Raw genomic sequence first — 140,485 nt, forward strand, 5'->3', positions numbered from 1 at the left:
CAAATGTGAAAGTGAAAGCATTACTTCGATGAAGAAATGTCAACAGTGCTGTGCAATGGTAAGACTTTTCATTTTCCGGTCATTCACAGTGTTAAAATATCTGAGTTGAGGCTCTTTTTTTTACCTCTCTGCCTCGCTGAGGGAGTCAAACTTGATGCTAGAAGCACAAATCCAGTGCTGCACTGTCACATGTGTGGCCCCACAGGAAAGGGAAATCTTTTTCTTACATCTACATATAATATCTCACCCAGGTAGGTATGGGGAAGAAGCAGTCCTGTGAATGACACAGTGAATGACACAGTGAATAACACAGTGAATGACACAGTGAATGACACAGTGAATGGCACAGTGAATGACACAGTGAATGACACAGTGAATGACACAGTGAACGACACAGTGAATGACACAGTGAATGACACAGTGAATGACACAGTGAACGACACAGTGAATGACACAGTGAATGACACAGTGAATGGCACAGACGATAACGGCTCTGACATCTCACCTGACTCCTCCACTATAATAACACCTTGTCTTGCTAATGGTGTGTGTAATGGTTCCCTAGCCCTGTAATCTCTTCTGTCTCTGCCTGTGGTAATGACTTCAACGCAGAGATGGACACATCCTTCACTCAAGTAGAAGTACAGATACTCATGTTTGAAAAGACTCTAAAAGTTAAAGTACTACACCTTTTCACTCAAATTAAAGTGAAGAAGTATGGGCTTTCACGTGTACTTAAGTAAAAAGTAGTCATTACTACCACTTGTTTTATTGTTTTAGTAAAAGGTTGTCAGAAAAATAGTGAAATACTGAGACCAGAAAAATCACACAGCAATGAAGTATTTGTACTTCGTTACTTCCCATCTCTGCCACAGTGTAACAACAGTATAATAACAGTGTAGCAACAGTGTAGCAACAGTGTAACAACAGTATAACAACAGTGTAACAACAGTGTAATAACAGTGTAATAACAGTGTAACAACAGTGTAATATCAGTATGAAAAAGTGTAATCACAGTGTAATAACACAAAAACAGTGTAACAACAGTGTAACAAAAGTTTAACCACAGTGTTATAACACAATAATAGTGTAATGACAGTGTAACAACAGTGCAGACATGGCAAAAGTACACACATCCTTCACTCAAGTAGAAGTCAAATTCAACTTTTATAAAACAAATAAAAATCAATCTTTCTATAAATACAGAAACTTCCTGAACACGACACACAAACATTGACACTTTTTTGTAAACATTTTTTATTTTTTCAAACCTTTCGAAACTTTTTTGTTAAAATGTTTTGCCGTATAGGACAGTAGCCAATGAGATCAGCTGGCTTCTGTTGAATGGTTGACTCTTTTTCTGACAGAAACATGGTAAAAATTGATTTTTTTCTTGAGGCTATTAGAGTGAGTAGGCTTTGTCTGGGAATGTTCAAATGAAAGCAATGAGTTTACCTAGACACACACACACTAATTACGGTCATGGATGAAAGTCACTAGTCTTTTGGTCTTGCGAGGAGTTTTTCTCATCCATTCTCTCTTCGAGGGAATATCTATCTAACAACCTGCCGTCGTGGGAATGAGGCTCCATGACATCATACCACTGTGGAATACAGCTCTTCAAGCGCAATCCAAAGGCACCCAGGTATGGTTGAAGGACTGTAACATAAAGACCAACTGTACCATTCTTCAGAGGCCACAGGATCAAAGCAGAGAACAAAAAAAAAGGTGTTTACCACAGTGGAATCTCGTTTGCCTTTCATTATTCTATTTCCATGAGATATCAAGGTGCCTCATGGTGTGTGTACTAAACCACCCCCACCACCATTACCGCCACCTCTCCCTAAATAGACCCCTTTTACCTACGCCCAGCCGAGCATGGCAGCATGGCAGCAACTGTGTTTGATTGTCTGTGGGCCTCCATCCTGTCTGCCTCTAGTCTAATCCCCACAGCCGTGTGCAAAACACTCATAAGCGCTCTCCTCAAAAAAAATATACAACAGGATCAACTTTTAAAAGGACTTGCAGTCCTCTGTCGTACAGTCGGGTGATTGATAGCTGGTGTTGTGACAAATGGGCTTCCATGGCAGCAAACTTTTGTTCAGTTGCTGCTGCATGACTGAATACATGCTTGCTATACAGTTTGGAAAGGTTTGGTGGATTTCTTCACTCAGGTTCTCTCGGGTGAGTATTGCCTAAGGATTTGCATTCTAACATGTTTGGTCTGTGCCTATCCACGGCACGCATCCACACCTTCACAGTGAGTTACAGCTGACAAACTGCCACGCCCATGTAAAACAAAAACAACATAAAAAAGGCTTTTACTATGTCTAAAATAGGAATTTGCTGTGCAAAACTTTGGCCCAGATCCGGAAGGGAGAGAGGAGAGACAGCAGGGAGGAGGGGGAGGAGGAGAAGAAGAAAGGAGGAGGAAGAGAGGAGTGAGTGAGTGAGTGAAGGAGGAGGGGAAGGGGGGGGGTCGCTTCCTGTCGCCATTCCTTCCCTGCCCACATAGACAGAGGAGGGAACCATGGGCGGACTGCAGGCCACATGACATTCTGGGTCTCTCTGCTCTCCTCTGCGTGGAGTGATGTGTTCCTCCCCCTCTCCCTCCCTCCTCCTGCCCTTCAAAGCTTCGACATGTCATCTCTCACCACAAAAACAGAGGTGGGAAGACTCACTGGCGCTACCGCTGCCTCAGGGTGTCTGGCACTAAAGCTGCCTGCAAATACAGCAGGGAGAGGAGGAGGTGGAGGAGGAGTGAAGAGAGAGAGAAAGAGATAGAGTGAGACAGAGAGAGAAAAGAGAAAAGCGAGAGAGAAAGAGAGACAAGGGAGGGAGCAATGAATGTGTTACAGTGCACACAAGTGTGTGTTTTGTGTGAGAGGCAGAGATAGAATACAGGAGAGGAGAGAGAGAGAGAGACAGAGAGAGAGAGAGAGAGAGAGAGAGAGAGAGACAGAGAGATGGTGTGTGTATGAAACAAGGCCCCATAAAGCCGTGGGCATCAGAGTGTGTGTGGAGAGAAACTGTTATTAAGGTGGAGAAACGAGAGGAGAGAGATGAGCCCAGTCTGGGTTTGTGACACCGCCTCAAACACATGCTGGCTCCAGTTTCTCTGGCTCTCTAACAGACTCCAAGCAGCTGACTGCTGTTTACAGTACGAAGAACGCGGGAAGGGCAGACACAGGACTGAACGTGGGGCCCATCACCCCTTCAATACCACAAAGACCATGATCACATCTTTTAAAGTTGAACAAATGGAATGGTATAATTTGCAGTGAAAATAATGCAATTGTAATGAATCTTAAAGCCTGCAATTGTTTGAGTCAACCCTGCTTCAAATTCACTACACAGACACTGTACAGTGTTTATTGTCAGTTAAAACATGTTCTGTACAGTGGATGGCTCTGCTTTATGAATAGATGACTTGAGGCCAAATGCTTGCAGCTGGGATACCACTAAATTTGTAGATTGATCTGAGGTGCAATTATGCACTTGGCTTTTGAACTCCTGAGGCTTTGGGAATGAATTGGTGATTGGCCCAGGGACAAAAAAAGCATATTTGGAACCAAACTACGTTGAGCCACGAGCCAGCAACAAGCACATCCCTAGCTGGTCCAATCACGGCCCTTCAGGGACTGAGGGTGTTTAAACCGAGGCAGAGGACCAACCAAAGCAGAGTTCTGAATATGGTTGACAGACAGTGACACAAAAGACTGAAATCACATTACACATTAGGTTAGCTGACTGATACTACGATCCTTGTGAGTTCTTTGCAGAATCATGTTGTCACATGTGGTGGTGTACATTTAAAAGGCATTAGGGCCTAAACAATTCAACAATTCTCCTCTCAGTCTGCTGCTTCCCTGATGAGTCCCTCAGTGTAGGCCCATTTGCGGCAAACACTCTTTTGTGCCACACCACAGACTGTGGGGCTGGGATCAAACCATGTGATTATTACATTTTTGATGTCTGCTTTTGGACAGCAATAGACATGTGGTGTGGGGTGCCAGTTGTTGTATAGTCTGTTTGACTTTTAAAATCTAATACAGCACATAATCTATGTAAATAATCATGTGGTTCATATTTAAAACCTTTCAGGACTGAAATGACAGTCAAGAGGAGCATTACCAAACAGTACCTGTATTTGCACTTCTTACAAAAAGCAAAAACTTGATATTTCTCAGTCTGTTTGATCTTATCTTATCTCAACAAGTCAAATAACAAAAGACAACAATGTTTGTGTTTGTGCCGCTCCAGAGAACCTTGGCTTGATGTTGTAACTCATAGCATGGGCAGTGATAAGGCATGTACTACTGGGTAATGCCTTCAATGTCTTCTGGTGATGACAGCCAGTCCTTATGGTGTGTTTGCATTACAGCTGACTCACAATGTTGGCTGTGTAAAGTTGTGTCATTGAGCGTAACAAAACACCAACATTTCCCTCAGAGCGACACAGCATGCAGCAGATAACATCGGTTGATGAGATAACAATGTTCTTTTTAATGGGTTACGCCTGCATGCATGTGTTTGTTTATGTGTTCAGTGCAACTACGTCGACTTCACAAGTGCATGGGCCAGTCTGTGAAGACACAAGAATATCTGGTGCTTGTCACGCAGTAAGTCACTTCCAGAACATTCTCCCATGCAGTGCCCGCCCCGGTCTTTCCCAGGGGTGGCAAGGCCTGCGGCGGTCTACACCACGTCTGGCCAGCTCTTTTCCCCCAACGAGAGCCACATGGGAAAAGGAGAAGCAGGTCCATGGGACAGCCCAGGCCTGGCCAGCCTGCACAGCCAGACAGCAGGGTTTCTCTCTGAAACTCAGAGCCTCAAAGAGACTCATTTATGGCTCTCCAGAGGAACCACGAAGAAGTGCCGGAGGGCACCAAACGAGAAAAACAACTTGAGGAACGAGAGATCGAGGCATCGGAATCAACTCAGAGAGTGAAAATCTACTAGGATAATTTATGGCCCTGTGCAGACTAGTCGCAACGCCCACCATTGTACAGGAGAGATACTTGTCATGCTAAATGTCTGGGTTGTATTGGACCATAAGCTATAGCGAAATTAATGTTTGGTGATGGTTATGTAATGGATACCTGTAATCAGCCACATGCATTCCGATTTGTATTAGCAATATCAGGGACAGGGTCATTGTTTCTATTGTCTATTGATTGTGTCTAGTAGCACCTGAACAAGTCCAGGTATAAAACTAGAAGATCTTTAGACAGTGGAGTCTGGAAATGATCATCTTCCAACATACTTCAGTCTTCAACCCAAACAATCTGCTGGAACAGCCACATTAAAACACAAATATGAAATAAAATACATATGAAAAACATACTTTGTTACTGACCAAGACATCCCTTACTAAATGTTGTTACCTGAATTCGATAAACTGCATACTTTTAGATAATAGTAACAGATAAATTGCTTAACACTACAATGGTCGTTTCAATAACAAACACGTATAAATAACATCTGAAAGAGGTTAAAAGATGCAAAACATATTTGATCTAGAAAACTCAAATCAGAGGAGAAAACACTACTGAGCGGCTTTTCAAAGCTTTAAATGTTTGACAAGACTGTCCTCCAGTGGATTAAGGCAGAAGTTCAGGTGTGTTCATCAACAATCACTGCAACTGTTGGCAAATAGAGATAATGGCTGAATAATGTAACTATCTGGCAATACGAACAAATGTCTATAAAGAACAAAAAAAAACATAAAAGCATATTACTGCTAATGGTTTTATTAAAATGTCAAATGAACAATAAATCAAGGAGCTCAGATGTCCTTCCTGAGTGGAGATGAGATGGCGCAGACATCCATGTCCTCATTGGACATGTTGCAGCAGCAGGCCAGCCACCTCCGTCTCCCCCTGCCTCCTCCCCAGGCTTGGCCCCGCCCTGGGACTCAGAGGAGGAGCTCAGGTCAAACTGGGTGGCTGAGCGGGACAGCCGAGGCTGGAGGTGCCCCAGGAGGTTAGACACCATGTTGGCCACCATCAGACATCTGTCCTGATCCTGGGAGAAGGCCACAATCCCCAGGGACTGACCTGAGAACTTCTTGCAGTACTCCGCACAGATCTTCTCAGCCATGGCACTCTTGTCAGCAGAGTTCTTTTGCTTCGCCAGCTCCTGACGGAAGGTTCTGCTCTTGTGAGATCTGGCCACAATGTTCTGGACTAATGTGCAAAGCTGACCAGCCAGAGAGAGGAACTTGGCCACCAGATCTTCTCCCAGCTCCTCAGAGGCTGGGTAGAGCTTCTCCAGGAACCTGATGATGATGTGTTTGAGGACCATGTCAGGGTCTGTGTTGAACTGACACCGCTTGGGGGATTCTTCCTCCTCGTTATCCTGGTTCAGTTTGTCCTTCACCTTCATGAGCTCCCTGACCATCTGCTGGGCTATCTGCCTGGACAGCAAGTTGGCTCTGGCAGACAAGGCAAACTGTAGGACGGTCTTGGTGCCTGAGAACTGGTGAGCACAGTTGTGGATGTTGGTCACCATGGTGAGGATATCCTCGAGGTCCAAGTGCCGGGTGACCTCTTCCTTGTTCTTTGTGACCTTGACCCCAGACTGAGTCAGCTGGTTCACCACGTCGTCCATCAGGGGCCAGTCATGCAAGTCTATGACCTCTTTCCCCATCTTTCCATCGTACGCCTGGATGACAGCCAGACCCAGGATATTCTTCAGGGTGTCTGAGTGCACCACCAGCACCTCAGGCTTTCTGGGAGCAGCTCTGCTCCTATTGGCTCTGGTCTCAGACAGCCAACTGTTGACAGAGCCCACTGAGATGAAGTCTGAAGGGGCTTCAAACAGCCTCTGGACCTCGACGGTCACAGCTCCAGCGATGGTGCGAATCAGTTTGGAGCTCATGGCGGACTTGGCCCTCCTCAGCTCCTTCGGGGTGCCGAGACGTCGGAGCTTGGTGAGGAGGGAGTGCCCCAGACGGAGCCCTGTGGCCCGGGAGTAGTGAACCTGGGGGGCGGAGCTCTTCAGAGCTTCCGGCAGCTTCTCTAGCACAGCCAGCACTATGCTCACGCACGTGTCACTCAGACCCATGCAGGCTCTATCACAGGGACCCACAGGGGGCCACAAGCCCTGGAGCAGTCGGGGGACCAGGTCCAGCACCACCTCAGAAGTGCTGCTCGGGTTTGAGCTCGGCTGGAAGGTCAGACTGCGAGAGATGTTCCTCAGAGCTCTCTGAACCTCATCGCGGATCTCCGGGTTGCTAGAGTAAGACACAAGTCAGATCATTATGCACAAACAAACCATTACACGTCACATGGCTGTAGGTTATGAACACATGCAGTCAAGCGTCACAACAAGAGTGTGTGGAATGAACAGAGCAAGAGAAATCTAGAAAAACTGCTGTGTGAAATAACGTTGAATAACATACAGGACATGAGCCTAGCCCATCAAGTGAAAGACACTCACAGGTAGGAGAGGTCAGTGGAGCCTAGTGACTCGACAGGCATGCTGAGGTCATTCATCAGCTCTCTGGCAGCCTGGAACTCCATGTCTCGCATCATGAGATTGGTATTCACCCGCCACGTCTGGAACAAACAGATAGGACAATTAGAGTGACCTACAGCTGAGAATGAATGATGAAAGCTCAGAGGCACAATTACACAATCTGATACAGGGAGGCCATGTAATCACTGTCGGTGTGTCTCTTTTATACAGTCTCTGCTTTCTAGTCGTACCACATAAGCAAGGTTGTTCCCTTTCTGTGATGGTGCCTTCCTGAGTCTTCAAGTAAAAAAAAAAAAAACTAAATTCCTCTACAATTTAAACTGATTTGCAGTTCAGGAAAGATTGTAGATCTGCATGAGGCTTTGTACACTGACCTCTCTTGGTTCTTGCTTCTCTGAAGCACGAGATAGTCGCTCATGTCCTCCACGGTGATGTAGGGAGAAGCAAGCCCAGCCGCACTCTGACTCTGGAGCACCAAAAACTGCTTCACCAGCTTTTTCTGCAGGGCGAGTCAGAACCGACGAGGAATGTATCTTAACTGCATTTTGAAGATGAGACACGTAATGTGTCACACAATAATTGAAATACTTTGACACAAAAGGATTTGTTAGATGTGTAAGTAGTACATCAAGTCGTAGACTGAGTGTTGTATTAGTTTATAATACCTGCTGGTTGAAGTAGACGTCATTCCAGCACAACTTTACATTGCTTTTATATTCCGTGCACAAACTGAACATCTTGATTTAGGAGAAAAAATGTATTCGTATTTATTTTGTATTATGCCTACAGATAAATACTAAAATCTATTTATCGAAAACGCTTACCTGTAAGCGTGCAGGATCGATCACGGATCTTGTGTTGCCCATGGTGAGTGTATATTTGTGTGTAATTAATGCTATAACTGACTGCAAATCAAGGTAATCTTTTGAGTTTGGCGCAAATGAATAAATTCTGCGAAACACAACATTCCATCTCAATACTTTAAAACCAAACATTCCATCTCCATAGAAATAAATGATACCTTCGAATGATTAGTTTGTGTTTAAAAAACAAAAATAAATATAACCATTGTTAGTTTCACTCATAATCATAATACACAACTTAAGAAGCAGTTTCTCGAAATGCGCCCCGGGTGCACATGTCAATTTAGCATGCACGTTGCACTAGACCCCGATCTGAAGTGATTTTGGACATTTGGACCCACACTAATCAAGTTTAGGGTTCATAAAGACATGCTGAGATGGGTCACAAAATCACAATCCAAATATCACAGTTTAACGTTACATGTCGACTTCAACACGGCATTAGTATACAGATGGAAGAAAATCCAGGAGCTTAACATCCAATTATTTAATAGGAATAGGCCTACAAAGTAATACAACTCATGAGTCTGACATTTTTTGAGTGATCCCCTTTGATATTTCGCTCAGAAGACTCGACTCGAGCACTTGAAGATGTGTTGTGTTGAACTCAGGTCACATTCATGTCACAGTCCATGGCAAATGACACCATGCTTCTGAAATATTCTTCAATTTCAAACCAATTTCAGGACAGCACACGCTGTCCTTTGGCTGCCACTGGGCTACTGCAGTGACTACACTACCATGTCGGGTGAATCAATAGAAATGGACAAAGCGAAAGCCACAAATTATCTGAGGTCTTTTGTACGATAAGTTTTTTTCTCTCTATAGCTGGAAAGACATTGTCACTGAAATCATGCAGTTTCACAGGTGCCCGGAGACACTCATCTTACGGACAGTCTTTAAAAACCTCCGCATCTCTGTTCAGCAATCTTAGCTCTGCAGCTGTGAATAGAGAAGAGAAAGTCTCTCACTGAGTTGTATTGAAAGTCTTCAGGAGGGTTTGGAAGAATAAGCCACGAGGAGCACAGTGGGGGCCCTGAGAGAGAGGTGTCGTTAGCATGCTGCGGTCCTGCGGTGCACATCCTTGTGCACCTGTCTGAAGACTGGACCTTGCATGACTCACCTTATGTCTTGATTTGTCTAAGACCATATTAGACTGTATGGATGACATGCGTTGTGGTGACTCATTGATCCCTGTCTATCGAAGCACCCTGTGTTCACGCAGCACTCCACCAATAGGATGGTCCAACTACGGATGAGTGGAAATATGAATCCCTTTGTTGCGAGGCCGATTCATATGCAAATTAGGAACCTCTGATTCCTTTTGATTCGCCCCTCCGCATTAGCCGCCCGTTAGTTTGTACGCACATGAGAACTGTTCGGGTGTAATTGCCTTTCAACTCAAATTGCCCTACGTTTTTGTTGCTTTGTGAAGCACCTGTGTAGGGATCAAAGCATTGTATGTGCGTGTCAGCCATGTTTTGAGTGGGTGTCCTCAGAACACTCAATTGACGAGTAATTGGCACTCAAAAACTTTCTATGACCGTTATTGTGCTGGATAAAAAACATCTCACTCGCTACCTTTAATAATAGCTTAAATGATTAAAGTAAAAACTGAGCCTTTAAATTACTAAGTAACAACAAATGATTTGAAACACAGTAATTGCCCTGTGGATTAAAATGAATCGGGCTTGCCAAAACAAGTTGATTGGAGTCCCTCTTTTCTTTAGTCATTGTGTCATTGAAATGGCGTTCATTGAATTTGAATGTAATATATCAAAATAATATCAGACGAAACTCTTCCTACATAATTAATATCACTGTGAAGATATTTTTTATGTTTGTGTTTTTGGGACAGACAAATGCATTCACTTTTTTTTCACATTTACGTGTTATGTTTGTCTTTAGATCTTAAAAACAAGTCAAGGATAACAAGTACTGCTGAACTGCAGCTGAACATTATCTATATAAATATGTTCACATAATACCCAGGGCTCCTATAAATTGTGTGAGGGGTCATATGTAGCACATCCACCACAGATCTCAAGCACAGAAAGAGTCACACTTGGAAATAGTGCTCAGGCCTTAGGTTCATCCATACAGAAAAGTTCTTCAAAGCTTTCTGTGCACTTTCATCTAAGCTGAAGACACTTTGAGTGAGTCCTGAGTCCTGAGACATCCTGAGTCTCTGTCACTGCTCTGTATTCACCCCTCTTGATCAACATACATGCTGGTGCAATGGGAAATATTGATGCTAGTGAAGCTTCAGGTTCATGTTCAATCAAACTCTGTAAGGGAAAATTAAACAAAGGGGAATTTAAACTAAGCCTACAGTTAATTCATTCATTCATCCCAGAAAAGCATTGATACATTCAACAGCTCAAAATGTCTTATGTTTTGTCTTATATATAGGCTATGAATATGACTTGGTGTCATGTCATGTATATATACACATCAAAATGTCCATTATTTATTTCTTCTACTGTTTACCTTTTAAACAGTTAATTATTTGGTTCTCCAGCCACCACATCACTATTGTCAAGTATGTCTCACAAGTTAATAGGCTAACAGGAAGAGGAGAGAATGCAGAACAGTAGGTAGTATTTGCTAGACAATGTTCAAAGACCCTGGTGTCTGCTCTTTTCGTCCGTCTGGCGTCTCATGGTTGTATCAAAGAGAAAACATCAGAAGGTCACAAATGAGGGAACACGTACGTAGTCAGTTAAGGTTTAGGTCAAATTTTTGATAAACATGAAAGAGGCAATCTCTAAGGCAAATATTGCCATGCAAACATCTATATACTGTATGACTTCCTGGATGCTCCTGGCATGCTTCTGTAAATGATGAGGTTCATAAAGGTCACCAAAATGTCATTTGAATTCACAAATCTGAATTAAGGGCAAAAATAAAAGAAACTGAGAAGAATAAAAACTATGGCCTCAGAATCCTTCCTGCTGACGTTCTGCACTTTCTGTGTGTGTGATCATTCACTGTACAAATAGTTTTCTCTTCACAGGGTTATTGAATTAAAAGTTTTTAACAGTATTTCTCACCATGTGAAAGTGCGTCATCCTATTGACTGTGACCACGGGGGAGGAGCCTGGGAATTGAAGGTAGAGCCCTTGGTATAATAACCTCCCAAACACCACTGAGACTGACTGAAGATCTGAGAGCTTGACAGAACATACAAAAACAAATTCTCTCTAAATTCCTAGGATTGTTTCAATATTATTTTCTCTTTTGCAATCGCTCTTAAACATAAATGGAGATTTGGAAATTACAGCTTGTAGTGGTTACACTTTTTGCCATGGTGTATACTTATGAAGGATTGTCTTTTAGTGTTGATCAGGAACACTGGATATCCAAAAACTGGCAGGTAGGTGGCTAGTAGAAAAAAGTCTGAAAAAGCATTTGGTAGTATTTTGTTCATATCAATATTGCCATAAAAAGGACCCAGCTGAGTGAATGTGTGTGCTTTTCTCTAGGATGAACCGCCGGAGGAGAGATCGGCCAGCCAAGTGTCGAATCTCATAAAGAGATCTAAATCTCGACAGTTCTATGGGCTCATGGGCAAACGATCAGGTAGGCACTGGGACATCCTCTGTTGTCTATAAACTGTAGAGCATTCTTTTAAAGACCTTCTGTGATGTACACACACAAAATACTAATGAATAGAAAAATGACATATGAAAAGAATTAAATGCATTTTGTGTGTATTGTCATTGCTGCATTTACTCAATTCTTTTTTTTTTGGGGGGGGGGGGGGGGTGCAGATATGAAGCAGCCTATTAAAGTGTACAGACGACGTGAGTGCCAAATAAGCCGACAGCTGTGATTTACTGAACATGAAAAGCCTGTTTGATGCTTATGACCAAATTTAATTTGTGTTATTAACAGGAAATAAAGGAGACACGTTTGTTGGATTAATGGGCAGAAGAGCTTTAGCTAAAGGTAAGAATTTAATCCAGACTATTAAAATACATCTCAAGGCATCTTTATTTGTGAAAAATAAAACAGCACAGCTATCATTTGCAAAAGTTAAAACTACACACAGGTTTGAACAATCCCTGTCAAATGTACTGACAAAATGCTTTTTGTGTATGTAGATTCACCCACAAGAATAACTCCAGCTGAAACAAGCACAATAAATGATGTTTCAGAGGATTCACACAAGCCACAAGGTACATTTTCCATAACTCAGTCACAACAATAACCTGAGAGCCTTCCTTTCCACTTGTTTTTTTAACTGCAATGTTTTGTAAAATCACTGCCAATTAACTTAATGCAAATCAGACCAAACAATATGCTGGTATTCATCTTTATTTCTTCATTTGGCAGATTCGCAAGAGGAATGGGAAAAACTCCAATATTACTAAAGCTACTAAAATCATTAAATGTTTACATGATCTATACAAATACGTCAACTCCAAATAACTACAATACAAAACATAACAGCAGTCTGATACTTGTAAGAAAACACTTTGTTTAGGTATCAAAGTTCATGCCAATGATTACTGTATCCATCCAAATAATTCATTAGCATCTGCAAACTGCACTTCTGTTGAATGAAATAAAAGAAAATGATGTGGGAAGTAAGAAGTATGTATTTTTATGAGCAAAGCGAGACATTCATTTGATCCACCAGATTGGAAAAGCCAATACTCGAGTTCTCACAAATGAAAAGACATTCAAAGCTTAACCTACATAGATCTTGTTGAACGAAAATTAACCAATTACATTTTGCTGTGTTGAGATATTTCAGTCAAGAAAAGTTTGAAATTGTTTTCACATTGTGCAATTTTGTTTTTAAATAACAGTCAAAATGTAAAGCAATAGGGGAATGATCCTTTGGGCAATCAGGGAGGGTGGAGACGGGGTGAAGAACACTGTGGTGTTGATAGTTGGTACGTCTAGGCTACTTCTGGCAGGTGTGGTAGAGTTTATTCAGCAGCCCCACAGCTGCTGCCTCCTAACTCCCTTTGGGCGGGGTCCATTTTAACGAACTGGGGTCGATTGTTTTATTGTTGTTGCCTTGCTTAGTCTCCTTGCTCTTCCACTCATCGATCAGGTCCTGTGAGAAGACGTCAGGACACTGAACTTAGGAGCTGTCTGATGAACAGTGTGATGAGGAATTTCAAGGGACAGTTCATCAAAGCAGGGTCTAGGGTTGTCTAACACTTGACACCTCTGCTACTTGGGCCACGTTCACACTGCATGCAAAAGTGGCCCAAATCACACATAAATATTTTTTGCTGACTTAGATCTGTTGAACTGCTGGTCCCAAATTAATAACCTTGCTCAGGTCTTACCTGTCTCTTCAGGACTAGGTGTTTCCCCTTCCAGTACTTGAGCATCTGCAGGGACTGCAGAGTGCTGACGATATCCACAGGGTTTACTGCAGTCTCCTGGCTGATCTCTGCACACACACACAGACTCAGTAAAACCAAATAAAGCCAACTGCTTCTCTTTTCCTCGCTGTTCAAATATTAACCTGATGCTAATCGTGTTCTCGATTGTGTAAAGATGTTCTCGTCTTTGATCTCCATCTAGGCGTTTCCAACAAGTGTAATTATGACTGAATATCCCCATGTGATTAAAAGGCCTCAGGTACCTTTGATGGAGATCTCCTTGCCCTGGAAGTTGTACATGTATCGGAGCAGCACCTCCTTCCAGTAGCTGCGGTAGCTGATGAGGCCCAGGTCTGACAGTGGCCTCTCAGGAGAGCCCACCTTCTCCTCCACCTTGGACAGCAGGTAGCCTACAGGGAGGGAGGGGGGGGGGGGGGAATCCACACTTCAAGATCCGTCTCTGTCCATACATTTACAGTCTCCCCCTTTCACCTCAAACCTTCGCGTTAAGGAGGGGGCAGAGGCAGAGTTGTACGTACTGAAGTCGATCAGCATCTTCCCGTAGCCCTGCCTCATGTACTGAGGCATCGTCAGGATGCAGGACACGTTGTAGTTGAGGAAGGAGTTCTTCTCCTGTAGACACAAAATGTCCGACACTGATAACGACATCGATTTTTTTTTGTGTGTGTGTGGGGGGGGGGGGGGGGGGGGGGGGGGGGGGTTGTCGTTTGAATAGCGTTTGAAAACGTTTAAATAGCTCAAGTCAAAAGGACAGCGTCAATCTAGCATTGTAAAAGGAGAGAATTCCTTTCATGTGTTGCTACCTTGGAGAAGTATCCCACGAGGTGGCAGCCTGTGTTGTCTGCCTCAGTCATGACATAGAACAGGAAGGGCTCCACGTCGTAGTACAGCGTCTTGTGGTCGAGGAACAGCTTGGCCAGCAGACACAGATTCTGGCAGTAGATCTTGTTCTTCTTGCCGTCTACTTCAAACACAGATATGGCTCCCTTCCTGTACACTTCATCTCCAGGGGGATGCTTCCACACACACTTGGCCTGGTGAAAACATGGACCCACAGATAAACACACAACGAACCATCACCTTCAATTCCTATATATTTCTTCCTTGGCCTTGGAAGGTGTAAAATCGGGAAACGACCAAATATGGGCAATGCTTTGTCACCATGTGTCGCCTGAGGATGGTCTGGCTCTTCATGTACTTAAGGCAGAACTCGCAGACGTAGAGGCGACCCAGGCGGGCGTACTCCTCGGGGTAGGGAGAGTGGTACCAGGTGTCCAGCTCGTACCGGCCAAACAGGATGGTCTTGATCATGTTGCTGCCCTCGGTGATCTGGCCCTGGATACGCAGCTTCTCCTGGACAGACAGAAGATGGGCAGGTCACAAAACAAGGAAAAAGAAAGATGGTGGGGTGGTAGTAATATGTGACAAATCATCAACACAATCGCATCCAGAACATCCATATATTTGGGATCTACATTCAGTGTAGAGGAGGAGGAGGAGGAGGAAGAGGCCAGGGGAGATGCGTTAAGGGATCTCTCTCTAACCATATCCTCTGAAGCTCGCGCCTGAGCTTTCCTGAAGAGCTCCAGGTCATAGTCGCTGGTGATGTTCTCCAACAGGGGCTCTCTGGTGTTGCCGTAGCTCTGACGATGCTCCTGTCGACGACACAGACACACGCACCCAGGTGATACAGGGACAGAGACTGCATGAAGCTCTGGTGGCTGCCTACTGATTGTGATCATTCATCCATGTTCATTGAAAGCAGCTGAAGCCGATATCAGGTGTGTTGATGTGACTGACAGGGGGCCCAGTCCTGACTCACCATGTGCTTCTCCTTCTGTTCCTTCTGCAGTCCTGAGTTCCTCCCTTTCCTCAGTTCTGTCACCTGCTCCTTGTATCGAGTCTGTCTCGATGTGGGGGTCTGGGTTAGGAGAAGGAAACAGCGAATGAATGCAACACACTCAAATAGCTGATCACTCAAACTCACAAATTGTTGTGTTGCTGTTGACCCGTAACTTTATGAATTTGACACAGAGGGTGTAATGTACCTGGTGACGGGTAGCATGTCTGTTGTTGCCTTCATCTGGAACCTTCACCTCTTCTTCCTGTTTCTCTCGACTGGTGGCTTTTACCTATGCATGCAGCACAACACAAAACATATTCTGAATCATTGTAATCATCTCCTACATTGATCAAATGCACTTACACCTCTATCGGCAGGCACACAGGTCAGGGGTAAAAAAGGTGAGAAAGATACAGCGAACCCCCGGGGTCCGGGGGCATGGTCCCCTGGGGTCCGGGGCATGGTCCCCCGGAAGAATATTTCTTAAATGTTTAAGTTAAATGCACCAATCTAGTGCACTTTGACAGTAAAATTAAAAGGCTGGATCAATGTAGAAAACCTCTGTCCCTAATTGGCCACAACCCCCCCCCTCCAAATACTTTCTCATCGGATCGGCACAAATCACGTAGGTCACCCATTTTGGTTTAAGTCTCACCTAAAGGTGAGGAGTTTGCATGCCTACTCTATGCTTCTGTGTACTCACCTTGCACTCATCGGCAGAGAGGTTGTGATATAGCGGACACCCTGATACAGCAAAATGGCGTTCATGTTTTCCTGTGAGGTGACCTATAGGAGCAAAGGAGACACACACACACAGAACGACTGAGTTTGGAGGGAGGGTATGATTGACATCATTCACAGATAAGCTTGTGTCTAGACTAGCCACGCGAGTAGACATTATTCGGGTTACCCAGAGAGTTGCATCCTGGAGTGGGACACTTCATGTTGAAATTGTAGGTCTCGTGGCAACGCCTGCGTTTGGGCCGGTGAGAAAGGTCCTTGTCGGAGTCTCTGTGGGCCGGGTCCTTTGACTGGCTCTCATCGTGAGAGGCGTTGGGGCTGGATATGTCCAGCTCGGACTCTGACGATGGAGCGTTGCCTGTAGGGGTCAACGGAGGGGACTCGTCATGGTCACCTGATCGCTTCAGGTCTGGGGTATCTACATGGACAGGAGGGAGGTGAGAACAAGAAGTCAATTGGCTGATTAACCATTAGACAAGACACCCATTGTTGTTATATATTGTGGTCCTTAGTAAAGGGTATGGCTGCAGCTATACCTTGGGAACTTTGGCTGAGGCGTAGTGATGCTCTTGTAAGGCGTGTTCTTTTGGGCATGTTTCCATCGCTCTCTGAGCTGTTGGTCTGCTCTCTCTCAGCAGACGAGTCAGAGTCTTCGGTGCCATCTGAGCCGCTCCCCACATGCCTCTGCTAGAAGAACGGGATAAAATCATTCCACTAATGCATTACACAGACTGCAGTCAAAGTAACAGTGAGCTGGTGATGTGCTAGCTTCTGACTGATTGGAAAGCTCGCTAATTTGCTAGAGTAGTATAAAATGACAGAATGGTATATGGCTCACGTTAGCTAGCTAATGTAGCTAAAAACAACAGAGCACACTCCCAGCTGTCTCTCGCTAGCTAACGCTATATATCTAGCAAACGCCCGCAAGTACAGTATTTTATGATTCAATTTCAACTAAATACTCATACTACAGCATGTCTTACAGTACAAGTAATGTCTCGGCAACATTCAGTCACCGAGATATTATACATAACATTAGCTGTCAATAACGCTATCTTACAAACAACAACGTAGTATTAGCTTTAGCATTAGCAATAGCGTACAGTGCTAACGTTACCAGCTTAGCCTGTGAATTTAGCCTTGCTAGCCAGGCAGCTAGCCGACTAGGCTGCGACCTACATTTTCTTACCTGTCGTCTACGGGGCATTTTTCCCTTTAGGAAGGCAAGTTCCTATGCCCTTTCTCTCATTAAGCAGGGTAAAGCGCCAATCCTTAGAACTTCTATGGAAAGAACAGGTTTAGATTCGTTTTTTTCCTTTAAAAGTTTGTAAGTACACACAATGTCTGCTGTGCTACGTCTCGCGCCACATTTTCCACACAGATAGCATAGCACTTCCGGAGATTGGAAAATTGGTAGGTTTGTTGTAGTATGAGACATTCACCACTGGGTGCCGTGAAACAAGGATCGTGTCATAATAATTTAGTTGGATGAAGTGATCACTGAGATATACAGTACCAGTCAAAACTTTTGACTGGTACTGTATGAGGGGGAGAGGGGAAAATACGTTTATATATTAATATTGGAGTCAAAAAAACTAGTTGTGTGTGCACACTAAATTGTATTATATTATGTTGATGGATTAAGTGCATGTGCAGATAGATACAATTACAAAATATTTCCAAAATTCCGAATCAAACTGCCCTTATACACTGAATTAAATTTGATGTTGATTCATCACTTATAGCATGCATGAAATATGGAGTGTGATAAATGAACCAACAAAATTAGTTGGCCTGCTCTTCAGTGTATGCGACAGCTGTAATCCTTCTGGTATCTCCTTACCCCCACCCTTAAGGTCACAGGAGGTGGAGCTGGTTGAGGGGGTAGAAACAGAAAATGCCTCCGTTTTCCCGAGAGTTCCATAGACAGCCCTGCCTATAAAAAGGAAGGGGTCTGAGAGTGGTATGTACCCCTAGCAGCTGATACCGGCCATCCCTAAAAATAGAGCAAGGCCTTGTAGACCAGACTAGTTCTCTTGCGTCCTTGCAGTTTGACACAAAAGGATTGTTAAGACGATTTCAACATGCCAAAGATTGTCAGACCTGAAGATTGGTAAGTGTTGTGATTTTAAGAGTATTTTTGATTTGTGGTAGACTTAACTATATATTAAATTGGATGCTATTCTCTGCATGCTTTTAGTCTCTAAAGAGGTGACTTTGATGTGTGTTGAGATGAGATTTTTCATAGTTTATAATAATAATATTGGTCTGTGATTTGGTTCTATGAATTTCTACGAATTCTACTCAATATTGTTGTTTTTTCTCCATTATAGTCAGCCAGCACATGCACTATGGTACGACAGGAAGAAATATGTCACTATCAACTTCATGGTGCAGAAACCAAGGGATGTTCAGGTTGAAATTCTGAATAACAAAATGGTTTTATGGTAAGCTCAAACACATTAGTGGTCTGTATATATATTGTTTGTGATTGTGAATGAACGAGAGAAAGGGAGAAAGAAAGAATACAAGGTATGAGAAAGACATTTGAATTGTATTGTATAGGCTACATACATCGTATACATCTGTATACATGTCTTTGTGTTTCTCGACTTGACAGTTGTAAATCAGATGATGAAACCATCTACAATGAGATTTACTTTTATGACGAGGTGCAAAAATTCGTAAGTAAATCCCCCTTTCCAGTCATTTGAAGCTTTACATTTCTTCACACAACTTCCATTAGAAGTGCACCAAATAATGTAGAGTACAACACGGTAAGCCTTTCTAATCTTTGTAACAGGACTCTAGAGAGAAAGTCTATGATCGCAGCATAAACGTACTTCTGAGGAAGATTACACCAGATGTTGCCTGGCCTCGACTTCAGAAAGATACTGCCAAGGTACCAAATATCTGAATTTTTGGGGGCAATGTCAACCATAATTTTAGGAAGTGAAATGCATAATATTTTCCTAATTTCAAAATGTAAAAATGGGTTTGTTTTCTGTCAAGCCAAGTTGGATAAATGTGGACTTTGATAACTGGAGAGACTGGGAACACGAAGAGGATGAGGGAATGGCAGAGTTCGAGCAATATGCTGATGTAAGTAAAAACAATTTGAGGGCAGTGATGTAAAAGTCTCTGAGAAATTATCCTTATTGCTAGTGTACATTTTTCATTACTTTCTGAGATGTTGTTCTTCATTGATTCTAATATTTTCTCTTTTTTCTGACAGATGATGCAGGAGATGACCAGCAAAAACAAAAGTGGGCCGCCAGCCATGGATGATCTTTTCGATCTGGATGTTAGTAGCCAATTATATATGACCTGCTCAAATTATTTCTGAATAATGTCACTTGATAATGTATAATAACTTTATCGTACAAGACAACATTTGAAACAATTGATTTGATGTTTTCCACAGGATGACTGATCATCTTATTGCTTTTTCCGGTTGGCAAAACGAAAAGAACGACTAAAAGAAGATTCCTCAGGAGAACATTTGAAAAACTTGACAAAAGTTTCATATGTTTATTCTTTTTGTATTATTTTGGACGATAATTGCTGAAAAAGTGAAGCCCTGTTTGACACTGCCTATCTGTAGATGTATTGTTTAATGTGTGTGTATCATTTTCTATGATATATTATTTATCAAATAAATAAAATCATGTATTTTCTCATCTGTCCCTGCATAAATATGCTGAATACAAACAACACCAAAAAAAATGTATATAGCAGACCAGAGGTGTTTTGAGAATAATCTTTTTTTATCCTTTTTTTTGCAATTAGAAAACAACGGATCTAATATGTAGTAATAATAATAATAATGTAGTAAAATGTTGTATATAATTTAATTCTTAACACCTTTATGTGGACCACCGGATATTAGGCCTATGGGAAAACCATCCAGCCGATTGGATGTGTCCCACTTCACTATCCGTAGTACTTTGACAGCCTGTTCAAAAAGCAAAGCGAGTCTGTCTTAAGTTCCGTGATAGAACTAAATACTTGTAAACATGGCTTTTCAGTGTCAACGGGATTGCTACATGCAAGAGGTATGAGAATTGAACATCTGACTAGTTTATACAGCCAAGGAGCTCCGCACAACTTTGACAGTTTGATAGTTTTCTACTACTAGCTTGGTAGCTAGACTAGCTAACAAATAAGCTAACGGTAACACATAACGAAATGCATTTGTTTTCGTTACTACTAGCTAGTGGTACTGTAACTACAAGAACGCCATACATTACTAACCCAATAGTAAAACACATGCGTAACTTTAACATGGATTAACTGTATAGAATGACGTAAAGTACTACATATCTGATTTATGAGCCTAACCTTCTAAAATAAGACAATAATTGAAATGCAGACTATATTGAGTCATTGTAATTAAATGCAATACTAGAAACTTCATTCGGTGCTCCGTGTGGTTAGCAATTAATGCCTCATGGTCATGTCGTGGTTTGCAGTTTGTTACCTCAGTGGTATCCTGCTCACCTGGAGAACTGAAACAGGAAGTCAGTGGGAAAAAAGAAATCATCAAAGGCTTCAATGTCAAACTCCAAGACACCATACTGTTTCCAGAGGGAGGTGGTCAGGTAAGAACGGCACACAGGAGGCTTGTAAAAACATAAACTCACTCTCAGCAAAATTGCTGTGAGGATTACCATTTGACTTGTTCATTGTAGTACTTACCTACTAAGTAACTTAGTGCAGAACAGTTTACTCTTATTGTATTTCCTCCAGCCAGATGACCACGGGTTGATAGGGGATGTGCCAGTGTTGCGGGTGACCAGACAGGGAGCGGAGGCAGTGCACTTTGTGGGCTCTGCCCTGGAGGTGGGAAAGGAAGTGCTTCTGAAAGTGGATTGGGAGCGGAGGTTTGACCACATGCAGCAACACTCAGGTAAGGGATTAGACTGATTAGACTATCTGTGCATACAACTCTGAACTGCGTGATTTAGATACCAGATACAAACATGTGGCATGGTATGGTGTACATTTAAGTTATATTTTTCAGCTTTTACTCATGTGCCTTTTGTCTCTCAATTCACAGGCCAGCATCTGGTCACAGCCATGGCAGACTCCATGTTTGGATTCAAAACCACATCCTGGTATGGTCATTGAACTCCTTAAGTAAGGTTTTCAATCACTTCAATAAAACAACATGTGTTTTTCCAGAATGTTCACCTTGCCTTGTTGCAGGGAGTTGGGTCGCCAGCGTAGCTCCATAGAGCTGGACACTCCCTGTATGAAGCCAGCCCAGGTGGAGGCCCTTGAGGCTGCAGTGAACGACAAGATCCGTGCCCAGGTCCCCGTCACCGTGCAGCTGCTGTCCCTAGACGACCCTGCTGTGGAGCAGGTGCAACCTTCACAACAACCATAACCTTCACAACAACCACAACCTTCACAACAACCATAACCTTCACAACAACTTTAACAACAACCATAACCTTCACAACAACCTTCACAACAACCATAACCTTCACAACAACCTTCACAACAACCATAACCTTCACAACAACCTTCACAACAACCATAACCTTCACAACAACCATAACCTTCACAACACAACAGTAACTCCTCACTGTGGAACCAACTGCATTTTCTGGAAAAGAAATGGATGGAGTAACTTTGGAGTTTTGTGTGTGTAGAACGTTATTTGAATCGTAATGTTACAGGTGAGGAGTCGTGGTCTCCCTGACGACCATGCTGGACCTGTCAGGATCATTGACATCCAGGGTGTTGATGCCAACATGTGCTGTGGCACCCATGTGTCCAACCTCAGTCACCTGCAGGTGAAATCCCCAGACTGTACAATACACACAGAACACACTGTTGGATTTGCGTGGAGAATAACATTTGAAGTTGTGTCTAGAGTGCAGCGCAATGTCTTGACTAATCCAGTTTTTACATCTATTAATTGGATTTATTACATTCAATAATTTTGTATTTTTGTATTTGTTGCATTTAGTAAACTCCTGTTGTGTTGCAGGTTATTAAACTGCTTGGGACGGAGAAAGGAAAAAAGAACAAAACAAACTTGATTTTCCTGGCAGGAAACCGTGTTCTGAAGTATGCTGAGAAAAGCTACAGCACAGAGCGCTCGCTTGTATCGCTTCTAAAGTAGGTTCAGTTCCTTCAGGATCTCTTTGTTCTTTCTAAAGTTGATGTTTCAAACGGATTCTTCTGGTCTGCTTTGTTGACAGGACAGGACCCGAAGACCACGTGGAGGCAGTCGACAAGCTACAGAAGTCTGTCAAGATGCTACAGAAAGTAAGCTGTCAACTGTATACTGTCTGAACCTCCATGGTCCGGTTCGTTGTCTCACTAGCTATCTTGGACAGGGTAACTTGGGCTTGCTGCGGGACATGGCTGTCCTCATAGCCCAGAACTTCAAGAGCAACCCACAGAGAAGCAACTTCTTCACCCTACACAAGTGAGCGACTCCTGACTTTTATATACTGAAAGAACACTGTACCATTCCAGTCTGTTCATACAGTAATGGTTACTGTTCTTACTTACAGGAAAGAGGGAGACAATGAGTTTATGAACATCATAGCCAATGAAATAGACACTGAGGTGAGACCACACATATGTAGTGTACAACCCAATCCAACATTACATTGAATAGGATCGAAAATGAGGCCATGTCCTGTCCCATCTGTGCTCTACAGGAGACGTTGGTGTTCCTGACTGTTGGAGAGGAGAAAGGACCAGGGTTGTTTCTTCTGGCTGGACCCAATGACATGGTGACTGAGATGGGAGCAAGGTAAACCCCACACAGCTAAAGGATGTAGAATGTTTGGTTTACAAGTTATATTTATATTAAACTAACAAATGAGGATGAAAATCTCACTATTGGAAACGAGACATAAACGTCAAATACATTCATTTGACGGAGATAGACACAATTACTCTATGTCCCAGCATCTGTCAAGTGCTGTCATAATCAGATGGGTGTCATACTTTGTGTGTCCACTGCAGGGTGCTGGAGATGCTCCAGGGTAAAGGAGCAGGGAAGAACGGACGCTTCCAGGGCAAAGCCAACAGCCTGGCAGGGAGAGGGGATGTGGAGGCCCTGCTACAGGAGCGTTGCAGACAGCACGCCGTAGGGGAGGAGTGACCTGTCGTGGAGGACCAGAGAGTGCACAACCACCTGTTCCGACCAAGAAATTAAGATTAGATCATTGGAAGGCTAAAAAGCTGCTGTGTCTAATTTACCTTGGATTTTAAATGTTAAGATTTTAAGGTTTTTGTGGTGACCACAAAATGTAATGTAGCAACATGGAAATGATATGTACAAAAATTGAAAAGGGGAAATATTTGTTCTTGATATCAGGTGTGTATATTGTGTACGTACGGCTTCAGACTGTAAAAATAAGACAATTTCATAAGTTATTCTCTGCTCTGCTCATCATTCTTCATTTCTACTTAAATTCTTATTTTACATTGTGTTGTTTGTTAATTGCATAACAGTTATGTTCCCCCCCATCATTTTCACTAGATCTGATTCTCAGAACATGAAGTGCTTAACCAAATGAGGATCAGGACACAGTGAAAAACACTCATATTGAATGTCCAACCACATTTGTCAACTAGGTAACCATAAACACATATTAAACACTTCTATCGGAAGTGTTGAGAAGTGGAACAACGTTTTTTTGTCGCCAGGTGCCATGTTGAATCCTAGTATTGGAGCTCCATTGATGTTGGCTTTCAATAGTTCTCATGCCCGCACTTAACTCAGAGTGGACATACTCCGAGTTGATTAAACAAATTCAAATTAGCTTTTCTGGAGCCAAAAAGTCGGGAGTTTCACATTTTAGGGTAAACCAACTCAGAGTTCAGGGTTAGGTTCACAGTTTGTTGAACCTGCGTTCTGGAATACCCCCCTGATGCTCAGAACATGAAGTTCAGTCCTTAACCAAACGAGGATCAGGACACAGTGTAAAAAAACACTCTCAAATACCTGGAATTATCAGGTACTGTTGTCTTAAAGAAACAGTAAGTAATACAGCCATGACCTGGATGCACTCTCACCACATAAGACTCCATTGCTGAAAAAAAGCTATTTGAAACTTGTTTCAAGTTTGCTGTACAACATTTGGAAAAGCCAGGGAAATAGGCTACTAGGACAATATAGTGTTGTCAGATAAGAGCAAAATTGAACTGTTAAGATGCTATAAAACACACCATGTAAAAACCCATAATACACACACCCTTAAAAACACCATACCAATTCTGAAGTTAGGAGGTGTGGGGTTGCTTTTCAGCAATGGTACTGGCAAACTTCACATAATTGAAGTAAGGATTAATGGGCAAATTTACAGAGAAATTCTTGACAAAAATCTGCTGCCATCTACCAGGATGATGAAAATGAAACGAGGATGGACATTTCAGATCCCAAACACACAGCCAAGGAAACTCTCAATAGGTTTCAAAGAAAGAAAATAAAGCTTGGCCCAGCCAATCACCTGACTTAAATCCCATTGAAAATGTATGGAAAAAACTGAATATCAAGATTCATCGAAGAGGCCCTCAGAACCTTCAAGATTGGAATGACTATGTGGAAGAATGGGCCAAAATCACACCAGAGCAATGCATGCGACTTGTTTCTCCAGACGAGGCGTCTTGAAGCTGTCATTACCAACAAAAGCTTTTGTACAAAGTACTAAATAAATATCAGTAAGCTTGTTCAATACTTTTTCCCTGTGTCTTTTCACATTATTACACATAACTTAATATCTGAACTTATTTGTTTTGGTTTCTTTGTATCTATGGATTACTTGGGTTGTTACCAACATCTAGTGAAAATGTCAATAGAACCTTTGGAAATATATTTACTGAGAAAAATGGTGACGTGTTCAATACGTATTTCACCTGCTTTATGTCAACTAGGTACCGGTAATCTGTAAAAGTGACAATTTTGTGACGTGTGTATCTGTCGTAAGTGCACATTAGGGTGAAGGCCAGGGCTTCACTACACAGTTAATCATTATGTTTGACTTCTAACTTGGCTCTGTTTACGTGAAAAATGTCTTTTTTTTATCTTGTTTGTGTTCTGTACTTGTTTTACGAGTGCACGTGATGTCTGCACAAGGTAGCAGGTTTGGCTCTGAGGATTAATACAACTGAGTAGTCAGGTTAAGAAACGACTGAAGTTATATTTATGTAGTTGTGGAACACATTTTTATATATACAGTTGCCTGATAATGGAAAGGTTTGTTAAATGTATGATTTGAACAATGCCTTTATGATGAGACATTTAGTGTTGAAAATACTCATGGTTATTTAACTATTTTTAGGTTTTTATTATAAATATCTGACAGTTAAAATATAGTATATACCGGAAAAATAACATTAGAAAACAAACAATAACATAGTTGAAACACAATTTTTGTGGATAACTAACAAAAAGTCCTGAGTGAGAATTGCTGTTAACATAAACATTTGTCAAAATAAACTTGACTAAAACAACTGACCCTTGAGGTGAACAAACCCTGGGTTCTCCGGAGAACTGTTTTGAAATGATCATTGAAACAATCAAATGACATGGAACCACATGTCTCAGTGCACACCGGATAGTGCTTACATTGTGTCCAAAGTGTTCATCATCAAACTAGAAAACATTTATGTGCGACGAAGAAACTATTGCTTGTTGATCTCTTGAGCTCTTAGATGGATAGTCAGTGACATGAGAATGTACAGTAGAGTAAGCACCGATAGTTCACAGTTCCGCGAGTCTCTAGAGGTTGTGTGCAGGAGCTCAGCTCACAGATTTTTCTTGTTGTTTATGCTCAAGGCTCCGGACACACAGAAGGGAATGATGCTGACGGTTGCCAGGGGAACAGTGGCACTCTTGCAGAAGGAGAGCAGGTAGAAGAGAGACACGGTGTGCGTGGGAGGTTTGAAGGAGTCAAAGAAGTGCAGCAGGAGCAGAGAAGAGACTATACATCCAGTCCTGAAGGTGGCGCTGGTGCTTTTCCGGCTCTCGGTGTAGAGGGGTGAGTGCAGACCCAGTCCCAGGCCAAACAGAGTGCCCATGTTGCGGAGGAGGCTGGCAAAGGGGGTGCTATCCAGGTGGACCCACTCGGCCCTCACGCACCACTTCTGGGCTCTCTCCAGGGTCCACAGCAGGTCCACACCCAGAGCCTTCAGCAGCACGTAGAAGCCCACAGCGAAGGAGAGCAGGAAGAGGGTGGTGTACAAGTACTTCTTCAGGCTGGCGCTGTAGATCCACTGGGTTCTGTTAAAACACTCCGCCACAATCATACCTGGAAACCAAATGGAAAAACTCACACTTTACCCATACTTTCAATAATGTGGCCATCCTGGGGTGAAATACAGTCAATCATAAAAGGTTTGAGCGCCATGTCATGTTTGAGGGGCTACTGACCTGTGATGACCCCTGTGATGACCTGGTGGGGAAAGTGGGCAGCAATGAATACTCTGGAAAGACAGACACACACCTGGACCCCCCAGAAGACAGTCCACAGAGTCGTCTTCAGGTACCTGCAACGGAAGAGATGCCATGAGCAAATAGATCTTCATGCATTTAAATCTGGTTGGCGATACACAAACAGAGACACAGCTGCAGATGTGTCTGTGTAAGAAGGGCTTTTGCCCTGGCTACCAGTGGCCCAATGTGAGTTTATTGCAGTTAACTGCATCCTGTTTCCATGCTGTTATCCATATCTTATCAATTGTTGGTTGTGTTCTTTAACAACTCCACTTTGTAACTACCTAAATCCTGCAGTGTTGACTAGTTTCTAAAGGTAAATTATTTACTCAGTCTTTCAGAGATAGGAAGGCAATATTGATATGCACTTAGTTAATGGTAAACGACACGTCTCCCACCCCCTACACGATATGTCAGCCAAGCTGAAGAGCAGCTTAGGTAACAGACTCAGTCAAAACCAGCATGCACAGGAGCGACACAGAGGGTTAATCCTGCCGCCACCATCACAATATACAATTCATCTGCTTTCGCGAGGCCTGCTGACATTGAACTGCTCATGCCAAAAAATATACTAATACAGAAACATTAGCAGAAAACTTGTGCACAACACTTGTATATATCTGAACTGCTCCTAAACCTTTTTGAATATTTGTGTTAGTATGTCTGTTTTTCTTCTTTAATTGTACAGATCTGTCTGATTTAATCTCCCTCAGGGAATTAATAAAATTAGGTGTCTACTGTATCTATCACAAGTTGTAGGGGGGATGAAAAATAATGTAAGTTCCCTTATTTTGTGCTGTGTGAACTATTGATCATGATGTCCTATTCACCTATGCATAGCCCTTAATGTGTTGGCAGAGTCCTATATTTCTGATGTATGTCAGTCCCGTACAGTATGTGATGAATATAGAGAACAACATACCAGTTTTTGGAAGCTGCTTTCTTCTTTTTGCTCAGCATGATGGCCAGTACGGAGGTGACCAGCGTGTAGTAAACACCAGCTGCTCCCATGGCATGACCAGAAGGGCTGCCTGCCAAGCACCAAAACACAAAGCAGGTTGGAATGATCCTTCTCTCATTCCCAGCATGCCTTCACTCAACAAAGCCTAACTGACAGTCAAGCGCATCCTCACCACCATATCTTCATTTATAATGACATCACAATAGATTGTAAATTATATTGACTTGATCTCATCTCAAATCATAACAGAAGACTTTATGTGAAGTAGGTGAAGGGGCAGAGAGCTGTGTTTAGAGCTGGTCGTACCTGGGCCAGTCTCACAGGTCATGGGGTACTGCTCAATTTGAGGTGCTGTGATGTTGCTGTAGTATGGTGTCTCGTGCACCCACCAATAGGGTCGCTCCCCAAACAGAATCCTGAGCAGAGAAGACACTCCATTTACACACTCGTCCAGTAACCTTGCTCATGTTCGAATGGGATTTGTTTTCAATCATATCTTAAATTGCCCCATTTACTTATTAGATACGATTCAATATGATTTTATTACAATAACCCCAATAATTAGTTATCAATTGTTTGTCCGATTCCAGTGTCTCTAATCCCTTGAATGTAGCCTGCAGGCGTAGGTATAAAGTGACTCACCACTTGAATACCAGGTTGAGCCAGTCTCCAATCACTGCCACCCAGATCAGCTTGATGCCCACCGATGCCCGCAGGTGGAACCACAGTGGGAAAAAGATGAAGAAAGTGTTCCTCAGGTCAGCTGCCCAGGACACCCACAGGAACAAACCTTGGGCATCCTTGTAGTTGGTTTGCAGGTAGTGGGTGGTGCTCACTCCATAGCCCTGCATGGCATCCATGACTGAGTTCATAGTTGCACTTGGTCCCTGTTAAGCCTGTAAGTAGTTGTTGGTCTGTGTGAGATAGGGTTGGTGAGTAGGACACTGTCCACAAGAGCCACCCCTAGCTTTTATACCAGTGGGACCCACCACCAAAACGCATGCTCTGGACGATCTTTGGACCTTGCATGTGTAATAAAACACAGAGGAACAGGGGAGTTTAGGAGGTTTGTCCCAGGAACAGGGGAGACCACACAAACAAGTGAAATGATAGGGAACTGTCAGTTAGTGTCTCTCACCCTTCAAAGTAGCACAAGGACTGTGTTTTTTTTTCTTTTTTTCTTACATCTGGGCATCACATTCAACCCAACAGGATAGAAGTTTGTGACATAAGGATTTCGAAATGTCACCAAAGGCAAATAATGTTGCCATGGTTTTGGAATGTGTATACTATTGAAATGCAAATGTTGCACAGTGCACTGGATTTATTGATTAAATAAATTATATCCTACAGTTGGTTTTATGTTCATTAGAACACAGTACGGCAAGTTAACTCCATCCTCGCAAGACCAGGACAGATAAGATAGGAGATTTTCAAACCATCACATAACAGGCTACAAATGTGCAGGCTAAACCAATAGAAAACGCAGAACCAGAGCATGCCTCGGACTTGCTGTGGATAACAGTCTACCTCTTACATAAATTATTTTTATGTTTTGGAAATCTTACTTGCTTGTCCAGTCCTTGCCTGTAGTAGGTTACGTAAGATTATCAATCATTAAAAAGGGCTGGGACTTTCTAAAGAGAAGCTGTGAAGATAACTGACCAATAAAAGAACCAAAAAAGAAGCCCCATTACTTAATTTTTTACCACCTTTGAGGACACTGGTTTTCATTATCAAAAGGTTGTCCTATTGCAAGGTGACATTCAAAGTTCAAAGGATAAAAGTGATGTTATTCACTTCAGTCGAACGAAGGCGTCATCAGTGACATCACAACCCCCTCTGAAGGTCTAACCTCACCGACAGTTTATCCCTTTTCAGGATAAAGTATCAGGGGTGAAAAGTTTACGCAACATGCAACGTCCCAAAAACAAACAAATCCAACAGCCTTGATTAAAATCCAGCTGGATCAGCCCAGACGAGTCGAGCCTGAGAGACTGAAGTCTGGTTGACAGACTTCACCCCCAGTTCACCCTCTGATCTTCTTTACCCAGGTTTGGTGCTTTATCACTGGGGACAGGCCAGGACTTCACCGTGCTGCCATGGATCTCTTCCACAGTTGGGGTGTAGAGCTGGTGGTTCACCTGCAGACTCAGTATGGCCAGTATGAGAACTGCTTCAGCCTAGCTTCCACCGTGGCTGATCTCCATGCCACTTTCTTCTGCTTCTTCCCTGTCTGGTTCCATCTGCGCAGGGATGTAGGAGTCCAGCTCATTTGGGTGGCCACCATTGGAGACTGGCTTAACCTTGTTCTCAAGTGGTGAGGAATGGATTCAATAGCCTTTTTGTCATCCTTAGTGTATGTCCATGTATTTCAAATATTAAAATGCTTTTTCTTTTTCTACTATTTGACAGGGTGCTTTTTGGAGAGAGGCCCTATTGGTGGGTCCATGAGACCAGGTTTTACAATATAGGACCAGCCCAAGCCCCTGCCCTAAAGCAGTTTCCCATCACATGTGAAACTGGGCCAGGTAATGATCCAGTCAGATGCTATTTGACCCCATTTATAGATTAATAAATTAGCAAAAGGCAAGACATTATTTCCTGACATCATGATGACGTCCCAAAGTAGAAACTTTGGAATCACTTTATTGATTACACCATTACACAGGGCACCACATGATCCACAAACATTCTGCAGAGTTGGTAAGGGAAGCAGGTCAGGATTAGGAATGTTTGGTGACTGCACTTACCTCAAGGTGTGTCCAATAGTACCACAAAACATGGAGGAGCAATTGCACAAAGTTATACTGGAGAACATTATGCAGGCAAATAAAGTCCCACAAACTAGATTATCCATTACATTGTGACAGCACCAAAAGTATTTTCCCCCTCTATCTAAGGCATCAGCGACTTATTGGGCTGAGTTTATGTTGTTTCTAAGGAAGCCCTTCTGGTCATGCAATGGGAGCAGCAGGCGTGTGGTATGTGATGGTAACCACCCTCCTGTCAGTGGCAGCTGAGAGGAGTCCTCCTCTCCTGTACAGGTGGGTAGGACAGCCAAAACAATTAGACCCCATCTAACTGCAGAAGAACAGCAGTAAGCTTCTTGACACTGACCACAAGAATCCTTCTAATCCTTGATCTTTATACTATTTCTCATTCTTTCTATGTGCATTATCAGTAGTTGTACTACAAAGTGAAGTCACAAGTAAGATTTAAATGTAGTAAAAGTACCGCGATCTCTCAGAGTCATCTGTAAAAGGCTTTGGGACATTCCGACCACCCTGCACCCCTACGGTTCTCCCCAGGTTCCTCCAGGTGGCGCTGTGGTCACTGCTGGGCCTGGTGGTGCTGCTGGTATGCATGTCCAGAGTCTTCATGGCTGCCCACTTCCCCCACCAGGTCATCAGTGGGGTCATCATAGGTAGGTGCCCCACAGACCTGAGATTACCTGAGCAAAGGGAGAGTTCGGTTCTGAAAAAGAAATGTGAAACTTGATAGCAACCATGGGAACGGAATTAGTTAATTGTCAAATTCTTGACTCGCAGACTTTGCTTTTACTGTGATGAATCACATCACAAGGTGCTGACACACCCTGGATATTGTCTCTGGTTATGGTAGGCATCATTGTGGCTGAGATCTTTTCAAGAGTGCGGTGGATCTACAGCGCCAGCCTGAAGAAGTACTTGTACACCACCCTCTTCTTGCTCTCCTTCGCTGTGGGCTTCTACGTGCTGCTGAATGCTCTGGGTGTGGACCTGCTGTGGACCCTGGAGAGAGCCCAGAAGTGGTGCGTGAGGGCCGAGTGGGTCCACCTGGATAGCACCCCCTTCGCCAGCCTCCTCCGCAACATGGGCACCCTGTTTGGCCTGGGACTGGGTCTGCACTCACCCCTCTACACTGAGCGCAAGAGGAGCACCAGCGCTACCTTCAGGGATGGATGTATGGTTGGTTCCTTGCTGCTCCTCCAGTGTCTGGATGGGTTGACCTTCTCCTCCAAAAACCAAATACTGTTTTACCTGCTGTCGTTCAGCAAGAGCGCCACTGCTATCTTCATCACCACTGCTCTTTTACCTGGAGCTCTCCATTGGGCTTTCCTTGGAAGAATTAAGAAGAACGCATGATTGGTTGATAGAAGGTTGAGAACGTGAGAAAGTAGTTTCTGCTGTTTCCAAATGTTCTGAAAGACAGTAATCTCCTGCATTTTGGAACTGAGGTTTCTTCTTTGGCATGCCAGTTGCATTGGTTGTACTATACGTTTGTACTTTTCTTTTACTGTTGTTAACTCTCTTGCATCTCATATCAGTACATCTCTGAAAGAGTACAACAGTGTTCAGCACATTATGTTTGTGTGGCTCTTTCAATGACAACATTGTAACAAAGGTCATCTATCAGGCCCTGAACTATGCCCTCAGCATGGATATAATACACACTGACTGTACTGTACAGTACCAGCAAGGATGAAAGAATGTTGATTCAACAAAGATTTGTACATTTTGATGTAGATATCAATAGAATACAAAAGTCTGCTCATGAACAGATGTGAAACAATTCTCTCAGAAAGGCTGAAAAGCTTAGTCTTATTATTAATCTTTATAAATAAAGACTGACATGTCTGGTGTTTTTCTCAAAGGATATTTTCAAGATTCCTGCCCACGCTTTTTTAATGTTTGGTATTCTCTGAAATGTTGAAAATGATAAACTCATTAATTCAACTACTGGGACAACTACTAAACATTAACTAGACTGTCATGTTTTCCCCAGTTCATAAACTCATTCACCTCCTGTTCATTGAATAGGTGGTTTGTGAGGTGACCATGGCAAGGGAATATCTATAAGTGTACTTCATGGGCAAATGGTCACGAGTAAGTCCTTAATCAAGAAAAACATACGTACACTTGTCAAACTGGCAACCAATAAGACAACTGCAAATTCTGAGAAATAATTTGCCTAGTTTAAATGTGCTTAACTATAGTATCATACATGATATGAATTGTAAAAAAAACAAACAATTCCTGTCTCCTTTATCTTATCCAAGTTCCCTGCATTTGTCTTCCTGTGCTTATCTCATAAAACCACCACTTCTAATAAGTATATCCACATTGCTGTGGGTAGAATGTTCTGCACACCAGGGAGGTGACTGCCATTAGTCTGTAATGAGGGGAGAGTCTACCACCCGCATTCTTTCAGAGCGTGGACACGGGATGACGGGAGGTGTGTCCACCCCATCCAAGGGTCATCTCTCTTCAGGGGCGGAGTCCTATGCAAGATCTATGGCGACACACTTTGCCAAGAACATTAGTCAATGTTCAAAGTATGTCCTTTTCACCACAGATATTTTGAATGTTGGGTGACGTCATCTATGCAGCTTGTACGCAGTTCCGCTGACCAAGAATTGTGACCCCTGCTGGCCCGAAGTGAAGGCTTTTCTTCATAAACACAGCATTGTGTGAAGACAGATATTACTCACAGCCAACATAACGTCGACCAATTATGTACTTCAAATCAGTAAATTAATTCCAAGCATTTCATTGGCCTCAGGTAGAATGGTGCTGCTGCTAAAACTGTCAAGACATGTTCTCTTTGGAGAGCCCAGGTACAGCACAGCTCATTTTGGACACTTAAATGACAAGAAATGTTTCTTAAAAACCCTCCACAGATGACAGCAAAACACTTCCAACGAATGCAGAAATCTGTCAAAGAATCGGATTACTCAGTAACAGAACCATAGGAACAAATATTTTTCACAAATGAGCGAACAGAGTCCAATGGACAAAATGTTTTTAATTAAATTTAAAAAACACATAGCGCTTTTCAAGAGCCTCTCGGTTCCTTAAGAGTATTCTTCATAGGGGTTTAAAACAAGGGCAATATTTTACAATTCAAACAAGAGAAAGGGTCAGGGTTAACTTCTACTGAGGCAATGGTTTCTGGATTGTACTGAACAGTTAAGAGTCAAGTCTAGCTCTATGCTCCTTTCGACCACTTGTTTAACAGCATGGCAGGGAGAGGTAGAGAAAAGAGAGAAGGGGTGATAGTGGTGGTGGGAAGGGCCAGTAAGTCTTAATATAATGCATCTGTGTTACTGCTCCTTGGCCTCTTGATCTTCTCAATGTTCTTCAGAATCATGTCGTGTAACGTTACCTGCGTCAGACGAGAAATCGGAATTGGGTTGCTGTCTCATGGATTTGCATTTCATGCCATCACAGAAAATGGTTCATGAGACTATTGTATGCCGTTAACTTACATATTGATTTCTGAGCTCTGAAACTATGATCTTGAGGCTGATGTACTCCTTCTCGTCTATCTCCGTTACTGTGCGCCGATAATCCTCCTGTGTGGAGGAAAGACACGGTTGAGGAGCCAGAAGAAACACACTACGCCAACACTGACCTTTTCTCTGAAGACAAAAGGAAATTACACAGACAATACTCACCACGTGTGGATATTTGGCTATTTTGGACACTAGCTTTGCCCTTGTAATATAGTATCTATGAAGAAGAGAGAAGGAATTGTCATAAAAGCCATGGCTTGTGTGCAGAGTGCAAGGCTGTGTCCGCTGGTCTGGTTAGCAGGCCTAGCATGGCCTGGTTAGCAGGCCTAGCATGGCCTGGTTAGCAGGCCTAGCATGGCCTGGTTAGCAGGCCTAGCATGGCCTGGTTAGCAGGCCTACCATGGCCTGGTTAGCAGGCCTACCATGGCCTGGTTAGCAGGCCTAGCATGGCCTGCCTCGTCTCATAGCTACCTAGATATCTGGTCGAGGTAAGACGCTGCCTCTCCCTCCACAGTCCTCAGCTCAGCTACCGTCTCCTCCTGAGGGGAGAGACGTTACTGTGAGGAACAGTACAGTAGCTGGTTTGAAAAATCTAGTCCAGACAAACTGATGGGCGGAAAAAGGCTGCATGGAGCACCTGAATTGACACTCCGAAGTTGTTGCCATCTTCTATTCTTGGGATAAGCAACTGAACCCACATTTTGACCTGAAGAACAAAATAAAAATCTGTTGGAATGATGGAAGGAAATGGCATGTTGTGTGCACACCCAGACCTTGCTTACAGATACGAGCTCTGTCAACTTACTGTATTACACTTCTCTATGAGGGTCCTGATCTCTGGTTTCACCTTCTCAATCAGGTCCACAAGCTTGCCGTTACTCTTCATCATGCCGCCAGGCATGACAAACACCTTAGTACCAGACACTAAATGCAAGGAGGGGAAGAAGAACGGTATTAGTCTAGAATCAGTTATTTGCTAACTTTGCATATTACGTAGGTGTGTCTGTGTGGGAAAGATGATCAAATGGCTGTAAGGGTGGGAACTCACCCATATCTCCAGGTCCATCCCCCATCTTTCTTTTCTTGGCATTTTGCTACAAGGACAGTAATAGTTTTCCAATTTCACAACCCTGATGGACGCAGGCATTTTACATATGTTATAAATAGGGTGCTTTCAAAGATGTAGATTTCCGTTCTCACCGCTTCCAGTCCATCGTGAAGGTCTGACAGTAGAATAGGGTCTGGCACTGTAAGGTTAATCTCAGAGTGGATCTCCTTTAGCTCACAGATGTTTAACATGGGATCCTGGAAGACGACACAACAAACTATTACATATTCCATTTCATTCCTTTTGGTCAGGACTAAAAACATGTGAGTGGCCAGCTGGACAGAAACCAAGGAAGCCGGAAAAGCAAAACTACAACACTGTGCAGGAAAGACTTATATAGAAGTTGTGAAAAGTGTTTGGCTACTAATGTGATGTGGAGGACAAGCTCACCTTAAGGAAATGGTCGAGTTCCAGTAATTTTTTGGGGAAGAAATTTGCAACTAGGTTCTCTGCCTGTAAGAACATACAGTTCAGGTTGATGCCGTTTAGTGGAGGTATATAAAAGTAGAACTAGGTTAAGACCACACTGCTCGTTATGGTCCCGCGTGAACACACATCCAAAAAGCACACAATTCCACAAAATAAAGCAAAGTAAACTCACTTCTCCGGTGATTCGCTCCCTGAAAGCGTCAACCTGCAATAACAATTGACATCATTTGACACCAAATAATAAAACCAGCAATGATCTACAGCAAGTAGCGTTAGATGACAATATCACACACCAAGATATCACCTCACCCCCGTCTAGACTGACCAGAACACTTAGCTAGCTAGGTCTAGCTTAGATAGCCTGTCCCTGCAACTCCTAAACGGCTCTTAAATTGGCAAGCTACATATGGTTCCTACTACTAGCTAGCTAGGTAATAATGTGGCCTAAAACATGGTGCCGTTTTCATGCCGGGTGCTGTATCTCATGCTTGCTTTTGAAAAAGTATATTTAATTAAATCAGTAACTAAATGTTCTTTTATTCAGTGAGAAACACATATTTGGCAGTTTGACATGCTTAGCTCTGAGGGGAGGGCGGGAAAAGGGCTATCCTGAGTCACTCAAATTAGCTAGCTAGCTAGCTGGCCTTAAACTGATTAACTTAAGTGTGGCTCCCAGACAAGTAGCTAGCTTGCTATCCAACTGCCTACAACATCTATCGCACCCCTTGTAGAGCTGGTGTGTTTAGACCTTTACCTTGGTTTTGATTTCATTGTCCACCTTAAGAAGAGAAGACATTTTATATATTCAGAAACGAGGAAAGTACGGTTGTCCTCACAACATTCAATTCTAGGACTAAACGTGTGTGGCTTTCCCACTTTGTCAGCCACACTTGTGTGAGCTTAAAGATGACACAATCAATAAGGGACAAAACAAGAGAGCAATGCGCATGCGTACCCATGTGCAATAATCGCGTCATCGTATTTTTCTCAAACGCAGCTGACGATGTAAACAAGAAGATAGACGAGGGTTAAGAATCAAACTGTCCCATTTTCGTTAATGATTGCTATTAATTAGGCGCCTCAATCAGACATGGGGCTCCCCGTTACTATTAAAGTAAATTTCAGGGGAAATGTAAAAAGATTTGTGGCACCTGATCTGGACAAATCGGAGTGGGAGTCGGTGGAAGCCTGGGTAAGCAGAGCTGGCGCAGTTTGACGCTTGCCTTTCTCTTGGTTGTCTGCATGTAGGCCCAAGCTAAAGAAACATTGAAGGACATGTCTCGAATTTGTATTGAATTTTTGCCACATTTATCACACATTGCCGGAATTCAATACAATCCATCTCTGTTTACAAACTTTTGCAATCTAGGTCCACGATGTAATTTACGGTTTACCAATCTCGATTTAACTCGAGTCCGTAACCTAGTAGCTAGCTTGCTATATTGTATGCTCGTATTTGCTGCTCTTTTTGTTGACCCATTCATACGGTATACATTGACTGTAAAATCGTTTACATATCATTTAATCTTCAGATTAAAGCGTCATATGGCATCAGCCACTTTCAAGTGAAATATTTTGATGAAGACAATGAGGAGGTGAGTGTCTTGTTTGTGGATGAAACTGCGATAACTTTTTCTTACCTCTTGGACAGATCACTTTTACTGTATTATAATACAAATGCATGGGACAACAAAGTACTTTTAAGTTCAAACGTTAAGTTTGTTAATTTAAGATACAACGTAAGATATTCTGTAATAATGTCTTGAAATGAACATTGTCTTTTTCAGATTTCCATTAACAGTCAAGGTATGTATACAGTGTATTAACTCCGTTTACACAATTCGTTTTTTATGGGGTTTTATCCAAAAGGAACGTTCACTCAATCAGAAGAACTTATGTTTATGATTGTCTTTTTTTTCCTCCAGAGGAATATGAAGAGGCTGTCAAGGTAGTAACATGTTTTTTTGCACATCACAAAAGACCAAACATATATGAGATGTTTTCCTGAAGGTTCCCTGCAAATGACCTGTCATTGGCATGTTACATATGATCGTTGCAGAGTGCTGAGAAGCAGGGGAACCAGTTGCACATGAACATTTACAAGATGAAGGGCCAGGCTTGCGGTGGGCCTCCGAAGACTGAGGTGAAGGAACTCAAGGGGGATCTCCGGCCTGCGCCACCGTACCCCTCCAGAGTCAAAACAGTGGACAAGGGAACACAGGTCACCCCTGAGAAAGATGCGGTCAGTTGTTTTTGGGGTTGGAGGATAAATTGCTATTAAATGATTATTCAGGGGGATTTTTGTGTCGATGAGTGAGAACACATTTTCTGGTTGTTTAGGTTGCTGTAAAGGACAGCAAGGTCACCAAACCAGAGGACGAACCTCCACCAGTGTGGTTCAGATCCTACATGGAGAAGGTGAGTCATGTATTGAGAAGCTGTAAACAAAAACCTGCTCTGCGACTGCATGTCAGCTTAGTCAGTGACATTGTTTCTGGTCCCTTTCCTGAAAGTTCAAAGACGAGGTGGTGAAAGAGGTGGTGGAGAGGATGTGTAATGACTTCTCGGGCCAGTGCTGCACCCACAAAGTCCCTGACGGGCCTTCAGAAGAGCTCGGGGCGGTGGGAGGCGATGTGGCCCAGGGGTTAAAAGTTGGCGTTTCCACTAACGGGGCCTGTGGCTACACCCCTGCCTGCAGCAGCTGCAAGAAGCTAACCTCAGAGGGAGCGTACAAGTGCAGGTGAGAACAGCATTGCAGCACCAGGGCTCACTGTGCTGCCAGAAGAAAATTGCACTATGCTGTCATCAGGACAAACCATACTTTATAAAAAAATAAAAAAAAGAGATGTTTTTTCATGAAAATTTAATGTGTGATATGTGTTTTGTCTCTAATCTGTATTTGCCATGTTTGTCATTTTTTACCTCAGTGTTTGTCCATCCTGCATTCTATGTGAGTTGTGTAGACATAGCCATGACCCCAGCCACAACCTGGTGAGAACTAAGACCCCGCTTTCCATTCCTGAGCATGGGATGTCAGGAGAATTTAGGTAAAACAATGGATAATCTATCCTGTTATTCAACATACAGCTTTATTCAATAACAATTCTTGAACCCTATCTTTTTATTAAACAGAGTTTACCATTCCTGTAACATCTTTTGTTTTGGCCCAGGTTCCCTAGGCGAGGAGACAGGACTGTGCGCAAGGCAGAGCGACAGCGCCTCAAAGCTGAGAGGAGGCAGCTCAAGGCGGAAGTGAAGGAGATCAAGAAGAAACTGAGGCTGGAGAAGAGGGGCCTGCAGTGGAGCGGCCCCAGCACCTCCACAAGCAGGCCCAGCATGGCAGCCTCCACCCAGGCTCCAGCCCTTGACCCTGCCCCAGAGCCAGCTCCAGGCCCAGCACCAGACCCCCAACCCTCCAGCCCAGAGTAAGCGCCACCTCGGGAAGGCGTCTGAGAGTGCTGGGTGCTCTAGACCCAGCATGGAGACAAAGTCTTTTCTCAAGAAAAAAAAAAAAACAGAAAAAAATGCCATCTGATCTTTGTAATAGTCTGTATGAGTTTATCGCTGGCTGATGGTGGATTTTGGAACTACCTCATTTGAAACTGCTGCTGCTTCATAGATTTTCTAATTGCTTTTGAGCTGCAAAAAAAAGGATCCTGCTTTTTTGATTCGTAGCGAAACAAAGAGGTGGGTGTGAAGCCCAGGGCTGTTTTCAACAATGCTCTGTACACTTGAAACTAGGGGTCCCGAGGTCTCCCACTCCACCTTGGTGCCCACAATGGCTGCCTTGTTTCTGGATGAAAATCTGCCCGACGGGACCCGTCTTGAGCCTGGCACCAAGTTCATCAAGTACTGGAAGATGAGGAACTCTGGCACCATCAGCTGGACCTCAGAGACCAAGGTACCTTCCAGGAAGACAGGCTGTCCCTTCAACCGATACTGTTCCTCCAGTGTCAGTTCCTACCTCACTACCACTTCACCTGAATACTAGAAGTTAACACCTAAATCTGAAGGATTCTATTTACCTATCGCCACTTGCGCTTTCCGACACATTTTTCAGAATGTTAGTCCCAAGTGCTCTCTTCAAGTGCTGGTGTTTGGCGTCATTGTGCGTGTTTTTATTGTGCATGTTTATCTGTACTGTGTGTGTGTGTGTCTCTAGCTGAAGTTCATGTGGGGTAATCTGGGCCTGGCGTCAGAGGAAAAGCGTGAGGTGGCAGTGCCCCTGCTGCAGCCAGGTCAGATGGGCGTGGTCAGTGTGACCTTTCTCGCCCCGGTGATGGAGGGCACCTACACTTCCCACTGGCGTCTAGTTCACTGTGGGGGCCAGTTTGGCCCCAGAGTGTGGTGCAGTATTGTGGTGGACCCCAGCACCTGCTGTAGCAACAGCTACGGTCCTCAGAGCAAAAGGCTGGCAAGTCAACCATTTCCTTTTCAGATACACAAAAAATAATCAGATAGTTAATAGGATTGGAGCAAAAAGCTAACGGACTGCAGCCCTCCTGAAACAGGGTTGGGTAGCCCTGGGTTACATGAGCATGTAACATATTATGTGACAGACATGCTCATGAGATGCTATTGTGTAATCCAGAAGGAGGACCTGAGACCTGTGGAGACAGAGATGCCCCCCCTCAGCTCCAGAGACAGTGGTACGGGCCGGTCTGGAAACCTCCAGAGGGACTACTACTTTCCTTCTGTGGACCTGCTCACTGCACAGGTGAGAGGGGTGCCGTCCCAAGTTATGTTTTTAGATTATAATTTTTCTAGATGTCAGAATAGTTTGTTTTATCTGAAAACATAGAATAACTAGATACTAATAACACAAAACATCACCCGTATGGTGAAATACACAGCAGTTCTTTAGTGCTTAGCTCACTGACTCACTGTGTTGTTTCTTGTATTTCAGGATCTGCTGTCCTTTGAGTTACTGGATATAAATATTGTGCAAGAATTGGAGAAAGTTCCAACCAACACTCCAGTCGGTGAGATATACCACACGAAATACACAATAATATAAATACATAATACATGCCTGCACTATATATATATATGTTTAGCTATAAACACATTTGACTATGTTTTTCAACTTGTAACATGGTGTCTGTTTGTGTAATTATTAGATTTGACCCCCTGCATGTCCCCTCTACCTCACGACGGCTCTGCACTGGAGAGACCAGCCCCTGCACTGATGACAGCTGACTCTGAGGTCCAGCACTTACTTGGTAAGATGGCAGGCGACAGCCCAATACACTTGACAAAAAAAACACGACCTGTTGAAGCCCTATATTTCACCAGTATCAACCGAAGTCTAACCGGCAGTACCCCCTCGCTGTGCTGTGTGTTCAGGAGCCAAACCAGGGCCCCAGAGTGAGCATGGTAACCACGAGGAGGTCGACGAGGACATCAGCGGAGCCCAGTTCCTCTGCGAGACCATCATCCGTTCTCTGACCCTGGAGGAGGCTCCAGACCACAAGCCCCTGCGGAGGATCCAGCCCAGCCTCCGCATGCCTAAAGGTCAGGCGCCCACCTTCTGTCCGCCGGACCTATGTCAGAGATCAGAGAGATCATTCGGTGGAGTTGTGTGCCGTGATTGTCTTTTCATCCGCAGACTCAATATACCGTGTCTTTTATTTTGAAAAGCTCTCGCAGCTATAACACAGGGGACAGGCTTCATGAGGACAGTGGTGGAGAGGAAGGAGAACGGGGCGGAGGTGGATGGGGAGATAAGAGGCCAGAAGCCAGCTCTGAGGCTTCCTCAGACCCCACTGCTGCAGGAGACTGTCCCAGGTAGGGGAGAACACCACCCCGCCTGCCTCACATTGGACCCATCTATATATGTACACACAGCATTCATCTATATTGGAGTGTTTGGTCTTGAAACGTCTTGTGTATGCTGTTAACAAAGACAGTCGACCACATGGCAAACATGACCGTTCCGACTGTATCAAACCTTCCGGGTTTTTCTTGATCTGTTTTCGTTAGAGGCGCATTTAATCCCAGAGATTGACGCACGCAAAGACCTCAGTGCGCTGAAGAAGGAGGAGAAAGTTTTGGGGAAAGAAGAGCGAAAAGAAGAGAAGGAGGCAAGAGAAGGAAAGAGAGAAGAAGAAGAGGAGGAGGAGGCTGAGGACTGGGACGAGGTGAGCAGCCAGGCCTCGTCCGCGTCCTCCTGCGACAGCTACATCATCGTCCTGCCCGACTGCTTCGACACCAGCAGGCCATTGGGGGAGTCCATGTACAGCTCCGCCCTCTCCCTGTCCGGATTGGCCGCAGCCACCACGGAAGGGGAGGAGCCTGAGCCGGAGGAGCTGGATAGAGCCACGCCGGAGGGGGAGGGGCAGGAGGGCTCAGAGGTTGCCGCGCCGGCGCCGGCTGTGGACGACAGCGTCAACCAGATGCTGTGTGCCTCCCAGACCCTGGATGCTGTTCCCCTCACCCCTGAGGTGGCGCCTCCGCCTGTCTCTCTACTGCCCCCTGCTGTCCTCTACTCACCCAGGTCAGTTCTGCAAGACGGGCATCATGACACAACTGTCATACAGTCAAGTCCGGGGTGTTTATTTTGATCAAGTTCACCATTAGAACCATGAATCTAAAGTCTCAATAACTTCTGTGGAAATCCTGCACATGTGCCATGTGTCATGCCGTGTTGTTTTTTGTGTCTCTCAGGTCAGAGGAGTTGTACGTTGCAGGGCCCAGTCCGCCAGTGTCTGGGCCTATTGAGCCATGCCAACCTGCTGTACGCCTGCATGGTGAGTGTAGGCCTTGGTTTGACCACAGGAAGCCTCTCACAGGACGCTTTACTGCAGGAAACAGCTGAACACTCTAATAGAACCTCAACCTACTGTAAAATAGTCATATTCATATTGTTTTCTGTCTCTTTTCTTCCCTAATGTTAGTATCAGGTCCAACCAGACCAGCAGGCTCAGTCAGTGCATTTCAAACATACAACCCCAGGGCCTGCAACTCCCTGCAACCTAGGTATGAATCCACTGACATGTAACTGGTTCCCCCAAAACAGTCTTCAAAACCAAAACACACACTTGCTTCAGTGGGGATATGCCTTCCGAAATAAACATAACATGTTGCAGTTACTGTTGTGTGAAACAGCGGTTAAGCACCTCCTCCTGTGTTTTGGCAGGGGTCAGGGGGGAATCACAGAAGGACTGGTCAAGGGGGCCCTCTCTGTGGCTGCGTCCGCATACAAAGCTCTCTTCACTGGGCCGAGCTGCTCCACCCAGGTACCCCCTGCAGTATGAACTGTGTTCTTGTCACGTGTGTCAGTGTTGGTGAGCTGAACTTGACAATTACATTTACATTTTAGTCATTTAGCAGACGCTCTTATCCAGAGCGACATACAGTAAGTACAGGGACATTCCCCCCAAGGCAAGTAGGGGGAAGTGCCTTGCCCAAGGACACAACGTCATTTGGCATGGCCAGGAATCGAACCGGCAACCTTCTGCTTAATAGTCCGATTCTCTAACCGCTCAGCCATCTGAGAATGAGCTGGAATGCTGCTTACAACATGCCTAATTCTGAAACCAGTGAGCCGTTTGAATCCCCCATGGGTTCAGGAGTCTTTAGTGTACAATAACCCAGAGAAGTGTCTGTAACTGGTCCTGTTCTGCTCCCCAGCGCGGCATCGACCCCGCCAGCCAGAGCCCCTCCATGATGGCTGTGCTACTGGAGATGGGCTTCAGAGACCAGAGGCTCAACCAGCGTCTCCTGAGGAAGCACCGCTACAACCTGCTGCACACCGTCAACGCGCTGGTCCAGCTGGCCGAGGCCGAGGAGAACCAGGGGGGAGGAGCCACGCAGTACTGAGAGGGGCCCCCCTCCCCCCCTAACACTCCCTCTCCCCCTGAAACTAACCCAGCTGCTGCAGCCACCTATCTGGACACTCATTTAGGCCTAACATAAACTAGCGTTGGCATTCAATAGAAATTAATTTTTTGTGGCTTTAGGTTATAGAGGTTGTTAAGGAACACGGAGGCAAATCTGTGTAGCAGTGAAGGGTTTACTGATTGTGCGGCTGCTTGGAGTTGGTGTGGGTGAGTTCTTTACTACAGTGAAGTGTTTAGGAAGTCAAAGTTTTGTGTGTCGTGTCTGTCCTCCCTGTTGACAGGGCTAAGCTAGCTTCTCTCCTCGAGAGAGAACGGGGGTGAATGTTATACTGAAATGCTTTGTACAGTCTCTTCTTCTATACTTCTGTTTTCTGATTGATAGACTCAAGGGAAAGCACGTAGGTGGGATGAGAAATGTACTGATATTTCTGATTCCTGTGATTACTCTCTTAGATAGCTATCGTGGTGAATCTGCCTAAACAATGCAATCTTGTATCTATCAAAGTACTGTTATCGTAGATGTCGACTTGTGGAATGTATCAGGAACAGTGGCTTCAGACGAGGAAAAGAAACCAACTGTTGACACTGACTGAAGTTTTCTACAGCTTTTTAGGAAACGCCTGCATGTCAGGTACAAGTGCAGAGACTATTCATGTTCCTGTTGTGTCAGGAGGACTGGGGTCCTGGGTGGTAATGTCTGCTTGCATCTTTCATACACCTTTTCAAGTCAATCATGTTTTAGATACCACACTAAAATCCTACAAAGACCTATTTTAAAAGACATTCCTCAATTTCTTAAAGGAACCAAGTTTTTCTTTATGTATGTTTTTTTTTTTTTTTTTTTTTTTTTAAGATAGTCACTGATTAAAACTTACTAAAAATGTGTATGGTGATTTTGCATTGGTAATCATGAGTGTATCGATTATATCCATTTTATGCCTGTTATGTTCCATTAGCCTGTGTGTGTTTGTGGGTCTTTCTTCAAGAGAAACGGGAGGTTTGTAAGTGGGAACATATGATTGTTTGTCTGTTGTCATAGTATACTCATAGGATCATGCTTAAGAGAAATGCTGAATTTATTTACATAGCTTGGTAGTGAATCTCCTTTGATTGAGTGTCAAAGTACACTGCATTTGTCAATCAGCCAATAAAATGATTGCACAGCTTTCTCTATGACTAAAATTACATGACTGTTACAGTTGTTTTTATTGCATAGGGTCCTGTACATTCTGTACTTGAAGGAATTGGCTTGTTTCCTGTTAATGTATACAGAATATGAGATCTGAATGAAGATATTATAAGCTAGTTTACATTATCAGCAGAAACTAGAACCGTTGAAGAGTGGTAAGAATGTCTTAATTTGAGATGACGGATCAATAGGTTTGTGCATTTGCAGAGAATATTACCAACTGTTTGACTGAAACCTTAATCAATGGAGATATTAATTAAATGTTTCAGAATAATAGATGGACCAGAGCATCAAAATTACCTAATTGTTGATTATACTAGATACACACGTAAAATAAATATGTAAACGGTTATTTATATGCCATTACGGTATTTTATTAAGCCTACCACCAAGTGGCAGCACAAACTGTTTGAGGAATGCAAATGCAAAACCATCAGAAGTAGGAAGTAAACCATCCGCACATTTCCAATTGTTGCGAATGTGAAATACTGTTTGTTTTCGTATAGGCGCGGGGATATTATTCCGACTTCAGTAATTTCATGGTAGGCTACATTTTGTATGCAAGTTGACTTTATGATGAAGACCTGATGCCAGAAGCAAGAGGAAGGTAAGTGCGCACTTTCGAACGCCGACAGTTTTCCTTGAGTCAGCAGATTTTCCGATTATCGTGTCTTCAATTATTCAACCCAGCCATGTATTTTAGCAGTCAATGCTGTACATGAAAATGTTGTCAACGTGTTACATTTAGGTACGGGTTCGTCTTGTCTAAATATAATGTAACACACCTATTCCCTAATTGCCTTGGGCTACAATGGCCTATAAAGGTGCTAAATATTTCCAGTGACATATGTTAAGGAATACATTTTAGCTGCTAATTCCTGAGCTGTTCCGTGGGCCAAGCCTACATGAATTATTAGCAACATCCTTTCGTCAAAACTGTCTAAGTCTGTGGATCTTACTTCGTTGAACTTTGCCCTCCTGCTGTTTTCACAATGTAGAAAAGGGATCTCTCTCGCTGGTTGATGGACCGTCATAAAGAGCAGGGCAATACCCTCACATTAGAGCAAAGCAGATACGCCTTCCCTTTGACCCAGTCAATGGATATACAATTACAGCGGACTACATCACACCAACTGTGCATGGTTAGGAGGAGATAAACTTCTACTCCAACATAAGGTATTGAGCCAACTGCGGTTGAACTTCAAGAGGAAAAAAGCAATTTACAAAGTAGTGTTCTTGGGGGAGAACGGTTAGGCAGGTTGTAGTACTTGGTTGCCTATAATGGTGTGTTTGTGTCAGCTCATCCAGGAACACAGGGAATATGGAGGAAAACGATGTGGAGAAGAAAATGACGGTACACCAGACTTCGTATGGAGCCATCAATGGTGACATTATGGGGGACACCTGCCCAACTTGTCATGGCATTGGACGCATTCCAAGAGGTGAGGTACCCACAAGACTGGCAAGCACTTTAACACTGTATCACACAATGCATATGCTCAGGATAGATTAATAGTATTTAAATGTTTTAGTTCAAATTGATTTAAGTATTATTTTCCTGGAATGTTTTTTATTTAATTTTTTTAAGTCTGATGCATCCGTCGCACTAGAATGCGTTTCAACCAGATTGAGAAGTGAAAGTGGAACACTTTCACTTCTTTGTTGGTAAGAAACCCCAGAACGTTTGACAATTTCTGCACTGTGCTTACAGGACATCAGGACCAGTTGGTCGCCGTCATCTCATGCAGTGACCAAAGACTGAAACCAAGACACACGTGAGAGACCCCCTGCCACCGATGTCTACATCAGCTCGGAATTCAAACCATACGTGTGTTTAGCCAGTTGTGTTATATGGCTTAATGTTAAAAAGCTGTTTGTTTTGTTTATCCCCTATCCTAGGAAACTCTACGTGTTCATCTCAGTGGCCTTGAGTCTCTTCTTCTGTTTTTTGATCCTCTTCTTCCTCTTCCCTCGGAGTATAACCATTCTGCCTGTGTCTGTGAAATCAGTGATGGTCTTCTTCACGCCAAACACAGTGGAAATGCAGGTTACTGTAAGTTCCGGACACAGCCCTTAATGCATGATGTACTTTAATAACGTATTTAATTGTCTTAAGATCATGTGACTAAACAACATGTTTTCTTTTCTAGAATGTCCTCAACATCAGCAACGATAATTTTCTTGAAGTTAAAATCCTTGACTTTGACGTTCAAGTGCTGATTAATAAAATGATTCAGGGAAGGATCAAGATATCTAACATGACCTCGCTTAAACCATCTTCACAAAGAGCGGTTAGTTTGAACCATTGTAAAGTAGTTTAGATCAAATAAATGTTCACAGCAAAAACAATAAAGAACAGTTTGACGTTAGATTATGGAAATTATTTTCTTTATAATCTCTGATGAAAAGATTGTCATTTGCCATTTTTATCCTACAGTATACAATTACCGTACCTGTTATGCTTGATGACGCAGGCATGAAGTAAGAACACTTTTGCATTTTAACTATATAGTAATATAGTTATCGATATAATTATATTAGGCAGACTAAAACATAGAATGTTTTAGAAACGCATGACCATGATATGAACAGCTTTTTTGGGGGGCTGCAACAACAGTAAAAGAAGTGGACTGCTTTAGCACTTCCAACTGAATGAATCAAAATACTCTTAAGAATGATATGCATAATATGAATCTCTGTTTCAGTAATTTCTGCAAGTCCAGCTCCATCAAGATCCACACATTGTTTTTGCATTTGCAGTAAGTATTTCACATTCTTGGGCTCTAATTTTCTTATAATTTGAGCACACAATTTAAACAAAACCGAGCAGCTATCGGCTGTACCAACTAGAGTGTTGTACTACATCCCACACATATCACGCCCCTTTGACACACTGTGGCATTCCTATGCAGTAAAACTAGTCACAATGTGACAAATCCTCCAATCTAAACCCTAAACCAACTAAATTCACAGGTTTATACTTCTAACCCTAGATATGGATCAGACATTGACCTGGTCCAGGCAGTAAAACTTTAGTTTTTTGGTCATTGTAAGTTTTTAACATGTTGTTTTTCTCTGCCGTCCACAGAATGACCATGAATGTTTCTTACCTAGCCCACTCAGAGCAGTTGTCAAGGGATACGTTCGAGTACGTAGACTGTGGAGCCAACACCACCACACCCCATCCCATAATGAGCTGATGAAACTGAAAGCTGTCAGGAAGTGTCTTTTGCGTCAGCGGTGTACCGAATTAATCGATTGTCTAATCCAATGACAAACCAGAGCTTTGAGTAAATATGTCAGTTTTATTTAATGCCAAACTGTGAAACTATTTGAGTGTTCTACTGAAAGGGATTTGTTGTGTTGAAGGGAAACAATATGATTGGAAGCCCCCTTTGCACTTTGGATTTGTATTATTGGAGAGGCAGAGCATTTTCAATTATGCCAAGTTTATATCCTATGTGCCACTCTTCAACATATTGTTTTAGACTTTTTTATTTCAATGAATGCTGTATTTTTTATGCTTTCTTAATACTTTTTTCTTAAAGAATGCAAATGATGATTGTTTTCTGTTTGCCAATGTTTACTAAACTACTGGTCTTCATACAGTTTCAAGGTAATAGTTTTAAATGCACAATGTGCTTCTGGTAAAAAGCAAATGATGTGCCTAAACTTTGCAGTAGCAGTCATTTTGGGGTTGTTTTTGAGTAACTGGGTCTATGATGTATGTTTGCACACTTTAATGCTGTCACTTTATTTTCATGACCAGGTGCAATGAGCACCAACATAGGCTGGCAACATCCACATATTCTTTGAAGTTGATAACAGTGAACATATCTCTGTAACATGGTAAATAAATGAGGTCTAATTTGACTTGATACAAGAAATGTCCACATCAGTAAGGGAAGACTCTTTACCAAAGAATATCATTGTTTAGTTTTTTTCCATTGTTGTTTAATTTTGTCCGTTGATGAGGGCATTCTTTCTGCCTGTCAGTGAGTCAGAAAACAACAGACAAATCAGAGTAAGCATGTCGTTGTCATGAAGAGTCGTTCACGACAAGGTAGTGTGTGGTCATGTGGTATTCGAGTTTTGGACAGACCTCACCACTGCTGGTTGTACTGAATGGACTGAAACAGATACAAAAAAAAATTGAATAATATATGAGATTGTCTTCAAGACATTTGCACTTTCTGTTTGCCAAAATACTGTTGGAACCGGTTTAACTGGTTAGGCTATACTATGCAATTGTATCTTTCTGTGTTTTTGATTTAAATCATTGAAGCGGATGCAAATACCAATCTTCTTGTTTAATTGTAATAATTGAGTGATCAGTGTAATAAATAAAAAATACTCACAGAGTATCTGTTGTCAATCTTGGCTTTGTATGACTTTTTGATGGTATGCTGACATGAGCACTTGACCTCCTTATCTGCTTCTAGAAAGACAAGTTAGATAAATGTGCTAGAACTGTGTCAAATTGATATGGAAAAACTTACTAGTAAAGAATATGAATGAAAGAATCCCCAGTCTACCCAGTTAATGAATGAGTCCTACCTGAGTTTATGGGTTTAAGGGGCAAGACTGGCACAGTTGGCACCTCTGGTTTCGTCTCCTCTACAGGGGCTGGTCCTGCTGTCTCCTGTATTTTGATGAGACAGTTCTCATCAACCACCTCTGCAAACCGCTTTGTGATGCGTTTCGTTTCACCATGTGTTATTCTGCTGTTGGATTAGCGGTGAATGGAATCGACTGCTGTAAAATCGGAGTTTCTAGGCTCTGTCATTTAGACTGTGGGAGAGCGTCTCTTCAATAGTCATCACATGTCATTGCTGATGATGCAGAAGTAGCCTAACTCCTACCCTACCTCATGACTTGTGGATTCACGTCGCCCTCCTAGATTCCATCTCCGGCGTGCCTCCCAGTGCATGGCTGCCATGGTGCGCCTCCTGGTGGAGAGAACAGGATGTGGCCTCAGACCCTGGGGGGCACCACACAGTAATTGAGCATGCCCACACCCCTTGGGGCCCATTGTGATGCAACAATACTTGGCAGAGACTAAGGGTGCCGCATAACAGTATCAATTGTCAGATAATCATATACCTGGTCAAAAGTATTGCATCTGACCTGTAACAATCGACTTCTTGTCATGTCAAATGAAGCTTATTAAAATAAATGTTTGTGACTGAAAGTAAATCTTTGTTTATAAAGAAATTGTAAAACAAAGTTGATGTTTTTTTGGTATTATTCTGTAGAAATGCGGTACTTGCCAAAGTGTGAGCGTCTCCACGCTTCAACAAGACAGTAAGCAGCAGCCGGCCTCGCTCAGACATGTGAACACGTTACAAGTCTAAACAAGTCTAGACAGTTGCAACACCGATTGTGACATCACAGAATTGCGACGTTTTGGCGAAATACACGATTTTGTTATGCTGATAAAGGGCCGTAATCACATTATATATCCCCCCCCCCCCTCCACCCCCATATATTGATATAAAAAATATACATAAGATATAAATGTGCTACTCTATGACAGGCAACCACGCACACTATGCAAAATTATCATATAAATAAAATGTATCATATTCATAACTTAACGTAAAACGTTTTCATGGGGGACCTCAGACTCCCCATCAGATTTCGTCCCCAATGTTGAATCCACGGCTACGGCCATAAGCTGATTAGTTCAAGTTTTCTGCAAAGAGAGTATGCTTATGCGTTATCTGCCACAGAGTGTCGCCATAGTCTTGTAAACATGGAGTTGCGGCTGAAGGTTGCTTAATTGGTCAAGCTTTGTCTTGGTCATCAGTACTGACTGACGTGTAGAATTAATGTTGATTTTGTCGATCAGTTTACTTTTTCTTACGTCACTTTCAGAAATTCAGGACAGAATAATACAGTATTAGTTTAACATATTATATTCAATAATTGTTAACACCATTAGTTGCAAGGTAATCAACGGATGACATTTTTATGTAATATGTAAGAGTTACATTTGAAATTTGTTGGTTTACTGTTTCATTTCAAGATCAGTCGATTGCATCTGCCGTGGAAATATGTTAGCTCCGAGTTCTCTATTCTACTTTCACGCGCACGATAAATATAAAGGCGGCTGGACAGCGCCTTGTAGACAAATACTCTACCAGCACGATACCAGCAGAGGGAGTAGCTAATGTTTGTGGGTTGGTGAGTGACGTCAACCAGAGTTGTTGTTCCAGGTCCTGTGCGCATCTATCTCACTCTAAAGCTCCGTCAGTGCGGCCAAAAGCAGCGGACAGAACCCTCGCGTGCTGGGATAACCATTTCTTTTTGCAAGTATGTTTCGCTGTATTTCAGTGGCGTGATGCCGTTATCGTCTATGCAAAATCCATTCTAAAAGGTATGTGCGACTTTGGACATTTTAAAGGTGCCTTATGCTGAAATCATCTGCATTTTATTTGAGAATAATAGTGGAATATATCAGAAAATATCGGGTCGTCACTTTTTTCATGGGGTGAATGATAATTAAAAATCAGTCTTTGGCTTCAACAGTGCATGTCAAGATTTTACTTGCAGCTGTATTATGTTTTCCAAATTATGTAAAACTGCGTGTTTCTATATGTTTCATGTCACATCAACGGGATTATATTTCTCTAGTAATTCCCATACCGGTCTAACGCTATATGTACACATACTGAATAGATATGGCTTGTACAATATTATACTGGAAATCAATCTGCCTTGAGAAGCCCATTTTGGTTTAGCAGTCTTAAAAGGATTAGAGACTGTAGAAGGAAACGTGCAAGGAGAGCAACCTAGTCCGGCCACCCAATTAGCTGCTGTAAACTGAAGCTTCATATTAGACCCAGAGCATTTATTTCCCTTATTTTTAATTAAAAAATGATATCCCTGTCATGACTGGGCCTACACTTGATGACTTCTAAAACCAACACTCATATATACCGATATACATTTATTAAATGAGTCTCTGACAACTGTGTTGTCAGTGTCATGTGCAAGATATATAATCTGTAGACTCGTATTAATGGGACTTTAATTGCAAGGAGGAATTGACATGGACTATTCTGATTAGACTGAAAACACAGTTGTTTCAGTGTGTTTAGCAGTGTCTTGATCAGCAGTCATTAATTTGTGTTGACATATTGGTTTACCTATCTAAAGTTGACCACCTATAATGATAGCATGTCAAAGCCCCCAAGTGCAGTTTAATGGAGGACTCCCCCCCCCCCCCCCTTTGTCTTCCTCAGAAACTTTAACTAAGCTTTCTATTTGTGTTTTGATAAGGTGTTCAAGCCTGCTGACCTCCACATTTTAAGAAGGTGCAAATGCCAAAAACCATTAAAAGGGACTACCCTTTGAATCTGCTACCTCATCTGAGCAGGTGAGAAACTACACTTCGCCATGGGGAACCAGCTGACCGAGATGGCTCCCAATACTTCCTTTCTGCCCGGCTTCCAGTCCCTGCATGTGGTGGTCATCGGCCTCGACTCGGCTGGCAAGACCTCGTTGCTCTACAGGCTGAAGCTGAAGGAGTTTGTCAAAACGATTCCAACCAAAGGCTTCAACACGGAGAAGATAAAAGTGGCGGTTGGCAGTTCCCGAGCCATCAGCTTTCAGGTGTGGGATGTAGGAGGTCAGGAGAAGCTGCGGCCCTTGTGGAAGTCCTACACCAGGAGAACGGACGGCATGGTGTTTGTGGTGGACTCCACCGAGGTGGAGCGCATGGAGGAGGCCAAGGTGGAGCTCCACAAGATCACTCGCACCTCAGAGAACCAGGGAGTGCCCGTGTTGGTGCTGGCCAACAAGCAGGACCTGGCCTCGGCCCTCTCTGTGGGCGAGGTGGAGAAAGTTCTGGCTGTCCAGGAACTGAACGCGTCCACTCTGCGCCATGTTCAGAGCTGTAGCGCTGTGGACGGACAGGGCCTTCAGACAGGTCTGGAGAAACTCTATGAGATGATCCTGAAAAGGAAGAAGACGGTGAAGCACAGCAAAAACCGGAAAAGATGAGCTCTCCTTCCAGTGGCCTCTAAGGAGATTGATCTTTTCCTGAGAAACTTTGAGCCAAGGTCCCTTTAATGGAGGAGGGGAGGCATTTTAGGGCAACAAAGGACTACTTCCAATTCCAGATGGCCCCTAGGGGTCAGGAGAAATGGATTTGACCTTAATGTGACATGAAGTATTGACACGCTGTCTTTCATACTTGTGCTAGCCGTGCAGTTGCCCTTTGTCTCCAAGGACTATGTGATGGGAGAAATAGGATGAAGCTGCCACAGATTTGATCTTAAGTTCAACTCACTACCCCGTAACAAAGTATTATATTTACTTGAACTTTTAACTCCAGTTTTTGTGTAGGAAAACAACTACTGTATGAATCAAGTGAAATGGTATTGGCTTACGATAGAATGCCAAGGCAGTTGAAGTGTTATTTATTTTGTTAGCTTTGGAATAACAATCCTAAGTGCATTCCCCTCATACCACAGAGGCAGAAGTTCCAGTAACATTGTGTTTCTACAAGTTGTACATTTTTGTAAAGAATGAATAAATCTAAGCATTGTATTGAATATTCATCGACTCTCTTCTCTCAAGTCAATATTATTGGACACGGATTAAGGTGAAATCTGATTATAATGATTTTTTAATTTGTGCTTGTAGGTGCAATATTCTTGTGAACCCTTATTAGATAGACTAGAAAATGGCAATGGATTTTGAAGGATATGGCAAAGCTCCCATTTGGGTCGAAATCCAATTTGAGTTAGCTGTATTTAGTGCACCATGTGATAGATGAGTTATTCAAAAACCAAATCCTGCCCTCGGGTAATAAACTGAACTTGGCCTAGCTTTCCCCTGAGCAGAAACCTAAAAATAGGCACAATACATCATCTTACAATAGTCACTGTATGAGCAAATGAAAAGTTCTTCAGCAGTTGAGCCAGCACAGTAAAAGCATGTAATCACATATACAGTTGATGACATATAGGATTCAGTAAAGAACAGTTGAATACAGTACGAGAGGCTAAGATTCCTATTGGACAGAGAAAACTGAACAATTACAAATTGATGTATTTACATGGCTTTGAGGACGTCATGAGATGATGAACGATGCTGCCCCTGACTAATGTTTCTACATTGTGCATCAAGTTGATCGGTGTTAAGATTATAAACATATTAAAGGGCCGTTTTGTATCTGATGTCTACTCCACTCCAAATCATTGCTAAGTCAGTAAATGGGACATTATGGAAATCCCCCCCCCTCCCCAACCACACCCACAACCCCTCAAAATCCATTTACTTTGACGTCCACCTTCCATTCTGCCAGCTGCTGACTTATCAGTATTCAGATGAATTAGTGGCATGCTTGTGAACAGGATCACAGCTGGGGGGGGGGGATTATAAACATGAGTTGATGTGTGCAACTGTTAGCAACACATCTGGGAATCTTTTGTTTATCCAGTAGTGCGGTATTTATGCTAGTTTTGAAAGCATCACTCATGGTCACACAAAAACATAACTGTTAACCAGGAGACATGAGGGAAGAAGTCACCTAGTGTATTTTGATTGGTCAATAATATAAACAATTATCTGACTGTTCCAGGACCAGGATACACCAATCACTGCATGGCATGGTCAATCATGACACAGCGAAATGGGGACAGTGATCTTTGATGAATGGAATTGAAAGGATCCATGTATTAAAAGTGATCTTGTAATACGATCTGCTGAGAGCATTAATTAATACAAAGTTAATACAACTCAGAAGAGCCCCGACCAACCAAGCAACACACACACACTGTTGTCAGTGTAGTCAACAGAGGAGATTTCATATGTCTACAAACATGCACTCATCCGTTGTCTTATGTAAAATGTTATTGGGTTTATTATGTGCTTCATTTTGTCAGGTCACGCTCTCCAAAGTCTGTTTTGTTGTTGTTGTTTGAGTGCACTCAACCGCAGAGGAATCCATTTGGCAGTTGGAACATTGGGCACGTCTATCTGTTCTATCTGCAAGTAATTAATGGCTTTGAAAGTATTTTGGAGCGTTCAAATGCTAGTCTGTTTCTACACCACCTGCCGATTTCGAGAAAAGGAAATCAAGCAATGCTTATTCCACCAAGACTATTGACAATCCAATGCTTTTTGTCATTAATCCATCTTTGTTTTCTACTTACAGTAAATTACAATTATCCAATTTTTTTCATCTGTCTCAGATTCCGTAACATAAGCCCATCGCTCAATTAGTTAAACTCCAAATATGATGTTATGCAATGATTACACACTACCCTTTGCACAACAACAATTTAGATTCCATGCATTGTTTCAGTGTAGGGCGTCAGTTGGTATTCTAAGGACACAACATGCGGCTCTGAGACAATGTGACAGGTAATGAGTCATGCATTGCTAACATACAAGGACATCCAACGCTAGCTTGACTTTAATCGCCACCGCAGACTATGGTGTTGCAGCCTCTCCAGATAGTAAAACACACCAGGATCGCAACCTCTACGATCTCACCTTCCCCATTATGCATGTCAACCTGCTCATTAAAACTTTCCAGGGTAACTTTGGGGACTCATCTTGACAGAGCAGCTGGTAGCTTGAATTAATTACCATCATAAGGAGAAACTGCTAAGCTAACACATATTATTAAGCAATAGGGGCTATCAATCACCTAAGAGAGAATAGGAATACTAATTTGGTGACCCGTGTGAAAACTGACTGCAGGTTCATGCTCCTTCAGGGATGTTCTATCATGTTTACAGTAAACACCACACTTAAAGGGCTTGCTACATTGGTGACATGCTTAGATTCTGGAATCCTGTAGCGGTTCTTAGAACCTGTCCCTGACACACACGCACGCACACACACACACACACACAGTGTTCTTCCCTGTCTAGTTATGAGAGATCGTACAGGGAATCTCCCTCCAACAGATGCATCCCTAGAATCCTGAAGCAAGCCTGGTGCTGTGGTTTATTACCAGACAGATCCCCTCTCTGGTGTTCCTACTGTTACTCTGAGTTACCACTTCTTTTCAATTCTACTATTTACACACATACACTAGCTCAACATATAGGGTTTGAGTGTCTTTGTTCACTTGTTACAGAGATGCTGCAGTAAATCACCACATTTTAAAGTGAAATACATTGATCTGAAGGATTGTTTTCATTAGCAAGATTAAGATATCTAGGCATTGGTGTCTCATGTTAACCTGGAAATGAGACAGAATCAATCGCTTGAGCTGGTATCCACCAGTGGTGTGTATCGATTGGAAGACAATTATATTCAAGCATGATTAGCATTCATTGTTGTTTTTCGTTTTTTAAATGCTATTTCACTTGGTTGGTTGCCTTCATTTAATGACTGGTGCAGCAAGGCAGTAATACTTTGGAATGGCCCCTCAAGACAGCCTTACATGCCCCGGACACAATTACCTATCACCACGGCAACCGTCACGCAGTTCAGTAAATCGGTGACCTAAGAGGTCAGCGGTAGGGGTTAATATGCTTTTGTGGTTGGATTTAAGTGGAGGTTACCCAGAGGGCATGGAGGATTAGAGAGCAGCTCTGATCAATACTAATACTTTTCTCCACACAGCCTCTGATAATATTGGTCTAAATCTGTGAGAAAACATCTCCCCTTTCACTGAGGGGAATTAGGGGCCAAGATAACATTGCTGACATTGCAGCACACTCCTGATCATGTGATAGCATGCGTGTGTTAAATGCACTTGTGTAAGAGACTTGGACCAAGAAATTGAAGGTGTTTCCAGGAGAAAACTGTGTAACACTGCTGTTCAGAACTTAGCCACAAATACTAGCATAGCGTTAAAATCAAATAAAATGTTATTTGTACAGCCCCTTTTAAGAGGTAATGTCAGAAGATCGGGCTTCACAGATGCCCATCAGCACCTATAACCATACCAAACCCTCAAAGAAGACAAAGAAGAAGTAAATCTCTCCATAAACCTCAGACAGAAAAAATAGACGAAACCTCTGGAGGAGCAATTCACTGAGGGGCTCTTTCCTCCAGAGCAGATCCTACAGCTTCTTTCCCAAAGGTCCATCAAACTGTCAGTCATCCCTCTGTGAGAGGACACTCGAACAGTGAGTGGGCATGAAGGAAAGAGAAAGAGGTCCCAAAGACACAGAAACCTCAGGCCATAAACTGATGAGGTTATTTACTCAGAAGCTAGGCTTCACTTGCTCTGCTTATCCTGAGTGTCGCATGTGGAATTTACAGCGGCCAATATTTCACTTTCAACCATAAATTTGAACAAGCTTGAACAAGCTACAATCATCATCTTTGCAGGTGGGGGATAATCCATATGAAAGTTGTTGTAATGAGGAGCTCTTGACCGATCAGCCACATCAATCTGTCTGGCTGGATTGCTTGTGTCTGTGTCATGTATTTGAGAGCATTATAACATGTTTTGCAGGTTTGACTGAAAACAATCCAGCCTCTCGTCCCCCAACCCCCCAAACTCCCTCAAACACACACACACACACACACACACCCACACACCCTAAATGTCTCCTGATCTTACACTTACAGGGATTACCCAAAAACCCATCTGGCGCATGCCTGGGGCTGGAGTGATTGACCTGGTGCCCAAAAGAGACAGGACACAATAATCCTGCGATTAATGCCATCTACACTAGACAACCCTGGCTCCGATACCATCTACACTGGACAACCCTGGCTCCGATACCATCTACACTGGACAACCCTGGCTCCGATACCATCTACACTGGACAACCCTGGCTCCGATACCATCTACACTGGACAACCCTGGCTCCGATGCCATCTACACTGGACAACCCTGGCTCCGATGCCATCTACATTAGACTACCCTGGCTATGATACAATCTACACTAGAGAACCCTGGCTCTGATGTCCAGGCTGAGAGCTCTGGAATTGATGTGATGACTGATTATCATATTTAGCTCTGATTTGATATTGTTTTTGATTGTTGTCGAGGGTGGATAGCAATAATATGATGAGTGTGAAAAATTGCATTGTCATGATTGCAGCAAACGATTTATAAATAGTTAGAAGGATAATATCTTACAGATAAATTCATAGACATGGAGCATTTTCATGGTACATGAATGGGAAGCATGGATTGCGGTCTTTAAATAATTGTTTACCTAATTGCTAATCAAGATCTCACAAGATAAGTTCCTACGTAAATTCCTAAAGGACTAGCTTAGTTTCTCTGTTCAACCCTCTTTATGTCTACAGTACGTAGAGGGCAATATCTAAACAAAGACCACAGATGAATGAATGCCCAGCCTCAGGCTTTTGGGTCGATATTTGTCCAGTGGCATGGAAAAACTGGCCTTATAGATCTGTTGACTAAAAGCTCTCAGAGCGCATGGTAATGTGTGATCTTCTAACAACCAAACAGGTACAAAGGGCCAGTCAAATTAGTTTTGACAAAAAAACTATTAAGTTGGCATTCACATGAATCCTTTTGTGCACGTAAACTAATAACATTAACACATGCAACAATGGGAGACCATTAGAGACTACTGCTCCAAACTCCACTACAGTAAATTAAGCTTCCGTTTCCATGACAAGTTTGATTTATTCTCAGTGTCGTTCAGTGTGAATTATACAATGACAACGGGGGGGTCAAGTTCTTCTCCAGGGCTTGTATCGACCCCCCCGACCTGCTGTTTTTACTTCTTTTGGGGGGGTCCAAGTCTTAGGGAGTCAGACCCCCAACCCCCCCCCGTAATTCGCACCCTGGTGTTGTTCCTGTACAGTTGCTCTAGATCACGTGCATTTCTCTGGTCAGAACCGGACAGGCGGGTTCCTGGCTGTGAAGGAGAATCCATGCGGATGAGATTGGGCATTTGTGACCTGGTTTCTCAATCGAGACTTCCACAGTGATGCCTTTGTTCCGACAGACTGCAGTCTAGTTTGGTCTGACCCATTATAATCTGTTTGATTGTTCCATTAAAGGTTTCACTGATGGAAGCTTTGGAACAAAGTGTCAGTCCTGTCAGGTGAGTGGGATCAGTACTGACAGTGGACAAAAGAGTGTGAGATTGCATTTTTATACTGTATGTGCCAGTGTGTTCTTAAAGTGATTTAACGCATCTAGAAACCCAGTTTCTTCTCAGTACTTTAAATTGAGTGGATGAACAGGGACTATTTGGAAAAAGCCAACAATCAACTGAACTGAAGAATTTCACAAAAGCCCAGACTCAATCTTTGAAGGGTTGATTTAAACAATGAAGCAATCATTAACTTGAATCCAGACCAAATTATTAATGACACTTTTGTTCCCAACATCTGGTCGTTGCTCAGAACAAGCCTGGTTTTCCAAGGTTTTGGCTGGGACACTTCACACTGTGTGAGACTAATATGATCTCTGCTTTAGGTGGCTTGTGACCTGACCTCACAATCTGCTCATGAAAATTGCGTGGAAACACAGGAAACTATACCATTCTCAACTACACAGGTTATAAGGTCATTGAAGAAAATGGCATGCTATTCCAACTGATTTAATATCCATGTGCATTATGTGTGAGTCCAATATACAGGTGAAACCTTTACACCATTAAACCGTGTTATGACACACACAGCCCTACCCAGCTTTCACATCATTCTACATTCTAAGCATCATAGAAATAGCTGGTATTTGACCTTTGTGTCTACGTGTGACATGTATGGAGTCAACCCACTCTGAGCTAATCCTCTGAAAGTGCCCAGTGGAAGGATACTAGACTATGCTGTAGCAGGGGGCAGTGAAGCAGACAAGGGAGCCAGTAGATGGGGACCCTGTTGGAGATCCAGGACAAGTCCGACCCGAGCTCTGTTCAAGGTCAGAGTAACAAACACAAAGACACCTTTCCCCCACCTCTTATGTGCTAAAGACTTGAGTTGCTGGATGAAATATTTGCTGGATGTTTCTCACACCTCATTGTTTGACTTCCTGTTGCATTGAGTTATTAATTATGGTGGATACGATCAAAAACGGTGTGTGTGCTCTCCACAGTAACTATGACCCATTTCTGCTACGGTGTGAAGGTCGACCTGAGAACATGAGTGTGTGTGTACAGTACATTGTAGCAGACATTCAGTTAGTCAACTTAAGGCTCGTATTTCATCTTCACACTATGTGGTAAAGCACACGTAAGCAAGTGAAACACAGCACTTCAGCTCTCTCAGAAACCTGTCGGACTGTAACAACTCTCTTTCCTGCTTTGATGCTCGGCTTCTCATCTAAAGACCAATTACATGTCATCTTCTGAGGAAAGCGCCATCACGTTTCCTCTCCTCGGCAGCCCTGCAGTTTGTTTCCCATTACTATAATGGGACAGGAGAGCTAGGGTAGATGGAAAGATGTGAGAATACTGTAAAAGTGTCCTACAGTCGGGTGTCTAAATGACCTTAAATGTAGGGCTCAGTGGGCTGTAACTGCAGTGATGAGGTTGGTATGAACTTTTTTTCCTTCCCTTTCTCATTAGGAAGTCATTAGACCTGAATGGAAAGTGTAAGGGTGACACACTAAAACATGCCCCCAGGCAACCACTGAATGTCGCTTAGCACCCAGACACACTCCCACTGCCAAGGGCAACCTTCAAACTGTGTATCACAGGGGGTAGCTTTACAGTGGATCACACAGTACAGCACCTGCGTTGTTTTCGCTTTATTTAAAAAGCAAGATCCTTCCAGTATGGCTTACGAGGGTAAAATCTCATCCATTTTCCTGTATCTATGCTTGAAAATCTATTACACATTCAACCCCTCAACGGATACCGGATCAGTCAGCAAAATATTTAGTACATGATAAATTGCAAAGACATTTTATGGGAGCAGAGTGATGAATCCATCGCGGCGTATGAACACACATCCAGCAAAAGCCGAGCAACACCAAGCAAGGCTTTCCCTCGCAGTCCTCTTCCGTGTGTACCCGGGGAGCGCTGTTCAAAGGAGGAAGTGACAGTGAGGTTAAGGGAGGAGTGTGTGTCATATTTACTGATGTGCTGTCTGGACCAGGGCACAGCTGACAGGAAGAGGCCAGAGAGACCCTCCGCGCATCTGCTCTCCTGACAGCTCCCCGCTCCGCCGCAATGCAGAGCGGAGAGAGAGAGGCAGGCAGGAACACATTACCACAGGTGCACGGTTCACGCACAGCGCCTATCGCGCTCCGCATGCCTTTACAAGACGAGTTCTGATAGACAATTTCACACCAGCGATGGAAATGATATCAGAGGGGAAGTCTTGTAATAGTTCCTGGGTCACTTTCACGTTGGGAAGGGAGACCACGCTCCAACCTTCGCGGTGAGATGCACGGTCAAGAGGGACGTCAAAAAAGTATGACTGACGTTTTAATGGAAAAAGATCAAGGAGCTTACAGGAATGTCAGACTTTTATAACTGCCCACATTCACACGATAGGCATTGCAATGCATTGTGTCCCAGGTGGGGTGTGAGAGGGGTATGATGGGAAATAAATCACACAGTCCGTGATCTGACCCCGGGTTTAACAACCATTTTGGGGGCACTGGGCTTGCAGAGAGAAGATAACCTCTTGTTGACTCTCACAGCTGCCTTACCTCAGTCTCTTTTGGCATCCCATTCCCTCAACTCATCTCTGAGAGAAGCTAGGAGCTGTCCAATTGCTGAGCTTATCATTAACCTGTCCTTAGTATGACCTGTTCTGATTGGTCGGGCTCACTTCACTTCCCTGAAGGCCTTCACTCACCCCGTTTCAGTGTAGCTTATCTGAAACACCTCACACACAATGTAGGATGAGGAATCCTAATGAATGCCGACCAGGAATTGTTTTCAGATGATTTACTTACACAACTTGATATGATAATGCCTTATGGTGATCTCCAGCCATGACATTGGCCAGATTTATACATATTGTTTATATTAATACAAATTCTTCTCTCAAATATCTCAAATTTAAGATGTAAGTCTGTCAACTAGCATTTTCATTTATATTACTAACCCTATTCATAATTGAAAACCACAGCAAACATACTCTGAAACAGTGTCAATTTCTAGCTAATCGAATCAGCTTGGCATCAGGTAGCACCAGTAGCCGGGAGAAAGACAAAGATTATCAGCCAGCCCACGCAATCCAACTCCCCTCACGATACGTGCGTGTGCAGCCTGGATGTGTGAAGGCTAGGGCTCTGCCACAGGATGCATGTAAGTCATATTGGGGATATGATAGTGGATGGGCTGCCCGAGGCTGCCAGCTGCCTTCTGGTAGGGATCAAGCCTAGCGAGGGAACTGTACCAAGTCATTCACTCGGCAACAAAAACAAACATGGTTTATCCCAGAAGTGGGTTTATTCTATTAATCTGCCCAGTAACAGTTTGCGTGAGTGTGTGAGTGAGTGAATGAGAGAGAGAGAGAGAGAGAGAGAGAGAGAGAGAGAGAGAGAGAGAGAGAGAGAGAGAGAGAGAGAGAGAGAGAGAGAGAGAGAGAGAGAGAGAGAGAGAGAGAGAGAGAGAGAGAGAGAGAGTGGGATGTGGATAGTTTGAGTGGGAGAAGGAGGAGGAAGCCAGTGGAGGCATCTTGAAGAGCTAAAGATAGCACTGTGCTTCCAGGCACTCAGAGAAGCCTGGCTCTGTCAAGGTTACAACATGCACACGCACAAGTAGATACACACACATGCACACTCACAAATACACACTGGCAAGCACACACACAAGCACAAAAAGACACACACACACACAAGCAGACACACACACAGGCACAGAGCCGTGCCAAGGCAAACAGAATAGGGCTTTTAAGAGAGCCCTAACTGAGTTGCATAAAGTGAAATAACTGGTGAGCTGAAAGGGTGCTTAACAGAATGACTGAATTTACATGGTTGACTGCTATTCTTCTGGGAGGTTGTTTATGTAATGTAAATCTGTCCACAGTATATTTTCTACTCTACAGCTATCTGTTGTTTCATTAACATTCAAAGCCTTTGGCTCTTCCAGGTTCATCCTTGGCTGTAGATTTCTATGGTCAGAACACAGAGATGGCAAAAGTACACACATCCTTGATTCAAGTAGAGGTACAGATGCAGATACTCATGTATAAAAAGACTGGTAAAAATTGAAGTACTGACAACACTTTCACACAAGTTATAGTAAAGAAGTGTGAGCTATATACTTAAGTAGAAAGTAGCCACAACTACCTGTTTTAGTGTCACGCTGGTAACTGGACCTAGAGAAGCTGGCTTGCAACCACATGCTCTTGAGTTTGAATCTCCATTCAGCCTATTGTTGTTGGCCAAACATGAAATAATTTAGCTCCCTTGTCCAACTCCAACAGAATTTTTTCTTTTTTTCAACATTTAGAAACTTTTGTTTCTGAAACTTTTTTTTTCACACACAGTGAAAAGAGATGAGAAAGATGATGCCCAAATACATATGAAAACTAAAGTAACAAGCCTAGCTTGAAAACATTTCTGAAATAAATTAACATCTTCATTGAATATAATTCCCCAGACAACAAAATACCCATTCAGGTCAGAAATGCACCAGACTCTTTTCTCGCTTCAACCAGAACCAACTCACAAATTAAACAGACCTGGCATCAACCACCTTACATTGAAACCACACAAACGACACACAGAGACCAATTCTGGTTGGCGGCAAGTTCAACACGTCTAGTCAATCTAACCCAGGTAATGAATACAAGCTTGTGTTTATAGATAGCTCTGAACTCGTGAACAGCTCTAAAAAGGGACCCAGTTCCAAACCTATAATCACTGCCTGAGTATGGGCCTGTCCTCTTACCGCCATGATCAATACTTTTATTGGTCCCGTCCTCATTCGATCTCTGCGTATCGCACGTGCCCCATGTGCAATTGAAATTTGAACATGTATGAAGGGATGTTTTGTATTCTCAGCAAAAAGGAGTCATTTGATTTTCAAGTTAGATAAGAACACTTGAATCGGCTAGCTTACACGTTCAGATTTACGACGCACACATTTCATTACCATTTCTAAGGCTAATCATGCTTTGTTGTGCTCCGTTGTTTTGCTCATTCCTCATCGAGGGATTATCTTGTCATCCCTACAATTTCATTCTTGACTGCAAAAGCAATTTGACAGATTTTCTCATCACAGAACGGCATTTCGAAAAGACTAATTGTGTCTTTCCTAGCCATTTTCTCCCGTCAGTCAAAGAAAATGAGCCCTTTAGTACATTTCTTTATTCATCCATGACAACATCAGTGTTGTGTGTTCCCACATATCTCAAACAAATGTGGAACATCACAGCACCACTGTAACATGGCAACCAGAGAATGTCAAAGGTCGATCCGGAACGGTGAGTTTTGCAAGGTGTCTGAGCAGTGGCAAAATGTAGTAACAACGGGCCCAGGTGCTGCAGCCCCTGTAGTTACGCCCCTGTGTCTGAGTAGCTTAGTCTGTCTGAAGGAAGATTACCAGCATATCCAACACACCACTACTGCGAGCACAAGCTTGGCCTGATGTGGAAAATGGTTGATATGGCAGTATGCCACGATGATTATCGCTCAGCACAAATAAACGACTCATTGGCACGTTGTGGATTCGCTGGTTTTTAATAACTCTTATCACTATCCAAAAATTTCTAAACACTTTGGTTCATTTTGTTCAAGTGTGCTACAGTAAATTGACTCTGAATGAATGAAATTCTGCTTCACACTCAGGAATGACATAACAAATTAGTCTGTTACTACCCTATTGTTGAGGTCAATATTTGACAACTCACAGAGGATTTAGGCAATACTGGGGTATAGAGATAATCACCAACTGGCTCAAATAACATTAGTCCTAATCAGACTTGGAAAACAAGGCCATTGTTGGCCCAAACGACACTGGTTGTAAATTGCATTGCAGAAAATGGACGAAATCCGTAACACAAACATGCCACTTTGCTTAATGACATTTAGACCTATTTGTTCTGTTGTCTATGGAGCACTATCTGTTTACCCAGATGTCAATAGCTAAAGCTCTAAATTGAGTCATCTAATCTGTTCATGCACAGATACCTGAAAGTTATATATTGACCACAGTTTACACATAACCTTGTTTTCTATAATATAAAAAAGTGAACGTTTAGCGAATGTGGAATTTGCCCAAGACGAGGTGGAAGGTAGCAATAACTTCTGCCAAGTCTGCAGGATGTAGAGAGTTCCAGTAAATAATGCATCTGTGCCTGGATTTGATGTGAATAATTTAGCTTATTGCAGAGAATAAGGAAACAAGGGTAATATGGTGCTTAGTCAGCTCTTGTATATGTGGGTGAATACTGTAAAAGCTAAATGATGTCTATTTCTCAGAATAATTCAATGACTGGTTCCTATTATGATGACTCAGACTTAGTAGTACAGACAGAACTACACTGAGTGCCTTCTACCAACTGAAAAAGCATTTATTTTAATTTGGGAGAACTGATTTGAACCATATCAAGGTATTTACCGGTCCAGTCTGGGGGCTGCTCCTGTTGTGGTGGAACTACTAACAAGACAATCAGGCGGTTAAGGAGACAGACAGGCAGGCAGTTAGCAGACAGTCGGGCAGTTAGCAGACGGGGAGGCAGAAAAACAACGCTGGTGCAGTCCCTCCTGGTGAGTCATGCCTTTTGTTTATCGATGAGGGAGAACTTTAACACAGCCTGAGTCCGTCACAAGACCACTCAGTACGAGGTAGACAACGCCATGCTGTTTCTCATTGGCTGAGTAACAAGCAAAGAAAGTACGTCTGCTGAGAGAAGAATGAGGACAGGGTTTGGTGTTCTCATTTTGGTCTGTTTACATACTCACAAAGACTACCCCTTGCCTTACATGCAGCACAGCAGTAACCATGGCTGCGTACTTGTGGCATGTCCAAAAGGGTGATAAAAGGGGTTATGATGATGTGCAGGATTTTTGTATGTCATCCATGACTACACTCCATGACTACACTTACTTGCCAATATTTGGGTCAAAGAAAGAACTTTCAGACACTGTACTGACACAGATTTGTCTCTCTTAAGGAACTGCAGGTAATATAAAGGCATAGGTAACCTGTCTTTACAAAAAGAAAACAACAGAGCCTACAATTCGATGTCCCCTCCGTCCCCGTCCCCTGTCTGAACAACTCAAGTTGAGCAGTTGTAGTTCACGCCAAAAGTCTTTTGCTTCAGGAACCAGCACCCTTCCACCCAAACCAAAGTGGACCTGAGAGTAAAATACCAGAGGTCCTGACCTCGTTCTTCAACACTAAGATGAATGTAGCCGCAGTCTGCCCACCCAGAAGAGAGGTGGAGAGGTCACCATAGGTCAGTCTCATCCCTCAGTATCAACAAATACAAACACGTGCACAAACACACTTACACAAACACACATCTCCGCAGAGACACACACTAATAAACACACACATTATTGCAAATACTGCTCATGATACCTAACGATAACAAGGTCACTCTCCAAACTTAAGACCAGCATTTATTGTAATTCTTTTTCCTTGTACAGAGGTACACAATTGCATTTTTCCATCACCATGGTATTCAAGAAGACCGAACAAGCAGATGGTTGTGTAATCACATTTCATCCTTGTTCGGCTATCGATAAATAACCCTGAATGTCCCTTATGGCATTAGACAAACAAAAGCAAGACTACTCTGTGGCGCACTCAAATGATTCAGATTGATGAAGATTCTCAGAATGTTGCATGAATGGGAGAATGGGCTATAGAATGCACCCAGTGCTCATATGCATCACAATAGAATAACCACACAGAGGCTGCATGTAATGACAGGGCACAGCCCACATTGAGACCATCTGGATAATTGTACCCCGTGCTCCTCACAGTCAAGTGTTGCATTGGGACGTTGGGTTCTGAAAGCAAACCCCATGGGAAGAGAGCACCCCCTACTGGTAAGTCCACAGCAGTAAAGTCTGCCTCTCCCCCTTTTAATGAGGAAACGATTCATCTCACTCATTGATAAAAAAGGTGAGGTATTACTTTTGATATGTTACACGGTTAACACCGATGCTGCCCATGCTTAGGTATCAATCAAATAAATACGATGTTAAACATCTAACAGTGGATTATTAGATGTTTAATTTTTACCTTTTTACCTTTGTTACCTACAGAAGTTTATGTGTCCGTTTTAGAATGCCATCGTTAAAGGACGTATCACCAAACACACTGACTTGTGCTACTGATGTGTCTTGTCTGTATCTGTGCTCTTTATCAAATCAAAATGCAAAAAAATGCACTGGGATCCATGTTGGCCCACCTCCTGCACCTCCCCCCCACCCCCCCCCCCCCCCCCCCTCACACCACGGCCCCTGGGAGAGCTCCTGCTTCATCATGGGCACCAATGACATGTCCTCGCCCAGCACAACCACCTCAATGAAGGACAAAGAAAGAACAGGAATCCATGGATGAAAAAAAGAAGAAAAAAAGAGGACAAAACTGGGATATTAGATTTTAGGGGACTAAGGAGGGTATGGGGTTACCTGGACACACATTTACCCTATGCTCAGATTTCTGCTGTGTTCATGCTCCCTTGAGCAAGGAGGTCAGGTCAGTCTGGCTTCATCTAGATATTAAAAACCATTATGCGCTTCTATTACATCTGTTTATACTGAAGAAAAAAGACCACACCACATGTGTTTATAGATTTTACATTTCCATTTAGCAGACACTCTTATCCAGAGCGACTTACAGTAAGTACAGGGACATTCCCCCCGAGGCAAGTAGGGTGAAGTGCCTTGCCCAAGGACACAACGTCATTTGGCACAGCGGGGAATCGATCCGGCAACCTTCTGATTACTAGCCCGACTCCCTCACCGCTCAGCCATCTGACTCCCATCTGATGAGGAAGAGGCCACTTCAAGTCAATTCCCTGATCACATTTACAATTTTTATTGGTCAGCATGGCCTCTGATTTACCTTTGGATTTATAGGCTGGGACCAGGTGGTGGTTCTCCAATCATGAGGCCCGCGTGTTGCATGACCTGGATGAAAGAGTCAATAAAGAAGCCCCTAAATCAGCTTCTGCCTGCATTGTGACAGCCAGATGGGCCTCAAACCTCCCTTATCATTCCTCACTCAGATTAAAGTCAAAATGGAGATCTGCACAGATTTAGACGAGCATGCACACAAACATGTACAAACACACACACACACACACTCACAAAAATGTCTGGTGTAGGCCTATTGTCCACAATATTGGAATTCATTTTTGTGTGAGGTCTGTCTCCATGGCACTGCTCTGCATTTTTCTTTAATTGCCATGGAAACTGAGAAATGATGACTGGCCTCTGCTTTCAAGTGTGATGAGAAACACAATGTGTTCAGGTGTTTGAAGAAGGACACAGATAATGGCCGCGTTTCCCATATTCGTTAAGAAGCTCTTAACGCTAAGAGCTTCTTAGGAGCGTTCTAAAAGCTCTTAGTGTTCTTAGAACGCTCCTAAGAAGCTCTTAGCGTTCTTAGAATGCTCCTAAGAAGCTCTTAGCGTTAAGAGCTTCTTAACGGATCTGGGAAACGCTGCCATTATGTAGCCAATCCATGCTCCTAACGGCAAGGATTGGCTGACCTGTTGCCAGGCGTCCAAGCTGACGTTGCCAGTTTGAGTGAGGTTTCGTACCACCATCTCTGATTACATTCTGATTGGACCAGGGTACTTTGTTAAAATGCCATGAGAGTAGTATATGAGTTTATTGACTTATGTCCAATATATTATCATTATTTGACATCCTAATGGTAATTCTACAACTCCAACAGCAAGAGAAGCACTCAATTACATCTGTCTCATAGTTAACCAAGTATTTATCAGGAGGAGTACACTATACAGAAATATAAATGCGGTTTAATTGAAAATGGCCTAAAAACTGTTATCATTTGAAAAGGACCAAACAACTAATATATCTAACCAAGATAATTTAGTAATATACAAGAATTATAATAATATAGTTGATATAGAATATAGTAGTAATTTATTTGAGAGCAACGATAGAAGGATTGTGTTGTGGCTCCATCTTGTGGAGATATTGAATGGTTGAGATTTTGCTGAAACGCCAGGATATTTAGTCTGTTACCAAATTTGAAATGAATAAGAATTGTCGTCACACAACGAATGTATCATTTAGTCATTTTAGCAGACGCTCTTATCCATCATATGCTAGGCATTTCAATCCTGATATAATTATGTACTGAATCAAAACGTCTTATATCACATTATATTAAGAAATGTTGGTGAGAGGGGTAAATGTAGGGTGATGATAGCAAGACATCCAGTATCTCCACTGAACACTCTACACTGCCCCCCTGTGGTTAGATATCTAATTACACCAAGCAAAAGAGCACAGATAGATTCCTGATACACCTGTAAGAACAATAGGGGATGCAATGACTGTTGATGCTACTGTAAGGCCACATAAACCAAGGGTGAGTTTCTTGGTAAAACATTTGGTTGGAAAATAAAGAATCTCATTCGTTGGAAAATAAACAATGTCTTTGTTGGCTAGCTGTTATGTCAACGAAAGGCTACAATAAATCTCATCTAAATTCTCCAGTCATTGCTTGACCACTTAATGCCACGTAAACTAGGCTATATGAATGTAGGCCTACTGTAGAATCTGTGGTCAACGTAGTTCTATAGGCAAATGTGTATGACCAAATTGTATATAATCTTCGGAATTTTGTAAGAATGTACAGATGTGACTAAAGGTTTCATTACTTTATGTGGTAAGTATTACGGCTTTGATAAAAGTCTGCAGATTGTATGTAGTATGGCTTTAAATATGACTTTGCTTCGTCAAATCCACTTGTTGTCTTTTGTAGAGCAAAAAAAGCGAATAAATTACAAACCTAACAAGGTTTTACGAAGTGTGTTAAATGAGTCTATAAAACTTAATATCTCTGTATTTTAATATGATGTTAACCGTTGACTGACGGTTGATACCCAATATTTAACATAAGATAGAGATGTCACTGAGAGCCATTTTGGCCAGCAGTTTTGTATCCAGAGCATACCTGTTCCATAGGCATCGGTATCAGTCTGGTGGAAGGAAGACTGAAATGTAGTCGACTTCGTTATCGTACCACAAAACAAACGTAATTGAGCGGTCGGTCTAATGGCGCCCTCTCTGCTTTGTTGATCGGTCCTCGGTTGCAATCCTTGTACGTGCGTGTCGCTGTCCTCCGCCAATTCCTATCTCCAGGGCGTCTGACCGGCGGTGGGCGAGTTGGGGTGTGTCTGCCAGCGAGAGAGAGAGAGAGGGAGGGAGCGTGCGTTTCAGATAGCTTGGACACCACACGACTCAAGTGAGAATAAAATGCTGCAAAATCAGAAATTGACACGACTCGTGCTCTGGCAGTAATCTGACACTTGTTTGTTCGCCGATACGAAGAGACAGCCTGGAACCATGAAGAAACACCAGAGCCCGGCAAAACAACCACCAGCTGAAGTCACCATACCAGACAACGAGGTTACTGTGCAACAACTGAACGAGCTTCTGTCGAATGGCAGTGGATTTTACAGTTTACCAACACAACATTTCAACGAGGTCTTCCCCAGAATATACGTTGGTAACGCGTAAGTCATTTTTGTCTTTAATCAAATTCAAATTTCTCTCTATTTCTTCCCTCCAAACAGCCCCCATGTCCATCAGATGACATGAACAGGTATGCTACTTTATCGTAATACAGGACCTATGTTCAGTCACGACGAAGACAACATTTGGTTTTGAAATGTTGTAGAGTCTTTCCTGTTATTGTTTCTCTCAAAATAACAACCTCATTGTCTGCCAAAACAAGTACGCTACCTATTTCCATATTTCACCCGAGACAGCCTGCACCTGTACTCCTCAATGAAAAGTGTTTCAGGATATTTATTGGCACGATTGACTATAATTAAGTATAATAGCAGTATCATTAGTGTAGTAGTATACATTGATAGATTATTTGTAAAATATAACCTATAATTTAGAATACATGGGCATTTGTGTTCTGGTTTTCAAACGAAAAGAAAAATAGACGCGCGCCGCACGCTGATGCTCGAATCTGAAGGGCGATGCAAAGACCCATTTTTCCACAATGAAACGACTCCATAGGTCATTATCTGAGCCATCTTCTCTCATCCGTTTCATTCAGCGCCACCCATTATTTTAGGCTACAGTATCACGATATACGGAGGACTAGATATGACGTGAGTACGCCTATAAATCAATTGAGTAAAAAATCAGAACCACATGTGCAAGGTTCATCGGTAATAAGTTGCAGGCTGGTGGCAATTGATTACATTGTTTGGATCTTGAGGAATTTTCAACATTAATATGTAGTAAATGCTGTTACTGTTCATTCTCCCTGTGTTAGTTTTGTTAAACAATACAAACACGAATGAAAATAGAACAACTTAAGACAAATCAATTGAAATTAATATATTTATATTGATTGGTGTTAGTCACTTTTATTGTGTTTTTAATAAAAGGAACAGAAGACACAACCCAAATATTACTTAAACGCTGAAACGCACGCACACACACATGCACTCACGCATACACCCAATTAAAGGAGTCTAGTGGGCTTAGGCAAACTGTCCTATGGTATTCCCCTAACCCATATATCTGAGGTGGTTGACTGGGTACTATAGGCTATGCAATGAACATGCCGACTCACCCAGAATTTACGGTCCACATTCCGGTAAGGTCAGTTCTTGGTATTGCTGCACTGTATGCTGATAGTGTGGGAGAGGTGTGGTTTGCATGTAAAGAGGTTTATTTCATAAACATATCCATCACTTCCAAGCCTTAATGCAAATTGAACTTACTGTAACATTGGTGAGTTTACCAAGTGACAAGAACCCACTTTGCCGATGTGGTGATTAAAGTATCAAATTTTCTTTCATCCCAAAAGTAGATGTACATTACAGTAGAGTACCATATCCCACAGACTGTAGACTACCTGTCTACAGTATTTCCCATATAAGGAGTCATGAACGGAAAGCATTTCTGCCTAATCCATCACTTGGCTCCAGACAAAGCTAAGAGATCTGTACAGTGGTGAGCAGGACAGGAAGCAAGCACATTACCTCTGTGCTACAACAAAATCAATTAGAATATGCCACTCTTCTGAGCCAAGTCCAAGACTGTTGCTGTTGACTTTCCTTCGGCTCTGCTCTGCTTACTGAGATGCCGTCATTGGGAGTTCCTGTTCTGTAGGCAGCTGCTTGTTGTTAAAAGGGAATAACGTCAAATACTCCAGGTTTCTGTTATAAAGGTTTGTCTTATAGAGAACATTGATCCACATCGAGCCCCAGTATTTCCTGCCTCAGTATTTCCTGCCACACGATCACATTCCGCAGTGACATTTGACCTGTTGTTACTAATGCCTGCAAAGATCTTTTGCACCATATTGTGCATGCCGTCTCACAGGAGGTGATGTCAGAGCAGAGTGAGATGGGCGGTATGGATTCACTATTGATCAAGCTCTGCACGCTAATCTGACCACTCTCTTCTCCACTGGGACCAGAAGAAGGAATCATGGCGGTTCAGATCCAGCGTTGCCCTTGTTCAGTATTGTCCTGATGTATGAAACTACTGTCTGTCCACAACAAATGGGTTAGCGCCCATATGCTACAAATTGTCATTGAACATATAGGACAGGGACACAAAGACCTAGATAAAAACAGAAAGGGCTTTCCAATGACCAGCGTATCAACGCTGTATATGGAAAGGTTCCTAGGAACATCTCAGGCAATGCTAGGACAGAAAACAAACTTCAGCAGTGCTAATATCTGCTGAAGTTTCTTTTCTGTCCTTGCATGTCAAAAGCATTTTAGCACGGCTTACATCATAGATTCCATCAACAAAAGCAGCACCTTCAATGGAATTCAATGTTGATGGAAACTATGATGTAAGCCGTGCTAAAAATGCTTTTATCAAAGAACGGGCCTGCATCTAAAAGCGCTCTTTTAAGGCGGAAGTCACTTCCCCAGTCATTAGGGGTTGTTTTTCCAGCAGACGTACAGTACAGTATCGCTCTGCTAAGCGCTGGTTAGACCTGTGGTTGACTGCACACTTTTGCTCTTTGTGGGGCTGACATAAATAATGGATGGCAGGGGACTGTAGAGATCACAGCCAGGAGAGGAGGACAGGACAGGTAAGAAGGGAGCGAGTTCAACCTCAATCCCAACACACACACAAACACTCAACACCTACACACAAACACAACTACACAAACACACTGACACCCGTACTTTGCTTTGTGGGTGGGTGTCTGGCAAGCACACAACAAGCAAACTGACGTGTTTTCCCTGTATCCGCTGAATGCGTGTCAGACCATGTCGACAGACCTGCGTAGTCACACGGCAACAGAGTCATGCACACATGCTCGAAGTGATACCTAACACACAGTGAGTCATTGTCATTGCAGGAGAAATATGACTGCAATCTGCTGTGGCTCTGACAGGCCGGAGCATCACAGGGGGGCAGAGAGAGGGACAGAGAGACGGGGAGAGAGAGACAGAGAGACGGGGGAGAGAGAGAGACAGGGAGAGAGAGACAGAGAGAGAGATAGGGAAGGAGAGAGAGACAGGGAGAGACAGGGAGAGACAGAGAGGGACAGAGAGGGACAGAGAGGGACAGAGAGGGACAGAGAGGGACAGAGAGGGACAGAGAGAGACAGAGAGAGGAAAGACAAGTGTGTGTGTGTGTGTGTGAGTTATGGGTGTCTGTGAGCTAATGTGAGAGCATGTCCAGAGCCCATCACCAGGCTCAGGCTGCATCACCTCAGGAGCCTTGGCCCCAGGGGCAGGCAGACATGGAGACAGATGGGCGGCCTCATCATGCTGTCGTAAAGCAAAATGGTGGCAGACTTCATCTTTATTAGTCAGCCGGCGTGGGCGGAGTGCCCCCCCTCATCCTCCCGCCTTCATCCTCCCCCCTTCATCCCCCCCCTCATCCTCCCGCCTTCATCCTCCCCCCTTCATCCCCCCCTCATCCTCCCCCCCTCATCCTCCCTGGAGACCCTGACTGGGTCAGTCAGCACAGCCTCTGGAGTCTGAGATGCCCTGCACGGCACCATGGGATATCTCACATAACTCATGCCCTCCTTGACCTCAAGCCACTGTGCACTACATGGCTATGGACAGTGGTTGTAAAAATAAGTGTAACAATACTCCCCTGTTAGTACTCTTGGGTAGGTCAAACGAAGAGGGGGGAGTATCAGATTGATTCTTTCTGGGAAGTTGATATGAGGATGTAGGCAATGTGCTGGAGTGGAATGTAATGGTGGTTTGATACAGTGCTCTGTATAAGTCAACAGAAGTTGACTGTATGTGGAGAGAGTAGAGCTCTTCCTCTGCCCACCACTCTGTCTGACAGCCCAACCCTTGGCTGCCAGCCAACTGTCTCCTTGGTGTGTCTGTTTCTGCCCTGTGCCCTTGGGGCCACGCCAACATGGCCAGACATCTCCTCTAGTCTAGATGCAGTTCCACTATTTATCCCCATCATCTCCGTCATCCTACAACCAGGCATGTTTGGCGGATGGCTAAGCTGTCAGAGAATGTGGCCTGGGCTTGAAGGGCGAGGGTTAGGCGAGGGGGTTGGATTGGGTTCAAAGATTTTTAAGCACAAAAAAACGAATTGTCCCGGCAGATTGGAAGATGGGGAGTTAAAGCTATTGGCTCTGAAAAGACAATGTCACGGTCTTCCAGGGTTCTGGTGGGCACAGTGTCAGCTGGACAAGTTGTATCTCCTGGTCTGGTTCCAATTCATGGGGGTTTTCCTCAAATCTTCGGTCCCCTAGACCTCTTTTTGGAGCATCTTATTGAAAATGATGGTTTCTTGTCAAAATACCAACCTTTTTCCGTCATCCCATCGATTTTACTTTTCCACCCTACAATCGTGCACCTGCAGGTGTACGTCATTGTGATTTATATCAACATTGATGTCTTTTAGCACAGGGTCCACAGACTGTTGTTCTGTGCATCTGACAATAAAAGGCTTGAACTTGTATCCCAGGTTAATGTTCCTCCTCGGTGTGCGTCCACAGGTTCGTAGCCCAGAATGTGATGCGCCTGCAGAAACTCGGGGTGACACACATCCTGAACTCGGCGGAGGGCAACTCCTTCATGCACGTCAACACCAGCGCAGGGTTCTACTCCGGCACGGGCATCACCTACCACGGCATCAAGGCCAACGACACGGAGCAGTTCAACCTCTGCGCCTTCTTCGAGGAGGGCGCAGATTTTATCGAGAAGGCCCTGGCACACAATAACGGAAAAGGTGAGTCAGACGTCTCCCCGTGACGAGGACTCCGAGGTCTGGCCACACGTCGTTCCTGACCTCTTAAGCCTTGACCCAAAAGCTCAGAAGGATACAACGTGTGCCGACTTTGAATCCAGCCGAGTGATGAGTCTTGGGTCCAGTTCCCCTCATGATAAATTCAAGGGCCATTAATTGAACAAATTGAATGATCATGCAGAGTAACTGGAACTAGCTCGAGTTGAATGGACGAAAGATTTAGATTTTCCTTGCAGTCAGTCTTTATTTGGTCAGTCTGATTTGCAGTGTTAGAAAAGGACAGTGTGATACTGTGTTAGTACACATAGTAGTCATGAAAGATGGAGTGACAACACTGAGGGTATTTAAACATTAAAAAGCTCCTTTTCTGACTCGCAACAAAAAGGGTGTGCCGGAGAGAGACAGTTTCTTCAGGGCGCAAGACACAAGACATGCTTTAGTGATGCAATCGCCATGTCATCGTTCCTCCGGCTGAACAGAGCAAACAGGAAGAGTTAGACCTGCATATGGCAGCGTCTCAGGCTAAATCGGACACACTCCTGAGCCCTGCTCCACATTCTTCTGTCAGATCTCCGTCTCAGGTCTCTTGTCAGAACGTTGCCTCAGATAGACGCCTCGTTGGTTCAAATCAGACACGTCCCAACGTTCGCTTTAGAAGTGACTGAACTTTTCATTTGCGACAATGTTCAGCGTATGACTAAAGGGGGGAATTCGGGGAGGAGAAAAAAACTTTTTTAGCCTTTGCCAAAACATCATAACTCCTCACAAGCCTCCAGACAGCACCCCCACCCCTCTCCCCACCCCCGCAGAAAAACAACACTCGTCTAACTCCTCGACCCAGCACGAGGAACCCTCTTCCCAAAACTTCCTCCTAGTGTTGACACACCCAGGCGATGCATTTAATTGGTGCCTTGAACTCTGTGTTTTATGGCATGGATTTAATGTCATCTTTGACACTGAGGAGCAATTATAAAGCATCTTAATTCCCAACCAATTTGGCCACGGCGGCCCGGCTCTGCGGTAAATCAGCAACAACGTCTGCAGCAGTCAACAGGGAGGACACTCATCTTTCCGGAGAAGCGCCTGGCACCGCATCAGCGCCCTCCCAGTGTGCTGTATCCTCCTGTAACACGTCAACAAGCTGCCCCTGACATTTCAGGACCCCCTCCTCCAGAGCGGTGGAAAAGGTCACGAGTCGTCGGGGGTTGAGAGAAGGGATGGGAAGGGGAGGGACAGAGAGAGAGAATAAAGGAGGAGAGGAGGAATGAAGAGATAAGGAGGGAGTGAGTGAGTGGGGGAGTGTGTGAGGATGAGTGAGTGTGTGGATGAGTGAGTGTGTGGATGAGTGAGAGGGGATTTGAACGTGTCTGACTGATGTGTGGAAGGGGAGGGAGCTGCAGTCTGGGAGGATCTACCAGGAAGATACAGTCGGCTCTGCATCGATCTGCAGGAGGACACCTGGGTATTGAAGAGGTCACCCCGATGGCAGAGTACAGTCCCTGAACAAAGCAGAGAGAGGAGAGGGGGAGTGGATAGAGGAGAGGAGAGGGGGAGTGGATAGAGGAAGGGGGAGGAGGGAGGGGAAAGGAAGGGGAGGAGGGAGGGGAAAGGAGGAAGAGGGGAGGAGAGGAGGGAAGGAGAGGCTGAGAGTAGTAGAAAAGGAAAAGAAAGGAAAGAGGGAGGAGGAGGAGTGTGGGGGTGGATAGGAGTAATGGGGAGAGGAGTGGCATCGGGTTTCAAGCTTGCTGCAGAGTCGGCAGATCTGACCTGAGTGTGAGCAGATCGCCTCCACGGTGAGAAGTTGGCAACATGAAGGTCTCCTGGGGCATGTTCAGGTCGATAATGAATGTATGAGTAAGACAGGTTAGGGTTGGGGTTAGACACACACACACACGCGCGGTACATAAACAACGTGTGAGAGTTCACACACTCACAAGGAGACATAGTCTCACAGCAACTACACACACATGCGCGGCTCTAAAAGTAGGGCGTTGTTTAGGTGCAGTGTAGATGGTTGACATTGCCATGTCTGTCGTAGAGGTCATTCAGGCCTTTGATTTGCATCTCCTCGCTGGGGACATGCTTCGCTAGGCAGGTTTGGACTGAGCATATGTTCCAGAGCCCTCCCTCCCTACTGGAATCCCCCCCTCCTTCCCTCTCCTTCAGTCTCCTCCCTAAGACCCCAGAAATGTAAAATGGCTTCCTTCATTTAAGACCACGACTGACTTCAAAGGCGGAAGCAGGACAGTCGAATCTTACCGCCTGTACTTGGAAGTCGGGAACAATGAAAGACAGGATCTACGGTAGGAACCTTCTATTGGGAAGAAATGAGCCTTAGTTTTGTGTTCATCTTTGCCCAACAGGGAAGGTGTACGTCCATTGTCGAGAAGGCTACAGCCGCTCCCCGACCATGGTCATCGCTTACCTCATGCTACGCCACAGAATGTCTGCAAGGCAGGCGGTCGCCACGGTGAGGCACAAGAGAGAGATCGGCCCCAACGAAGGCTTCCTGCGCCAGCTGTGCCAACTCAACGAGAAGCTGGCGAAAGAGGGCAAGCTGAACGGAGAGGTCGGGAAGTTAAAGACCAAATGAGAAGGATTGAGAGAGACACAAATCCTTCTTCCATTCTGCCTTTACAGGTCTCAGCTGCCCCCGGAAGAGCCAACGACACCTGACCGACCCAAACCAGCAGACACTCAGACACACCACACCACTGCAACACACACACTCACACTTGTACCTTACACACACACTTACAAGTTAAAAACACCTCACAATCCCACACTTCTAGTTCTCTCCTCTTCTTCCTGTGCCACACACACACACACCCCTACACACATCCGTCACGCTGCCATCCTCCTTGTCACCATCGCTTTTCCCTGCAGATCTGTGAGGGTACCTCTGCCTGATATCCAGCTGCTCTCACACTGAAGGGGAGGTTAGGCAAGGAGAGACTGGAACCTTCTCCAAACACGGCTCAATGCTCTCCTCTCCTTCCTGTTCTATCTCCCTGTCTCCTCACTCCACAGACAGACTTCTGACTGGACCCGTAGACCACGAACACAACCGCAAAGTGTCTGTGTTGACCTGAGATGTAAAGCATTCCCTTAACCACACGTGTAGTTTACTTTCACACGCTTCCCTTTTTGGAGCAAAGAGGTTGACAATGTGGTTTAAATCATAGATTATAGCACAACTATCGTTTCCCAGTAGATTGTAACCATTCCATAGTTTCACACTGCCCTGCAGTCCCTACCCTGCACCTCAGAGTGTCTGAGGTGACAAATAATGTCATAGCATAAAAGGACACCTTTCCCTGCTCTTCCTGGAAGTGTGGGATATTCCGTGACATAGGAACAGGAAGTAGTGTAGGGATATCAAAGCGATATCATGGCAATTCCTGTAAAAGATGCTGCCAAATTTTATATGAAGAGAGAAGATTAAACATTCCATGAAGAGAGAGAACACGCCCCCTTGAGTTGTGACACTCCAGCCCCTGATGACCCCCACACCCCTGCAGACACATACTGAATGAATCCAGAATCTAGTACACTTGTGCCCCTGTGTATGCACACACATCCGTCCCCAATCCACGCTAACTCAACACAGCCTTTCTCATTTCCTCAGCCCATAACCTCCTCCCTTTTTTCTAGCGGATCAAGTGCATTTACACACAGGAATCTCCCCATTCACAAAGACGCACTTGTCATGCCAGACAGTTATCCACTGCCAAACACCCGTGACACCCACCGTCGTTCCAACTGTCCAACAACGTTACAATCGTTTGTCTTAGGTCTGTTCATGTCCACTGCCTTGTTCCTGTGTGTACTAACGTCAGACAGCATCTGGCCTAGTACACAGACGCAGGGTTGAATGACAAGGCTTTTCTGTTTGTCTGTAATAGTACATTGCAGTATATGTCAATCATCCCACTATGTTTATGATATATCAACGAGAATGCCCAAAACATCACAATGTATGTTACATAGACACATACTATAATAGCTAGTAGTCCAGTCTGTATTATGGTAGGCCTCAGATTGGACTTCATTTAGTGTAAGTTAAAAAGTTGGCGCCGTAAAAGACTCGCGCTTTTGTGTTGAAACCGACGAGCTCGCTCGACTTCAACACATCAAGGATGTTCGCCCCTCAAACATTCATAAGAGACGTTAACCCTTACGATGCTCCCTGGGTCTCGACTTCACGTTCAAACTGAGCCGCCATCCCTAACATCATCCAGCCCTCGCCCGTCACACTAACGAGGAGAGGGGAGAGAGTCCATCGCCCACCGTAGATCACTTTAGAATCCACGCACGGCGTGCACTAAAGAGGGCGTTAGTGCGCGCAGCTCGCACGGCCAGTCAGTTCTCGTTGCGCTCACGCTACGACGCCCGAGGGCTCGTCTGCGTCCACGAAACGAGCCGGCTCCGCTTCTCACAATGGAGGAGAAAACTGACACTAGGAAACTAGGTTACATTGTGACATACAACACTATCTATTCCTCTTTTCGTGTCTATATACATATGAATATATACATGTACTGTATATACATATTTAAGTGTTGACATATATGAATGTGACAGCAATGTGTCTATAATCTGTAGGTATCGTAAGTACATGTGTTAGTCCTTATGTATCATTCTGTAATTAGATATTATACGCCATTGCAAACGTTTACACTTGGCAAACAGCTTTCATGTCAACATCACCGTCCACCCCATCTTTCCTTCTCAGCTGTTGGTGCTGTATAGTCCATCAGGGCCAGTACAGCTTTCATGGGTTTGTGTTGACCTCAGTTTTCAGGAGAACTCGAAATATTGTAGTAATCACAGAATAGGGGTTGGATTGTGGATGTGAGTAGAATGTATTGATTCTGTGAGTCACAGCAGGTGGAAAAGGATGTCCTCTTTCACTGTTATTCTGTGTTCTCTGCACATCAGTCATAATCCCATCACCCCTCCCAACCGCCTGTCACCGGCTCACCACCAGCACACAGAAGGCAGTCCTGTGAAGAGAGTCAATCGGAGAATGAAAGGATAATCTGAACCTATCATTAAACATTCCTGTGTAATCCCAACATCTAGGATTTTAATAACCTTCGAACTAACAATTTTAATCACAGAAGAAAAACTCAGTACCATCCCACAAACAAACCATTGCGATAGAAGACTATCTGCTCTGCAACCTACTGTTCAGTAGGTCTTTTTAAATGTTTTTAAACTGGCTTTGTGACTCAAAACACTGGTTTGTTTTGCTCCAATTGTGTCAAATGTAGGAGTGATTATCCTACCGAAACACAAAGAGCAACAACAATTTTTAAGATTTACAGTTCCTTTGTATGAATAATACCTTCAAAACGGTCCAAGATGAGGGTATTTCTTTTAAAGCATAAACTGCCTACACTTACACCCATAGAAGTGGTTTACAGGGAACTTTGTTAGTACCTGAGTTCCACAAATAAGGTTACTTTCAATTAACACAAGTGATGAGGAAGTGAAGGATCATGGGACAGAGTTGTTGAGCAACATCATCTGTACACTCACCCTCTCATATGTTGAGAAATACTGCCACCTGCTGTTTTCATGATTCCAGTGGTCTGCACAAATTGTCAATTATTTCATGGCTATTTTGAGTCCTTGTTAGAAACTTTTTCTGCAGTACTTGATAAACATTGTCAGTATTGTGAACCAATAACTGTGCGTAAGGCAGGACTATGTCGTTCTTTGGAATGTTATTTGCAACGTTAGCCAAATGATACGTTTAAACACATTATCTTGTGGTTATGTTTTTGGTATGTGCTGAATTGTCAAGAATGTCAATTGTGACCTTCCTGTAGTGTGTAATGCTATATACTGGGTAAGTTACATGCACTGTGGCTATTGTGAATCATATGACGCAATAATGACAGTTACTAGGTATTTTCATCAGCCCACAAGTAATATACGCTGCAAAACATTTTGTTTGTTTGTTTGTTTTGGACAAGGACATTGAATGTTGGGTAAGACTTGTGTGCATCAGATGCCCCAACTGTATGAAATAACTGTCCATTCTGCTAGTGCTTTCTTTGCCGTGCCAATGAATGCTGCTCTTGTTATTATTCTTGTACAACCTTCAAAAACGTAGAGGCCTCCCACATAGGCCTCTTTCACATAACTCCCCACAAGTACCCTGGTCAGCCGTCAAACACGTTCCCATGACGACCGCGCCACCTCTGTTTAGGCACTAGCGGGAGATAGAGCACAAATGACTCCACTGCCTACCCATCCACCTGTCAACGTCGTCACCGGACGTTCTCCCAACGTTCCATTTATGTTGTATTGTGATGTCACTGAGGATGCACCTCCGTGGGGGCATTGTTAAGTGTTGTCATGGCGCGCTGAAGGGGTTGGGTTTTCATCCAGGGGGATACTTTCTCACACTGCTGGGAAATATGGGAGAAGGAAAACGCTTCACGACAGGAATGACACAGCATCCCACCCTAAAGCCTTACACAGAAGATGGATTGGATCTATTTTTGATTTGTGTATTCACTTCACACACTGGGTGGGACAGCAACCCTCAGGAGGTGACACTGTTTGTGGAAGTGCACTTGATTTTAAACTTGCAATGTTATTTTTCTTACCTTTGGAAATGTGTTTCTTTCTTATGTTATACAATAAATGGCTAAAGATGTTAACCTGAGCTGGGAAAGAGCGTGCTTACTGTCCGGTACATTCGTGGTTATGTTGATGTATCAGTCAGACACACACACTCAGACAGACAGACATACTTGTCTTTTGATGTAACAAAGACACAGCTAATCACCAGTTTCTTTGTTCTCCACTCTTTCTGCCCCATCAATCACCTGTAAACTTGGTAGCTCGTTTTAATATGGTCATTATTGCAATATCCCACAATGCTTTGGTTTCCCGAGCAGACTCGGTCATGAGAATGGCTCATATTTTATTGTGCAGCAGTTTAGTTTGCATGACAGTCGTCTATTACCCAAGCATTTTTCCAAAGACCGTTGCAAGCCCCTTGTCTGTTTAGACGGGCCTTGATTACAACAGAGTGGAAGAATGTATTTGTGAAACAGAACATCATTTTTTTTTTTAAACCACAACAAGAAAACAAGGAAGGACAGCTTGAAAACTAGATAGAGACTGTGGCCCAAAGTGAAGAGTCTGGATCAAACCAGTCTGGGAAGAACTCAGAGTCACTCAAGCGTCTGCATACTGTATTCCATACATTTACACTCGGGAAACCAAGGAAGTAATAAAGGAGAAGTTGATTAGCTTTTTCTTGGCCGATGAATAGCTTCAATATTGGGCATTGAAGATACTCGTCCTGTGTGCGTCTGCACTGTGTCTAACGGCCAGGAGATGGAGACAAACTGCTCCGAAGTACCGCAGCAGAGCTCCACACTCTCTCCCCCTCCCTTCTCTTTCCGTCTCTACATCTTCCGTCGTCTTACACACAAATACACACCCACGTCTATACATTTTGATGTAAATGCTCATTTAGGTTTCACAACATCAAGAGACACACACCTGGCTTTGGGATGCACTGTCCCGCCCATGTCAGGTGGACCATTGAAAAGGCTCTAGTCAACTGGCCTGATACTGCAGCTCTCTCCCCATTCTCTCCATGGCCCCTTGCGCTATGCAATTACTGCAGGCCAGCTGTAGGGTCCCAGGTGGACCCCTGAGCGCAGGGGCCTCCTCCCTGCCCTGTCAGACCCATCATCTCTTGAATCAGGGTGTGTGTGTGTGTCTGAACATGTGTGTGAACATTAAAGTGTGTGTACGGATGTACACAGAAGTGTATGTACTGTATTTGTGTTTATGTGTACCTGAAAGTGTGTGTGTGGGTATGTATGCATGTTGTGGGTATATACTGTTTATATATACATGTCTGTGTGTGTGTATATTTAAATATATATACAATAGGCCTATGTAAATATACACACATTGTGTATATGTGTATACAGTATATAGGCAGAGTGTGATGAAGTGACATCTGTTTCAGCAATGCACAGCAGTGGTTTTCTTGTCTAGTATGTGTAGGAATCTGAGTAAGGGACAGCAACTGCAGCAGGCACAGAACAGTAACTCCATGTCCCGCCCACAGGTGAAGCTTCTAGGACGGCCTCCAAAAGGAATGTGAGAGAAACTGTAGTTCTTTTCAAATCAAAAGAATACTATCCAAAGTGCAATAAATCAGCAAAGCATTAGATTTCTTTATCTTTTGAAATTTCTTAAGTGAAAACTTATCTTTCAAGTGATTCAGTGGTGTAGTGCCTTTCACATAATTTCACAGAATAAAGGTGTCAGTGGCCTTTGAAACGTTTGACACTTTGATTAATTTATCCCCTCAAGTTTAAGACAAAAATACCAGAGAGGTTTAAGTCCCATACTCAACCAACATTCTGGGTTCAGCCCATATGTTAGAGTTCACAGAGAGTCTCACAACTGAACTCAGTTTCCGAACAGCAAAAAGTTCTCATGTTAATTCCCCACAGTCCTTTTTTCCCATGTAAGGCTTTTCTACTTTCATCTTAGTCCTCTTTTTTAATGACTTTATCAAATGGAAAGCACATGATGCTCCCCTTAACTCCTCATCCTGATACTCCACACTCACATCCCTGAAAAGGGGACAGGGTGGAGGGAAGGGGGGAGGAGGCAGGAGGCAGGAGGGAGGAGGGGAAGGCACATCTGTGGCGCAGCGCTAATTATTGGGAAATATTGAGAGAGAATGGGCTGTGGAATGGATGGCCTTCAGATCCTCTTCCAAGCGCCTGTGCCCGTGGTGGTGTTGCTCGTTTCATCTCCTCCTGCTCTGTTGTTTTACAGTGCCTTGTCGCTCCTGCAGGGCCTCGCCAAACACAGGCCTGATGTTTATTAAGAAACTGTCATGTCAGGACTGGAGCAAGATGGCCGCCGCAATCTCCTGCAGGATCCCTGGGTTACTGAGTCTCTAATGTGACATTTTACATTTATTCATTTAGCAGATGCTTTTGTCCAAAGCGACTTCCAAGAGAGAACTTTACAAAAGTACAAAGGTCAATGATCATAAACAACGAGATAGCCCCAAAAACGTTGCGGGTAAACAAAACATGAAGCATACATTGTGAAAAGCAAATAAGTGCCAATAGGAAGAAACATAAGAGCATGTAGTTAAACAAATTACCAATTAAATAACATGAACCTCAAAAGTGCGAGTGTAGGCTACCTGTAGGAAAGCAAGCAACAATAATATAATTTACAGCGAATACAAGTAGTTAAATCAGTTAAAAACAAACCAACAAGTGCTACAAGTCACTCAATAAGTGTTATTGTGTTCCTGGAGGAAATAACCTCATTGGATCCAACATATGAATGGCATTAAGGAAAATAGAAGAGGTAGACCCTCAACTAAGAAAAAAACTAAAGTTCTTCTTTCTTAAAAAGAGGGAGACAAATGTTTTACCTCCATCTTAGATGTGGTGTGTCAGTATTTTTTCTCCTTTGTTTTCATGTAATTTGTGGTGGAGACATGCAGTGAAAAGATAATCATACAGAGACTGGCAGGAAGGATGCAGTAACTTCATAGGAACTGCTTGAATATTACAGCAGATCCCAAAAAATTATGAAGTCAAATTATCCACAGACATAACCTTCACATGAAAAGCTTTCTGCGCTCTACTGCAATAAATACGCATGTATGTGGAAGCTGTTGACAGACAGGCACTATACAAGGGCTACATGCCCTCAACAGAAAGGTTAGGTTCAAACTGCTCACGTCTGCTAATGCCGCTAAACACACTGCTACACTTTGTTACATTACGTAATACATTTTCATACTATTGATGGATGAACCATTAACAGAAGCATCTGGATTGTGGGCTTGGCTGAATAACTTGATATTGTTAACATCACAAGGTTACATTCGGCTAGGCCTACTTCTGAAAGGCTGCATGAAGAAAATTACAAAACAGGCGATTTATCTTCATCGCCAGCCAAGGTCCTGTGTTTTCACATTGCCTTTACATTTTCAAGTGTGAGAGAAAAGTTTAGCCCTGTTGTTTTAGGCAGCCTTCTCAGCAGAAATATTCAAAGTTACAGCATGACCAAAGGGACGTTTGTTAGCATGTAGCGGTTGTATCACAAGCACAGCCATGACCATATTACGCCGTGACCATTTACTACATGCTACCGGGCTGTTATGACAACGGTCCCTGAAAGCCTACATGGCTGAAAAGAAAACATCAAATCTAAGGAAACCCAAAATTATTCCAGCTAACTTCTGTTTAACCTGCTTCTACCCGCATCAGATTTGTTTTCACAAAATATGTCAGTATTGGTTTGGAGAGGGAGGCTTTTCTGGAAGCTGCTGGGTGGGTGGTCCCAGAAACGCTTCTTTGGCTTGATAACCAGCTACCTTTACGTGACAAGTTGTGGCATGACCCCTTTTATTATCCCTGTTTATAATTAGACTTTATTGGATTTGATACCAGGGCTCAAGATTATTTTCACATGCTTGTTATCTTGTTTTATTAATCCCATAAAAAAAAGAACTTGTGAGAGATTCTTAAAACGCCTATTGAAAATTATGTCTGCGCCCGGAGAGTTTATGAAAATTCTTGCCCGTCTCAGCAGCTGAGGCTGTTTGTGCTTTCATGGGTAATCACCACACCTTGCACTGTATTCCGGGAGAGACACAATTGAAGAATGTGCTGCCTTCCCCTATATAGATTCAATTTTGTTCATTCATCAATAAGTAGCTTAGGCTGTGCTTTCTATTAGCGCACAAATCGGATTTAGGAGAGTCAAGTGTGCACTTGCAAAAACACTGTAAGTGAATATCTGATACTTTGAAAATACCTCAACGTACACATGGACGTATTTGATATCATACAAGTCCGAGTATCTGAAGTAGTAAATTGTAGTTCACTACAATAACCATGATGAACACACAAGATTTTCTTGCTGTGGGCAAAATTATGTTAAGTAGGCTAATTACTTACTTAGTTACTAGTAATAAGCTACTCATAGAAAATCTAAATAGCAAAACTAATAGAAAATCAAAATCCAGACATTTTCAGTAAATCAAAATGATGTGGTTTGAAAAAGACTATTTTGCGATCTTCCACTTTCTGGCATTGAATCAATCCTGTAGTTAGTTTGTAGTTGGAGCATGAACAAATGTGACCCATCAACCAGCATAGAAATCATCGGCCCCCACACTTCTTCTATCAAACATACTCCTCCAACATACACCAGACATTACATGTCAACATGTCCAGCCATTGTAAAACTCATAGACCCAGAGCCACACACATAGAAACAGAGAGGTGCACGAACAAACCAGATGGCCACAATCCTACTCGCAGACCTCAAGCTAAGCTACACATGCAGGGTTGAATAAACACCACACAAAGATTATTTACGGCCTATACAGAATACAGTCTTGTAGTTTTTCCATCTAATGAAGAACATTGACAGTGAACATCAATGGCAAACATGGGTCATGGGGAGAATGACAATGCCAAACCCATTAAGAGTCAGGCGGGTGGTTAGACTGGGGAAATGACTGTGCAGTTGCTCTGCCGCGTTTTGCTTTGTAAACCTGGTCTCCATTTGATAAGTGTTTCCAAAGTAGCAGTCTAGATGGCAACAAAGCAGAGCTGCATCACAAAGATTAGTAGGAAAAACACACCGTCCATGAAGAATGTAGGATTTATGTATTGCTATCAAGGAATTTTTTGGAAAGGGGAAAATTACATTCAAACAGTACTTATCATGTGGTTACACAGTGGCTGTTACGTGCAAAAGGTCCAGCTGTCTTTCCCAATTCCCATTTTGCCTAAGCTGTGTGTTATTTGGTGACAGGTCAGTCAAAAAACAGACCTGTTCTATCCTCCTCATAACCTACCACCATGCAAGAGAAGTGCATCTTGTAAAACGTAAAGAAAAGAAGCCCATTGAGAAAGGTTTACATTGGCAGTGAATCATTTCCAGGGTTAAATACTCAGGCAGCTAAGAATAGTCAGTCAGATGGCTGAGTGGTTAGGGGATAGGGCTAGTAATCAGAAGGTTGCCGGTTTGATTCCTGGCTCTGCCAAATGACATTGTGTCCTTGGGCAAGGCACTTCACCCTACTTTCCTGGGGGGAATGTCCCAGTACTTACTATAAGTCGCTCTGGATAAGTCTGTCTGCTAAATGACACTAAATGTAATGTAAATGTAAAACGCGAAGAAAAGGAGCTTATTGAGAAAGGCCTACATTGGCAGTGAATCATTTCCAGGGTAATGACTCAGGCAGCTAAGAATAGCACCTGCAGCAGGCCATGCGGCGAGGGGTGTGCGGAGAGAAAAGGCTGGTTAGCACATGGCCCACTGTGGCCTGTGAGGTCTGTCAACCCTGCCCAGTCAAACCACAGCTGACTTTCCCACAGTTCCCACTGTTCAGCTGTAATACTGAGTCTGGAGAGGGCTTGGTTAAAGGGATAGGGACCTTGTGGTCTCTAAACCCTCTCTTGAGTTTATTTAAATGATCTGATGAACAGGTTTGGAGGGTGTGGGAGAAGCATAATTAGCCCCGAGTTTTGATTGTGTCTGAAGTATAAGCGCTTTACCACAAGATGCTGTGAAAAACAAAATAGATATGAGTAAAAGTGTAATAATTCAAGTTTATGACAAAGGCTAGCTGAGATTCGACCCTTATTCTTCAAACAGCAGTCAAGCAGTCTTGGATGCTTACATTTACATTTAGTCATTTAGCAGATGCTCTTATCCAGAGCGACTTACAGTAAGTACAGGGACATTCCCCAAGGCAAGTAGGGTGAAGTGCCTTGCCCAACGTCATTTGGCATGGCCGGGAATCGAACTGGCAACTTTCTGATTAATAGCCCGCTTTCCTAACCTCTCAGCCATCTGACCCCCCCTCCCGCCATCTGACATGTTACATGTTTTTGATGTAACACATACATGCTCGGTTTACTTTCAGCTTGAGTGTTGTCCGGTTGAAGTCAGCAAACACAAAAGGCTTTTCCTGCATTGGAAATGTACTCTTATACTGTGGAGGGTGTTACTTTATGACTGTGGCCATACAACATTGTACTGTATGTTGATAAATCGTTTCCATTGTGTGACAATGTGCAGATGTGGTTTAGAATGAATTGTGTATATATGAGCCGTTGATAAATCAAGTGGCTGCACTGTTGGAAAGCAAAGAAAAGTGGTCCTGGAGATATACACAATGATACTACACAGCGCCTTGGAGAATGATGTCAAACTTTTAAACATATCCAAGGTCTACGTGTGGGAATTGATAACCTTTTCATTCCCTTAGGTAGCTTGGCTGTTTCCCATTGAAACATTTTTCAAGCTACTACACCTATTTAAAATCCCATTGCACTTCCAAGTCAAACTTCAAACACATTCATCTCTTTTTGTGGACGGAAGGTTCCATCTTAGTCCATCAATATGATATAGCTGTTAGAAGAGATAAGATTTACCCTGTTTTCCTCATCCTCTTCTCATCTATTTTCTCATTCTGTGTTCTTTAGATTAAGTTTAATGTGCACAATGTGTACATAATAAAGTTATGTCAAGGACATGAAAATGAAACATACGCCTTTATTTTTTTACAATGTTACTAAGAGTACTGGTTTACACTATACATGACCCCACAATAGATGTTCAATGTTAGATTTTCTGCCAGCATTGCCTCTCCAAGAACAGAGGTATGGGTGCCAGATATATGCAGCATGGTGATTCTCTCCCTAACCGTTGTTGACAAAGACGTTCTTCAAACAATGCATGAGGTAAACACTGCAGAATTTGGGCAAACCATATCATACAAATATCACCTTATTTATTTGACTGCTCCCTAATTATGGTGCATTTCACAGGAAATGACCGTCCATTTCACAGGAAATGACCATGCATTTCAAACCTGTGCAGTCCCCCTGAGGAGAAAAGGCTTTGTTTATGTGGCTCGGACATTGTTTTTCTCATACACTGAAAGAATCTCTCTCTCCGTCTGTATTTCTCCCTCTCGGTGCTGGCAGTCGTCACAGAATCTGGTGAGCATCTGATTGTCATTTAGGCCTGGTCTGTTATCATGATAAAACAGCACTGGAGTTCTGTGAGCTCCTTAAAGAAGTCCAGAGAGGTCTAAATGGAGACAATGAGTGACGGGCAGGGAGAGAAGGGTGTAATCAGGACAGGCTTTGTGGTGAACATGGTGGCCGTTCCACACAAGCACGCTGACAGGACCCATGGACTGCAGAGTTAGTAAGGACAGTGAGGGGAAAGCTGTCCTCAAAACTACCTGAACTGGAACCTAAATTATATCCTCCATGGATCTGGGCCTAAGAATACATGGGTACGAATGCATAATGACAGATATGTGGAGTCAATGTATATCTATGCAGATACACTTCAAATTATTTCATGAAATGGGTAAAACAACCTGCGTTAGGAAGTATTGTGGGTTCCTCCATTCCAATCCTGATGTTGGGTTTAGATCAAACTCGAAGGGCTCAACATGACACTAGCTGTGTCTTAGATCCCAAATGAATTGGTGTCAAAAAATCTGTCACAACATCTACCAGATCGGGTAGTGTAGACCTTTTTTCCCCTTAATGCATTCTTCATACCTTGCCTTTGTGTACTGTTCTCTAGGCATGTCAGTGCCTGTCCCCCAGCCTCTCAAAAAGGATCTCCTCTCAGTACTGAAGATGTCAGATTGATCAGAGGTATAATCCTTCAGCTTCCTTAGAAGAGATGGCCAGTGTGTGTTCCCTCAAGAGGGCAGTGTTTGTACAAAAGGAGCCTCAATCTTTCAGCACAATCAAGGTTGTGATTTCAGGGATGCCAAGACTAACTCCGTCCAAATAGTTTTTATGCAAACCAGACATTGGATATTAATTTATAATTAAAGTATAAGCCAAGAGACGTTTAACTTAGGGATACTAATCGAAGAATTATTTGATGTAAAGGGTTGGTCAATGCATTACGTTCTCCATACAAAGTCTGTGATTACCGATGAATTTACTAAATCATCAAAGGATACAAGAAATATTGGCATTTAGAAGTAGCAACTGTGTTGAAGGAAAGTATGACTTTAACACAATCCAAATTAAACAACTTCGAAAACACAGGAAAACTTTTGACACGTAGCAGATGAATCAAGATAAAACAGCGACAGAGATGCACTGTCTCTCAGCGTTCCCAAACCGCGCGCAGATGCACCTCTCCAAGCGCGTGCCCACCTCCCCTACAGTTTTTCAATGAATTTGGCAATGCTGGACCCCTCCCACTTGGTGTAAGCACTTTAATTGTTAGGTTTGAAAACCGTGGTACTTAAATAGCTTGAACGCCTCTTGGACGGTTGATATCGGACACAATTGTCCCTCAGAGCATCTTTCCGACGTTTTCCAGCTCTACACTGTCGACACTCACAGATAAGGATGCAGGTGTCTCTCGCGTTTCTCGTCTCCAGCTCCATGCTGCTGTTGCTACAAGGATGTTGTACGGCTGTGCAAGGATGGAGGGTACTAAAGAACGATGCCACGGAGAACATACCAGAATTCACAGAAGAAACACAGACACCCAAGGAGCCAATACAGACATCTAACAATAATACAATGAATAGAGCTAAAAACGGGGGAAGGAGATCGTCTGTGAACACACCAACATATAGTGAGTATTATATTACACTTTTACTTTCAATATCTGAAATATATGTTGCTCATATCCATGAGGTTTAACCTATTATTTTTATTTTTTTGTCAAGCCACAGAAAAAAGCGGATGCCTAATTATGCGCGCACACACGCTTAAAAAAACTTTAAGTCTTAAAGTATTGGCTTAATTTTTTAAATAAATAATTTTAACCCGGGGAATGACAATTGATAATATGGCATAACTGGTAATATGGATAGTTTATACCAAGTAGGCAATCTCTTTGAGACACATTTAATTGTAGTCCTCACTGCTAAGCATTACAGTTCAGTATCGCGGAACCTGTGGAACAGATTAGTTTTAATGGAATTTTACGCTAATCACGAAGACATCCTATTCCAGACATATGCTCGTGGTTTCATCCTCACACTTTTTGAGGTGATACACATAAAGTAGAGATGACATTGTCCTCTGTGCTATTTCGTCCTCGTTCAAATAATCAAGGTCTGCCAAAAACAATTTAATTGCAACAACATGTCTCTACAATAGAAAAAAACGAGTCTGTTCTTAGGGGATATTTGCAAATTGCTTTTTTAAACGCAACACTGCTTTTGAGAATGACTCCCACCTGTGGCTAGTCAGGGTTATGCTGTGGTAATGCGTGGACTGTATGCTTGAGTGAAATATCTACCTTGCTTCATTCATTCAACATGCACTGTGAAATATTCTCTCAGTATTTCTTTTATTGGATCACGTCCATCTAGCAATATTACAATGCACGTTACTATAATGGCTAAAGAATTACGGTTTACAATTTACTACAAGATACTGCTTTAGGATCAAATATAATTTTGAGTTATTGAAATTAAAATTATTTCGTATATTCAATTAATTAGTTATTTAAAACATCTTGTAATTGTGGTCACCAACAACAGTCAATCCTCAGTGGGCTTGAATGAACATGTATTTGTATGTATTTGTATAACCGTGGCCAGTGTAGAGTACGACCCCATTTAGCATCGCTGAGATGCTACAACAACTTCTGTTGGGTCAGTGTGATAAGACCCTTTATTGATGTACCAGTCTCTCCTTGTGGGGCACTGAGTCTTCCCATGGTCCTTTTGAGGTCGTAGCAGAGACGGTGACCCCTGTCTGGCTGCCCTCCAGCTCCCTCCCCAGGCACACCTCTCTGAGCGAGGGAGGACAACCCTTCTGCTGTGACCACAGAATAACACAAGATCAGGTTCTCTTGACCAGAAAAAAAAGGAAGTAATCATACATAAATCCTTTGTTCGTCCTTTTTTCAAAGAAAGCCACTGAGGAAAACAGATCCCTCTCAGAGTGTATCGTTTCTTAACCGACACTTCCTCTGCCATTTTACACACTGCTTGTAAAAAGAGAGACGATAACTCATGCATATGGCTGTTAAAAGGCCCAGTGGCAAAGCATTGGATTACCAGTCATGCTCTGAATACCATCTCCAAAATATCATTTGGCTGATGACCGATATTGTCAAATTTTGCATTACCAAATGCTAACAGAGAAGCATCCAGTCTTCACATCCTTGCTCATGCTTGCCCATTGTGTACACCAGCTTTTTTCCGATTTAAATCTCCATTAGGTTTGATTGAGCCGTTTCATGGCATTCTGCTCTGGCTTTTCTATCAGCTGATTATTACCAGCTGTGATTCCATGTCAAACCTAATCGCCGTGCACCAATCAAATCATGCATCAAAGTCTGTGTTGAGTCTCATGGGGCGAGGCCTTAAACAAATGTGCAAATATTGATATTAAAATGAATTTATCAAACCTACATGACAGGTACATGTTATTACAGTACGTAAATACTTAGGGTGAAGAGGCTGTGTGTGTGGACATGCTCAGTGTGTTACAGAATTCCCTGCAGAGCTGTGCGCTTGGCTGAATGGGCCTATGAACATTTGATATGAATTAAACTTGCTCTCAAGTGCAAGTTTTCAGCTCAGAAATATGTACCAAAACTTAAACTCTAACGAATCACAGTATGCGCCGTGGAAACTTAAAACCAGGCTGATGTAAGCACAATTCTGACAAATGCTGCCACTTATTCCACTAAGACACAGCTGTAGTTGTTGAATAGCTTAAGACCGAAGCCCCTCAGGTTGGTGGGAAGCGTATGCAGGGGAGCGAGTCCTCGACTGTAACCCTGCTCTCCCCCTTCCCCCCTCCTCCCCAGGTCCCTCGGAGCTGAGCTGCAGAGAACTGCGTTCCACGCGTTACATCACAGACGGATCCTGCCGAAGTGCCAAGCCTGTCAGGGAGCTGGTTTGCTCGGGCCAGTGCATGCCCGCCCACCTCCTCCCCAACTCCATCGTCCGCGGAAAATGGTGGCGAAGCAGCGCCTCCGATTACCGCTGCATCCCCGCCCACTCCCGGACCCAGCGGGTTCAGCTGCAGTGTCCCAACGGCAACAGACGGACTTACAAAATCCGCGTGGTCACCTCCTGCAAGTGTAAGCGCTACAGCCGCCATCACAACCAATCAGACGCCAAGGAGACTCCCAAGCCGCAACGACGCAACAAGAAACACTCCCGATTGGCCGCCAAGAGCCGGAATGAGAACAACACCCCGACGCAGCTAGGCAACTCGTACTGAGGATGCCACAGTCCCTCGGTTACAAGGACAGAGACCAAAGCAGACATGTTCACACCACAAGTACACGTTACACACACTCCAACACAACTCCTTCACTGGACGCAGGAGAAGCAAAGACGTTTCAAGAAAAAAGGGATTTGTAAAATATTTTGTTGGACTGATTTGAAAAACAAATGCGTGTTAATCAAGAAACAGGCACTATACTTTTGTTGCCCATTCTTTTGTTTTTTAAAATCTTGTATAGATATTTGAGAACTTTTTATTAGCATGACCAAATGTGGAGGCCAAGAAATCCAAGCAAAACTATGTGACTGGTCAGAAGACTTGAGTTGAATTTTCAGCGCCAGTTCACGTGAAGGTCTTGGGAAAGTCCTGTTGGACTCTTAACACGGATAGAAACCTCTCTAGCGCAGTGAGAGGTGTTCCAAAGACTTTAAATCCACCTGTGAAAACACCCAGAGGACACACCACAGCGCTTGTTAAAGGTGGAAGGTGTATCTCAGCTCCAGCCAGTTGTAATCCATCTCTGTGAGGCTGGGTGTAGGGGTAGCACGTGTCAACCCTGGGGGCTCTCAGGCTCTGGAGACAGGCTGCTGACAGGCCAGTGAGGCCCTGCCCTCCAGCCCGGAGCAGCCAGCGCCTCTGACAGGCTGGGGAGCACCTCACTCAGCAGGACTCTCCCACAGCGCTACGCAGTTTGTAGCAGCCTCACAGCATCTGTCAGTTAGCTAGCTAGGCCTCTCTCCCACTGGCCCTGATAGAGAGAGGGCAGGAGCCAGAGGAGAAATGAGGGGACTTAGAGGGAGAGAGAGAGATAGAGATAGAGAGGGAGAGAGAGAGAGAGAGAGAGGTGGAAAAGTTGTGTCAGCACTCGCATGGCCTGGGTCCCTGCGGTCAGAGAGGCACTGGGCATTCCGGTGACTTGTCTTAATGACTAAATGAGCCCATTCCTGTGTTTAGGATTTGAGCATAAAAAAAAGCAATTTCCTCTAGACTTGGTTAGTTCCTGTTTGTTGGAAATAACACAAAAAGGCCCACATGTGTGGAGGAGGCCCAGCAATTGTGCCGATTTGTTACCTTGAGGCAGAACATTCTCTGTCAGATAGCATTGGCAGTCATTTACCCATAGCCCAATCCATTATGTTAGCCTGAAGCATTCACTTCACTTGACCCCCTTCTCTGAATAGCACAGACAGGAAAGATAGGAATAAAATAAAGAAATCTGAATTGTTTTGGCTGTTAATATCTCACATGTTGCAGACAGGAAATTATATTTGGGATCAAAATATCCAATGCCTACTTTCTCAGCTATACTATGGATTTGCTTATATTTACATAATGAAGAAATATTAAAATGTTTCCATCTATTATTTTCAATCCATTGTTTCCACTCATATTGCTTCCTTGTTTTGGTTTGATAAACTGTACGGACAATGTTTGCTTCTTTTTCAATTGTGTGTTTGAAATAGCAACTGGAATTGATTTTGTCACGCAAGCAGAGTTGCCACATGTAGTCTTATTGTACATTGTGTACCTGTGTGGTCTTTTAGGGCAGCGACCCCACATTACAGGGTGCAAAGAGAAGGGAGACGCGCACCCACTCGAAGAAGGACTGTTACAAAGAATGAACTGCATATTTATTTTTATTTCCACATTTAAATTATTTATTCAACTTTTTGTAGTAAAAGATAGCCATTATTGTCATATAGAATGATAGTGACTTTGAAACCAAATGAAATATTGTACAGTACATGAATAAACTAAAGGCAGATATATTTGAAAGACGTGTTTGTTGTCATTCTTCTTTGAATGGAGGACTCTGAAAGAGCCTTTCTCTTCTTTCTGTCTGTACCTGCACGCTAAGCATATCTCTCAATGAGTCTCAAGAAAGCAAATAGAAGCAATTAGGAAGTTGAGGTTTAGTACCTCTTTGGAATGTCTGTCTGGGTGCACAAAAGGAGAGGAAGAGGAGTCTACAAAAATAGAAATTCACGCATGAGTTGTTTGTGGCTCAGTCACAATAGCAACATTGCTTTGTTCAGGAGTGGATACTAGCCATAGCCATCATTCAACCCCTTTCTCCCTGCCTCGCCTCGCTCAAGACGTGAGCTTCAGACTTTGAAAAAACTTGGAGTTGAAAACATGTCTTTCCTCACATTACCTCAAGGCCCTCAGTGTGTTTGTCATATCTGGAGCAAACTACAATACCACATTTATTTACTCAAAGGTATACAACGAGGAGTTCCATGATCCAGACGCTGAAATGGACTAAACTAAATGAGGTGTTTATGATCATTTTTATCGGCAAACATAATTTTTTATCTCTGTGACTGGCAAATACTGGCCTACCTACATCTCTTAGGGGGATCAAACATACACAAGCGCAAACACAAAACGGAAGACCCAGCGGAAAACAAGTGAGTGCCAATAGCCAACAACTGATATTTGGTTTCACTACATCATCCAAAACACTCACTCATTATGTCATGCCAAGCTATGTCCAAGAGAGAACAGGCATGACATGTTTTTACTCAAGCTGTTAGTGGGGAACAAGTTTCCCAGTAATTCAAGAACATATACTTAAGAGCAGTAAATGAGTACTACCTAAATATATCGATGCGGACAAAGCATCTGCCCTGCGTTACTGTGTTCATACAGGTCATTACTCCACTGCGACCTGTCATTGACCCGTGTAGGCCCTGGGAATACAGAGGTGGAAGGAAGGTCAGACTTCATCCAGTCCCCTGAACATAGAAGACGTCTACAGTAACTTCGCTGAACTGCCATACGAAAGTCGCTGATGAGGTTTTTGACGCCAGGTGCGAAAATTCTACTGGGACCAACCCTATTTGAAAAAGCATGAGACAGGCAATGATTTGCTGCACACAAATCAGCTTTAAAGGGTTCATAGATAGTTCCTGATTGCCTCATGGCATATACGTAGAATATTTATAGAACTGACAGAGTTTTATAATCCCTATAAATGATGACCGGTTCCCCAAGTCACAATGTTGAGGAAAAGCTGATATCTACAGTACACATAAAATGTACAAAATACATTTCAAGAAGCACTCTGCACTCTGTGTTTAGTTCACCTTTCAAACCTCTGTTTCTCAAGCTAATCTCTATGTTCCCAAACATGAGGGCTCTCTTGACTTGCGTGTTCAACAGGCAATGCTAATCAGCTAAGACCGCTCGACATTGCGCCGCCTTGGCACGTTTACGTTTGCTGACTGGAGAGGAAGACGCATGTAAAACTCAAGACACTGCGTGTTTAAGACCTAGCCTCCACTTTGATGTTGTTATAATGGAATAGTAAAATATCAAATTTCAACTGTGTGCTGCACTGTTGTTTAACTTGTGCCAGAAAGTGCTTCAGAAATGGCACTCAGTTGAATGATCGTATTCACTGTCAACACAGATCCCACTGAAGTCTTGCCAGACAAGAATGAAAAAGTCAAATGAAATAGATTGTATATCACTATAAAGATGCTGAAGTGATAGTCATGTCTGTCTACTAGTGGTCTCCCTGTGGCAATCAGTCAACCAGCATGATGACAACCAAAACGAAAATGAAGCTGGCGAGACAGTTGTAGCACGTGAACCTTTACAGTAAGTCATCTTCTAGACACCAAGCCCACACTCCAAGCTCCTCAAATTGAAGCAAAGGCTGTGATGGATCTTGAAGGTATTGCATTTACGTTTTGGCACCCAGCTCGTTCCGGTGATTTCATTCCATTAAGGCCAATCAAAACATCCAAAAATATCCTTTCCTTTTTTTCTGTTCTTGAACCTGGCTCCAAATAATAAAATGTTCATAGAATAATCTTTGCTGAACTTTGCTTGAAACTAATCCGAAAACGAGGAAACTAGCATACCATTTTGCCTACGTCAAACACGGCATAGACCTATGACTGGAGCACAGTGAGCCACTCCATAGTGCAAGACCAAACAAGCCGGAAGTTTAACATGACACTGACCATATTTCGGTTTTACAAGCCTCAAGGCCCTACTGAACATTAGGTCTATGCTAGACACCAATGCTCCTTGAAAACAATCTTTAACAAATTACGTTTCCTGTTTGTCTGCCGGAACACAATTGCTCAACAACCTTTCAATGCTTTTCCAAAGCATTTTTAAATAAGGGATACGTGTTTACCGAGCAAAGAGCATTGCTAATGCAATACAGGATTCAGACTGTTGTCAAGGACATGAACCTGAGATTCCATTACAGCCCATCAAATTCACCTCTGTGTTCCCTAACATCAATGGTGACCGGGAACGGATATTGTTTCATACTTCAAGTCCAGCACATATGGAATGTGACAGATGTATTCGGAGACGGATGTTTGTGTTTCTCTGACCACTCCCTTATCAGGCCATGTGGCCTAATAGCTTAAAACAAATGTAAACCAGAAGAGGCGTTTGGCACTAGGCTGGATGGAAAGGAAGAGAACAAATTTAACTAATTGAACCTTGTCTGTGGTCAGCTGCAGGAGAAGGAGGATTTTGTTTCAGAGAGCTTAAAGAGTAATGAAGAGCAGCGAGGGAAGGCCGGGATCAGGGCAGAAGCAAGACGAGAGACGTCGTCCCAAGTTAGCTTCAGCGCAAACATGCACGGTGCAGCGGTTAACGAGTTGAGTTTGGTGAGGAATTAGCATCGACGCTAGGTCATGGCTGTCACAATTACCAAGGGCAGAGGACGTTCAGAAAAGCACCAAAAAGAAGCAAGGCACGGGTGAGTACGAACAGATTTCCAGAGATGGACGGTAGCATCACGAGGGTCAGGGACCTGCAATGAGGCATGCAAGTCCATGCCAAGAGGTAAACATGAGGAGAGGAGAGTCCACCATATGTGGAGAGGACAACAGGAGGTGGAGAGTAAGAGAAAACAAACATTTCTAAACAACAGCAACACACAATTAAGAGACAGCAGCACCCCAGGGAAAGAGCAGTTCTTAGTTTGATTGTCACCATTTGGATTCTGAATGATTCCAAAAGCCAAATCAAAATATGATTGGACCAAAAACTAATAAATGAAGCTTACAGTCAGACACGATTCTAAGAACTGCCAGAAGATGTTTGAGGTTACCATTACTGCTCAAAACAAACATGGCCAGCTGGGCTTTGAGTCTTGGCCTCTGACTGTGCTTTGTTTGTGTAACAGATTACAACGTGTCCAATTCAAACAGACACCCTTCACATTCTTCCTATTCAAGAAAAACATGCCAGGGAGTGAAGCTGCATGTGTTAGGGCCTTGCGTCTGGAGTGTGTGTGTGTGTGTGTGTGGGGGGGGGAGGGCAAGGTAGAGGCCACCTAATGTGTAATGTCAGAGCCTTGAGTGATTTGAATGTATGATGTCATCCAAGGATTTATTGGGGTTGGGGTCCATAAACAGGTGGTTTTGTTAGGTAGGGTTAATTGCTCTGAGCATAGAAGTAATTAAAACTATCTGTAGGCATTTAACACTTTTCACTTTTTACCCCCGCTGTCAAACACCCCTTCGTGTCTCAGTTGTATCATACCATATTTTAATTCTTTCCTCTGCCCTCCAGATGGGAGATCAGCCCATATGACGGTTTGACCCATGTGGAAGAAGGGGGAAACAGCTGCTTAGAGAGCATCTACCAAGGTCAGGAACATCATAGAAACAGGCTTACCCCTCCCTGGCCAGAGGGGAGGGTTGGTTTAGTAATAACTGGCCATGTTCATCATCTCTAAAATATGTCTGTCTCACTTAATGACACTGAGACGTGTCAGCAGTCGTGTCGTGTGCAGATGGGACTGAGGAAACCTGACTGGTTCTACTTACTGAGTAATGGACAGAATGTCACTGCAATTTTGTGTCATGCTCTCTCCATCTCTGCCTCCCTTTGTCTTTCTCTCACTCTCTCCCACACACCACCACCTGCACGTGTGTATGTACACACATTCTGTGCACACGCACACACACACAGTGGTCACCCAATGCACTTGAGTTCAGGCATGTTTTCAATAAGTCGACTGAACTCAGCAGACAAATTATACTGTAAAATCGGTGAAATTATTGTTAAATCTTGTTTCTGTGGAACACACCGATCAATGAATCCACAGGGACATTCTGAAACGGGAGCAAAGTATTTGAGGGGGTGGTAGACAGGGCATGTTAGGGATTATGCAGCCCATGAGAACAATATCTACAGTGGCCCTTTTTAACCGAAACCACCCTGAGATTTAAACTTTGAGAAAACAGTTGACAGTTACGAATGATTCAAATCAAATCTATGTCACCATTGCCCGCCACAGCATGATTGATGGACTTGTGGTCGTCTGCCAACCAGAACATAACTATGGAACTCCCTTCCACTTCGCATCACTTTTATGGGCATGGCAGTTGATTCTGGTCATGACAGAGCCCTCTGGATTGGAGTTGGCCTATGACGACACACTTTTGTCCTGGACTTTAATAAGTCTCTGTGGCATTACCTCACCACTCAGCAACACAGCCTTTGCAGTCCTCGCTTCTCCCCCCACATCTCAGTAAAATGCCAGTCCATTGGCTCTCAGGGTTGCTGCGTTCCCCAGAGTGATATCCATGAGACCGCAAACACCAGTTCAGTTCCCTGGCTTTACAAAACAGTTCTTAGCCTCCAGAGCTTTGAAGTAAACACTGGTGTTGTGGTTCCCAGAACAACAATGTCCTGAGAGTTAATGACTGACTCGTCAGACAGTCCGGTGCCTATGTCAGCTCCTTTTAGATATAAAGAGGCCAGAGTCATTCTTCTCACCCAACCACTGTTCTTTCAATCACACACAACCTGCTGTCCAATACACATGGAAGCTGTTTTAATGTTGGGCCCATTGGTTATTCTGATTAGACAGTCTCTTTTTGAACCCCCGCTTCAAGCAACACAAGCAACGCAATCAGTCGAAAGTGCAGGGGAAATTGTTTCCTCACCGTGTGGCCTTTAGTGCACAGCCCTGGAGAGACTGAGGGAGATATCTACAGAATCTCCCTGGCTTAGTAGAGTTTAAGATCAGGATCAATTCAGCTCCCCAGCCCTTATCAGATAACAGAGAGCCTCTGGAATTGTAGAAGTAATTTGCTTACGTTTCCTGCCTAACCCTGGTGCACGTTAACATTCTGGACTCTAAAGGGTAAGTATTCCAACATTCCGTCGAGGTGAGGCGCGCGGCTTCATCATGCTTTCTGGAGTGATATGAATCGTTCTGATTGGGCGAACAAGTCAGGCCATATTTTGCCGCAAACCCTTTTAAAAACAATCTAATGCTCAAATTGTTCCCTTCTTTTTTTCCCACAAACAATAATATCTCAAATAATGTGTGAGGTCAGCTTGATTTCAAGACATTTTCTTCTCCACACACGTAAGAAATGATAGATGACTGGCCCCATTTTCCAGCATCTTTCTTTTCTCACTGAGAGAGCGTCTTCTCCAAGCCTTGTGGAAGGGATGAGAAAAGCAGACTGGGGGATGAAGCTGGGCGTGGAAGGATTACCATGTTATGACAGCTAAAGCTAATTGTTCATAAAATTGATGTGGGAGAAGCACTTCTTGTTATGACACACTCTACTACTGAAGAGGACTTTTTCCACGCTGGAGACGTTAAGGTTCCAGCTCCTCACCAACTTAAATCCCGTTTCTCCTACCCCTCCGCCTCCAGGACGCCAGACTCCCTGGCTTTTTCACAGGCACTCAGAGCCAGACTTGGTTCACTTGGTGTTGTCTCCACGGCGTGTGGCAATGGCTCCCTTAGTCCTCATATCTGACCCAGCAGGAAGGAACAAGGGGCAAACTGCCCATTTAATACTTCCACAGAGGAGGGAGGGAAAGATGATTCAAGCAGATGCCTGTCAGATGCTCTGGTGAGAGAGGAGGGGTGTAAGGGTAATTAACTATGGCTGTAAGCTATACGGAGCTACTGTTTGTAGCCTTGGTGCTTGAAGGTCATAGGACTGTTTTATAGGAACCATATCATGTAATTGACCTTGGCAGGAAAGAAATACTTATTTTTGCAAATTCAAATACACTTTGTTCACTTTCCGTTCAGTTTGAATAATGTAGCTTTTGTTATGGAATTCAACCCTTGCCAAATACAATATGATTGCAGAACACCCATCGTGGCCAAACACTTTCTAGATAAATGGGTAAATCATCTGGGATGAGATTTTTATTATGTGCTAGATCATGTTTTACAGTTTTGGCAAAACTGAGGTAGATTTAGAAATATACTCGTTCGATGCAAACTGATTTTGTTTTGTCAACAGTTTAAGCTTCCAATATCCACAACTATTTTGCCTTTGATATCAGTGGTCTGAGTCCAACATAAAATTTCACAGTTGAAAAAAACACTGCTAATATTATTGAACTGAGGCAAAAGCAACACAAGTATTTCCTATTGTACTTTTTATCATAACATCAATCTAATTATACAGTAAAAAAATACTCTTTGTAAATTATTCTGGTAGCCCTAAGCAGTTTTCAATTGTAATATCTTTTGATAATATATGTTAATATGTAATTTCTTATGTATGGCATTTTTTTAATATTTTTTTACCCTATGTCAATAGATGCTAGGATCGGAGAAACATTTCTTGAAGTATGTAGTGAAATTCTATAGTCGAGTCTAACATGATCCAAACTCCATTGTAAAACCCCGCTGTGTCCAACTACCCAGAACTGCATATGACTCCATGACTAGAATTCCAGAAGCTCATCTCACAGTCTGAAGCTCCAATGGCTCACTCAGGACCAGACCACGATACCACATCCATCCCTTCCCTGGGCCTAGCAGGTACCTAGGCTGCAGAGCGCGCAGTCCAAGGGCACGCTCAGAAAGCCAGGATCACCATCTTTATATGAACATAATTCAAAGACCAGACAAAAGTAGTTTTGGTGGTCTGCATTACTTCCATTTCTGGAATGTCCATATCACAAACTGCCATCATTTCCCATTTCCAGAATAACAGTTACAAGCATGTAGTTCATCTCAATGTCAGGTGTTCTTTTTTATTCGTCCTCTATAATGACATTCACTGTGCTGTATGTAGAGAGCTTTCTGCTCCCATAAATAAGCCTGCCTGTTTCATCCATCACAGCCCAGGCTATGTTTGTAGAGCAGAGGGGAGCATGGAGGCCAGAATCCTCCATGTTCCTAGCACTGCGTCCCTTGGGGAACTTCCTTCAGCCATTAAACACCTCATGGCAGCCAGCTCAGATTGGTCCAGCTGAGCCAGAGAGGGCCACAGGCCTCCACTGGGCTCCTGTGGCCCTTGGGGACACGTCAACAGGTTTTTCATTTAAAGTTTAGTGTGTTTCTAAGGCACTTGAGTCTCCTGATATAAGGGGAAATCAGCCCACATAGGTTCTCAAACTGCACGGGTGTTGAAGTCAGATGTAAAATATGATGAAAAAGGAGAAAGATTATTTCAAATATAGAGTAAACACTGTATATCACAGTCTAGGAGCTGCTGTATCTTTGGAAGCTAATAACATTGAGGGTAACAGTGACTTTTAATTCCCTGTGTTATTTCTTTGGGTAATATTGTCAGCATGAGTAAGGCCAGCATGGAACACATTGGTCTAAATATCCCCAAGTGCTTACCCCAATTACTGTATTAGAGAACTATGCAACACTGTCATTGATCTAATACCACTCATCTCTGAAGCAGCATTATGCAATCATAACAAGTCCCTATTGCTACCTCTAGACTTTACCCATTTCTGACAGTAATTGTGAGGTAATTTCAAACCCCTCAGAGTTCCTCACAAATTACCATGACAACGTTTATCCTTCGCTAAACACAGATTAATATTGAATGTCAGCAAGTCAGGGAAACCTGGATTCCAATTCTGTTGGGATGTGATAGAGCCTTACATGCCCTTAAGTCATCTTTGGGAATGAGGCATGGTGGTTTTATGGGGGAGCGGAGTGCAGGTGTTGAAATTCACAGACCGGCGTTGTCGATTCCCAAACTTTAATGCGTGCATCTGGCTAATAAACCTAACTAACAAAGAGAAGGCTGGACCCCGACATGCGAGTCAGTGCTTCTCATCACATATCACTTTGTTAAAATTAAAATGAAAAACATAATAACAAAGTCTGGAAACAAATAGGGCTCTCTCTTGTCCTAGGGACAAACATTCCAAAGCCTTTCCAAGATCTTCTAAACAACAGGCACCCAGACCCTGCCCTTCACAGCTGTAGGAGGGCCAGTGGTCGGCTCTCTGATCTCGCCTCTCCCTTCATACTTAAAACAGACCGCCACTGATACAAGGCTTCCATGGGTTTGAAGGAGCAATTCCATAGTTCAGTTGGTTTCTTAAGAGAGCAGTTGTGGTTGTGTATGACTCACAGACTAACAGAAGAGGAGGTTACTCCCATCTTCACTTCACAAGCCTGGAATTCTGTCTGACCATGGAACTGGGTGTGAAGAAATACCTGACTGAGCAATAGAAGCAAATCAATGACATCATGTTTTGGATTTTAAAAGGCATTGAATACTTTGTGCTCAAATTCAAACAGTAAAATTCAGATCCCAAACATTCTATATCTTTTTTTGCGACTTTTCTAGTTTTTTTTAAATACATCTTAGCTTACAAGGACATCATTATTCTACAGCATATAGGTCCACTAAACTCTCAGTAGCGCCAGCAGGTAGCACTACCCGCTCAAGAAGGTTAGAAAGTTAGCCGGCAGGCTGCAGTACACTACGGGAAGGAAAAGCAACCTGGCAGGACGTCTGCAATGTAGACAGCCTTGCTGGAAAGCTTTTCTCTGGGCCCTGTCACGCCGTGTGACAGAAAGAACGTGGCCCTGGTCCTCTGACAGCCTCTATAAGTCTCTAAACCCCAGGACCAGACAGGCCGTCTGACTCTACACAGGTGTCCTCGGTTCCTGCCATGGTCCGGTCCAACAGCACACAGACCTCTCTGATCCCCCCCCCCTTCACTTCCAACTAAGCCGAAGCATTGCTCAATGAGATGTTCAACAGGCACGGAAGGACTTTGAGGGAGTAACATTGTTCTGTCATTGCCTGTATGAGTGTGACCACTTGGAGATACCTGCTTTAGACTGTTCTGTGATACAGTGTTCTCAATTCAACAGAGTATACAATGGGAAACACATACATCCATTATTCACTCTGCAGAAAGGTCGTGGAGGGAAATGTTCATCTCCCCTCAGGCAGTGGAAGTCTGAGGGCCAGGAAACCCTAACCGGAATTCACCGACTTTAATGTGCGAATGAGAAAAATTCAGCCAAAAATGTTGTTCTACATTACTGGTTTGCAATGCTGTGTGGCAATGTCTTTTTTCTGGCTTTGTTTGCTATTCAGGTCCAGGAACAAATTGAACTGATGAGCTGAAGATTATGGCATGATTGCCAGAAACAGCACATCGTGTACACCGAAATTAGTGTTTATGAAGCCCAAATTTCACTCTGTTCTTCATGATTGGCTATGATTACACTTACATAACTCACAACCGACACTCAGAAACTAGCCGTGTATTTTATGACGCTCCTGGACGACACACATTTACTTGATAAAAATGCTGGCGTGGCATTTCTCAGTACAGGCCAATGGGCCTGTGAAATAAATCGCATCCAAATATCATTTTTCATATCACAAACAATCCCTTGTCAAAACGGAAAACATGTAAAAGGTTTTTAAAAAGCCTTTGCACGAACAAGGCATGCAAGAAAATGCGAGGAAGTCCTTTAAAACACAAACAGATCCTGGATAGTTTGAGGCAGTTGATGAAAGTGGTGCAGTCCGTACAAATAGATTAAAAAGGACAAAATGCTTTTCCTCTTTGGAAAGCTGTATGGGTGAATAATGCGACCCGTTCTGTAGTCATAGTCAAGGCCTTGCAACTTTTCCTGGAGTTCTTCAGATTTGGCCTCCTTCCAGATGATCTCACAGGGAGTAAAATGCTTATGTCACTGCCACCAGGGTGGCGTTGGCCCGGAGATAAGCCACCAACAGTGTTTCTTTAACACAATCATCTTTATCATTCAACCCTGCTGTTAAAAGACACTAATATCAAAGCCTTTGTCTTGATAAAAAATTAAAAATAAACTCATGAATGGTGAAGTCTTTCGTAAGCCCCTTATAACATATCTGTAGAAGGACGTCAAGAGTGACCCGTAACAGGATATGGCCAGAGGAAATGTGTTTGATAAGTAGACACGCTTGTTGTTATACAAGAATGTGTTGTCCTAGTTTTAATAATTCATCCTTTACAGGACAAAATAAGATTGTTTGAACAGCAGACATGAAGAGCAAACCATAGGAGTCAACATTCAATGAAATCATCTTAGAACACACAAAGATTTACTGTGTAAATCTGTCGTCTCAGCAAGGAAGAGAAAGAGTCAAAGGAGACAGGAACTCATAAGTGTGTGCGCCATTTAAAACAGCTTCCTTCAGAGAACATCAACAGAGCGTGCTCCAAATGGGCTAAAGCCCTGAAACCCTAGAGCAGCTTAAGGACACCGAGGACCTCCTCACCAACACATCTCTTCCCTTGGAATGAACTATCACAAGTGCATCTGGATATGCAGAACAGGATGTCATTCAATACCTTATCTCGGAGACTCAAAGCTATTCGTCGATCCCGTGGATAAAACCAGGTGGATCCGCATGCATTGAAGAGAGTGGAAGCGATTGAAAGGTGCTGCGATATCCATTAGAACCGAAGGCTCGGCAGACAAATAGAGCTGGGTGTCTCCAAGGTGCTGATTGAGCGGACAGATGGTACATAAATTAGGATGAAAAGACATCAGCGGGTCTGACCCCCTCTATCCATGCTTAATCTACAGCCAAGAGGAGATTTTATTTTCCTTGAAAGAGAAGGGGAAAAAGGCCAGGGAATCATTCCCCTAAACCCTCGGTTGGCACTCTGAAGCAGTACGGCATCTGCTTCTGCATTTTCCAAATGGCAGCTTTGCTTTTCCTAAATGACTTCTGACACGTGAAATCGGTTACCCCATTCGATTAGTTGGAAAGATTAATGGTTTTATTTCGAAAATCACCCCAAAACTATAAACCTTAAAGACATCAGACAGCGAATGGACATTGTGTTTCAAAATCATTGCAATGACTGATTTGCAACTGCGATGAGAGGAATCAAGGTTGTATAGGTGGTTGGTAATATGTTAACACTGCATCACTGGAAATACTATTGCCCTAAATGTGACCTAAATTCTTTTTCAAATGCTCTCCTTCTCCTTCCATCAGTAGACAACACAGTTAGGGGAAAGTAAATCTAGTTCACAGAACCTGCCCTGTCAGTCCTCATATAGACCGCTGGGGGTTATGAGCTGTGTTGCTAACCTTCGTCCACGCACCTGTCCAGCTTCCTTGGGGACAGTCACTGTTAAAACCATGCATGGGGGCCTTCCTGTCGCGCCTCATGTATGTTCAAGTGTCTGGGGGTCCTTTCCTAGGTGTGTGTCTCTCTCCAGAGGCCCGATTAAAACAGGCCCAGCGCTCTCAGCTATGTTTCCTGCTGCTCAAACAGAACCAGGTTTATGGGTGTCATTAGTGTGTGTGTGTGTGTGTGTGTGTGTGTGTGTGTGCGTGTGTGGTGTGTGTGTGTGTGTGTGAGTGTGTGTGTGTGTGGTGTGTGTGCGTGTGTGAGTGTGTGTGTGTGTGTGTGTGTGGTGTGTGCGTGTGTGGTGTGTGTGTGTGTGTGTGTGTGTGGTGTGTGTGTGTGTGTGTGTGTGTGTGTGTGTGTGTGTGGGGGGGGGGGGACATATGGGGAGTGTGTTTTACTGCCACTGGCTGTCCGTTAAGTCCAAAGATCGTGACTCATCCAACACTCACTAAATCATCAAGGTTTTTTATGCACTGATGAATTTCAGTCACCCAACTCTGGAGCAGGGATATGCTAGTGACTGAATAGCCCAGGGGGAACCTTCAGTACGACTTCCCTTCAGGGTTCAAGATCAGAAAGCGATAGGAGACTCAGAACATCCATGGCAGTGTCAGACCACGTGATCATTGCCTACATTTGCTTGGGGGGAAACTGCCCAACACTTTGGGTGTTGCAGATTTACACCATTTAGCATGAGTCACTAATCACTCCATTCTGAGCATTCGGGTCAATTCCGGGCGAAGTCATATGGGTGAGGCTAGACAGGAAATAAGGAAGAGCGACAGGAAGTGAGCGTGAAAGTGAATTTATGTCACTTCCTTTTGCTATGTCTGCACCCATATTTTACCATCCGTTTAATTCTTATGCTGACATCAGTCGTGACTAAACTATCCATTTCAAATCAACAACATTCTTTTTTGTACATGTTTTTGAATAACTTTTAAGAAATTATACTTTGGGGGTTTTGATTCTACCCCTTACACACAACGTTTTACCTGCGAAATGTTTATTCATTAATGGTGCATTTAAAATTCACTGCTTTTGTTGGTGTGGGTTTCCTTACTCTTAAATGAGAAGCAGGGCCACTTATCTAACACAGTGAGCTAAACCAACTGAAATCAGCACTCATATGAGAAAATGGACGAAAAAATAAGACGTAAGTGAACTTAATGCCAGTGAGTGACTACATATGGGAGTACAAGTGTTCCATTTCGGGGGGGATTTGCTTGGAGGTAACCCTATATTTTTCTGAGCTCTGATTTTGGGAGTTGGGAAGAAGCTGGGGTGTATTGGGTAATGGAAGCTCTCTCTGTTCTGCCTCATGTGGACTTGCTATTGGATGCAAAAGACAGGGTTGCCATTTTATGGCACACCCAAGACAAGACTACTTCTTTTATGTCCTGGAAAATAATGATTCCCTCTGTGGGGTGTGCCAAATGTGGCGAAGTTGGTGTTCTGCGGTAGCAAGGCAGTAATGTTTTCTGAAGCGTTCTTCATTTTAATGGTGCAAGCAGAATTAGCATTTTCTCTTGGGTTTTTTGACTAGAAATGTTCTAGAAATGAAGTTCTAGAAACTGGTCTAGAAATGTTTTTCAAGCAGTTGTACCTGTTCACAGCTACCCTTACACACACGATCTGGTGTTGACGCATTGCTTTGGTTGACAAGCTATTTATGAATTTGTTGTGGAAAATCTATACACAAAACTTTATTCATTTCTAAAGCCTTGACATATAACTATGTCTGTGGGAGTTCCCTGTCTTTGTGGTGTTTCAGGCACTGGCACTCTGGCAGGTCTCCTGCCCCCAGCCCTGGTGGTCTTCATTTACTGAGAAGAAGAAGAAAAAGCCTTCAGTCGGTCCAAGTGTTCACACAAGCACCCGGGCACTGAAGCACAGAGTGGTGACAACTTCTCAGACAGAGACCGAGAGGAAACGATGTTGTCACACAGCGAAACAACTCACAGAGGACGACATCCTGGCGGCGGGCAAAAGCTAATCTGAGGCAACGTGCCGTATAAAAAGGCTCACAGTGTTGAATCCCTGCATCCCCCACTTGGATTGTCAAATAAAACGCTGTGCATTCCGACAGGCGCAGATGAATAATTCATGGCAGCAAAGACAGAAGTGTCCTCATGCTGCAGTTTTTATTCAGAATAAAGAATCCCATAACATCATCATACGGGCTTTAAAACTCATACAAGTCCACAGGGATAATGCAACTGGCTTCAGAGCTCATGACTCACAAGTTCCACCGGTCTTCACTCACCCAGCGCACAACATTCAAAAACTTTGTTGCGCATTTTTAGTGAGGAACTAGGTTTATTATTTTAGCTGTGAGGTTACATGTTCTAGACAAGGAAAACAGTGGGTTCTTCATTTTGGCTTCTAGATTTTCTTTTTTTTGCAAAGAACAAGTTAATAAACTGACCACATGGTCTAGAAGTTTGTATTAAACCACTGTTTTGAATCCATATGATGTTCATCTTTTTTTATTTAAATCAAACTGGACACAGTTTTCCATCGCAAATGATTTATTAGAGTCCGTTTGTGATCACATGTAACCCGATGCATTTGAATAAAAAGACCCCAGTCCCATGATAGTAAGGGAAGGATGACAGCCAAGCCAAACACAGGAGAAGCCCTCCCCTCACCACTACAGACCTCTACATGCTGGCCTTGGACTACAGACCTCTACATGCTGGCCTTGGACAGGCCAGTGGTGTGAGTCTCGCCTACACAATCATTTCATGTTCTGAATGTGAAACAGATCATCTCTTCCACATAGAAATCTGGTTACCATGAAACTATGTTTAAGGTACAGACAGCTCTCAGGAAGTCAGGGTGACAACCATCTCCAGCTAATTAAGAGTCTTCAAACATCCGTCTTGTGAAAGTCTCTGATCATCATACTGCATCTATGAACTGAATGATTAGTACGATTAATAAAGACCTAAATATATTTTATCCAAAATAAGTCCTGCAAATTCAAAAAGCTCAAGCAAATTCTTATATATATAGTTTATACTCCTCAAAATGCTAATTATGTTTGCAGTTGAAAGAGCCCCAATGTTTTTCCTGAGGTAAATGCAGTTTGGATCGTCCTCCAAACAAGGCTGCCTACTTGTTCTGACTGATTTGTTCATCTTGGCAAAGTCAGCGGGTCAGTTCTCCACCCTGGCCTGTGATCTGCTTCCAAAGTCAAGTTTTACAAATTCATTAAACAGGGCCGGGTCCCTTGGGAGGCAGATAGGGTGACGGCCGACAGGGAGGAACCCAACGTTTAGCAGGAGCAGGTGATAAAGAACGAGAAGACTGCTGGGAGGAGGAAGAAGGAGGCTTGATAACTCACCCGACACAACAACATAATTATGTTCATGCACAAAGTGTCTACTTAACATAAGCCTGGGTTTCACTATGACCTCTGGGTGGAGAAAACCAAATGAAACAACGACAAGTTGACATTTCCTGGCCCCAGGCCAGAAGGACCCCCTCTCCTCCACCCCTCTACTGGAGCAGGGGTGAGGTGTGTCCCCCCAAAGAGGATATTAACACTGACCCTTCGTGTACACACCTCCCTGACAAAGCTCACACTGCAAGCTCACGCTCTACGTCACATGGCATACCTTGTTTGTCAGAGTTACACAGAAGGGCATGGATCCCATGAATCTTAGTTTGGATCAGATCACATGTTTTCTATTAGACCAATAGCTTTTGGCATCACTGATGATCTATAGATTTGGGGCATTTGGCATGTGTTTTAAGTTAGAAAACCATAACTGTGATCTAAGGGTATGTGACCACAGTTTAATTCAAATTAAACATGCATATCTTACGTCTGTGGCGTCTGTATCTGTTTCTGATGCACTCAAAGTGAGAGTGATTAGATGTTGAAAAGGCTATTTTACAATCATGTAAAGTAAGGGTGTAATTGGGGTGTGTTACAATATTTTGGACGACCGGCTAACTTTATTTAATGTTTGAACGTCAGCTGTTTTTCGGCAGTTAATAGATCAGTTTAAAGATCTGTTCCTACAACTATGCACCCAGTGTCCTGGAGCACGTTAGGAATTACTGTTTCACACAAGGACCGCAGTTCAACATAATATCTGCAATTGAATTAGCCTTCAAACAAGAAAATATTAGTAGAAAGCCCCAAACTTAAAAATCAACAACATTAGTAACAAAGATACTCACTTGCATGTATAAATAACTTCAAATAATTGGTTAACAGGTACCATATTTATCTTCAAAACACTCATTTGTAAAACGAGAAACATGAATAACAGTATATTATGTTTCCGACAGCATGCGAGCAGCCATGACTCAGCTAGAATGCTTGGAGAGATGCGTCCTATCTCGGCAACCCACTGCTGACCCTCCAGCTCATCAACACAGACCCAGGCCGTCCACGTGTCCCCGGGCCTGGGGCTACGTCTGCCTCCTGCCTACCTCTTTGTTCTTCCACAGTCCTGATTGGAAACATTGCACTGTCATTTCCTAATTGGACTGTCTTAACCACTTTCATCTGTGGGTTGAAAGGCGAGTAGGTATGGTCATAATCTAATAACCATGAACCTGAAGCCAGGTTCAGTACACACATGCGTGTGTGTGTGTCTGTTTGTGTGTGTTATGGATGCTCACTGAGTCAGAGTTTTCCACACGCCCATGGAAGAAGTGAGTTAGAGCCCAGCTGAACCTGCTGCTTCATCATGGCAGCAAGCACGATACCTGCTATGACTGCTGTTGATGTTATCGTAAGCCTGTCAGTTAGGACCATTAGAGTGATGGACAGACAAAGAAGGAAGGAGTATGTGTTGGCCGAGAGGGCCGACTGAAAAGAGCACAATCCCAGTCCTGTGGTCCTAGATAGTCAGGTGGCTGAGCGGTGGGGAATCAGGCTAGTAATCTGAAGGTCGCCAGTTCGATTCCCGGCTAAGCCAAATGACGTGTCCTTGGGCAAGGCACTTCACCCTACTTGCCTCTGGGGAATGTCCCTCTACTTACTGTAAGTCGCTCTGGATAAGAGCGTCTGCTAAATGACTAAATGTAAATATTATTGTGTGTTAGTGGAAAGGATCCTTTTCAAGAGGAACATGTTAACAGAATAGCCCGTATAGCCTTAGAAGGGGTGGATGATACACTAAACAGAAGTAGCGGAGAAACTTGCCTTGCCTGAATACATCTTGATAAGAGCTCTATTGGGTTTTTAATTCAAATTTTTGAATCTCAGTACAAGGTTCACATGCAAATAAATCAATGGTGTCCAGCTACTTCAAAAGTTTCGATAAATCATTCCCATCTAGAACCAGTCAGCCATGAAAAAACACGTCATAAAAGTACAGAGAAGGCAGTTGCCCCACGACCCTTGTTAAAAGTTTCGATAAGCATTTTAAGGAGACTTTACATTTTGTGATTGAACCATCTCAATTTGGAGCCCAGGGTATTCGGTTAACATTTATAAGAGTGGCCCACATGTCTGCCAGGACAGGGGGGGTCACAGTGTGTGTGTGTGTGTGTGTGTGCGCATGTGTGTGTGTGTGCGCATGTGTGTGTAGTCCATCAGGTTCAGTAAGAACACACCCTGTATAGAATCCTCACATGGCTCCAGGATAGTGTGTGCCTACATTGTCCCCCCCCCCCCTCCCTGGGGCTGGGGGGGGGGGCGAGGAGGGAGGAGAGGGGCATGTGGTGGTGTTGTAAAGACCCCTATCTCAAAGCTCCATAGCTGGGTTCAGCCAACACTGACCCCCCCTGAGACTCCCAGGACCCAAGAAACACAAGGGGTCACGGCCAAACCTATAAAACCCTCCCTATCTTCCAGCCCTTCATCAGCATCCCTCCAGCTTGCCCAGCCCTCCCTCTTTTCACACACTCACACACTCGTTCTCTAAATAAGGGCATGTTGAGTCTATTGGCACTCAGGAATATCGAGACGCTCGTAAATCAGGGAAGAGCAGGGAGGGAGGGACGGAAGGTATTCTTGGCAAGTGCGGTGTTATCTGATAAAGGGGAGTGTAACCGAAATTCCTCAATGAGTTGTTTTCGTGAGTGGAGAGAGAGGAGCAGATTAGGACTGCCAGCACATTTGGAGGGGTCTTTGCGGTGGCCCGTAAGTCACTGCCGGACCATGAGAAGATCTGCCCCGTTACATCTCACTTGGTCTCTTCCTGTATTTGTCTGGGGGTTGTTTTCAAACACCCACCCCCTTGTGTTTCCTGCAGTTATTCTTGGTGGTAAGCCTGTCCCACTATGTGTGATTAATAAAGTTCAGAGGAGAGACATTTAGGGTTTGCTTTTAATGCTTATCAATATCAGGAAGGGGAACAATGGCGGCCATCAATCTCCCAGCATTCCTTTGTGAGAGGCATCGGTCAGGGGGGGCGGGTGGGAGCGGAGGGCCTGGTTTGAGTGATGGATGGAGGGGGACGGACCTTCGCTGCTGCTGCAAATTCTCCCCCAAATTCCTTGTCCGTCGCCCCGAACTGGCATGGCAACAGGGGGACGGTACTCTCTCTTCCTGGCTCACACACACACATTCATACACACACACCTACAGTACACAGACATACAGTATAAATATTTGGTCATGCTGCCTTTGTGGTCATCGGTGTTTGTATGTACCTACCAATGTGGTTTATATGTATTGAGGATTAGTTTATTCTGACAGATGGGGCTTTTAGTGTAAGTCTCAAGGTGCTTTGGCTTAATTAGTGCAAGCTGTGTTTGGAAGCCTGGGTCCTCTCTGTGCATGCCAACGTACACTGCGTCTTCAACTTAGGACCAAAGCCTTGGTGAAGAAGAAAAATCCTAATGTTATATGTTTAAATAATCATAAAGCAAGGCCCTGGTCTAGTGTGGGCTTACGGTTGATTCTTAGTTGTTCTTCTGAGGCTTAATAGGGGAACATTTTGTAAATGCTAGTCCAAATGAAAACCAGGGTGTATTGTCAAAAAGCATTACATGTCAAGGTTTGATTTCACCTCTCCCATTGGTTCCAGAAGGCCAGTAAGCTGTCCTAAGAGCTGGGCCTTCCTTGAAATGCTGTTGAACCATCACAACTCTCTCAAAGTGTTTGTGTTTGAAGCATTACTGGTCAGCTTCATCAATTACATTCTTGGCAGCTGCTGAAACAGAACTGAATGTATTTTCGGGTAGTGCCCAGTTCAGATACTTAGAATGGCTTGTGGGGTGCCGTTGGGTGCTTTGAACTGGCCCCTATTTCATCTCAGCTTAACATTCATTAGAATACCGCAGACATAAATAGCAATAGATAGTATGCTCCAACAGACTGTTTTGACATCTTAAAATGATTACAGAGGTAAAGAGCTCTGTTAATATTGGAATAAGTGTGGCGTTTTAAAGTGCCTTTTTGGAAACAGGCATCCAGCTTTGCAGCGTTAACTTCTGGAATGCCTGACAGTGTTCTTGCTTGGTATTAATTTGCGTAATCAGGGGTACCAAGAGGCCAGTTTTTACAGACAGCTGATGTCAGATCATGCATCGCCGCACATAAACAAGGTTACTTTACACCATCGACAGAAAAAAACGTTCAGCTTCTCTGGTCCCTGTGAAAACAGTTCTCAGACAGGCTTTCTTAATTAGTATGAAGTGTCTGGAGCGTTGTAAGAGGCGAACTGAGTCGTGGAGTATACAGTGCCCTCCAAAAGTATTGGAACAGTGAGGCCAATTCCTTTATTTTTGCTGTAGACTGAAAACATTTGGGCTTGACATCAAACGATGAATGTGAAACCAGAGATCAACGTTTCAGCTTTTATTTCCAGGTATTTACATCAGGATCTGATGCACAAATTAGAAAATATCACCTTTTTGTTCGAACCCACCCATTTGTCACGTGAGCAAAAGTATTGGAACATATGACTGACAGGTGTGTTTTGTTGCCCAGGTGTGTCCTATTACATACATTATTCAATCAATAAATACCACTGAATGTCTACACTCAGGTTCAGATTGGGTAAGATAGGTTTTGTCTATGCAGACTGTATTCAGAGGTGAAAACAACATGAAAACCGGAGCGCTGTCTTTGGGTGAAAAACAAGCAATTGTGAGTCTTAGAGAAGATGGAAAATCAATCAGAGCCATTGCAGAAACATTGGCCATAGCCAGTACAACCATTTGGAATGTCCTGAAGAAGAAGAAAACTACTGGTGTACTAAGTAACAGACGTCGAACAGGTAGACCAAGGAAAACATCAGCAGTTGATGACAGAAACATTGTGAGAGCTGTAAAGAAAGACCCTAAAACAACTGTTAGTGAGATCAGCAACAACCTCCAGATGGCAGGAGTGAAGGTATCACTATCTACTGTTCGCAGAAGACTTCATGAACAAAAGTACAAGGGCTACACCAGAAGATGCAAACCACTCATTAGCAAGAAGAATAGGAAGGCCAGGCTGGAATTTGCCAAAAAGTACAGAGATGAACCTCAAAAATTCTGGGACAAAGTTTTATGGACTGATGAGACAAAGATTAACTTTTACCAAAGTGATGGAAAGGCTAAAGTTTGGAGAAAGAAAGGAACTGCTCATGATCCCAAACACACAAGCTCATCTGTGAAACACGGTGGAGGTAATGTCATGGCTTGGGCTTGCATGGCTTCTTCTGGGACGGGCTCATTAATCTTCATTGAGGATGTAACACATGATGGCAGCAGCAAAATGAACTCGGAAGTCTACAGAAACATTTTGTCTGCCAATTTAAGGAAAGATGCAACCAAACTGATTGGCAGAGCCTTCATCATGCAGCAAGATAACGACCCAAAACACACTGCCAAAACAACAAAGGAGTTCATCAGGGGCAAGAAATGGAAGGTATTAGACTGGCCAAGTCAATCTCCAGACTTAAACCCTATAGAGCATGCATTTTACCTGCTTAAGAGGAGACTGAAGGGAGGAACCCCACAAAACAAACAACAACTGAAAGAGGCTGCAGTGAAAGCCTGGGAAAGCATCAAAAAGGAAGAATGCAAAAGTTTGGTGACGTCAATGGGTCACAGACTTGCTGCAGTTATTGAAAGCAAAGGATTTGCAACTAAATATTAAGTCTTATTCACTTAAATATGTTTTAAGTATATCTGTTCCAATACTTTTGATCACATGACAAATGGGTGGATTCAAACAAAATGTGATATTTTCTTAGTTGTGCATCAGATCCTGATGTAAATACCTGGAAATAAAAGCTGAAACGTTGATCTCTGGTCTCACGTTCATTATTTGATGTCAAGCCCAAATGTTTTCAGTCTACAGCAAAAATAAAGGAATTCGCCTCACTGTTCCAATACTTTTGGAGGGCACTGTAGGTTACTAAAGTATGGCCAGCTGAGATGATTGCGGCCCTAGAAGACCTCAAATATCATAGGTGTATCTTCAGTCTTTTTCATCTTCTGATTTGCTTGTCTCCACTGGTTTCTGTGCCGACCTGGCAGCCTGTTGGCCATCCTGTCTGTCTCTTCATTCCTGAGGGCTTGTGGTTGTCTATCTACCTGTGTCCCCTCATTGTGTTTGGTGTGGTCTATTTCTGTCTGTGTCCACACCCGCTATTCTGTGTGGAGGAACCTTCAGCTTAGCTTGTCTCAGGGCACCTGAATCCTATTTTCCTATATTTCAGCTGTGTTTACTTGTCAACGGGGCAGAACAAACAGTCTACTGTCCCTGCCCAAGGATGTGTCTCCTTTTCTGGATGACTTATTCCACTTCATCCAGTGTGTGTGTGTGTGTGTGTGTGTGTTTGCTCTGAGCCGTCAATGGTGTGTGATTGGAGAGCACACCCTTTCCTGTAACCTGGGAGATTCATTTCACTGCTCCCTCCCTCACCTTCTTCTATGGTTTAGTGCCCTGAAGGGGACAAAAGAAGCGTCCTTCACACGAGCAGCCTGTTGAAACCATCAACACACCAAACTAGAGGCAAACAAGTGCAAGCTGACTGGTTTTTGATCAGTTTGTGTGTGTTGGGCGGAGTGGGCGGGGGGGGGGGGGGGGGTAAGAGACAATAAATAGAACATCAGCCAAAACAAGCCCATCTGCACTGCAGGACACTTAAAAGTAGCACACTAGGTAGAGCGACTGTGATCAGTTTTTCATCGAGTCAGTATGTGCTTTGGAAAACATCCAGCTTGCACTAATTGAGGAGAGTAAGATGGTTTTCGCTTATTACTTTTCTCCTTCCCTGAAGAAATCCAAGTGGCTCATTTGCCTCATGTGAGATGTTGGATATAAACGATACAACATTATCCTCTCTCAATCTCTACAAGACTGATCTCCTCACCTGCGCTTTCACCTCTTAACTGCACTCCTTGGTGATTGTCCTGGATTTCCTGTGTTGCTGAAAGCCAAGAAGCACCTCATTTCTATGCAAATCATCTTTTGTCGCACAGTTGTTGAAGGCTCCTGTGGTCATTTTTCACCCGTAGAAAGAGTAAAGGATTATGCAATAACTATTACACACAAGATGTGCTGAAATAGGTATGGGAAATAAACGTCCCTGAATGTCTAAATGATTAAACTAAGAGGACACCACAAGGAGAGTTATTTAAATTCTACCAGCAGAAGAAAATCAATAAAAGTCAATAAAAGTATCTTCTTGCCTTCCCAAAGGTCACCCAAGTCCTAGACCTCTCCATAAATCTTAATTGATGTTTGGGTCTCTCAGAAGCAAATAAATGTCAAGTCATTGTGCCTCTGTTAAAACAAGATTAAAGGATAAGTCTGACCTCCTCCTATTGTGTTAATTATCCAAACAAACCGCAAGGCTTGAGTAAGCTTGCCTCTGTTTTCAGATACCATGCCAAATTAAGGCATTTGGATTATTAATGATCCAGCAACACTGAGACCTACCAGATTACAGCCACGCCCGGGCCTTTGATCAGACAATAAATATTTAGATTTGCTGTGGCAAAGATGGAGTTGTCTATCTGCCCTTTCTCGGCAGAGCGCTGTGGGAACCACATTTTCTCTAGCCTTCTTTCTCAAACGCTTGCATTATTATTTTTTTCTTGTGCCTGGTTTCAAAAGGAATGCTCTGTTTTTAATTACACACCCTGAGTAGGCTCAAGGGGAAGACTCCTTTTTTAATTTCTCGAACCCCCTCCGCCGGTGCTTCTGGCTCCCTGGCAGGTCTGAAGGCTGGTCTGTGGGGGGCGGGGGGGGGGGGATAGTAGCGGGGGAGGACTGAGGTCCCACAGCCTCCCAGAGGTTACCGGGGCCGGCTGGTTCTCAGACTCCCAGTCCTCAACCCCCTCCTGCCCCCATCGGGGTTCTCATCTGTGGGCATGCTGGCGTGGCCCTGGGGGCTGGCCCCTCTGCCCAGCAGACATGCCAAGGGGCGTCTGGATGGTGGGAAGGCATAAGAGGTTAGGAGGGGGCTAATTGTGTAAACTACAATTAAATTGTAAAATGCGGATTATTTTAGACCCAGAACTGTCAATCAGTCTGTCAGTGCACCATGTTGAGTTGATGGGTAGGTTGTGTTTCTTGGTTATCAGGGCCGTCTGAATGGTTTCGGAGACAAATTTGCTCCTAGCTCGCTCTCAGGTTCAGAGTAGTTCACACTTACATTTACATTTAGTCATTTAGCAGATGCTCTTATCCAGAGCGACTTACAGTAAGTACAGGGACATTCTCCCCAGAGGCAAGTAGGGTGTAGTGCCTTGCCCAAGGACACAACATAATTTGACACGGTCAGGAATTGAACTAGCAACCTTCAGATTACTTGCCCAATTCCCTAACCGCTCACTCACCTGACCTGAGCCACTTGCACGGTACTGTGCCTTGCAGATGGATGAGGAGCCACCAGACTGAGGACCCACTTCCTGCAGGCACACAGCACAGTGCTCAGTAACCAGATCAGATAGCACAGTACGCTTGCACGAGAGGTGTAGGTATACATGGAGTCAGGTGGCTGAGCGGTTAGGGAATCGGGCTGGTAATCAGAACGTTGCCGGTTTGATTCCTGGCCGTGCTAAATGACGTTGTGTCCTTGGGCAAGGCACTTCACCCTACTTGCCTCAGGGCAGCGTCTGCTAAATGACTAAATGTAAATGTATACATGCAGGTGTAAGGTCTCAGAGTACCTGACTTTCTGCTACAAGTGCTCACTCCCTCAAGGGCAACATAAGACACTAAGGACAGAGGGAATAAGAGAGAGACAGAGGGAGTGAAATACTAAATGCTTCTTTATAACTGCACAGGTACCTGCCTGACATGCACTAACAAACACACACACACACACAGTGAGAACGGTGTGTTCCAAAGAACCATTGACCTTCTGTGTCAGAGCCCACCACAAAACAAGACATCAATAACCTGAAAAGTGATATGGCGCGAGCGGAAATCACCCTGGCACACGGAGGAGGCTGAATGGCGGTTTAGAACACAATCGCTCCGTTCTGTAAAAGGAAGGGATGTGCAGCGGTATTGTGTGGGCAACAAAAGCGGACTATAAAGTCTAGGTAATAGACTCTGGGTAACAGAACAGCCCCACCAACTTATAGAGATATACCTCTCCCTGAACACAGCTATTGTCCCCCCCCTGCCAAAAAAAAACACAGCATTGTGGCTGAGGGCCAGTGTGTGTCAGGTAACAGGCTGTTGGTGGGGGAGATCCCATGGAGATAAAACTGAATAGGAAGGAAAGAGAGAGGGAGGAAAGCAAATCGGGTGGAGAAGGAGGGGTGGAGGGTTGGAGAGAGAGAGAGAGAGAGAGAGAGAGAGAGAGAGAGAGAGAGAGAGAGAGAGAGAGAGAGAGAGAGAGAGAGAGAGAGAGAGAGAGAGAGAGAGAGAGGGAGAGAGAGAGAGACATAACACACAGATGAGAAACCATCATTGTTGACAAGGTTCTTTTTGTTTAATTTGATTGCTTTCTTCTGGGGCGAAGTGAGGCCTTAATCCATTCCGTCGGTCGACAATGGAACTGTCAGAAAGGGATGACACCTCTATGGACTGAGCTGCAACAGAGCCTTCACATGCTCTGGAAACAATCTCACAACACCCAGAAACCGCACCCGCTACGGGTTTAGCATAACCCACAGCTTCCAATACACTCCTCCTCCTCCTCCATACCTCCCCTCCTTTCCTTCCTAATTTCCTTCTTTCTTAATTTTCTTCCTTGATTCCTTCCTTCTCTTTGTCTCATGCAGACAGGCCATGATGAGCCAATGTGGGGGAACCACTGCAAGGGAGCCTTCAAGAAACCATCTGGCCCGGAGCAAGTCTCTCATCGTGGGCCAACCATAACCAGGGACGCCTGCCCTGGTCCTCTTCCATCTGGGGACTGGACTGAAGTAGGTGTAGACAACATGCATAGATAACCTGTCCACATCGCAATAAAAAGCAGAACATTAGTGAATCTGCCGTTTCTTCATGGCACCCTATCATTCAGGCCCATGCTTGGTTTTGGGCCAGGAGGGTACGGAGCCAAACGATGCCCAAGAGGAAATGAGCTCATGTTTAGAGGATGCAGGACACATCGGTAGAAGATCTGTGTCCTACAATAGGCTACCTCTGTTTTTCTTCCTCCAACCCTTCGCGTCTGCCTGATCTGGACGAGTACAGTTCGAATGACTTCATCCACATTCACTTCCCTCTTTGAAGAGCCAGGGAAGATGCTTTCCCTTTTCTCCCGCAGGCAAAGATCTCACGCTTGGAGGAGACCTTCACATCTGTCCTCTTAAAGACGGACAGAGGTTCACTGAGTGTGCTCACATCCCACAGAATCTGTCCAGCATCCTGAGAACAGGTGGGGGAGGAAGAGGAGGAAGAGGAGGAAGGAAAAAGAAAAAAGAAACAAAAGGACACACGTTGTTCCCATCCGAACCATGACCTCTTCTTCCTCGCTGTCTTCATCTCTCTCTCTGTCCCTCCCTCCATCTTTCTCTCTCTCTCTAGATCTCTTTCTTTCTCTCCCTTTGGTTCGGACTCGGTGTTTTAGCTTAGTTCAGACAACATGTGGGCTGAGGGAGGGAGATCGCTGACTAAACAGATGACGTTTTATTCTGAATTTTTTTTTTTTAAACACAATGATGGAAACTGTTTCCAAAATGAGGCTGAAACTGTGAGATATCAGATCAAGAAAGACAGATTGATAGAGAGAAACACAACCGCGTTTCCTGTCTAATGATTTATTTGTGCATCTGTTGTCCAAATCACGTCAATGGGTGCGTCTCCGACCGCTCTGAGCTGAAGTGTTTGAATGTTTTGGGCTGAACAGCCTGGATTTCAAAGCGGGGTAAAGCAATTTCGGAATGAGTCAGAATGAATCAACTAATTGCAATGACATCCTGAGAATATTATGTCAAGGGTTGACAATAATAAGCTACAAGTATGTATTCTCTTAGAGATAAGTAAGTCCAGCTTGTTAGACTCAATATTTGTCAATGAAACAGGCCATGGTCTGAAGTGGATTATTTTCTTCTCTTGGCCGTTAAAGATCTAGAAAGTAGTTTGAAAAGGGTTCTTAAATTAAAACATTTTAAGTATTATTTTAAACATGCCTTTCAGTCATATCACACCTGTTCTACACTTCAGACTGAAAACTAGGTAAACACTACAGTTGCAATGACCAGTGAAAACACCAGCTTTCAAACACCCTGCTATCCTGGGCAAAATTAGACTTGATTGAGAAAGGACACAGTAGGAACACGTTAAACACAAGCCATTCAAAATGAATGTTCATTTACTGTTTACAAAACAATAAATGAGGAAAGTCCAACAGAATGAAACCACATCATACTGCATGCACAGGACAATAAAAAAAATATTCCTTGCAACATTATAATTAATTAGAACTGTAATTAGAACTGACAGTAATTGAATGATGTTAAGTCAAAAATGTAATTATGCAAAACATCAGCTTTTGAAACAGGTTACACAGTGTGGTAACATGATAACCCATGCTTGCATGTGTTGTTACTGAAGCTTTGATAACTTTATAAGTGCAGCGTAGCAGGCTCCAAAGAACCTCAAGTATATTGGGTTTCTTTTACCAGCGCTTATAAGCAGCGTCTGAGTAGGAAGTGCTTGAAAGAGTAGACTTTGTAGGAGGTTAAATATTGGCCAAACAACCTAATCTAATTCCCCTATGGTTTGAAGGAAGATGAGAAACTGAACAGTGTATTAGGATTAACCAAATAATTCCAATACAAATATACTTGTAGTTATTTGACTCTATGGGTTAAACACAGACAACAATGGTCAAAGTAAGGTTAAATGAAATAAATATTTAATAACATTGCAAATGAATGAAATCAACTACAAGGCAAACATATTACAAAATGAAGGTTCACTCTTACCAGCTCTACCATGATTATTGTAAACCAGAGCTAGAAAGCAAGAGGTGAGGAAGGAGAAGGAGTACAGGGACAAGCCAGAGCTGAGGAGAAGGTCTCAGGAGATCAATAATCCGCAGAATAATGCTTCATAATTCCTTTTATACACAAGAACAACCAATCAGACCAAATCTTTTTTTGCCATCAAGTTGAGACTCTGTCAAGCAACTCCAGATCTGAGCATATGAGAGGTGAGGGCAGGTTGACACCCAGCCTTACAACTTCATCTCCTTTACATGTGAAGCCACAAAGAAAAGACTTACAAACACTTACAAAAATATGTCATCGTACGGAAGGACCCACCCAGCCCTTACCTGTGTCCCATTCAGACAGCGATGTGTAAAACAGGATATCATTACTGTATTAAAAAGGAAACGAGGCTTACAAACAGGCAAAAGCCTGCTATTAAATATATAAATACTTTATTGTGTTGGTGGTCTGGGTTTGAATAACAGGTTTTACATGCCTCAAATTCCCCAAGGCATGAGCTGCACTGTGATGTACACTCGACATGAAAAGATGTTCGCGTTCAGCAGCGTTGACGCCCTGTCTTGCACACTCACTTGCAGAAGTTCAAGAGAGATGTAAAGACATGAAAGGCACCCCCCCTAACCCTCAATTACTATTCTGTGCGTCAGACAAAGGAGGAAAACTCTGAATTAATGGTCTCTGACACTTTCAACTTCCTTTTCCAAATCCCATTTGATTGTCTGTCTGTGTGTGCGTGTATGTGATAATGTATATCCTGGAAGACAGGCTGACACTGCAAATCCCTCAACGATATTCTTCATTAGTAACGTCTGGTGCGATATGTCTTAACCTGACCCTATCCTACACTCCTCGTCCCAAGAGACGACAAAGCTTAAATTAGAATATATTTATCACCTTCAAGGACAAGCCAAGGAGATGAGATTTAAATGAAGTTTTGGTGGAGAGGGCCAAGGCAAATCAAGTTGACTTTTTGTCAGAGCCATGCATTATGTTGATTATTTCTCCAAGCTGCAAGGGTCTTGTTATGGTCATTACTGAACCTTGGCCAAAGATTTCTGTATGTAGATTATTCCAACATTTACAGACCAACGTTGGGGGTTGATCTGAATGAAGAATGACAAAGATACACAAACCATATGAGTTATTTCACCTCAAGACAGTGATGCATTACAGATGTAGGAAAATATCCTGTATTGCAACATTTCAGAGGAGTCAGTCCAAGAATAAGTGTACAAGAATTACAACCATGAGTCCAGGTTCCACATCGCTTAACTCTCACTGATACACATTAAGAGGATTAGGGGCTGCTGAACAAAGTTCCAGATTATTTTTTCCTCAGTGATGTGACAAGCATGCAGTACGTCTAACTGCTAACTAACTGGTCTAACTAAGGCCCAGTCTAACTTCCTTGGCACTTCCAAACCACCTAGTTCTCCTGCATCCATGTCTACTTAGGCCTTCATTTTTACTTCCCTTTCTTAAAGAAAAAGACACCAACCAATACAAAAGCTCACAGATGAAATTCCCTTTCTGCCCTGGCCTGGAGACAGGACAACTGATCTGTTCTTCATGGTTTCATATTGGGGTTCTTGTGAGCCCCAATGTAAAACCCATGTTAGCCCGTGGAGAACACGCAAAACTCCACACAAAGCCCAGGATACAGCCCACCTGAACAGTGCCCTGGGCCGGAATCGAACCCAGGACCTTCTCGCTGTGAGGTAAAGGTACCGGAGTGCCAACATGTCTGTGTCTTGGGCTTCCTACCTACTTGCATCTATGTTCGGCCTCCACATCCATGTTCAATTGTCACACTTGACTGTTCCCTGAGTCTCACAGGCAAATCTTAACAAATCCCATTCATCCAACAGAGTTCCTCTCCTCTCCTTACAGAGGCCTCATCCCCCTCCCTCTGCCAGTCAGTCGTTTATAAACACGTCTCCCTCCCAGCCGCCAAACGTGGCCCAAGAAAAACCACGCCGTGCATAAACAGGAAAGCCGATGAATGGCCTGACCTCCACGCCCCATCCCGCGTACAGGACCGGCCGTCCTGCATGCCAACCGCCAGCCTCTGTCAATCACGTCCTGTGAAGACAGACGTCTCTACATACGTGGGATGTTTACAGTGCCACGTTCCTGTGTTTGATCTCCAAATGTGCCGACTTTCCATAGGAACACCAGGATGTGCTGTGCCCGCCGCTGGGTTGAGAGACTGGCGCTGGAATGTTCCGGAATTCATACAGATTCCACCAGGTTTTAAAGTAAGAGTTAGAGGCAGAGACTTCATAGTGTGACTTTTGAAAAGTTAGTGGGTGGTACTGAAATATGTTTTGTCTTTGTTTTGAAATGTGCCCTCCACCCGATCACTGGTGGAGCCACATAGGGTACACAGACCTGAGGTAATGTTTGCAAATAAAAGGGTGTGCAGACTGATCGTTATCACATCCACAAAATAAAGTAATTCGACAGCTTGTTTGCTTTTTTTAATTCTAAATGATTAGTCATTCTTGGGTTGAGGGCGGGAAATGGATTATTATCATTTGAGCCAAATATTTAATGTTCCCATTATTTGAGTGCACGCATAAACAAATGCGTCACAAGCAATTCATTGTGCGTACAATAACACAAAGACGTTTTCCCACAGTGTAGCTGGAGATGGCAGGGCTGAAGGACTCAGAGTAGGTGAGGTTCAGTGGCTGGAGCTGGCAGGGCTGAAGGACTCAGAGTAGGTGAGGTTCAGTGTAGCTGGAGATGGCAGGGCTGAAACACTCAGAGTAGGTGAGGTTCAGTGTAGGGGTTCTCCTGGGCACCAGACCACCACCACAGAAAAACACCACAGCTCCAGGATCACACTACACAAGTAACTAATTACCCACATAACCAAAGGCCAGAGCTCAAGCGAGATTTGGTTCTGGGTTTCTTGAACTGCCAAAGCTGCCAGTTACTGCAGTCTGACATAAAAATAAGCTACATAGAATGGAAGACATGAGTTTTGTAACGGCTAACATCAAAAACAACCTGAGAATTTACACAATGGAAAGCCTTGCAATTTACATATATGGCATAGTGCTCTATAAATGAATGTGCTCGACTGACAGATTGATGTTCTTTTTTGGATAGCCTTTATTTATTGTGGTTCTAGAAATAAATCATGTTGTGTAGGAAAACATTGTGTGTGGCATGAAAAATGTAATGTACACTTTGGTGTACATAAACTGTACTCTATAGTGTACATAAACTGTACTCTATAGTGTACATAAACTGTACACTATAGAGACAGACATAAAGACCCTGGTGACATCATCCAAGCGGGAGGCCTCCTACACATTCTACAGCCCGTACGCACAAAACCTCTGCCAAACCACATGACCCGCCACTGCACTCCACTCAGCATCCACGCAGGAGTCACGGAAGAGTCATTGTGTCAAACAGAGGTAAGACGAACTGCTACACCACAGGCTAGATATCATTCCAGGGATCAGAGAAGCAAGGCTTGTATCTCCACACCAGATCCCCGGAGCCTTCCAGGGAGCAGAGGTCACAGAGAGACCCCACTGATAGCATCTTCATTCTTCCAACCTGACGTAGACATCCAGCCAGGACACACAACCACAGCTCTGATGGACTCCAGGGACTGCTGGAGGAGCTGAACTCGGGGGGGGGGGGGGGGGGGGGCTGAGCGCTTCCGACCAGAGTCAGACGTGCGAAGAGAATATGTCAGCAGCGCTGCCGCTCTCCTGCTTCGGAGGAAACGGAACTGCCCTGCAGTTGAGGTAAAAACACTCGTCGTTATTACCTCGTTAAAATAAGAGCGTAGGTGCCGGCTATTCGTCAAATAGGACTTCCCTTGGATGTCCAGCGGAAAGGGGTGATACATCATCCAGAATATGATCTGTGCCATTTTAGGAAGCCATTTAGTTAAACTACCGGTGAAGCTGATTGGATCAGGGCCGTTTCCGGTGACTGGGGGCAGCAGTGGGTTGCTATTTCCAGTACTGGGTAAAGACAGAGGAGCAGCAGGCCATCATGGCTGATACCATCATGGGAGAGAAGCCTGGTCCAGTGCCAGGGGTTAGGCTCAGAATAGCAACTACTGCTACAACACGAACACACTCAAGCCTAACCTGGACCAGGATTGAGAATCATCCATGACTATACATCATACAAGTACACATGCGCAAGTGCACACACAAACACACGCACGCGCTCACACACACGGCGCTACTAAATCAAGGTTGCTCTGCGGGGGTGTTTAAAATGAGGCTTAATGTCCGTTGTGCAAGCCATCTCAATGTTGTGTTCCAGTATTGGTTTACAGTCCCTCAGTCACACATCCTGACTTGGTCCCTGGCCCGAGCAAGCCTCCAAATCAAAGCCATGTACTATGAAGTGATGCTGAGACGTTTCGCTTTTCCCTGAAATACTCCTCAGAAGACTTGAGGAGAGACTTGCGGCAGATGGGACTACTTTTTCACATCAGTGAGTGGGCCCCCTCTAGCTCGGGGCCCCGGCCCATGGATCCAGGCTCCCATCCATCAGAAGCAGAGCCAGAGTTGTGTGTCAGGGAGATCTGGGGCCTGGGGGGCCTGGGGGTCCATGTGGGGCGGGCGGGGCCCGTAAGGCTGACAGCTTGATGTTATTTCCATCGGATTTGTAGTTGGAGGTCTACGTCGTTAGCATACTGTATGTGTTCCAGCAGCTGTCTCGCTGCAGACGTAAAGACAGGTGTCAGGGGGGTGGTGTGATAATCGGCCGGGATATTACCCCTGGTGGTCATCCTGTACAGGCTTCCCTGAGCTCATCTTCTATGCGATTATTGGTTTGTGTGTGTGTGTGTGTGTGTGTGTGTGTGTGTGTGTGTGTGTGTGTGTGTGTGTGTGTGTGTGTGTGAGCGTGTGTCCTAGTGTGTGTGCACACGTGTGAAAAGTTGTCTGTTAAGTGCATGACAGAACACATGTCTCTTCCAAGGTGTGTGTGTGTGTGTCTGTGTTTTCACCTTGCACAGATGCACCCTCCTCTAACCTCTGGGAAGTCGTGTTGCTGTCCACCCCTCTCTCTCTGGGGCACCTCCACCTCCCTGATGCTGCAGCGTGGGGAATGACTCGGAGCAAATGCTATGCAGTGTGACATCTGTAAACCATAACCACAAAAAAACATGGCTGCAGACTCTTTTTGGGTTGTTTTTTTTTGTAATGAGGCCACAGAGCCTGCAGTCTTCCCAGAGCCTGATGCAGCGACACAGACACTGTGAGTGGCAGCCTCTGTTTGAGTTGACTTTCAGAGATGTCACACTTACCATTACACGTTTGTAAAATTACAGAAGTGACATTCGAAATACGTGATGTGTCGGTATAATACACACGCTAGTCATAAGAGACTTTAGGGTTGTAGTTATGCTAAATCATCATTGTTATCTTATGTAGTATGTAATGTGAACATTTTCTGCATTATTATAACTTGCCTCATATACATTTACATTTACATTTAGTCATTTAGCAGACGCTCTTATCCAGAGCGACTTACAGTAAGTACAGGGACATTCCCCCCGAGACAAGTAGGGTGAAGTGCCTTGCCCAAGGACACAACATCATTTGACACAGCGGGGAATCGATCCGGTAACCTTCTGAGTACTAGCCCGACTCCCTCACCGCTCAGCCATCTGACTCCCCATATAGTTTACCTTTTGATAAATAAAGGTGGTCTATAGGCCAAAAGTTTCAACTATGCTTTTACACTGTTGTCTTGCAAGATGGTATGACCCTTGAAATTCCTAAGCAGTTTCCCCTCTAATTATTTCAATTGTGTCTGAGCCTGTAATGGTGCCAGCGTGGAGGGCTTCCATTAAGTGGCGGCTGGCTCCTTCAAGGATGACCTGCTGCCGTCGGCAATCAGGCACACTTCCCAAACCAGCCTACAGCCGTGTCTGCTTCACAGCCATGCATAAAAACACGGTGGGATTGCATTTACTGTAAAATAGCATGGAATTCGGAAGGTAAACTTGCTGATGACAAAAAAGATAATACAAACTAGACAGGGTGCAATTTCGGGGGAAATTCTGAGGTGTTCATACGGCCGCAGCAGCTAGAGCAGTTTAGATTGTTTTCACTATATCGCTGACAAATCTATTGTTCTTGGGTGTACTTACGTTTTACAACTGATGTCTGTATGTTTTAAATAACTACATACTTGCAAGAGGGAATGGTGATATGTGGCAGCCTCAAATGAAGTATTTAGCTAATTGGCTAGTAGTAGCTAGCTGACTACCGCCTTTGTTACTTGTTGCTAGTAGATCCGGCGCTAGCGAACTAGCGCAAGTACAACAGTACATAGTGCACATGAGAGCAACCACACCTAAAAAACGACTTTATAAAACAATTCAGAAAACAATGCCGAGCGCTTGACTACTAGAACATAAACAGTCTCCAAGCTAGACAAGCTGAGGCTAAAAGTCAAGGAAGAGGACACATTTAGCCTCGGGATCTCTGCATGCAAACCTATCCCTTAAATGTGACCATTCAAGCTGGGACGCCTAACGTCGTCAAAGAGGCAATGACATTCAATCACAGTGAACCTGTATACAGTTCACTCACCTGACCCAGAGAGGGAGAAACAGCAGATGTCTAATCAGAGCTAAGCTAGGTGGGGGATCTGTGGCAAAAATGCCAGTAACCGACAATAACACCGATGCCTAAGAACCTGAGACTGGCCTTGCAACTCTAGCTCTCTGGCCGACTTAGGAGTCGTTTTAGAAAAGTAAAACACATTCTCCTGAGCTGTTAGGTAAAACCCCACCCCTTGTTTCCTACTTTCCTGCTATCTCAGTTGCCATTCCTGTCAGCCACATGGTAATTAAAGTGTACTTTTCCCCTCTTGGCTAGTCTGCCTAACAGGGAAAGCCCTGTGGATTCATCGGCACTGAACCCTAATAGGCGTAATAGTGGTGGTTGAGGTAAATGACCCCGTCACACATGAGGGACCGTGTTTATGTCTGCAACGCCGGGACAACATCCCTCCACTCCTTTATCGGGGTGCATGTTTGTTGTGGAACGCAGCTCTGCTCCAGATCTTATCTCCACCACGGTCCTGTAGCCACCCTGCCGGGCCAGCCTGGGCCACTCAGTGCTGGTCCTGGAGTCTGGTTATTAGACAATTTGTTGTTGTTTGTTTTAACTCTCTGCTCCCTCCCGTGTACTGTAAATGCTTTCCCCTTGAAATGATACACGTCCCAGTTGAGAATGCTGTGCTGTTTTGTTAGCAGATTTGCCCTAAGTGAGGATTCATTGGGTACTTTCAAGGTTACGAGCTAATCACGTTGGCTTATTATTCATGGGACTATATTTTGGCAAAGAAACAAAATAATGTATAGAAAATGAGGGTGTTTCCCTGGGGCCAAACAATGCCTTGCAGTTGGTTCCCACAAAACTGGAGCTCTGTTTTAAAAAAATACCCTCAAAATGTTAACCCAAATAACACTTTGCACCTCGATGGGAATGAAAACAGACCAGGGAACTTGTCCTGACATGGACCAAACTAGCCATGGTGAACCCCGCAGCTCTGGTACCACACACAGCGAGCAGTGTGTAGCTAGCCTCCTGTATAGCTGTCCCACCGTACCTGTCAGTGACCGAGCCTAGCTCTACTGACAGACACAATCAGTGAGCCCGCATCTGCAGACCTGCTTGGTTCGCAGTCACATCCTCCTGCAGTGCCTGTCAGTGACCCCGTCTGACCCCATAACGCCCCTCCTCTCTGCAGGATCCATGTGAACACACATGGTCTCCACAGATCCCAGCCCTGACACCAACCCAGGGGGGTATCTCTCACAGAGAAGCTCCTTCCAACCAACTAGACGTAGGAGAAAAGCCCTTTGTTTACAAAGGTATGCACTGGATGCATTCCATGCCAGTTCTCACCGATGCCTTCCTGTTTCCTCCCTCTCCACTACTCTGGGTATCAACGAAAACAAACAAGTCAAATGTCCTCTTCCTGCCAGCACACCGAATAGAAATGACCCCAGTGGAAAACGACTGTCGTCCTCCAACTTTAGCGAGACAAAGACGAGAGAGAGGGCTGTTTGGAGAATACGCAAGGCTTCTTTCATCAAGCGCCCCGGCCCGGAGGAGCGTGAGGCTCAAAACTTCCCTCGTGATTCGGCATGTCATTTTGCAAGTCTTAATAAAAACAAGCGAAGGGGGAGAAGACGGGGGGAAGGCCCCGGGCGGGGGGGGGGGGGGGGGGGGGGGGGGGGGGGGGGGGGGGACTGACAGGACTAGGTGGGAGGTGAGCGAAGACTCATTTACACCCCTTCCCCTCCACCCCACCTTCTTTCCCTTCCGTCCTCTCCTCCCTTGTTCCTTCACTCCCTTGCTAGCCAGACTGCCCTGGTCTGGGGCATCCCGCTGTGATGGCCTGAGGTCTCTGAGATGGTCGTATTGAAACCATGTGAGATGAAGCAAGCTCTGGATTCAGCTTTCCAAATGAGCTAACCTCGCGAAACCTTAGATGACTACAATCTGGAGCATGTGCAGAAGTCCCAACGCAAAAAAAGCAAAAACTACAAATCTAAACACACACAAATGTTTTTCACTCGTGTACACAGTCCAGTTAACAGTGTAGGACAAATAAACTAATTCCATCACAATCACCTGAGAGATCATCACACAGTGGAACTAGAAGCAGGTTCTAGAAATGAGGTCTTCTAAGGGACATTTTCGGGGAGTGGCACAGTGACAATGACAATTCCTTCTGGTATGTACACTCTGCCCTAACAGTCACACCCTTTCTCTGTACAACTTTCCTAACTGACAATCCCATGTCATCCAATGCACACCTTAATGAAAATTAAACCCAGGAGGACGTGATGTGGAATATTAGGTATTTGGCAAGCAGGTATATTTCCATGTGAGTCACATGGGGGTTTCCTTATGCGCTGTCTCGGTTTCTGTGAAGGAAAATCCATCCATCAAAACAGTGGAAGACAGAGAGTGGAAGAAACAGAGAGAAGAGATGGGAATATTGGTGGTGAGTGACAAGGGTAAAACACTGGGATTCTCAATTTGTTTTCCTATGTGACACACACACACACACGTTGTAATGGAAAATAACATTTAAATGTTTATTGCTGTAGGTAAGTGAATTAGCGGGTATTTGTAGAAGTCTAAATGTTTGCCATCGTATGTGTGTATCCGGACAGGGATGACAGCAACTGGCATGATGCCAAGACAGGTCAAAGCAGAAGTAGAAGACTATGTGACCTGGAGAAATGAGAACGCCCTAAAGACTAAGAAACAAAAAATATATATCTTTTAGTTGAGCTTTTTGATACTGCAGTGAAGAAGTCTACGCTTGACAATCATTCAGTCTCTCTTCCTTGATCAGTATAAATGAATTTCCAAAACAGTCAGACAGACACACACCACCCAAGCGCTATTGTTTGTTTGTTTTGGGTGTAACTCTGAAACCATGGTGCTGGGTCACACTTCACTTCAGTTAGAATTTCAAATGACAAACTGATGCCACATCACATTGTTATTTCCCAGACACAAACACGTACACACACTGACAGTCAGACAAGAGCCGGCTTCGTTAGGGCTGGCTGTATCAACCTCCAGACGAGCTAATCACACACAGTGTGCAGTGAGCTCAACTATTCCACAAGATATTCCAAATTCCCATCTTCACGCCACCTACTTCCCAACACCACCTACTCTCCTCCACACAATAAGGCAAAAACATCCAGTTTTTTCTACCAACTGTTTTTTTTTTTTTACTGTTGCCACATCGCAATGCTGGCAACCCACATTTTATCTCCTATTATCCCATGAAAGTATTCAATATCAGACTTAAGCAGCTTTTCTTAAAATGTTTTAGTCAACTAACCAAACATATCTGTCTAGACATATGCTTTTTTCTATCGCTGAGAGTTACAGACCAGACCAAAACTAAAGTTGACTCCAGAGCCCTTGGTCTAAATGTTCACGTTGTAACTGTAGCTTTGGCTGCTGTGGTCTACTGCCTATAAGACAAGCCCAGGTTGAACACAGCAGATTCCTGCTTGATCCAATGTAATCAATCTGCTCTGTTAGGCCCTGCTTGATCCTCCACCAGAGAATTAGTTCAAGATGGTTTGCGTTATTCAAGCCCCCTTTGAGGTGGCGCGGCAGTTGGGTAACCACGACAACAACGCGAAGCCAAGGCTCTACCACGAGCCGCCGGGAAGCACTGGGTTGGTTGGCTGACGCCATGTCTTACAGAGAGACACGAGAACACGAAATATTGACATATTTGATGGTCTTTATGTTGGGGGTTTGCCATTCCCACCAAGGACATGGTAAGTTAACAATGTGGTCCCTCTTCACACAAACAAGACCAGCAAGACAGATAAAGAGAAGGGGTGGGGATCTGTATATATTGCAGTGCGCAACTCAAACACACTTGATCCTAAATCCAATCCATGTGTCCCTGAAACACCCCAGTGTCTGATCGTCATCTGTGATCAGACACCAGGTTTTCTAGCTGATCGAATCGCCAGTATTCCTCTCTAGGGTCTTCTCTCCAGGTCGAATGTCTTCCCTCCAGATCTAGGTAAGGACTGAGGCCAATGTGGTGGATGGAGGTTAAACAGAGGAAACAAGAATGAACCAACCAGATGAAGGAAAAGGCCCTGCTCCCTGCCCATCAGGGTAAACAGCGTGATTGGAAGTCAGCAATTACAGTGTAAGGAGATAAAGACCTGAAAGAGATAAGTGTGCCATGATTTGGCTGAATGGCTAAATCCCCCATAGGCTGCAGTGACTGCAGCTCCACACGCAGTGCACACGCATGCTACAGGAATAAACGTGGGTCCCGACTCGGCCTCTGCCCCGGCATCTGCCCCGACGGCCTCTGCCCCAGTCGCTGTCTGTCACCCAGCCTCAGCCCCAGCCTCAGCCCCGGCCTCAGCGCGGGCCTCTAACCCAGTTCAGGCCCCAGTCACATTCTCCGACCCTGTATGTAGTTCGTAGTGTCGGAACAAAACATGAGATAAGAACTGTATCATCACTTGAAGCCATAGAATGTTATTCATATTATGGGGTTGTTGTTATTGCCTCAGAAAGTGACTCAGAATGGCATGCAAGCTTTCCAGGAAACGCTTTCTTCTCTGTACCAATGTGTTTCTCCACATCTCTCCCAGGTGACCAGTAACATTAGGGACTTCTAAGAAACACAGGAAAGCTAATCCTCAAGCACTCTTAATTGAGTTCTCATAAACCGATTTCCACACACTTCCCCTGTAATCATTTTGTGGTATTTATGTACATATTTCAATGAGAAACATAAAATACAGAACTGGTGTTCTCACCAGTCTTGTTTTCTGTCTTCCCAGTTCAGTAAATGTTAAAGGGCTGAAACATCAACAACACTTTGTATGAAGGATTTCTTAGACATTTCTACAAGTTCAGTCTGATAAAGCTATTGGGTCCATTGTTTAACTTTGTTAGTTTTGAGGGAGCGCCATACAGATTTAACTAATATTTACATTTGACTATGAGGCAAATAATTTGGTATTTGCTTAATAAATCATTTCTGTGGACAAACCCAGGCACAAACAGTCCACAAAACGTAAATGTGTGCGCTTGTGTGTGTGTGTGTGTGCTTGCTTGTTTGGGTGTGTGTGTGCGTGTATGTGTCTGTGCTTGTTTTTGTGTGCGTTTATGAGTGTGTGCATAAGTACGATACACGTGTAAATGTTTGCGAGAGTTAGAGAGGGAGGAAAATCAACAGTGTGTGTGTGTGTGTGTTTAGGCCTGTGTATCACAGAGTCACAGAGAGTTTCTGTTGGCATGCTTCCCTGTTCTGCTTGGCCCTGCCAAAATAACCACACACTTAATCTCTCGCTCTCCTCCTCCTGCTCTCGCTCTCTCCTTTCTTCTCCCCGGCCCTCGTCTCTCCCTGAGTGTGACCTATTTCATCAAAGACAAAAGAAGCTCTCAAGGCCCGTGTAAAAGAAGACACTTAGGCAGTGTACAAACAGTCCAGGAGGTGCCGAGAAGACCTTGAATAAAGGCTGTGTGGGTGACTGCCTGTGGAGATGTCAGCATATAGGAAGGCCACTGTTGATATTAGAAGTTAGAAGTACCTTTTTTTTTTTCTTCCATCAAATCAAACCAAATCTTTTCTGAGGGACATTACTATTTCAAAGAAATTGTCACAGAAAACGGATTGAATTAAAGACCTAGCAGTCTGTTTTTCACTTGAAGTCTGGTGTGACAGATTCTGCAGTTCTGTCTCCGGGCAAATTATTTTTGAGGTCCAGCATCCAAGTCAATAAGCTCAACGAAGAGCATATGTTTTAAAGCAATGTTACATAGCACACTGCAGTGTTACGACCTAAGTTGATATCTATAAAAAGTGGGTCCTTTCAGCAATGATCCAGCTGCAACTGATTCCCATAACAGACAAACACCTGTTAATCCTGCACGCACCCAGAGCCAGAAGAGATTTTCAATGCACATAAATAGTAATAACTTTTAAAAGATGAATTGCCTTGCAAAATCAGGATGCCTGTCAGGCTGACATCTGAGTATTTGAAAGCAGATGAGGCAGTCAGCGATGCTGGATCTATATGCGGACACCTCGCAGTGCATGCAAGCCTTGTTTGTACTGGCAAAACTCTCAACACGAGTAGAATGGATCTTGATTCGCAGACAAGAATGGAGGGATTTCAAAAGAAAGCTCGGCAGAGTTTTCCATCTTGGTCATTCTGGATTCAGTGACCTTACAGGGCCGACGGGACGGATGAAGAGATGTAGAGGGGAAGAGTAAAAACTTCAATGGTAAATGAGAGAGAGAGAGAGAGAGAGAGAGAGAGAGAGAGAGAGAGAGAGACAGTGATTGTGACCTCACCTCGTCAATGGCAGGGACGCTGAACACAGGAAGTGGAACCTGGTGTGAACAAAATGACCCAGGAAGGGGACCACATTGCGACAGGCAAGGTCAGTCTCTTCTCTTACTTCTTCTGTTCCTGTCCTCCTCCATTTCACTCTTTGACCCTGACAGTGATTTAGTAAGACCACTTCCTTTAAGACCCCCACCAGCATACACAAACATACAAACATACACACACATGCATTCAAACACACACACACACGCAGCATACCCCGGAAACAGAGGGCATCCGTCTGCCAACTAATCGCCTCTAATTGTGCACTAATAGTGAAAGCACTGAACGGGGAGGAGAAGAGAGGAGAGGAGAGATGGATGAGAGGGAAAAAATAAACAAGAGCAATAGGAAGGGGAAAAGGGCAATTTGAGCTGAAAAATATTAATGTAATCAGGGCAAATGAGTCGTTTTTTTTGTGGGATAACATTCCTATGGCTCCGTGTGTTTACTTTCCACACCAGCGATGGAAAGACTGTACGGTCCAGGGAGGAAGTGAGGCAGAGGTAGTCAGGCGCTCGCATGCATACACTTTAATGACCCTTATTCAGCCCCCTGCCTCTCCACTGTAAACCGGAGGACTGATCTGTTTAGGCGATCTTTACAGTATGTACATGCATTTGTATGGGCATCCGAGGGTGATGGAGGGTGGAGATTGAGTTTGGGACTCTGTAAAGGGTGTGGGTATGGTTGTAAACCACACATGCTCTTCCTGTTGAGGTGGTTTAGATGGTACACTGAACACTTTGAGGAGTGTCAACATGATCTGTAACTGTGGGCAAACTGTTGAATGGACATTAAGCTGAATGTTTTGATGGGATTCAAATCTAGGTGATGGGATTCAAATCTAGGTGATTTGGAGGTCGTCTGAGAAAAGTCACTAATTTGAGACTTGAGTGTGTGTGTGTGTGTGTGTCTGTGTGTGCGTGTGTGTGTGTGTGTCAGTCTTTTCCCCCTTGTTAGCCATGCTGGAGTGGGGAGCTGACCATTGGGAAGGGGAAACAGACGGAAGCAGACAAACATGGCCGACCTACATGGGTAGTGTTTCAGGAGACACACTCTGCGCTAACCCTAACACACATGAACGGAAGCCCTCACTCACACACATGCACGGACACACACACACAAACACACAAACACGCACACATGCCTAGACACAAAAATTACCAACACACATACACATATGGACACAAACATACACACACACACACATAGTTGTGTCTGTGGGCTGATTTAGTGACTGCTGTTTACTGTGGCTAATATGAAAGTATACTCCAGCGTAGACAAGGGAGTCTCTCAAGTGTTGAAACAGACTGAGTTCAATATAAAAGACATCCAAACTAATATTCAAGTACACCCGAGAGAGAACCACCTAAGAGCTTGACCAGGCCTCATCACTGGGCTGTGGCTGTGCAGGTCTCTCCCTGAACCCGCAGCATAGTCAAACACAACTGTCTTCTGGCTATTGACGCAGGAACGGCAATTACACATCGCTTTGAATTTCAAGGGGTTTCCAAGAATATTACTAATTGCTAACAGCTGACACAAAGATCTCTCACACTGTGAAATCGTTATTATATTATCGTCACAATGTGCCGTGGCTTCTGCAGGTTTTGGAGGATGTTCAAGTTAAAGCCAAATGTGTTTCAAAAGACATGAATGAAGTTGACTAGAGGGGAACTTCACACCACAGGTTATGCTGCACAGAAGAAGGTAACCACAATAGACAAATAGCGCCCTCTTTTGGTTAATATAAGTGAGCAATAAACCCATTGATACACGGTTTGTGTTTACTGCAAGTCCATCAATAAGTAGCACACTACAACACTCTCAGTATACAGTCATATTGCACAATAATGAGGAGACAAACAGTCCAAACCAACCTGGGCACCTTTTGCGGAATCTCATGATCCCATGAACGTCAAGAAATGGTGCAAAATGCCTTGCCTTTTCTGACATCGATTAATTTTCATAAACTAAATAAATAAAAATGATGTAACAAGATGGTGTGTGGCAGGAAAGTCAGTCATTGTCTTGGGATAATGACTGTGTGGTCATAGATGGTTGACTTGGAATTGAATTGGAGACAGATGTTCTTGTGAAAACAGCACTTGGGTGGTGTGATCTAGGTCAGCCTCACATGGGGGGGTGGGGGGGGTGGGGGTTTCAACCCAAACGGGTCGCTGTAAGGCTCCTTGCAATGCCTTCCACTCACGGTCAGGGGCACTCGCCATGGTCACTCTCACTGGCGAATGAACCTGGATGGTTTATGTTGAACGATAGAAAGTCAAGGTTGCTAGGTGCAAGGTTTGCTTGGAGCGGGGGAGTAGAGAAGCGGGGGGGGTGGGGTGGGGGTTAATAATAGACACTTTGAGTCCCAGCACCTGTACAGCAGATGTAATGTGTGGTATATTTAACTGAGTGCTGGTGGTAGGGTCATGGTGTAAGTGTGAACAGCTGCCATGTCATGTTGAGAAGTGATAAATAATACTCCACACGTTAAGCTGCTTTACCACTTCACCTGTCCTGGCTAAGGGTGAACGTGCTTGGAGGACTGTGCTGGTGTGTGTCTTTAAAAACAAGTCCACAGTACCGCAGAGTGGCTGTAGTGTACTGGCTGGTCATTGCATTAGAGCTTGTGATCATTTATTCAATTTAATCAGTCTAAAGAACAGTTGGCTATCTCTGAAAGTTAATTTGTCAAGTAATTAGAGGACTGGGACTACATTTGCCTATCAATACAAACCACTAGAGAGAGATTAGTTACCTCAGACAAGCCTGCTTTACTAAAATGTTGCCGTTGGCTGAGACCAAATGTCCACCAAAGCACAGAACACAGAAACAAAATGTTCTCTGCGCGATTTCAAACCACATCCCGTCTGAGTGTTTCTCTCCTTCGAGGCTGGCTGTGCAGGTCCAGGTTGTTCATCCAGTCCTGTTGATGTGTAGCCAGCTCCATCTCTCCCAGAGAGCTACGGGAGGGTCACCACAAAGCTCGCTTCTGGCAAAGGTTAGCAACGCATGCTGTTCTGGCCTCCTGAAGAACTCCTAGACTCTCTGGTGAGTGTTAAAGTCTGTTCTCCACAGCGCTGCGTCGGTTCTCTCTACGGTCGCCTCCATCTTCACTAGGACTCTTAAATCACCTGGCAGGGGGAGCTCACTGCAGCGCAGCACAGGACAAATGTCCCCGGACTCCTACAAAAAATAAATTCTTGTTCCACAATGATGTGGTTCAATGACTTGAAGTCAACCCCGCTGTCAGCTGAGACTGATGCAAGAGTCCAATTAAAATGAATTTATCCATCATCCGTAGACAAACGGAATCATAGACTCGTTCCCCCTGAAAGGGGCGAGCTTAGGCTCGACTAAGCATGACCTTTAGTGCCACACGGACCACTGAAATATTGTTTACCACAGTAAACAATATTTAAATGATTTGCCAGAATAAAATTGTTGGCTTCTTTCCAACAAGCCTGTAACTTACGAAAACGAGCGATGTCATGTTTTAAGCATCAACATCCACAACTGTGCTCACCAGTTCTCAGGCACCAGGACTGTCTTGCAGTTTGCCTTGTCTGCCAGAGCCAACCTGCTGTCCAGGCAGATAGCCCAGCAGATGGTCAGGGAGCTCCTGAAGGTGAAGGACAAACTGAACCAGGATGATGAGGAGGAAGGATCCCCCAAGCGGTGTCAGTTCAACACAGACCCTGACATGGTCCTCAAACACATCATCATCAGGTTCCTGGAGAAGCTCTACTCAGCCCTGCTTTTGATCACTGATATGAACTCAACCATTTACAATTTAAATAGTTGAAAGTGTGTCTGACTATAACTGCAGCTTTTATTGCGATATTGGGTTTGTTTGTGGGGATGACAATGATCATAATGTTGTTTGGCTAGACATTCAATAACGTATTTTCTCAAATTAATTAAATTAAATGATAATTTAATTCTACTGTATATTTTAATATGCATACATGGCAGATTAAGTATTTTATTAAGTATATGTAGGATTAGGGTTACCCAAAGCCCATGTACACAACTGCCTCCACAAACTGAAAATGTTGTAATGCTGTATGCATTCCTTCCATTCTCCAGTAGAGAGCAGTCTTGTCTAATTTCCAAAGGCCAATAGTACTTGATCCTCCAACATTACAACTGTTTACACAATACAATCCTTAGAAGAATGCAGACATGTTTGTCTTCATTCATTTTCATGAAATGAAAATCACCCACTTCTCACAACTAAGATGACATATATTGCTGCAACACTGGCGATCTGCTTTCATAGTGTGGTAGCTGGTTCCCAGTTTTGGAGGTAAAGGTATTTGGCAGTAATGTTTTCCCTGGTTTGCATGAGTCACGAACAAAATGTTTTCATATTTTGTTCTGACTTGTTTGTGGTTGTCTGTGTCTATGTCAGTGATTGCAAAACATGTCGTTGAGCAAACCTCAGAGGTCCCTGCAGGATCAGCTTCTCGAGATCAACGCTGGCTCCATCATCACGTTCTACACAACCACAGGGTCTGGTTCATCTCCGTTCAAAGTGAAAGTGATGCACAGTTTTTTCCTCAACTGGAGGAAGGTTGAGATTGTGGTTGGGCTGTGAAGAGGAGGATGAGGAGGAGATAGAAGAACAGGAGGAAGAGAAGGAGGACGAGGGCCTTGGAAATAACATGAGAAAACTTGGGTCTTGTCACGCACGGTACAACCAACGCGTTGATCAAAAGAGGTGAACATAAAAACAAACGGTGCTCCGAGGACAGACTCAGGCTCCAATCAGATTCCCACACACACACACACACACACACACACACACACACACACACACACACACACACACACACACACACACACACACACACACACACACACACACACACACACACACACACACACACACACACACACCTCGCCTCCTCCTTGTCAAATTAGCAGCGGTTCACAAGACTGGAAGAGGGAACAAGCCTGGCACGAAGCAGAACTGAAAGGCAGCGAGCGCTTGATTGAAAGGCTTCCGAGAATTCTCCTGGCTTTGTTGTTCAGTCCCTCGGCCCAGCGGAGCACCGTAATGGCTTTAGCAGCACAGGTACACAAAGCTCCAGTGGCCACAAACCGGAGCTGGACAAACTTTACTGTTGACATCTGGAATTCCTTTCCTCCCTTCCCCTTTTTTTTATACTCTCTCTTCCTTCTCCATTTTTGATTGAGGGCTGACTCACTTCAGTACAGTATCCCGCCTCGTGAAGGCGTCAGACGGCTAAATTTAGACATTTTGTTTTTTTTCTTCCCCTTATATGAAATTAGGCCTAAACTGTTGTTGTGCACAATTTGTTGAATTTACATAACTTCAGATGATATGCTGGTAAATACGTTGTGTGTTAGTGACTAGAGAGAAATGACCATTTTAGATAGGCTACAAAGAAGAGCATGCTATATGTAGCGCTGTGCAGGCCTAAATATACATTTAGTTGTGCTGCATTGTCATATGTAATAGAATGAAGAGCATAAATAATAGATTATATCACACATAACAGTTTTACACTGTGATTTAGCTGAATCGAAACAAAGAAAAATAAGAAAAACACACACACACAGTCCTAACAGCTGTGATGAGTAAATGGAAATACCCGAAATGTATAACAGCGTAAATCTGCAGACGAAGGCACATGGTATAGACTGTAGCGGCCTGCCTCAGCTGAACCAGATGACCTTACAGCGCTAGGCCGTGTTCCTGTAAACAGAAATAAAAAAATA

The 140,485-nt window shown here is 43.8% G+C and overlaps 11 protein-coding genes and 2 long non-coding RNA genes across 18 annotated transcripts; 8 read left to right on the plus strand and 5 right to left on the minus strand.

The window, feature by feature from the left end:
* Positions 1-12,323: 12,323 nt before the first annotated feature.
* kat7b (K(lysine) acetyltransferase 7b) lies at positions 12,324-17,705 on the minus strand. Of its 3 annotated transcripts, none has more exons than XM_047032403.1 (13): positions 17,488-17,705; positions 16,835-16,982; positions 16,468-16,716; positions 16,261-16,343; positions 15,763-15,846; positions 15,537-15,635; positions 15,259-15,369; positions 14,876-15,067; positions 14,518-14,748; positions 14,233-14,326; positions 13,957-14,103; positions 13,655-13,761; positions 12,324-13,416 (listed from the first exon to the last, which is right to left on the minus strand). In XM_047032403.1, the coding sequence occupies exons 1-13, from the start codon at positions 17,503-17,505 to the stop codon at positions 13,315-13,317; spliced, it is 1,665 nt and encodes a 554-aa protein (XP_046888359.1). In that variant the 5' UTR covers positions 17,506-17,705; the 3' UTR covers positions 12,324-13,314. The 3 variants fall into 3 exon arrangements, with proteins under 3 accessions (XP_046888359.1, XP_046888358.1, XP_046888357.1); XM_047032402.1 differs by having other exon boundaries at positions 16,835-16,985; XM_047032401.1 differs by having other exon boundaries at positions 15,190-15,369; positions 16,835-16,985.
* Positions 17,706-18,194: 489 nt separating this feature from the next.
* ptges3l (prostaglandin E synthase 3 like) lies at positions 18,195-19,978 on the plus strand. Its single transcript, XM_047032405.1, has 7 exons — positions 18,195-18,411; positions 18,632-18,745; positions 18,919-18,982; positions 19,102-19,200; positions 19,311-19,400; positions 19,534-19,602; positions 19,723-19,978. Exons 1-7 carry the CDS (start codon positions 18,383-18,385, stop codon positions 19,729-19,731), a joined length of 474 nt encoding a protein of 157 aa, XP_046888361.1. The 5' UTR covers positions 18,195-18,382; the 3' UTR covers positions 19,732-19,978.
* Positions 19,979-20,221: 243 nt separating this feature from the next.
* aarsd1 (alanyl-tRNA synthetase domain containing 1) lies at positions 20,222-23,698 on the plus strand. Its single transcript, XM_047032404.1, has 12 exons — positions 20,222-20,353; positions 20,771-20,899; positions 21,048-21,207; positions 21,358-21,415; positions 21,507-21,663; positions 21,983-22,099; positions 22,297-22,427; positions 22,511-22,577; positions 22,649-22,740; positions 22,829-22,883; positions 22,979-23,073; positions 23,289-23,698. The coding sequence occupies exons 1-12, from the start codon at positions 20,315-20,317 to the stop codon at positions 23,425-23,427; spliced, it is 1,239 nt and encodes a 412-aa protein (XP_046888360.1). The 5' UTR covers positions 20,222-20,314; the 3' UTR covers positions 23,428-23,698.
* Positions 23,699-25,593: 1,895 nt separating this feature from the next.
* On the minus strand, positions 25,594-28,670 carry g6pc1a.2 (glucose-6-phosphatase catalytic subunit 1a, tandem duplicate 2). Its single transcript, XM_047031619.1, has 5 exons — positions 28,367-28,670; positions 28,031-28,140; positions 27,686-27,794; positions 26,701-26,816; positions 25,594-26,578 (listed from the first exon to the last, which is right to left on the minus strand). Exons 1-5 carry the CDS (start codon positions 28,594-28,596, stop codon positions 26,076-26,078), a joined length of 1,068 nt encoding a protein of 355 aa, XP_046887575.1. The 5' UTR covers positions 28,597-28,670; the 3' UTR covers positions 25,594-26,075.
* Positions 28,671-29,659: 989 nt separating this feature from the next.
* On the plus strand, positions 29,660-32,350 carry g6pc1a.1 (glucose-6-phosphatase catalytic subunit 1a, tandem duplicate 1). Its single transcript, XM_047032485.1, has 5 exons — positions 29,660-30,044; positions 30,140-30,255; positions 30,669-30,771; positions 31,036-31,151; positions 31,349-32,350. The coding sequence occupies exons 1-5, from the start codon at positions 29,827-29,829 to the stop codon at positions 31,849-31,851; spliced, it is 1,056 nt and encodes a 351-aa protein (XP_046888441.1). The 5' UTR covers positions 29,660-29,826; the 3' UTR covers positions 31,852-32,350.
* A 1,141-nt stretch (positions 32,351-33,491) lies between these two features.
* Positions 33,492-36,462, minus strand: psme3 (proteasome activator subunit 3). The gene is made up of 11 exons (XM_047032312.1): positions 36,293-36,462; positions 35,711-35,743; positions 35,500-35,562; positions 35,202-35,306; positions 35,050-35,095; positions 34,807-34,925; positions 34,639-34,707; positions 34,473-34,540; positions 34,164-34,218; positions 33,975-34,061; positions 33,492-33,871 (listed from the first exon to the last, which is right to left on the minus strand). Exons 1-11 carry the CDS (start codon positions 36,332-36,334, stop codon positions 33,791-33,793), a joined length of 768 nt encoding a protein of 255 aa, XP_046888268.1. The 5' UTR covers positions 36,335-36,462; the 3' UTR covers positions 33,492-33,790.
* Positions 36,463-36,497: 35 nt separating this feature from the next.
* On the plus strand, positions 36,498-44,561 carry nbr1a (NBR1 autophagy cargo receptor a). The gene is made up of 21 exons (XM_047032479.1): positions 36,498-36,730; positions 37,071-37,133; positions 37,326-37,344; positions 37,464-37,486; positions 37,598-37,780; positions 37,879-37,956; positions 38,052-38,278; positions 38,466-38,585; positions 38,709-38,963; positions 39,280-39,439; positions 39,701-39,952; positions 40,130-40,255; positions 40,445-40,520; positions 40,659-40,760; positions 40,885-41,052; positions 41,179-41,325; positions 41,521-42,034; positions 42,205-42,287; positions 42,435-42,516; positions 42,677-42,776; positions 43,171-44,561. The coding sequence occupies exons 1-21, from the start codon at positions 36,629-36,631 to the stop codon at positions 43,357-43,359; spliced, it is 3,069 nt and encodes a 1,022-aa protein (XP_046888435.1). The 5' UTR covers positions 36,498-36,628; the 3' UTR covers positions 43,360-44,561.
* A 409-nt stretch (positions 44,562-44,970) lies between these two features.
* Positions 44,971-48,943, plus strand: tmem106a (transmembrane protein 106A). Of its 2 annotated transcripts, XM_047031966.1 has the most exons (9): positions 44,973-45,175; positions 45,567-45,744; positions 45,868-46,010; positions 46,280-46,343; positions 46,468-46,621; positions 46,719-46,859; positions 47,006-47,049; positions 47,274-47,327; positions 47,657-48,943. In XM_047031966.1, exons 3-9 carry the CDS (start codon positions 45,890-45,892, stop codon positions 47,766-47,768), a joined length of 690 nt encoding a protein of 229 aa, XP_046887922.1. In that variant the 5' UTR covers positions 44,973-45,175; positions 45,567-45,744; positions 45,868-45,889; the 3' UTR covers positions 47,769-48,943. The 2 variants fall into 2 exon arrangements, with proteins under 2 accessions (XP_046887921.1, XP_046887922.1); XM_047031965.1 differs by lacking the exon at positions 45,567-45,744 and having other exon boundaries at positions 44,971-45,175.
* Positions 48,944-50,793: 1,850 nt separating this feature from the next.
* Positions 50,794-53,121, plus strand: arl4d (ADP-ribosylation factor-like 4D). Of its 2 annotated transcripts, none has more exons than XM_047031970.1 (2): positions 50,794-50,947; positions 51,853-53,121. In XM_047031970.1, the coding sequence occupies exon 2, from the start codon at positions 51,970-51,972 to the stop codon at positions 52,573-52,575; it is 606 nt and encodes a 201-aa protein (XP_046887926.1). In that variant the 5' UTR covers positions 50,794-50,947; positions 51,853-51,969; the 3' UTR covers positions 52,576-53,121. The 2 variants fall into 2 exon arrangements, with proteins under 2 accessions (XP_046887926.1, XP_046887927.1); XM_047031971.1 differs by having other exon boundaries at positions 50,830-50,947; positions 51,950-53,121.
* Positions 53,122-67,346: 14,225 nt separating this feature from the next.
* LOC124475395 lies at positions 67,347-69,636 on the minus strand. The gene is made up of 3 exons (XR_006956923.1): positions 69,552-69,636; positions 67,464-67,528; positions 67,347-67,383 (listed from the first exon to the last, which is right to left on the minus strand). It is a non-coding gene; the product is annotated as an uncharacterized LOC124475395 (long non-coding RNA).
* Positions 69,578-80,777, plus strand: dusp3a (dual specificity phosphatase 3a). Of its 2 annotated transcripts, XM_047031969.1 has the most exons (4): positions 69,578-69,842; positions 69,929-70,113; positions 74,571-74,803; positions 77,185-80,777. In XM_047031969.1, exons 2-4 carry the CDS (start codon positions 69,944-69,946, stop codon positions 77,412-77,414), a joined length of 633 nt encoding a protein of 210 aa, XP_046887925.1. In that variant the 5' UTR covers positions 69,578-69,842; positions 69,929-69,943; the 3' UTR covers positions 77,415-80,777. The 2 variants fall into 2 exon arrangements, with proteins under 2 accessions (XP_046887925.1, XP_046887924.1); XM_047031968.1 differs by having other exon boundaries at positions 69,579-70,113.
* A 9,351-nt stretch (positions 80,778-90,128) lies between these two features.
* On the plus strand, positions 90,129-94,887 carry sost (sclerostin). Its single transcript, XM_047031967.1, has 2 exons — positions 90,129-90,490; positions 92,687-94,887. Exons 1-2 carry the CDS (start codon positions 90,259-90,261, stop codon positions 93,103-93,105), a joined length of 651 nt encoding a protein of 216 aa, XP_046887923.1. The 5' UTR covers positions 90,129-90,258; the 3' UTR covers positions 93,106-94,887.
* A 30,598-nt stretch (positions 94,888-125,485) lies between these two features.
* Positions 125,486-128,543, minus strand: LOC124475396. The gene is made up of 3 exons (XR_006956924.1): positions 128,400-128,543; positions 126,806-126,939; positions 125,486-126,516 (listed from the first exon to the last, which is right to left on the minus strand). It is a non-coding gene; the product is annotated as an uncharacterized LOC124475396 (long non-coding RNA).
* Between the last annotated feature and the right edge of the window lie 11,942 nt (positions 128,544-140,485).

The sequence above is a fragment of the Hypomesus transpacificus genome, chromosome 13 (genome assembly GCF_021917145.1).
Source record: "Hypomesus transpacificus isolate Combined female chromosome 13, fHypTra1, whole genome shotgun sequence".
In the NCBI taxonomy this organism is placed as follows: Eukaryota; Metazoa; Chordata; class Actinopteri; order Osmeriformes; family Osmeridae; genus Hypomesus; species Hypomesus transpacificus.

What these genes read in the sequence shown, in the direction of transcription:
- nbr1a (XM_047032479.1), top strand. Translation starts at nt 36,629, where the DNA reads ATGGGGCTCCCCGTTACTATTAAAGTAAATTTCAGGGGAAATGTAAAA. An exon ending in TGGACCTGCTCACTGCACAG is followed by an intron (nt 40,256 to 40,444) that starts GTGAGAGGGGTG and finishes CTTGTATTTCAG; the next exon opens with GATCTGCTGTCCTTTGAGTT. An exon ending in GGCCGAGCTGCTCCACCCAG is followed by an intron (nt 42,777 to 43,170) that starts GTACCCCCTGCA and finishes TCTGCTCCCCAG; the next exon opens with CGCGGCATCGACCCCGCCAG.
- sost (XM_047031967.1), top strand. Translation starts at nt 90,259, where the DNA reads ATGCAGGTGTCTCTCGCGTTTCTCGTCTCCAGCTCCATGCTGCTGTTG. An exon ending in TGTGAACACACCAACATATA is followed by an intron (nt 90,491 to 92,686) that starts GTGAGTATTATA and finishes CCTCCTCCCCAG; the next exon opens with GTCCCTCGGAGCTGAGCTGC.
- g6pc1a.2 (XM_047031619.1), bottom strand. Translation starts at nt 28,596, where the DNA reads ATGAACTCAGTCATGGATGCCATGCAGGGCTATGGAGTGAGCACCACC. An exon ending in AAAGCAGCTTCCAAAAACTG is followed by an intron (nt 26,817 to 27,685) that starts GTATGTTGTTCT and finishes CTTCCGTTGCAG; the next exon opens with GTACCTGAAGACGACTCTGT. An exon ending in CATCACAGGGGTCATCACAG is followed by an intron (nt 26,579 to 26,700) that starts GTCAGTAGCCCC and finishes TTTGGTTTCCAG; the next exon opens with GTATGATTGTGGCGGAGTGT.
- kat7b (XM_047032401.1), bottom strand. An exon ending in CCTCCTCCTCTACACTGAAT is followed by an intron (nt 15,068 to 15,189) that starts GTAGATCCCAAA and finishes CTGTCTGTCCAG; the next exon opens with GAGAAGCTGCGTATCCAGGG. An exon ending in ACCTAGTCCTGAAGAGACAG is followed by an intron (nt 13,417 to 13,654) that starts GTAAGACCTGAG and finishes GTCTTCTCACAG; the next exon opens with GACCTGATCGATGAGTGGAA.
- arl4d (XM_047031970.1), top strand. Translation starts at nt 51,970, where the DNA reads ATGGGGAACCAGCTGACCGAGATGGCTCCCAATACTTCCTTTCTGCCC.
- ptges3l (XM_047032405.1), top strand. Translation starts at nt 18,383, where the DNA reads ATGCCAAAGATTGTCAGACCTGAAGATTG. An exon ending in ATTGTCAGACCTGAAGATTG is followed by an intron (nt 18,412 to 18,631) that starts GTAAGTGTTGTG and finishes TCTCCATTATAG; the next exon opens with TCAGCCAGCACATGCACTAT. An exon ending in ATGACGAGGTGCAAAAATTC is followed by an intron (nt 18,983 to 19,101) that starts GTAAGTAAATCC and finishes TCTTTGTAACAG; the next exon opens with GACTCTAGAGAGAAAGTCTA.
- g6pc1a.1 (XM_047032485.1), top strand. Translation starts at nt 29,827, where the DNA reads ATGGATCTCTTCCACAGTTGGGGTGTAGAGCTGGTGGTTCACCTGCAG. An exon ending in AGTCCTCCTCTCCTGTACAG is followed by an intron (nt 30,772 to 31,035) that starts GTGGGTAGGACA and finishes GGTTCTCCCCAG; the next exon opens with GTTCCTCCAGGTGGCGCTGT. An exon ending in CATCAGTGGGGTCATCATAG is followed by an intron (nt 31,152 to 31,348) that starts GTAGGTGCCCCA and finishes TGGTTATGGTAG; the next exon opens with GCATCATTGTGGCTGAGATC.
- aarsd1 (XM_047032404.1), top strand. Translation starts at nt 20,315, where the DNA reads ATGGCTTTTCAGTGTCAACGGGATTGCTACATGCAAGAG. An exon ending in TCGCTTGTATCGCTTCTAAA is followed by an intron (nt 22,428 to 22,510) that starts GTAGGTTCAGTT and finishes CTTTGTTGACAG; the next exon opens with GACAGGACCCGAAGACCACG. An exon ending in CCAATGAAATAGACACTGAG is followed by an intron (nt 22,884 to 22,978) that starts GTGAGACCACAC and finishes TGTGCTCTACAG; the next exon opens with GAGACGTTGGTGTTCCTGAC.
- tmem106a (XM_047031965.1), top strand. Translation starts at nt 45,156, where the DNA reads ATGCCAGAAGCAAGAGGAAG. An exon ending in CAGTGGAAATGCAGGTTACT is followed by an intron (nt 46,622 to 46,718) that starts GTAAGTTCCGGA and finishes TTTCTTTTCTAG; the next exon opens with AATGTCCTCAACATCAGCAA. An exon ending in CTTGATGACGCAGGCATGAA is followed by an intron (nt 47,050 to 47,273) that starts GTAAGAACACTT and finishes TCTCTGTTTCAG; the next exon opens with TAATTTCTGCAAGTCCAGCT.
- dusp3a (XM_047031969.1), top strand. Translation starts at nt 69,944, where the DNA reads ATGAAGAAACACCAGAGCCCGGCAAAACAACCACCAGCTGAAGTCACC. An exon ending in AGAATATACGTTGGTAACGC is followed by an intron (nt 70,114 to 74,570) that starts GTAAGTCATTTT and finishes GTGCGTCCACAG; the next exon opens with GTTCGTAGCCCAGAATGTGA. An exon ending in GGCACACAATAACGGAAAAG is followed by an intron (nt 74,804 to 77,184) that starts GTGAGTCAGACG and finishes TTTGCCCAACAG; the next exon opens with GGAAGGTGTACGTCCATTGT.
- psme3 (XM_047032312.1), bottom strand. Translation starts at nt 36,334, where the DNA reads ATGTCTTCTCTTCTTAAGGTGGACAATGAAATCAAAACCAAG. An exon ending in ACTTCGGAGTGTCAATTCAG is followed by an intron (nt 34,541 to 34,638) that starts GTGCTCCATGCA and finishes CTCTCCCCTCAG; the next exon opens with GAGGAGACGGTAGCTGAGCT. An exon ending in TAGCCAAATATCCACACGTG is followed by an intron (nt 34,062 to 34,163) that starts GTGAGTATTGTC and finishes TCCTCCACACAG; the next exon opens with GAGGATTATCGGCGCACAGT.